We start from the raw sequence: 144,179 nt of genomic DNA, 5'->3' as shown, positions 1-144,179 counted from the left end.
GCTGGAGAATTCTGGGAGTTGAAGTCCACAAGTCTTAAAGTTGCCCAGTATAAAGACCTCTAGAATAGAACAAATGCATTTGTTCTTGTGGGAATTTCTTTTGACTCCACCACTGGGGAAGCTTGCTTTAAAGGCCCGGTTATACTAAACCACAACCTTTCATTCCACCTTTTCAACACTTTCAGAGTGGCTCTGAAGGTTTCTTGCCTTGTAGGAAATCTGAGACAGATTTGCTACTCAAAGAAAAATGTAAGAGGTTGAAGGAGAAAAGAATCCGCATGTATTTAGTTAATGATATCGCTGATATTTGGTGTGATAATCTCAGAACAGAATTAGCATCCTAAAAACCAAGGCAAGAAGAATACGACCAGTTAAAAGTGACAGCAAGCAAATCTACATTCGTTGGACACTGCAATATACACAGCTCAAAAAAATAAAGGGAACACTCAAAGAACACATCCTACCCAACAGTGGAAAATAGACAAACTACCGGAAGAAAATATAATAATTAAAAAGATACTAGACTGTGCGGAGATGGACAGGCTATCCAAAACATTAGAGGTAAAAGAAGAATCAGATTACTATAAAACATGGGCAAAATTTTATGATTGGCTAAAGAAAAGAGCAATAAATAAATAAATAAAAATCTATGCAAAGCAACACGTCGAATAAAAGAATTGAAAAATTAATATTATGTAAAAGAAGTAAAATTCTCTGATCAAACATCCAAAAAGTGGGGAAACGTTCATTTCCCCCCAAAAAAACAAACAAACAAAGAATACATCCTATATCTGAATGAATGAAAAATTCTCATTGAATACTTTGTTCTGCACAAAGTTGAATGTGCACAACAGCATGTGAAATTGACTGTCAATCAGTGTTGCTTTCTAGGTGGACAGTTTGATTTCACAGAAGTTTGATTTACTTGGAGTTATATTGTGTTGTTTAAGTTGTTTATTTTTTTGAGCACTGTACATTGCTGTACACTTTATGGGGGGCGGGCTGGGTGCATTCTGAGGTTGTTTCCCGGCAGACCTTTCCCAATTAGGTAAAATCATCAATGTTCAAAGGATTAAAAAAACAACCCAGCAATCCCACTCCCCTCTAGCAGTGATGATGTTACCTAGTTGGGTAATGAAACATCTGAAAGAAAACAACATTCACAGTGGACCTTCACTGGGTACCGTCAACTAAACAATGTTGTTTGGCGGGACCCAGGGGAAGAGCCTTCTCTGTGGTGGCCCCGGCCCTCTGGAACCAACTCCCCCCAGAGATTAGAATAGCCCCCATGCCTTTCGTAAGCTCCTTAAAACCCACCTCTGTCGTCAGGCATGGGGGAAGTGAGATATTCTGTCCCCCTAGGCTTCTACAATTTATGTATGGTATGTTTGTATGTATGATTGGTTTTTAAAATAAGGGTTTTTAGCTGTTTTAGTATTGGATTGTCGCATGTTGTTTTTACCACTGTTGTTAGCTGCCCTGAGTCTAAGGAGAGGGGTGGCATACAAATCCAATAAATAAACAAACAAACAAACCTCAGAGAGCATGGAGAATAAATAGTTCAGACCTTAGCTACAAATATTCCCTTCTGCAACTATAAACTATCAAAAGGAGTCACATGTACCTTTTATTGTTCTGCTTAAAACACCCCCTCTCACCTATCGTCCTCCCCCCTCTAAATCAAACACTTTTCAACGCTGCTAGCAATTGTTTGGGATTTATTTATTTTTATTCTGAAGTAAAATTCCTGGCCCCCTTGTAGCCATGCCAGAATGACTTAAAATTTCCACCCACAGGAGGAAGAAAAAAAGATGAAAAAAGTGACATTATCTGGAGCTGGAAATGTTTTTTCCCCCAGGACAGCTGAAAAAAAAAATCAAAGTTTTATTAGGAGGGGAAAACAACGGATGAATAACAGAAAGCCTCTCATTTTAGAGCAATACGTTCTTATATGAGAGAGTTCATATTCTTATATGAGAGAATCATATTCAGAATTCAGAAAGATCAAAAGCAACATGAGAAAATATTATTTTACTGAAAGAGTAGTAGATCCTTGGAACAAACTTCCAGCAGACGTGGTTGGTAAATCCACAGGAACTGAATTTAAACCTGCCTGGGATAAACATAGATCCATCCTAAGATAAAATACAGGAAATAGTATAAGGGCAGACTAGATGGACCAGGAGGTCTTTTTCTGCCGTCAGTCTTCTACGTTTCTACTACTACTACTTATAGACCCTCGAATTGGTGCTGGGGTATGTATGTTGTTAGGTGGTGGGTGCACCTTCACAGGGCACTGTTTTATGTTGTATGATGTGCAGTCTGTGTGTGTAACATTTTAAAAAACCAATTAAAAAAAATTAACAAAATCTATGTTTCTATATTCTATATTTATTCTATATAAAAAAAATCTATATTTCTATATTCACAGGCATGCTTTTCTCTCACTTTAGCTGAGGAAAAATAATATTTTAAAAATCCCCTTCTGTCCTTAACTTTAAAATAATGATGCAATTCAAAAAGTCCACGCCAAGTGGTACAATTAGAGCTCTGGGTGCCTTCACAGTGCATTCAAGAGGACTTTGGCCCGGCCTCCGTAGGCTTGGTTGATGAAAATAGTGCAAGTGTTCTCTTCCCATTGTTTCGTCTCGTTCTTTTATTACCCGGAGAAGCGAACCAATTCATGAGACCCCACTTGAATTCAGTCCTCTCTGGCTTGAAAAGGGAAAAGCTCAAGAAACTTCCATTCTCCTAAAACGTCCTGTGCTTGTGGGTGTTTTTCTTAACTGTGCTGATAGGTTTCTCCCCGTGGTGAGCCTTTTTTTCTGGGCCTGCCACACGAAATGCCATTTGTTCCATTAATTTAGGCTTCCACGGCTTCGAATGCACAGCTAAGTCACTCGAGCCCACACATGCCTCGCAGGAAGTTAAACTATTCTTTCAAAACAGACATTCCGCTTTTAAAAACTGACGCACGGGCTTTGCAAACCCCAGAAATCACAGTCCGCCCATAGGTTAATTCCGGTCACAATTCAAAGTGTTGGTTATGACCAATAAAGCCCTTCATGGCACCGGGTCAGATTATCTCAGGGACCGCCTTCTGCCGCACGAATCCCAGCGACCAGTTAGGTCCCACAGAGTTGGCCTTCTCCGGGTCCCGTCAACTAAACAATGTCGTTTGGCAGGGCCCAGGGGAAGAGCCTTCTCTGTGGCGGCCCCAACCCTCTGGAACCAACTCCCCCCAGAGATTAGAATAGCCCCCACCCTCCTTGCCTTTCGTAAGCTCCTCAAAACCCACCTCTGCCGTCAGGCATGGGGGAATTAAGATAGTCTTTCCCCCTAGGCTTCTACAATTTATGCATGGTATGTTTGTATGTATGATTGGTTTTATAACAAGGGTTTTTAGCTGTTGTAGTATTGGATTTTTACATTCTGTTTTTTGTCACTGTTGTTAGCCGCCCCGAGTCCATGGAGAGGGACGGCATACAAATCAAATAGATAGATAGATAGATAGATAGATAGATAGATAGATAGATAGATAGATAGATAGATAGATAGATAGATATAATTAAAAAAAAAAAAGGTCTAAGCCGGGATGACACATCGTGGTTTCGGAACTTGAGTGAACATTGCAGGAAGATTTCAGAACTCCGCCCGGCATCCAGCCCTCCGTAACGGCCATCTGCAGGTTGCCAGAAAATTCATAAAATTGTGCGTCACTGTTCTGTGTTTGGAAAGCTTAGCATGTCTGGCCTGCACATTAGCAGCCTTTAAGAGAGGTGTGTGTATTTGAAGTAGGAGTTCAGCCAAGTATGAATGTTGAAGACTTTGAATCCTTTATCTAACTTGGCAGAAATCAGTCATAAATATATAGCAGTTAAAGGATTAGATGTATCTTGCTTAAACTCAAGTGCTAATAAACCGCTAATTTTCTCTGCTGAATAGCTTCCTTGTTATCTCCATCACATGAATAATTTCTTATGACGATTTTTTTCCCCTCCTCTCTTTCACAGTGCTGTAGGTAAAACATGCCTACTCATCAGTTACACGACCAATGCATTTCCTGGGGAATATATACCAACAGTGTGAGTACTTCGTTTTTCTTCTGATCATTTTACAGTGTTAAAAAGAGGAGTTGTGCTGGCACAAATATTTGTTTGGATTACAGAATAAGTGTCTTTGCAGTTGCTCTCCATCTCTGGAAAATTAGTATTTATGTTATTCATTCAGTTTGCTCCCCGCCTAACACTCCATGACTGAGGAGTTTGCTCGCTCTATCTATCTATCTATCTATCTATCTATCTATCTATCTATCTATCTATCTATCTATCTATCTATCTATCTATCTATCTTTCTATCTTTCTATCTTTCTATCTTTCTATCTTTCTATCTAAATCTATATATCTCCGGGACCGCCTTCTGCCGCACGAATCCCAGCGACCAGTTAGGTCCCAGAGTTGGCCTTCTCCGGGTCCCGTCGACTAAACAATGTCATTTAGCGGGACCCAGGGGAAGAGCCTTCTCTGTGGCGGCCCCGACCCTCTGGAACCAACTCCCCCCAGATATCAGAGTTGCCCCCACCCTCCTTGCCTTTCGTAAGCTCCTTAAAACCCACCTCTGTCGTCAGGCATGGGGGAATTGAGATTTTCCCTTCCTCGTAGGCTTATAAAATTTATGCATGTTATGTCTGTATGTATGATTGGTTGCTTAAATTGGGTTTTTTTACATTACTTTTAATATTAGATTTGTTCATATTGTCTTTTTGCTGTTGTTAGCCGCCCAAAGTCTACGGAGAGGGGCGGCATACAAATCTAATAAATAAATCTATCTATCTATCTATCTATCTATATCTATCTATCTATCTATCTATCTATCTAGTAAAATAATAATTTTAAAAATAGCATGTCACAAGTTTGCAATGCCTGAGGATTCTTGAGCAGCATCTGTTGACTGAAATCCAACATTGTTCTCATTTGTTTTAACATAACTCACTTGGGAGAGGTTTCCTGTGCCATGGGCCCCATGTGCTGAAATACTTGCACTATTAACATTGAAATAATCCTGCATTAATTTTTCAGGTTACTATAATAAAGTAACTTTTTAAAAAACACAGAAATATCACTGGCACATTGCCAGTTTTTGGAGAGATTTAAAAAAACCTTTTGGTTAAGATTTAGAAAAGTGTTTTTAATAAATGAATTGAAAAGAAGAAAAGGAAGGGCAGGGAAAAAGCTATAGAAGAGATAATAACTTCCAACTTTGTTCACCACAGATTAAAAACATAAAGCACAATCAATTGCTTTTTGAAGTAGACTAAAGCAGGAGTCTTCAACCATGGCAACTTTAAGCCTGGAGGATTCAACTCCCAGAATTCCGCAACCAGCTTTGCTGGCTGGGGAATTCTGGGAGTTGAAGTCTGCCAGGCTTAAAGTTGCCAAGGTTGGAGACCCCTGGACTAAACCATAACAAACTACTTCTGTCATCTTAAACGAACCTTATCGTTGCAAACCAAAGTTGGCATTGAGGGCTCCTTGATGCTCTCTGAGCTTGCCTGATTTCTTGCGGATGTTTTATAACCCAACCAAGTATTATTATTATTATTATTAATTATTATTTATTGGATTTGTATGCCGCCCCTCCTCGCAGACTCGGGGCGGCTAGCAACAGCAGTAAAACAGTACAACAAAATCCAATACTAAAAAAACAGTTGAAAACCCATTATATAAAAACCAATCATACATACAGACATACCATACATAAAATTGTGAAGGTCTAGGGGGAAAGTGTATCTTAGTTCCCCCATGCCTGGCGGCAGAGGGGGTTTTAAGCAGCTTACGAAAGACAAGGAGGGTGGGGGCAATTCTAATCTCTGGGGGGAGTTGGTTCCAGAGGGTCTGGGCCGCCACAGAGAAGGCTCTTCCTCTGGGTCCCGCCAAACGACATTGTTTGGTTGATGGGACCCAGAGAAGACCCACTCTGTCGGACCTAACTGGTCGCTGGGATTCGTGCGGCAGAAGGCGGTCCCGGAGATATTCTGGCCCGGTGCCATGAAGGGCTTTATAGGTCATAACCAACACTTTGAATTGTGACCGGAAACTGATCGGCAACCAATGCAGACTGCGGAGTGTTGGAGTAACATGGGCATATTTGGGAAAGCCCATGATTGCTCTCGCAGCTGCATTCTGCACGATCTGAAGTTTCCGAACACTTTTCAAAGGTAGCCCCATGTAGAGAGCGTTACAGTAGTCGAGCCTCGAGGTGATGAGGGCATGAGTGACTGTGAGTAGTGACTCCCGGTCCAAATAGGGTCGCAACTGGTGCACCAGGCGAACCTGGGCGAACGCCCCCCTCACCACAGCTGAAAGGTGTTTCTCTAATGTGACCTGTGGATCGAGGAGGACGCCCAAGTTGCGAACCCTCTCTGAGGGGGTCCATGATTCTCCCCCCAGGGTAATGGACGGACAGATGGGATTGTCCTTGGGAGGCAGGACCCCCAGCCACTCTGTCTTGTCTGGGTTGAGTTTGAGTTTGTTGACACCCATCCAGGCCCCAACAGCCTCCAGGCACCGGCAAATAACTTCCACTGCTTCGTTGACATCAGTGCTAGGTAGATATTTCATTTCTGTTTCAAGCAGAACGTCCGAGTGTGGTAAGGAAGTGCTAATTGTTTCGTCTTCCCTGCCAGATTTGATAACTACTCTGCCAATGTGATGGTGGATGGGAAGCCGGTCAACCTGGGCTTGTGGGATACTGCTGGACAAGAAGACTACGACAGACTACGCCCGTTGTCTTACCCACAAACAGTAAGCTTTCCACGACGGCAGAGCCATCTGTCTCTTCTTTATTTTAGTATTATTTATTAATTAGATTTCTATGCCGCCCTTCTCGAGGCGACTTCTTCCTAAAGACTTGCTGACAGAGAAGCTTCTAGCTCTAAGGTAAAATGAACTAACCCATCAGTCCCCAATCTTTCTGCCACCAGGGACTGGTTTTCTGGAAGACAATTTTTCCATGGACTTGAGGATGGGGGGGGGGGGTGTTTTACCTGCAACCTAGACCCCCCACATGCTGCTAATAAAGCTTTGTTCACTCGCCCGCTACAGAATAATTTATGGAAATATATTAATTGATGCATTATTTTTCTATTGGTATTTTACTTTTTCATAGTTTTCTTTATTATAGTCCGGCCCTCCAACAGTCTGAGAGACAGTGAACTGGCCCCCTGTGTAAAAGGTTTGGGGACCCCTGCTCTACGGCATAGTTCTTGCCATCTGCTTTTGTCTTTTAAAGTGAGAAACTAGATTGTTTTGGGTTTCCCCACTTCACTATGGCAAGTTAAGGGAGCGCTTGTGCAAAGAGTGTGTTTTTCCAAGACTTTTGTTGGTAATTAGATAAATGCGTAGATGATAGAGAAGAGAGATGATGGATGGATGGATGGATGGATGGATGGATGGATGGATGGATGGATAGATAGATAGATAGATAGATAGATAGATAGATAGATAGATAGATAGATAGATTAGATAAGATAGATAGATTAGATAGATACATAGATAGATACATTGATAGAGATAGATAGATAGATAGATAGATAGATAGATAGATAGATGATAGGTAGATAGATAGATACTGTAGTTACATACATACATAGATACGTACATAGATACATAGATAGATAGATAGATTAGATAGATACATAGATAGATACATAGAGAGAGAGAGAGAGAGAGAGAGATAGATGCATACATACATAGATACATAGATAGATTAGATAGATACATAGATAGATACAGAGAGAGAGAGAGAGAGATACATACATACATAGATACATAGATACATACATATAGATACATAGATTAGATAGATACATAGATAGATTAGATAGATACATAGATAGATACATAGAGAGAGAGAGAGAGAGAGAGATAGATGCATACATACATAGATACATAGATACATAGATAGATTAGATAGATACATAGATAGATACAGAGAGAGAGAGAGAGAGATACATACATACATAGATACATAGATACATACATATAGATACATAGATTAGATAGATACATAGATAGATTAGATAGATACATAGATAGATACAGAGAGAGAGAGAGATACATACATACATAGATACATAGATACATACATATAGATACATAGATTAGATAGATACATAGATAGATACATAGATTAGATACGTAGATTAGATACATAGATAGAGAGATAGAGATAGATAGATAGATAGATAGATAGATAGAGATAGATAGATAGATAGATAGATAGATAGATAGATAGATAGATAGATAGATAGATAGATAGACGGACTCTTTTCATTTTATCCTTCAAGTTTAGGAACTGCCCACCTCGCAGAGTGACCTGTAAAATCTTAACTAAAGCAAAATCACACACAATTTATAAGCTAACCCTGTGCCTCAAAGCATATTCTAACACACATAAGGACACACAGATAGTTCAATGGCCGATTTGCTTTCATGAACCACAATATTTTGTTTATCAGAATGAGCCAAGGCTCACAGAATATGCACCTGCGATCCAGGTGTTTCTTCCTGCTTCTTCTTATGGCTTTGCCCTGAGCTTCCTGTTCTCAAAAACTAACCAAAATAATCGACACACTTCCCACAAAGAGATTGAGGTCCTTTCATGGCTCTTCAATTGATTCTGGGGTGTTTCTCCCCCCCCCCCTCCCCTTGCTATCCCTCCAGTGAAAATGCTCAGCTCTTTAGTCCTCTGAACATTTCTTTCCTCCTCCTTCACTTGCTCACTAACCGTTTTACACGTACAACTCCGGGAAGTCAGTTTCTTGTGACCGGCTTTGGCTTCGCAAAAGAGCGAGTTCGGCCAGAGCCCTTTGTTGAACGGCTTTACTGCCTCCAACGAAAACTGCCAGGAGGGGGGAAAAAGACTTCTTTGTTCCCAGAGGAGCGGGATTTATCTGGGACGGCAATCAAAGGACGAGGGGGAAAGCACACACCTCTGAAATGTACCGGAGTGGGGAAACAGCAGTGCAGGAGCTATTGTGGCGCCTCTCCCGTCCTCCTTCGCTAATAGGCTCAAAAAGAAAAGGAGAGTTGAGTAACCTGCCATGCACGGTGGCTGAAAAAGTGTTTGTCAGGCTTCAAAAAACCCAAGAAAAACACATTGTCATTCTGCTAAACCCGGGGTAGGCAAAGTTGGCTCTTCTATGGAATATGGACTTCAACTCCCAGAATCCCTGAACTAGCATGATTGGCTCAGGAATTCTGGGAGTTGAAGTCCACAAGTCAAAGAAGAGCCAACTTTGCCTACCCCTGTGCTAAGCTAACCTCTTTATTGTGCCTCACTTGCCAGACTAAAACCTCCAGCAAGAGTGACTAACCTTGGCAACTTTTAAGACCTGTGGACTTCAACTCCCAGAATTCCCCAGCCAGCAACAACCGAAACAAACAACTCGATCCACAGCTCACATTAGAGAAACATCTTTCAGCTGTGGCGAGGGGGGGTGTTTGCCCAGGTTCGCCTGGTGCACCAGTTGCGGCCCTATTTGGACCGGGAGTCACTGCTCACAGTCACTCATGCCCTCATCACCTCGAGGCTCGACTACTGTAACGCTCTCTACATGGGGCTACCTTTGAAAAGTGTTCGGAAACTTCAGATGTGCAGAATTCAGCTGCGAGAGCTATCATGGGCTTTCCTAAATGCGCCCATGTCACACCAACACTCCACAGTCTGCATTGGTTGCCGATCAGTTTCCGGTCACAATTCAAAGTGTTGGTTATGACCTATAAAGCCCTTCATGGCACCGGACCAGATTATCTCTGGGACCACCTTCTGCCGCACGAATCCCAGCAACCAGTTAGGTCCCCCAGAGTTGGCCTTCTCCAGGTCCCATCAACTAAACAATGTTGTTTGGCGGGACCCAGGGAAAGAGCCTTCTCTGTGGCGGCCCCGACCCTTTGGAACCAACTCCCCCCAGATATTAGAGTTGCCCCCACCCTCCTTGCCTTTCGTAAGCTCCTTAAAACCCACCTCTCGTCAGGCATGGGGGAATTGAGACTTTCCCTCCCCCTAGGCTTATAAAATTTATGCATGGTATGTTAGTATGTATGATTGGTTTTTAAATTGGGGTTTTAAATTAACTTAAACTTAAATATTGGATTTGTTTACATTGTATTATTATTGCTGTGAGCCGCCCCGAGTCTGCGGAGAGGGGCGGCATACAAATCTGAGATATATATATATAAATATATAAATATAAATATATAAATAAATATATAAATATATAAATAAATAAATAAACTACCAAAAGCAGCAGCCCTATACATTATTGCCATATATCTTAGAAGAGATTTGGCTGGCTGGGGAATTCTGGGAGTTGAAGTCCACAGAGTTTAAGGTTGCCGCGGTTACACCAAGCCTATATACCCTGGGAAGTTAGGGAGGAGCTGTCTTCACCTGCTTTCAGCATCTCCTAACATTTAACCCCAAATTGTCTCATGCTATTACTAGGTTGAAAGAACGAATGGTAAGGATTTAAGTCCCGGTGGGAAGCGGCAGCCACTCTCCGTATGTAACGCTTTCATCCATTATGTCCCAAGCGCCCTCCTGCGTCTTAATCTTTGCCGCTTCTGCAGCCCTAAAACTTGGCTTCCTCTCCTCCGGGCAGCTTCCTGCCACTCTTTAAGTCAGGGGCCTCCAACTTTGGCCACTTTAAAACCCGTGGACTTCAACCCTGCTGGCTGGGGAGTTGAAACCCATAGGTCCATATGTTAAAGGGTTAAATAAGGTCCAGGAGGGAAGTGTTTTTAATAGGAAAGTGAACACAAGAACAAGGGGACACAATCTGAAGTTAGTTGGGGGAAAGATCAAAGGCAACGTGAGAAAATATTTTACTGAAAGAGTAGTAGATCCTTGGAACAAACTTCCAGCAGACGTGGTTGGTAAATCCACAGTAACTGAATTTAAACATGCCTGGGATAAACATAGATCCATTGTAGGATAAAATACAGGAAATAGTATAAGGGCAGAATAGATGGACCATGAGGTCTTTTTCTGCCATCAGTCTTCTATGTTTCTATGTCTTAAAATTGCCGCCTGCTCTAGGTAATTGTTCCTGAACAAGCAGTTAAATCCAACTTCCTTCAAAGGGGCTGGCAATGGTGGGCAGGAGCCACCTAGCCAGCCAGCGAGAGGAGCTGGGGGGGAGGAGGCTATGAGTGCATGCATACTTTCCACCAATTTCCCACCCATTACCTCGTGCATGGTTAATTACGGTTGCCTAACTGGGAAGGCCTCAGGTGCTGACTTCTCCTGTGGCCTAGAGCTGCAGCTCAATCAACTAACACGCCAGAGGGGTCTCTTGATTTGTCGCAGGCCAACCGCCGGTGTGCAAGGGGAGATGTGGTGTAGGCCCAGGGGAGATTTGGATGTTTTGAGATATGGCGTTTAGTGAATGGTGGGCTAATCACAGATTTGGTCTGGAGCAAACGTCGGGAGTTACTCACCCTTTCAAGTTGTGGGCGGCGTTAAAAGAAAATTTGGAAGTTGCATATTGGCTGAGTGAGGATGACTAACTGTGATTTAATACAGTGTGCAGGCGAAATACAGTTTGGTTTAGTGGTGGAAGCACCAGGCAAGAAACCAGGTATGAAAGCCAGCTGAATAACCTGGGTCCAAACACTAGGAAACTCTGAGTTCTAGTCTTGGTTTAGGCATGAAAGCCAGGTGGATAACCTTGGTTCAGTCACTAGGAGACTGTGAGTTCTAGTCTTGGTTTAGGCATGAAAGCCAGGTGGATAACTTTGGGCCGATCGCTAGGACACTGTGAGTTCTAGTCTTGCTTTAGGCATGAAAGCAAGGTGGGTAACTTTGGGCCAATCACTAGGAAACTGAGTTCTAGTCTTGGTTTAGGCATGAAAGCAAGGTGGGTAACTTTGGGCCGATCGCTAGGAGACTGTGAATTCTAGTCTTGCTTTAGGCGTGAAAGCCAGGTGGATAACCTTGGTCCAAACACTAGGAGACTGTGAGTTCTAGTCTTGCTTTAGGCATGAAAGCAGGTGAATAACCTTGGTCCAAACAGTAGGAAACTGTGAGTTCTAGTCTTGCTTTAGGCATGAAAGCAGGTGAATAACCTTGGTCCAAACACTAGGAGACTGTGAGTTCTAGTCTTGCTTTAGGCATGAAAGCCAGGTGGATAACCTTGGTCCAATCACTAGGAGACTGAGTTCTAGTCTTGCTTTAGGCATGAAAGCCAGGTGAATAACCTTGGTCCAAACACTAGGAGACTGTGAGTTCTAGTCTTGCTTTAGGCATGAAAGCAGGTGAATAACCTTGGTCCAAACAGTAGGAAACTGTGAGTTCTAGTCTTGCTTTAGGCATGAAATCAAGGTGGATAACTTTGGGCCTGTCTTTCAGCCTAGCCCATTTTACAGAGATGTCATTGTGGGAAAATAAGAGGAGGAAGGAATATTAGCTATCCTAGCTGCCTTGAGTTATTAAAATAATAAAAGTGGGATATATATATATATATATAAATAAATCTGTGCAGCATAGAAGGAATAAATAACTTTTTAAGACAGAACCTTATATGGAATAGGGTAAAGGGCTCCGTTGCCCATTTGATGGGGGCCTTTCATTCTTGTAGCATTTCTTGTCTGCTAGTATTTTGAACGCCAAAGAAGCATAGTTTTGACATATTCTATCCTGCCAGCCCCAAATTACTAGCTCTTGGTAATTAGAACTCATCAGTGGAGCTAGGTTATGTGAAAACCTTGTCAAAACCCCTGGAGACTAAGGCTCTGTTGATGTTGTTTTTGCAGGATGTGTTCTTAATTTGCTTCTCCCTTGTGAGCCCAGCATCCTTCGAAAATGTCCGTGCAAAGGTGAGTAAAAAAAACCCCATCTTTATTGTTTCTCCTCTCCTTCTTTTAAGAGGGCTTTAGTCTATTAATAGCATAAAAATGAATCAGCCCAGAAGTTCAATGAATAGCAAAAATGTGGCTTTATAAATGTTTTTGGAAACGGAACTGGTAATCCGGCTTGCCATTAAAGGCGAAAAGCCAGTGGCAAAAGTTATAAGTCTCATAGTGCAGTGTTTTTCAACCAGTGTGCCGCAAGACATGGTCAGGTGTGCCGTGAAGAGGGAAGCTCAGGTTCTGGTCTTGCAACTTTTTGCTGTGAGAGTGAGAGTGAGAAAGCAAGAAAGAGAGAAAGAGAGTGAGAGAGAGAAAGCAAGAGAGAGAGAGAAAGAGAGAAAGCAAGAGAGAGAGAAAGAAAGCAAGAGAGAGAGAGAAAAGGAGAGGAAGGGAGAGAGAGAAATGAGCAAAAAGGGAAGAAAAAAGAGAAATGAGAAAATGATTGAGACAGAGAATGAGAGGAAAGAGAGAGAAACAAAAGAGAGAGAGAGAAGTGACTCTTGATTTAAAGCATATGATAAAAAGCACCCAAAGAATAAGAGAGAAAAAAACCCATCCCTCACCTGTTTTTGGAAATGGTTCAAGAGTGTGTATACACACACACACACAAGGGTGAGGAGGAGACAGGGGTGGAAAAAGAGAGGAGAGTGTCTTAGGGTGTCATTTTGGTTGGTGGTGTGCCCCAGGATTTTGTAAATGTAAAAAATGTGCCACGGCTCAAAAAAAGGTTGAAAATCACTGTCATAGTGGATACAGCTCTCCTTGTTCTGCTTTCTTTTGTTTACATTGGGGGGGAGGTTGTTGTTGAAGCAGTGGTGTGCCCCATTAGTTGATTTTCCAGGCAGAACAATTTGACAGGTGTCTCCCCTCCCTTTTTTTTCTGCAGTGGTATCCAGAGGTGCGACACCACTGCCCCAATACCCCCATCATCCTAGTGGGAACCAAGCTTGATCTCCGAGATGACAAAGACACTATCGAAAAACTCAAGGAGAAGAAACTGACGCCGATCACTTATCCACAAGGCCTTGCCATGGCGAAGGAGATCGGTAAGCCTTTGGGTCATCGGGTGGGGGGCTATTTTGAGAGCCTCTTTGGATTGAGGCTGTAGAGCAGCGATTTCCAAGGTTGGCAACTTTGAAGAGGTGTAGACTTCAACTCCCAGAATTCCAATTCCCCAGCCAGGAATTCTGGGAGTTGTGAGTCCATACACAATGCCATCTGGCAGGACGCAGGGGAAGAGCCTTCTCTGTGGCGGCCCCGGCCCTCTGGAATCAACTCCCCCCCCCGGGGATTAGGACCGCCCCCACCCTCCTTGCCTTTCGAAAGCTTCTGAAGACCCACCTTAGTCACCTGGCATGTGGAAACTGACATACCCCTAGCTATTATGGTTTATGTATGGTCTGTTAGGTTGTGTGATTGTTTTTATTATTATTTTTATTATTTATTGGATTTGTATGCCGCCCCTCTCCGCAGACTCGGGGCGACTAACAACAACATGTAACAATCCAATTTAATAAAAGAACTAAAAACCCTTATTATAAAAACCAAACATACACACAAAACATATCATGCATAACTTGTAATGGCCTAGGGGAAGGAATATCCTAACTCCCCCATGCCTGGCGACAAAGGTGGGTCTTGAGTAATTTGCGAAAGACAAGGAGGGTGGGGGCCGTTCTAATCTCTGGGGGGAGTTGATTCCAGAGGGCCGGGGCCACCACAGAGAAGGCTCTTACCCTGGGGCCCGCCAAAGGGGATTGTTTGGTCGACGGGACCCGGAGAAGGCCAACTCTGTGGGACCTTATCGGCCGCTGGGATTCGTGCGGCAGAAGGCGGTTCCGGATGTATTCTGGCCCAATGCCATGTAGGGCTTTTCTTTTTATAATAAGGGTTTTAAATAGTTTTTGACATTAGATTTGTACATGTTGTGTTGTTGTTGTGAGCCGCTCCGAGTCCTCGGAGAGGGGCGGCATACAAATCTAATAAATTATTATTATTAATTATTATTATTATTATTATTATAGGTTTTGGGAGGGCCTCTGATGGGTCAGGAGAAGCCTCTGGAACATGGGGAGGGTGAAAAACAAGCCTACCAGGCCCACCAGAAGTCGGGAAACAGACTGCTTCCGATCTCCAGAGGCCCTCTGTGGGGGAGACCATTTTCGGCTTCGTCAGGCATTGAATTATGGGTGTGGGCACTTGCACATTTTGGCACCTAAGGGGAAATCAAGGTTCGCCATCACTGGATTAGATGATAGATGAGATGGATTGACAGATGAGAGAGGGAGGATTATGGTAGGCAGACAAAATGAGATATCTAAATCCTTCCGTGAGGCTGTAAGTTGCGGTCTCCCTGCTCGCCTACTGCCAGGAATAATGCTACTGCTGCTTTTTAATTTTAGGATTTGGGGATCCGCGTATTTCTCACCCAACCCGTCTTCCCTTTTTTGTAGGCGCCGTCAAATACCTAGAATGCTCAGCGCTCACGCAGCGGGGCCTCAAGACAGTCTTCGACGAAGCCATTCGAGCCGTCCTGTGCCCCCCTCCGGTGAAGAAGAGGAAGAGAAAATGCTTGCTGCTCTAATGCCGCTTCTTCTCCCCCCTATCCCCCCACCCCTAAAAAACCTTTTGTGCTTTGCTTGGAATAACGGAGCGTTCCTGTGTTTGTTTTTTAAAATTGGTTGTCTCCCCCCTTCAGGTTATCTTAAGCAGCCATCTTACATATTTCCCTTTGTTTAATTAAAAATGTTAGCTCCTTCCTTCCTTTTTTTTTAAAAAAGACAAACTTATATAAAGGCCTTATTTCTCCCCCCCCCTCCTTTTTTTCGCTCCGCTTAATCAACCAAACTGTTGCCAAACTTTATGCTCCTAAACTCTTCTTGGATTGCTGTGCTTTATTATGTGAAGACACCTAGCCTGTGGTTTTTTTCTTACAAATTCAGGCAGGTGGTCTTTAAAAAATACTAATGTTTGATTAGCAACACTTCAATTGGTTTTACCCAGGAAGGGGAAAAAAAACCCCAAACCCATCACTGTCTATAAAAATGCACTCAAATCATCCGAGCTTCTTCACACACGCTTGAACAAATGCAATAATCGACAACTCCACATTAACCCCTTCCTCTTTTTCTAAAAAAAAAATATATATATATAGCTATTATATATATCTCAAATCTACTAAGGTCTGTGATTAAAGCTATTTTTTTTCCTCGCAATATGTATTTGTCTTCCTTCACGGCAGAATAATTACCGGTATTTTTTCGGAGGAAAGACTGACTGACTGACTTGGTCAACAGAAACACAGTATTTTGACACTGTAAAGATCAAATTTACACTACATCGTCAACACACTAAGTTTAAAACTGATGGGATATTTTCTCTCTCTCTCGTAGGATTAAAAACCCACAAAAGGAATCCCTCCCCTCCTGCAGGTAATGAACAAGCTGACCAGCAGGTTGGAGTCCGCCCCCCCCCCGAGTTATTCGTTCATATTATTCCTGTGGGATTTTAAACTTATTACAGTTTTGAACTCGTCCTTTCTCCCACATGTTCTTGCTAGATGCTTTTCTTACAGAATGTCCTTCCTCCTCAGCAATACTAATTTGTACTTTTAACAGATTTTTTTTTTTTTTTTAAATGCATTAGCGACTTATTTTTTAATAAAATAGATTAGACAAACGTAGCCTGTCTTTTATTTCCCCCCTGTCGTAATTTTGCACATGGTTTAAAAAGGCTTTCTTCAGTCTTGGTGTAAAAATTAAGGGCAGCTCATTGACCACTTTAAAAAATAAATAAAAAAAAATTCACCCCACTTTTCCCCTCTGGCTAATGTCTCTTTTTCTGCCATTTATCCTAAAGCTGTATTAATTTTACTAACACTGACATCGCTTGTTTCAACATTTCCAGGAACCCGGTGTAATTAACGGTAATCAGGCCTGCGGGGTTCTGTACGTCAGATGCTGGCAAGAACATGTTGGTTTACACGCCTCCCTCCTCCTTTCAATCACTAGAACAAATATATACATATATACATATATAAATATAAATATATATAAATGGGAGTTTGCAAAATTGTGAAGTTTTTACATTGGATCTTTTTTGGTAATAATGCAAGTTAGCAGTCTGTTTTGCATGTATGACTTAATAAATTCTTAAACCACACCCGGATTACAGTTTGTGAGTTTGCATTGGTGTGTCTCAAAATGTGCTGTCCTCTTTGCAGGGCTTTTATACCCAGGGATGGGGATTTATAAGCAACTCGTGGGTTAAAATCCTTTATGCCGGTTGTGCAGATACAGTGTTCCCTCGATTTTCGCGGGGGATGAGTTCCGAGACTGCCCGCGAAAGTCGAATTTCCGCGAAGTAGAGATGCGGAAGTAAATACACTATTTTTGGCTATGAACAGTATCACAAGCCTTCCCTTAACACTTTAAACCGCTAAACTGCAATTTCTCATTCCCTTAGCAACCATTTAGATCATTACTCACCATGTTTATTTATTAAAGTTTATTAAAAAAAATTATTAAAGTCGGATGAAAGTTTGGCGATGATATATGATGTCATCGGGCGGGAAAAACCGTGGTATAGGGAAAAAACCCGCAAAGTATTTTTTAATTAATATTTTTGAAAACCCGTGGTATAGACTTTTCGCGAAGTTCGAACCCACAAAAATCGAGGGAACATTGTACACACAACGGGACTGTGGTTTGTTTCCCTGCTTCTTAACCCAACTCTGGTTTTCTTTTTTTCCTTTTTGCTTCCTAATTAAAAAATAATAATCCTACAGGTAAAGCCTCCACTTTCACAAAAGTTCATTTGGTGGGTCGTTCAAATGGAAATTGCATTTGGCACTGAAAAAAGTGACGTGACCATTTTTCCTGCGAATGTTGCAAATCCCCATGATCAAACGATCAAAATTTGGACGTCTATTTATGATGGTTGCAGCATCCAGGGCTCGTGTGATCCCCTTTGGTGACCTCCTGACGAACTCAACAGGGAAGCTACATTCGCTTAAACCAGTGTTTTTCAACCAGTGTGCCGCGAGACATGGTCAGGTGTGCCGCGAAGAAGGAAGCTCAGGTTCCGGTCTCCCAACTTTTTGCTGAGAGTGAGAAAGAAAGAGAGAGAGAGAAAGCAAGGGAAAGAAAAGAAAGCAAGAGAGAGAAATGAGCAAAAAGGGGAGGAAAAAAATGAGAACATGATTGAGACAGAAAATGACAGGAAAGAGAAACAAAAGAGAGAGAGAAGTGACTCTTGATTTAAAGCATATGATAAAAAGCACCCAAAGAATAAGAGAGAAACCCCCCCAGCCCTCATCTGTTTTTGGAAATGGTTCAAGAGTGTGTATACACACACACACACAAGGGTGGGGAGGAGACAGGGATGGAAAAAGAGAGGAGAGTGTCTTAGGGTGTCATTTTGGTTGGTGGTGTGCCCCAGGATTTTGTAAATGCAAAAAATGTGCCACGGCTCAAAAAAGGTTGAAAATCACTGGCTTAAACAATTGTGTTACTAACTTGACTGCAGTGTTTCGCTTAACAACTGTAGCAAGAGAGGTCATAAGATGGGGGAAATTAACTCAGCAATTAATTGGGGAGCAACTCAATTGCCTTGCTTGGTAACAAGATATTCTGATTTCAATTGTGTTCGTAAATTGAAAACTTACCTGTACTTAAATCTAGATTTTTTTAAAAAAAAAAGCCTGTTGACTGACCTGCTTCTTACTTGCCACTGAAAGACCGAGATTAAAAAGGAATGTCAAATTAAAATTTACTTCGCTTCCAGATCAGAAATAACATTTGTTTTTAATAATATGTATATTCCTGGATTTGCTAATTTTTTTCCAGGAAGCGAATGCGTTAAAAATTAGCCTATTTCCCTCCTGCTAGACGATTTATCCAAAAAGATCCCCTTAAAAAGATACCAACCATCATTAGGACAGCAATTAGTTTTGAAGGATCCTGTAATCAACTTGATCTGGATTTGTTTCTTAGACCAGTGTTTCCCAACCAGTGTGCCGCGAGACACGGTCAGGTGTGCCGCGAAGAAGGAAGCTCAGCTTCTGGTCTCTCAACTTTTTGCTGAGAGTGCGAAGAGCAAAAAGTTGTGAGAGCGGAAGCTGAGCTTCCTTCTTTGCGCCTTCTAAGTTTTCCGGCAGCTGCAGCGCCCCGCCCAGTTGGAGCTTCCCTGGCGGTGGCAGGTGAGCTTTGGGGCCCGGCGGGAGGGCAGCAGCAGTGAGAGGGTGGCGGCAGCAGCGGCACCGGGCAGTAGCCACTGGGCGGCGGCAGGGTGGGCGGCTGCGAGCCAGAACTCCAGGACAGAGTCACCGACGATGGCGGCTGGACATGTTGCTGTACACCGTACATGCTGGCATTGTGTGGCTGGCACTTGCCTGCTGGCTGGGCCGGGACGGAGGCTCCAACTCCACGCCCATGTCCAGCACAACGCCAGCATGTACGGCGTCTAGCAACACGTCCAGCCGCTGCCGCCGTCGGTGCCTCCGTTCCGGAGCTCCGCCTCACAGCTGACCACCCTGCCGCTGCCCCACAGCTACTGCCCAATGCCGCTGCTGCGGCGTGGTGTATGAGAAAGAGAGGGAGAGGGGGGAGAAAGAGAGAAAGCAAAAACAAGAAAGATAGCAAGAAAGAGAGGGAGAAGGGGGGGAGAGAGAGAAAGCAAGAGGGGGGAAGGAGGGTGAGGGAAAGGCATAGAGGGAGGGAATGAGGGACAGAGAAAGAGCAAAAAAGAGGAAGGAAGGGAGAAACAAAGAGGGATGGAGAGAGAGGGAAAGAAAGAGGAAGGAAGGGAGAGAGAAAGAAAGAGGGAGAGAGAAATAGAGCGAAAGGGGAAAAGAGATATTTTTTGGTCCAAACTTTTTTTAGCCCTCACCCCCCACCCCCACCCCCCCGCTCAATGTTCCCCAGGATTTTGTAAATGTGAATAATGTGCCGCGGCTCAAAAAAGGTTGGGAAACACTGTCTTAGACAATCATGCCAAACTTTTATCAGCTCTATAGAGTAGGCAAGGATTGTTTTTCCAAAAATAATAAATAAATCTTGATTACAGAGCTAAAATTTAATTAATTAGACTTATAAGCCCCCCGACTCCTTGCGAAAAATTACCTTTCTGGTTTGTGTTGACACGAACCGAAGACCGTGGCTTTTAAACTTTCTATCATTAATTGCACATTCTTCAGTGTTAAAAAAAAAACACCTGTAAACAAAAACCGCATCATTGCACAGATACCCAAGAAGAATGAAAAGCATCTAAAATGCTTATTCCTTTCAAGAAAGAAAGAAAATCAAGACATTTCTGATCATCAGCAGAAACATCGTCATCATCATCCATGCGTATCCAAAATTGGCGGAAGTCTTGAAAGTTAATTTTCACCAACATTCCTGATTTACTTACACATTTATAAGTTATCTCGTAAACCCTTTGCCACAGGGAATTTGTTCCACCGTGACGTATAATGTGCTTAGAAAAACATGTAGCAGATCAGATGCATCTAAAGGGCCTTCAGGAGCACGTCAACCATCGCTTTTCCATCAGTTGGGTTCTTCTCAGTCACCTGGGCAGGTGTGACCTAGTAAAACTTCCACGAAATCTCCCAACACGAATCGTCTCCAGTATTGTTACAAGCAGTCCTGAAAGGACGTTAATCCGACCAAAGGTAGTCGGACATCCAGAAACATCTCAAGATCTTTCTCTGGTTTCTCTGCTTTTAGACACAGCTGAACTGCTTAAAGGCGGTTCTTGTGGACACCTCGGACACAGGTTGTGCTTGTCCATCTCTGCCATGAGAATGCAACATTCAGAAAGCTTCCCCTTGAGACCGACACGAAATGCAAGACGTATCGTTTTGGACCAAGCTGTGGAGAGCTCTGAGGACTATGTCGGGCCAATGATCGGTGATCATCTTGGGGCTGATTAAAATACTACCAAAGGCCGTTTCTTGCGACCAGCTGGCCGAATACTTGACTTCAGAAGAGAACCAGCTGCAAAAGAAGACAATGTCAACGCTGGATTGGAGGTCTACGATTCTATGCCTTATTTTATTTTTTAAATAATCTTTATTCAGTTTCTACATATAAAAATAGAAAGGAAAGAAAAAATGAAACAGAACATTCAAAGAAAAAAATAAAAAAAATAAGATAAACAAGACAAATGAACATATAAACTTAAACAACGTATAGAACGTATTCAATGTTCTTTATATGCACATAGTTATTTTCTACGCCTTATTTAAATACTTTTTGTTCTCACATGATTATCTCGGGGACCGCCTTCTGCTGCACGAATCCCAGCGACCAGTTAGGTCCCACAGAGTGGGCCTTCTCCAGGTCCCATCAACTAAACAATGTCGTCTGGCGGGACCCAGGGGAAGAGCCTTCTCTGTGGCGGCCCCGGCCCTCGAACCAACTCCCCCCAGAGATTAGAATTGCCCCCACCCTCCTCGCCTTTCGTAAGCTTCTTAAAACCCACCTCTGCCGTCAGGCATGGGGGAATTGAGATTCTTTCCCCCTTAGGCCTTTACAATTTATGCATGGTATGTTTTGTATGTATGTTTGGTTTTATAATAAGGGCTTTTAATTGTTTTACTATTGGATTGTCACATGTTGTTTTATCACTGTTGTTAGCCGCCCTGAGTCCACGGAGAGGGGCGGCATACAAATCCAATAAATAAATAAATAAAAATAAATAAATAGCATTTAGACTTACAGTATATCCCGCTTCATAGGGCATTTACGGCCCTCTCTAAGCGGTTTACAGAATCAGCCTTGGTCTCTTCAGCCTTGAAAGACAGAGTTTAAGGGGGGACTTGATCGAAGTGTATAAAATCATGCATGGGAAAGAAAAGGTGGATAGAGAAAAATTCTTTTCTCTATCCCACAATACTAGGACAAGGGGGCCCTCCTTAAAGCTCATAGGTAAGAAAACGAGGACAAATAAAGGAAAATGTTTCTTCACCCAGAGGGTCTTTGGTTTATGGAATTCCCTTCCAGAAGAGGTCGTGACATCTGTCAGCCTTGATAGCTTCAAGGCAGGATTAGACAGATTCATGGATGCCAAGTGTATCGGTGGTTATTGAAACGGATGTCCAAGTGCCGCCTCTATGTTGGTTGAGGCAGGCAGGATTCCCTTGAGTATCATTTGTTGGGGGTCAAGAGAAAGGGAGGGTCTTGCCTTCTCTCTCTGCCATAGTTCCCTCTAAGCTGAGCAGTGAGCAATCGCTCACTTAAAAATCATCATCAACTCAGAGTTTTTCAAACCTGCCCAGAAGCCGAGAGGGAAAGAGTGAGAGGGAAGGAGAGAGCGAGGAAGAGAGAGAAACAGATAGAAAAAAGAGAGGAAGGAAAAGAGAAAGAAAAAGAATGGGAGTAAGGAAGAGAGAAAGAAAATCAAAATCTAGTTTGAAACTATTCCAACTATTTAAGTGGCATTTTGATATTGATAGAGTTGCCCTATTATGAGCTCACTGTTATAGACACACAGTACAGGATTTTATTTTGAAATTCTCTGAGGCAAAACACGGTGGGTTTGTTTGATTGATTGTTTGTTTGTTTGTTTGTTTGTTTGTTTATTTATTTATACTTCTATGCCGCCCAGTCCCAAAGGGACTGTCACTCAGACACTATACTTTTCCGCCCACCCCCAAAAAAAATTAGAGGGAACACTGCTCTCTGCTCAAGATCCCCATGGACAATTGGTGGGCCACTGTGGGACACAGAATGCTGGACTTGATGGGCTTTGGCCTGATTCAGCAGGGCTCTTCTTATGTTCTTCTCGCTAAGATGGGACTAGAACTCACCATCTCCTGTCAATTGGCTCAAAGTCACCCAGCTAAGTTCCAAGGCTAAGGTGGGACTACAACTCACCATCACCTGGTTTCTGAGCCAGCACCTTAACCGATGATACCCAGTTATACATCTCCACCCCATGTCCAGTCAACGAAGCAGTGGAAGTGATGTGCCGGTGCCTGGAGGCTGTTGGGGTCTGGATGGGTGTCAACAAACTCAAACTCAACCCAGACAAGACGGAATGGCTGTGGGTCTTGCCTCCCAAGGACAATTCCATCTGTCCGTCCATTACCCTGGGGGGAGAATCATTGACCCCCTCAGAGAGGGTCCGCAACTTGGGCATCCTCCTCGATCCACAGATCACAATAGAGAAACATCTTTCAGCTGTGGCGAGGGGGGCGTTTGCCCAGGTTCGCCTGGTGCACCAGTTGCGACCCTATTTGGACCGGGAGTCACTGCTCACAGTCACTCATGCCCTCATCACCTCGAGGCTCGACTACTGTAATGCTCTCTACATGGGGCTACCTTTGAAGAGTGTTCGGAAACTTCAGGTCGTGCAGAATGCAGCTGCGAGAGCAATCATGGGCTTTCCCAAATATGTCCATGTTACACCAACTCTCCGCAGTCTGCATTGGTTGCCGATCAGTTTCCAGTCACAATTCAAAGTGTTGGTTATGACCTATAAAGCCCTTCATGGCACCGGACCAGAATATCTCCAGGACCGCCTTCTGCTACACGAATCCCAGTGACCAGTTAGGTCCCACAGAGTGGGTCTTCTCCGGGTCCCGTTAACTAAACAATGCCGCTTGGCGGGACCCAGGGGAAGAGCCTTCTCTGTGGCGGCCCCGGCCCTCTGGAACCTACTCCCCCCAGAAATTAGAATTGCCCCCACCCTCCTTGCCTTTCGTAAGCTACTTAAAACCCACCTCTGCCGCCAGGCATGGGGGAATTTAGATGCTCTTTCCCCCTAGGCCTTTACAATTTTATGCATGGTATGTCTGTATGTCTGTTTGGTTATTATTATAATGGGTTTTTAATCGTTTTTAGTATTGGATTATTATTATTATATGCTGTCTTATTATTGCTGTTAGCCGCCCCGAGTCTCCGGAGAGGGGCGGCATACAAATCCAATCAATAAATAAATAAATAAAACCACTCCACCAGACTGCAGCTTTCCCCCAGCATCCAGGAGGAGACTGAGCGACTACCAAGGGGCATCCTGGCTTACGAACCAGGACAAATGACCCACCTACCCTTTTGTGCTGTTTTCCTCCACGATGTGGATGATTTTCCCGGGGAGGAACAGGTGGGGGTACTGAGGGCTGGACCCCAGAGGGGAATTGTCGTCTAAGCTTGTGTATAAAGGCGATTGCTGGGCCATCAGGTTCTCTTCGGCGAGGAGGGGCTGGGTCAAAGAATCTTGGGTTCGGCCATCCAGTTCGGTGGGGAAGTTATCTGGTTTTCCTCCAAAAACTTCATACCAGCATCCGTGTAAGAGAATCTGGTACTGGATGGACGACAAGGAACAGAGAAGGAAATCGTGAAATGGGTTTTCTTTGGATCAGATTGAGCTGAACAGGTAGTCCTCAATTTATAACCATTTGCTTGATACTACAATAGGATTGAAGCAAACTGACTTACAACTGGTGCTGGGCTCCTACGGCGTACGGTATGCAGAACTGGTAGAAAAAAATTGAATTTATTTCTTTTTTCCCCCCCTTCTGGGCTCTGGGTATATTTTTCCTATCGCAGTAAATGAGGTTGAATGTGTATACTTTTGGAAGCGCTGTGCGTGTGTGTGTACGTACACATACAGTCTATATAGTATGGGGCTACCTTTGAAAAGTGTTTGGAAGCTCCAGATCGTGCAGAACGCGGCCGCAAGAGCTATTGTGGGGCTTCCTAGATTCGCCCACGTTTCTACAACACTCCGCAGCCTGCATTGGCTGCCGATCAGTTTCCGGTCACAATTCAAAGTGTTGGTTATGACCTTTAAAGCCCTACATGGCATTGGACCAGAGTACCTCCAGAACCGCCTGCTGCCGCACGAATCCCAGCGACCAATAAGGTCCCACAGAGTGGGTCTTCTCTGGGTCCCGTCGACTAAACAATGTCGTTTGGCGGGCCCCAGGGGAAGAGCCTTCTCTGTGGTGGCCCTGGCCCTCTGGAATCAACTCCTCCCAGAGATTAGAACTGCCCACACCCTCCTTGTCTTTTGTAAATTGCTCAAGACCCATCTATATCGCCAGGCATGGGGGAGTTGAGACCCCTTCCCCCAGGCTTTTTATATTTATGTTTGGTATGTATGTGTTGTTTGGTTTTTTAAATATGATAGGGTTTTTATATACTTCTTTTTAATATTAGATTTGTTCCACCATAATATTGTTTTTTACTATTGTTGTGAGCCGCCCCGAGTCTCCGGAGAGGGGCGGCATACAAATCTAATAAATAAAATAAATAAATAATGTATATTTTTGTGTGCCTGTGTGTAATATGTATGTACACAAATGGGATATATATATATATAGAATTAAAATGGTCTATTTTGGATGTTCAGTAATAGTAAATAAATTGGGAAATTGTCTCTCTTTGAGACGAGGAGAGTCGGTGTTAGTGGGGGGTCAGAGGTCGACTCCTAGGTTTCTCCCTTGTGGGGTGCCTCAGGGGTCGGTCCTCTCCCCCCTGCTATTCAACATCTACATGAAACCGCTGGGCGAGATCATCCAAGGACATGGGGTGAGGTATCATCAATATGCGGATGATACCCAGCTTTACATCTCCACCCCATGCCCAGTCAACGAAGCGGTGGAAGTGATGTGCCGGTGCCTGGAGGCTGTTGGGGCCTGGAAGAGTGTCAACAGACTCAAGCTCAACCCGGATAAGACGGAGTGGCTGTGGGTTTTGCCTCCCAAGGACAATCCCATCTGTCCGTCCATCACCCTGGGGGGGGAATTATTGACCCCCTCAGAGAGGGTCCGCAACTTGGGCGTCCTCCTCGATCCACAGCTCACATTAGAGAAACATCTTTCAGCTGTGGCGAGGGGGGCGTTTGCCCAGGTTCGCCTGGTGCACCAGTTGCGGCCCTATTTGGACCGGGACTCATTGCTCACAGTCACTCATGCCCTCATCACCTCGAGGTTCGACTACTGTAATGCTCTCTACATGGGGCTACCTTTGAAAAGTGTTCGGAAACTTCAGATCGTGCAGAATGCAGCTGCGAGAGCAGTCATGGGCTTACCTAGGTATGCCCATGTTACACCATCATTCCGCAGTCTGCATTGGCTGCCGATCAGTTTCCGGTCACAATTCAAAGTGTTGGTTATGACCTTTAAAGCCCTTCATGGCATTGGACAAGAATATCTCCGAGACCGCCTCCTGCCGCACGAATCCCAGCGACCGATTAGGTCCCACAGAGTGGGCCTTCTCTGGGTCCCGTCAACTAAACAATGTCGGTTGGCGGGCCTTCTCTGTGGCGGCACCGGCCCTCTGGAACCAAGTCCCCCCGGAGATTAGAACTGCCCCTACTCTTCCTGCCTTCCGTAAACTCCTTAAAACCCACCTTTGCCGTCAGGCATGGGGGAACTGAAACATCTTCCCCTGGGCATGTTTAATTTATATATGGTATGCTTGTGTGTATGTCTGTTAGTATATGGGGTCTTTTTAAAAAATCTTTAATATTTTAAATTGTCAGATTATTTATGATTTGTTTCCACGTGTTGTGAGCCGCCCCGAGTCTTCGGAGAGGGGCGGCATACAAATCTAAGTAATAAATAAATAATAAATAAATAAACCCAAACCCTCGATGTGAGTGATCTCAAATTGGCCACCTTTAAGCCCCAACTGGATTACATCGCCAAAATGACATCGCCAAAATTACATCACCAGTGGGTCACCAACAGTGACCTGGTGTGATCTGGTCTGAACAGGGAGGAACCTACCCCCTGCTCCATAGACATAAAGTAAGAAACGGCTAAAGTTAAAGCCAGCTTAATTTTTTATCCCTGTTAAAAAAGTCTTGGTTTTAAACAATTGACAGAGGTTTGGGGGTTTTTTTACCTTAGGTTTGTTACAGTTGGCAACGATCCTGATAATTCTCCTCTTCAGATCTTCCAAATTGAGCATGCTTAGCCTGTTTCGGGCACGGTGGAAAGACACAAAGGATCAATATTTGAGACCTGGGAAAATTCAAGGCGCCGATTTTAACCCGAATGTTGAAATGTGTTGTGTGCGTGTACCCTTACCTGGGAACAATGTCCTTTCCCACAATGACTGACACAATGAACTGCTTTGTGTAGTCGGCGAGGGATTTGCTTCAAAGAGAAGAAACAGGAAAGGGTTTTTAACTCTTTTAATATTGGACTTTTATATGCTGTTTTTGTTACTGTTGTTAGCCGCCCCGAGTCTATGGAGAGGGGCGGCATACAAATCCAATCAAACAATCAATCAATCAATAAATAAATACCATATTAAAAGATATTTTGATGGTTTTTCAAGGTGTTTCCATTTTTTTGTCCGCCCCTGTAAGCGACGTTCCTTCCTTCCACCCATCCATCCAGCTATCTATCTATCCTTTCCCTCCGCAAAAGTTAGAATGCTCTATTGCAGGCTAATTCTGCCCCCAGTCTGGAGTTCAATCCTGACCGAATCCAAGGTTGACTCAATCTTCCCGCCTTCCCAGGTGGGTAAAATGAGGACCCTGACCTCTGCCACAATGGATCTGATAATTCCCCCATGAAGGGGAAATGTTTTAATAAGTTCCTGGTTTTTATTAGCCGTGCTTTTGCTAAGTGTACATATTACCGAAGAAGTGTTACTGCCTGTCTTTATTTATTTATTTATTTAATTTATTTATTTATTAGATTTGTATGCCGCCCCTCCCCGTAGACTCGGGGCGGCTCACAACAGTGATAAAGAACAATATGTATTAACAAATCGAATAATTTAAAATCTAAAACAGCAATTGTACATTTAAAAAAATCTAAAAATAAGGAACCCCAATATAAAAAACATACATACAGTCATATCATGCACTAAAACTACGTACGCAGGGGGAGATGTCTCAGTTCCCCCACGCTTGATGACAGAGGTGGGTTTTGAGGAGTTTACGAAAGGCAAGGAGGGTAGGGGCAGTTCTAATCTCTGGAGGGAGCTGATTCCAGAGGGTCGGAGCCACCACAGAGAAGGCTCTTCCCCTGGGTCCCGCCAGACGACATTGTTTAGTCGACGAGACCCAGAGAAGACCAACTCTGTGTGACCTAACTGGTCGCTGGGATTCGTATATATGGCTTGTTGTTATGCCCTTTGCTAAAAGGGCATTATAAATTATTATTATTATTATTATTATTATTATTATTATTATTATTATTATTAAAAGAAGCAAGGGAATCAACGTACCTCAATAAGCCTCCCGGCGGAGAATAAGCATAGCATCTCATATTGGGGAAAGAGTTTTTGAGCATGATAGCCAAGATGGAGGCGATGCCCCCTCCTAAGCTGTGGCCGGCGACGACCAGTTTATATTCCTAGGGGACGAGAGAGAACAAGCCAAAGGAAAAAGGCAGAAACCCCGATGGGAAAGCAGAGTCAACTCAGAGAGAGGGAACAGAGTCCAAAGTCCACAACTTACGGGTGCGATGGTGAGCGCCTGGTTCAAAATCCCATCGTTTATCAGTCTTCTATAAATATAATTGGCAGCCTGGGTTATCCCCTGTAAGAGAAAACAGTAAGAGATCAGCAGCTGTTCTGACCCAGATCATCAAACAGGACAAACTCTTTGTAGTTGAAGCTGATATTGGCCTCCTGCAGTCTATGGAAAAGATTTCATTAAAAAAGTTTCTCTTTCACTTAAGGCTAATAAGTCCAACCGGCACGTACAATAGTAGAATAGAATAGAAGTCTTTATTGGCCAAGTGTGATTGGACACACAAGGAATTTGTCTTTGGTGCTTATGCTCTCATTGTACATAAAAGAAGAGACATTTGTCTAGAAAAATAGAATAGAATTAGAATAGAATTAGAATAGATTAGATTAGAATAGAATAGAATAGAATTGAATTCTTTTGTGGCCAAATGTGATTGGACACACAAGGAATTTGTCTTTGGTGCTTATTCTCATTGTACATAAAAGAAAATAGACATTTTTCTAGAAAAATAGAATAGAATTAGAATAGAATTAGAATAGATTAGATTAGATTAGAATAGAATTGAATTGAATTCTTTATTGGCAAGTGTGATTGGACACACAAGGAATTTGTCTTTTGTGCATATGCTCTCAGTGTACATAAAAGAGACATTTGTCTAGAAAAATAGAATTAGAATAGATTAGAATAGAATAGAATAGAATTCTTTATTGGCAAGTGTGATTGGACACACAAGGAATTTGTCTTTGGTGCATATGCTCTCATTGTACATAAAAGAAAAGAGATATTTGTCTAGAAGAATAGAATAGAATAGAATAGAATCAATAGAATAGAATTCTTTATTGGCCGTGTGATTGGACACACAAGGAATTTGTCTTTGGTGCAGATGCTCTCAGTGTACATAAAAGAAAATATACATTTGTCTAGAAAAATAGAATAGAATAGAATAGAATTCTTTATTGGCCAAGTGTGATTGGACACACAAGGAATTTGTCTTTGGTGCTGATGCTCTCAGTGTACATAAAAGAAAATGATACATTTGCCAAGAATCACGAGGTACAACTAATAGTGTATAACTGACAGTGCTTTATCAAACCCTGGGCTCAGCGTTTTTCCCATATACAAATACAATAAATTAAATTAATATCCCGTGTTACTGATTTGCATAAAGAGGACTGGTGGGCTTAAAGCAGAGGTCTTCAAACTTGGCAACTTTAAGACCGATGGCCTTCAACTCCCAAAATTCTCCAGCCAGAATTCTGGGAGTTGAAGAAGGCCACAAGTCTTCAAGTTGCCAAGTTTGAGGACCTCTGGCTTAAAGGTTTCTAATTGCGACCGGGATGGAAGTGCAGCAGCTGGCTAGCCGAACACGATCAAAGCAATTAACAGTTCTAAAAGTATTTACCGACCTTATGGACAAGCCCATTTTCTAGGACATCTTCAAGAGTTAAGCTTTCACAGTCTGCTGAAAGATCTGTTAGAACATCCTAAGTGCCAAAATAACAAAACAAGTCATGAATTTTCTTTTGCTATTTATTTATGTATTTATTTTTATTTATTTTATTTATTTGTCAAACAATTATAGGGTGAAAATTTGGACATATAAAACATTAGATAAGTAACGAATCCCAGGAGAAGGGCGGCATAGAAATCTAGTAAATAAAATAAAATAAAAATTCTGACTGACTTGGTTCACAAAGCAAATTTGATCTAATCACTTTTTGGGTTCTTGGTATAGACCAGCCAAACTTTGAATAGGTTGTCTAAGCCAGTGTTTCCCAACCTTGGCAACTTGAAGATATTTGGACTTCAACTCCCAGAATTCCCCAGCCAGCAAACGCTGGCTGGGGAATTCTGGGAGTTGAAGTCCAAATATCTTCAAGTTGCCAAGGTTGGGAAACACTGCTTTAAGCAAAAGCTTACTCAATTATAACACCACATGAGCCACACGCAGAGATATTACCTCACATGATAAAGTTCCTCTCACAGCTACCACGATCGCTTCTTTTTGGTGATCCAAGGCCACGAAGAAAGGAATCTCAAAAATCTGAAGGAACAAGAAACAGAGCAGATAAAACAGAAGGATCTTTTTCTGTTTTGAGAGGCCTTTCAGCACTGAAAAATATCATCTGACAATGGTTAAACCTGTCTAGGCTCTGGAGACCTCACCTCCCAAAAGATATGGATCAAATTGAAGGGGTCCAAAGACAGGCTACAAAAATGGTGGAAGGTCTTAAGCATAAAACCTATCAGGAAAGACTTCATGAGCGTTGTATTGGCAGTTCTGTGCTAGCAAATACTTCAGAAGAGAAGGATTTAGGGGTAGTGATTTCTGACAGTCTCAAAATGGGTGAACAGTGCGGTCAGGCGGTAGGGAAAACGAGTAGAATGCTTGGCTGCATAGCTAGAGGTATCACAAGCAGGAAGAGGGAGATTGTGATCCCGCTATATAGAGCAATGGTGAGACCACATTTGGAATACTCTATTCAGTTCTGGAGACCTCACCTCCAAAAGTACAGTATATTGATAAAATTGAACGGGTCCAAATACGGGCTACAAAAATGGTGGAAGGTCTTAAGCATCAAACTTAACAGGAAAGACGTCATGGACTCAATCTGTATAGTCTGGAGGACAGAAGGAAAAGGGGGGACATGATCGAAACATTTAAATATGTTAAAGGGTTAAATAAGGTTCAGGAGGGAAGTGTTTTTAATAGGAAAGTGAACACAAGAACAAGGGGACACAATCTGAAGTTAGTTGGGGGAAAGATCAAAAACAACATGAGAAAATATTATTTTGCTGAAAGAGTAGTAGATCCTTGGAACAAACTTCCAGCAGACGTGGTTGGTAAATCCACAGTAACTGAATTTAAACATGCCTGGGATAAACATAGATCCATTGTAAGATAAAATACAGAAAATAGTATAAGGGCAGACTAGATGGACCATGAGGTCTTTTTCTGCCGTCAGTCTTCTATGTTTCTATGTAAAAGGTAGATTTAGAGGCTTGCTAGAGAGGCCTTCAAACTGCTTACTTTATTGTGAAAGCTGATGTGGATGAAATCTCGGTTTTGCAGACCCGTCATCTGAAGGATGGACCCAAAGTGCATGTTAAGATAATCACGCCCAATGATTTCCGTCAGTGCCGAGCTGTTTCTGCAACTAAGCAAGAAAGACAAAAGGACTTGAGACTACAACCAGATTGTTGAAATGTACTTATCAGGATTCAATTAGACGGGAGGACAATCTATGGGTGTTGTGGTTAGCTCTGGCCCAGCTCCTGCCCCAAGGAATGTGCAGGTGGATGTGGGGGAAACATCCACATGCCGCAGGCCTGTTTTGCTCCCGATGGAATCTGTCGACAAAGCCTCCTCTGACCAAGGAAGCGTGAGTGACAGGGAAGAAGGGAGTTTGGCAGACAGCCCAGGAGGAGATCAATCATCTGTATAATCCCTGGATTCTGAACAAGAATTAATGACACATCCACGCATGCGTAGAGTGATGCATAGGAGACAACAACTGAAGGATTATTACAAGAGAAAATGAGGCCACCTGTGGTTGGGTGGGGCTGCTGGAATTAGTGCTACAGATAAAAGTGCAGCTTGGTGTTTTAGCCTCATGGCAGTTTATCTGATTCATTGTTTCGTCAAGATTGTGGTTTTTGTGCTGTTCAAGATTGTGTGTGGACTCTCTGGACTTTAGAATTGGACTCAATTTCCCAGTTATTGGGTGAGCAATTGGATTCACCTGTGCCTTGTGTGTACCAGAAAATCCCTTTGACATTTAAAAAGGGAGCTGTTTCTGTTTTTCTGTTTATAAAAACTTTTGGGTTTTCCTTTGATCGTGTGGTGTGTGTCTTCCTGGACTAATTACCCTGTAATTACAGGGGCTTGAAACACGCTGGCAGAACAATGGGTATGTTTGTTCTTTTGTTTTCATGCACATTTTAATTTTGTTTTGTGTAGTTCAATTTAGTTTTGTACTTGTTCCCTTCTTTTTTTATTTTTCTTATCCCGAAGTTTGTATTTTAACTTTGGAAATAAAAACAAAAAAAGGTATTTTTTTAAAAAAAGAGAACAGTTGCATTTCTCCATGTCATAGATTTTTAAAATACAGATTCTATTATGAATTCTAAAAGAAGAATTACATCCCCTCTTTCTTTCTTTCTTTCTTTCTTTCTTTCTTTCCCTTCCTTCCTTATTAATCATTTTTATTTTATTAATCAAATTTGTATGCCGCCCCTCTCCACAGACTCAGGGCGGCTAACAACAGTAACAAAACAATATAAACAAATCTAATATTTAAGTTAATTTAAAAAGAAACCAATCATACATACAGACATACCATGCATAAATTGTTTTTTATAAGCCTAGGGGGAAGGGAATATCTCAATTCCCCCATGCCTGACGACAGAGGTGGGTTTTAAGGAGCTTGCGAAAGGCAAGGAGGGTGGGTGCAACTCTGATATCTGGGGGGAGCTGTTTCCAGAGGGCCGGGGCCGCCACAGAGAAGGCTCTTCCCCTGGGTCCCGCCAAACTGCATTGTTTAGTCGATGGGACCCGGAGAAGGCCAACTCTTCGGGACCTTCCTTCCCTGCTTACTTATTTACTTACCTATTCTTGGAGTTTGTATTTTAACTTTGGAAATAAAAACAAAAGAGGTAGAAGAGAGAATAGAAGAGAATAAAGAGTAGAGTAGAGTAAAATAGAAAAGAATAGAACAGGGGAGTGGAGTGGAAATATTTATTGGCCAAGTGTGATAGGACACACAAGGAATTTATCTTTGGTGCAGATGCTCTCAGTGTACATAAAGAAAAAAAATCGAATGTATTAGTCAAGAATCATAAGATACAACACTTATAATCATATGATACTAACAAGCAATCAAATCAAACTGAGAAACAATAAAAACAATAAAAGGTAGAAAGATACAAGCAACATGGATATAGCAGAAAATGGGGAGAGACAGGATGAGAAGAATAGTAATACAGTGTTCCCTTGATTTTCGCGGGGGATGCGTTCCGAGACCGCCCGCGAAAGTCAAATTTCCGCGAAGTAGAGATGAGGAAGTAAATACACCATTTTTGGCTGTGGACAGTATCACAAGCCTTCCCGTAACACTTTAAACCCCTAAATTGCAATTTCCCCTTCCCTTAACAACCATTTACTCATCATTATTACTGGTACTCACCACTGAATAAGACACTTAGTGATCCTGATATTTATAAACATAATTATTTATTAACAATAATTATTATTTTTTGTTATTTGCAAAAATTATTAGTTTGGTAATGGCATATGATGTCATTGGGCAGGAAAAACCATGGTATAGAAAAAAACTCATGAAGTATTTTTCAATTAATATTTTCTAAAAACCGTGGTATAGGCTATTCGCAAAGTTTCAACCCGCGAAAATCGAGGGGACACTGTACAGTCTTAGTAGTTAATTTGACAGTGTTGTGGGAATTAGTTGCTTAGCAGAGTGATGGCATTCGGGGGGGAAAACATAAGTCAACCTACCAGAACCCCCTCAGCTTACAGAGACCGGTGAAAGGGTTCATCAGGACGTAGTAGGGCCAGCCATACGCAGCCGCTGCGAACTTCATATAATGAGCCGCGTTTTCTAATTCAACCTCCAAATCGTTTCCCTGTGAAAGAGACGGTTAACAAGCCATTTTTTATGGAGTCATTAAGCAAAAGTGACAGTTTTTAAAAGAACCCTTTGTTCGCCAGGGCAGGGTTTTGCCCAAAATGTGGAAGTTCAGAGCTGGTTTTTCAGAAAAACTGGCATAAAATGAAGTCTCGTGACTACAGGACACCGCAAATGACCGTAAATGGGCCTGTGTGGCTGACTACCCCAAAATTGGTCCAGTTACACACAGAGGGATGATGATGATGATTATTATTATTATTTATTAGATTTGTATGCCGCCCCTCTACGAAGATCCCGACTTGTGAGATAGGTGGCAAGCAAATGTAACAAATAATAACATCATGAAGTAAAGTAAAATAATAAAATAAATTTCAAAAATAAGATAAATAATGAAGTAAAATGTAAAATTATAAATCTAAAATTAATAAAATAATAATAAAAATAAAATAGTACAAAATTGTAAAGTAAAATAAATATATAAAATAATGAAATAAAATAATATAAAATTGTAAAGTAAAATAAAATAATATACAATAAATATAATAAAGTAAAACAAAATAAATAAAATATAAAATAAAAGAACATAAAATTGTAAAGTAATAAAGTAATATAAAATAATAAAATAGAATAAATATAAAATATAAAATGAAATAAAATAAAATATAAAATCAAATCAAATAAACTGATAGTTAAATAAAATCAAATAATATAAAATAAATAGAAAATAATAGAAAACCAAATGAATAAAATATAAAATAAATCAAATATAAAATCAAATCAAATAAATAAAATAAAAAATAAAATAAAATGATAAAGTTAAATAAAATCAAATAATATAAAATAATAGAATAAAACAAAATGAACAAAATATAAAATAAAATAAATAAAATGTAAAATCAAATCAAATCAAATAATATAAAATAATAAAATAGAATAAAACAAAATAAATAAAATATAAAATAAATAAAATAAGAAATGATAACATTAAAAATGATAAAATTAAAAAATTAAAAAGAACTGTTGGAACTTCAAACCTGCGTCGTAAGTAGCCCTAAAGGAAATCTGTTGTTATTTCAAAACGGTCGCTAAGTCATAGGTTATAAATCGAGGACTACCCAGGCTTCAGTTGCGCGCACCAAACAGGCAGCATGTTTAGCTCCAAAACAGGCACTGACGGCAACCTGCCTTGTAACAGGTGACTTACTGCTGGGGCCGACGGGGGCTGGATTAAAACTTCATCGGGGTCTTTTGAATTTTCGACCTTATCCTGTTGCTGGTGGAGCAAAGTTAGTCCTGCTGCTATGTCACTGGGCACCAAGTCGGTATCCTGCAGACAGAGAGAAAAAGCAAGGGATGGAGAGGACAAATCATGACCGAAATCACGGTTGTAAGTCTGAGGATTGGTTTTCATTAATATACCTCCAGCTACCACGGTTTTATATGTGGTTTGTTAGGTTGTGTGATTGTTTTCTTTTTATAATAATGGGTTTTAAATTGCTTTTTGTCATTAGGTTTGTACATGTTGTATTATTGTTGTGAGCTGCCCCAAGTCCTCGGAGAGGGGCGGCATACAAATCTAATAATAATAATAATAATAATAATAATAATAATAATAATAATAATAATAATATTTTATTCCCTAAACCAACATCTCTGCTTCCTTGGAGAAACCCAGCCTTTGGATAATTGCTTTATGAAAGACTGTAGCTATATCTCCGAGACCATCTCCTGCCGCACGAATCCCAGTGACCAGTTAGGTCCCACAGAGTTGGCCTTCTCCAGGTCCCGTCGACTAAACAATGTCGTTTGGCGGGACCCAGGGGAAGAGCCTTCTCTGTGGCGGCCCCGACCCTCTGGAACCAGCTCCCCCCGGAGATCAGAATTGCCCCCACCCTCCTCGCCTTTCGTAAGCTCCTTAAAACCCACTTCTGTCGTCAGTCATGGGGGAATTGAGATATTCCTTCCCCCTAGGCTTATAAAATTTATGCATGGTATGTTTGTGTGTATGTTTGGTTTTAATAAGGGTTTTTAGTTATTTTAAATATTAGATTTGTTATACGCTGTTTTATTATTGTTGTTAGCCCCCCCCGAATCTACGGAGAGGGGCGGCATACAAATCTAATAAATAAATAAAATAAATAAATAAATGCACGTACCCAGTGAGATCTTGCTTCTGTACATGCTCAGGAAGCAAAATCTTGCGAGAGGACCCACATGTGCATGAGATTTTGTGCTGAAATATCTCTCTTGCGCGTGTCCCCTTGCGAGATTTTTCTTCCTGAGCATGTGCAGAGCAAAATCTCACTGGAGCGCGCCCGTGTGCACCCCAGTGACAGGGATCTGGACGCATCTCGTACTGGTAGCGCCGATAATAAAAATAATAATAATAATAATAATAATAATAATAATAATAATAAATAATTTATTAGATTTGTATGCCGCCCCTCTCTGTAGACAACGGAGCAACCCCTGCCTGAGCACGACCGTTGGCCTCTTACCGAGAAGTAGGAACGGAAAAGTTCGGCGATGCTGGTAAAAGCCACGCGGTGGTCGTCGTTTTGGACAATGCAGCAACACAACAACCGGATTCTCTTCTCCCAGACCCGCGTGGCCCTCTTCTTGATGTTGCAGAACAGCTGCTCTGACTGGCTGCTCTCCAGATTGCGACTGGCATGGTCAGCCAGGTAGACCGTCTTCCTCCCCAGGGGGTCGAAGAAAATGAAGACGGCCACCAGCGTGAAAACCATGATCACCCAGCTGACGTGGAGAACAAAGAGAAAGGCCATAAATGTTGTGGTTAGCTCTGGCCCAGCTCCTGCCCCAAGGACTGTGGATGTGGGGGAGACATCCACATGTTGCAGGCCTGTTTTGCCCCCGGTGGAATTTGCTGATGAAGGCTCCTCTGACCAAGAAGACATGAGTGACAGGGAGGAGGAGAGTGTGGCAGACAGCTCAGAAGGAGATCAATTATCTAGCTCCTCCTTGGATTCGGAACAAGAGTTAATGATACAGCCACGCATGCGGAGAGTGATGCATAGGCAACAACAACAACTGAGAGATTATTATCAAAGAAAATGAGGCCACCTGTGGTTGGGTGGGGCTGTGGTCATTAGTGAGGCTGCTATAAAAAGCAGCCTGTGGGTTTGGCCATTGTGGAGGATTATCTGATTGTGTTTCGTGACTGCTTTACTGACTTTTTGGGTGCTGATTTTTCCCCGTTGTGAAACTAAACCAGGGCAAAGTGTGTTTCACTTTGTGAAAGAAGAAGGACTGTGAATTGCCTCACAGCTGCAAGATAAGTATCACAGAACTGATCAGGGACTTGTACAAATTACCAGTGTGTTTGGAGATGAGTGCTCTTTGCTGTACCAAAAGAGGGCTTGGTTTAAGTGTATTTTCATTATAAAGAACATTGTTTTGAATTTTCAAACGTGTGTGTGTCTGAAATTTGTACCTGTGAATTTTTGGGAGGAGTCTACCAGAGAGCCCGACAAAACAGGTGGGTGTCTGTGGGGCATGTCTAGTGAAATGAAAAGATGTATTGCCTGAAGCCTGTAATGGACAACTAATGGAAGCAAGGCAATTCCAAGATCATCAACCAGACCCCAAAGAGATGAGCTTAAGGCCTTCTCTATCTCAAATAAATCTTCACCAAGCAAAGCAAATATCCAGTTTCATTCCTATTTAGGACGCCATAGTCTTCGGAGAGGGGCGGCAAAAAATTCATTCAATCCATCAATCAATCAACCAACATCCAGGCCCCACCCACCTCCCGCTGTCCAACAACAGAAGGCCCAACAGCCTCACCTGACAATAACGGTCCCAAAAATGGCATCGATCATAGCTCTCTCGCAGTTTACTCTTTTGTCGGCTATCCCCACGGTTCCAACCACTGCCCAGATCAACTCTGGGATGTAGAGAGCCAGACGGACGTAGAGAAGTTTCGGGATGGATTTCCGTGGTCCGGGGTTGGAAATCGTTCCTGGAAAACAGAGTCGTTAGATTTTGGGACTAGAAAAATGATGTTATTTTAGACTGAAAACATTTGAGGACCCAAAGAGCTTCCCTTCCTATAGATCGGTGCTTCTCAATTATTTTCTGATAAGTCCCCTCTAGGAAAAAATTAAACATTTCATGTCCCTCCAGGTCTCCGATCTGGGCCCCAATGGAATTTTCGTGGTAATATTATTATTTTACTTATTATAAGCTTCAAGCAAACTATAGGCTGGGGGAAGGCTGATCTACCCACTTAGATTAGATTAGATTTATTGGATTTATATGCCGCCCCTCTCCGCAGACTCGGGGCGGCTCACAACAATGGCAAAAACAGTACATAGTGACAAATCTAATATTTACTAATCTAATTACAGTTTTAGGTTAAAAAATTCATAAAAGCAACCCCAATATATATAAAAAACAAGCACACAATCAATCAAACACCAAAACAACATGGGCAAGGGGGAGATGTTTCAATTCCCCCATGCCTGACGGCAGAGGTGGGTTTTAAGGAGTTTACGAAAGGCAAGGAGGGTGGGGGCAATCCTAATCTCAGGGGGGAGCTGGTTCCAGAGGGTCGGAGCCACCACAGAGAAGGTAGCACTCAGCAATAGCCATAGCACTTAGACTTATATACCGCTTCATTGTGATTTTAAAGCCCTCTCTAAGCGATTTACAGGGTCAGCCTCTTGCCCCCAACAATCTGGGTCCTCATTTGACCCACCTCGGAAGGATGGAAGGCTGAGTCAACCTTGAGCCGGTGGTGAGATTTGAACTGCCAAACTGCTGGCAGCGGTGATCCGTAGAAATAGCTTGCAGTACTGCACTCTAACCACTGCACCACCGAGGCTGTGGTCATAAATTGAGGACTATCTGCGGTTGGTGTCATATCACATTAGAGAAACATCTTTCAGCTGTGGCGAGGGAGGCGTTTGCCCAGGTTCGCCTGGTGCACCAGTTGCGGCCCTATTTGGATCGGGAGTCACTGCTCACAGTCACTCATGCCCTCCTCACCTCGAGGCTCGACTACTGTAACGCTCTCTACATGGGGCTACCTTCGAAAAGTGTTCGGAAACTTCAGACTGTGCAGAATGCAGCTGCGAGAGCAATCATGGGCTTCCCTAAATATGCCCATGTTACTCCAACACTCCGCAGTCTGCATTGGTTGCCGATCAGTTTCCGGTCACAATTCAAAGTGTTCGTTATGACCTATAAAGCCCTTCATGGCACCGGGTCAGGTTATCTCCGGGACCGCCTTCTGCTGCACGAATCCCAGCGACCAATTAGGTCCCACAGAGTGGGCCTTTTCCGGTTCCCGTCAACTAAACAATCAATGTCGTTTGGCGGGACCCAGGGGAAGAGCCTTCTCTGTGGCGGCCCCAGCCCTCTGGAACCAACTCCCCCCCAGAGATTAGAATAGCCCCCACCCTTCTTGACTTTCGTAAGCTTCTTAAAACCCACCTCTGTCGTCAGGCATGGGGGAACTGAAATATTCTTTCCCCCTAGGCTTCTACAATTTATGGTATGGTATGTTTGTATGTATGATTGGTTTTAAAACAAGGGTTTTCAGTTGTTTTAGTATTGGATTGTCGCATGTTGTTTTTACCACTGTTGTTAGCCGCCCCGAGTCTACGGAGAGGGACGGCACACAAATCCAATAAATATGAATATATATATATATATATATGAATATCTTAGCTACCACGTGGTAAAACCTTTTCGTAGAAGGAAAATCTTCTTCTAAGACTATAGGCAAAAACATCCCACGATTATACCTTTGTGCTACAAAATTATAACACACCTGTCTGTTTACATTTATAATTGGACCGCTCTCTGTGCCAAGCAGCTTCTGGTATGACATTTAGTATGATTGACGTTCAACACCGAAATCCCATGGGATTTTCTTAATCCATAAACGGAATGAAGAAGACAAATTACCTTGCATGCTCGTGTATGTAATAGACGACAAAGCAGCTATGATGAAGGCCAAGAGGATAAGGAGGATGAGAAGGTAGTTATTCAGCAGGCCTCCTCCGGTGCAGTTAAATTGCCCTTTGTGTATGGAGTACAACACCAAAATTCCGATCCACCTGTAGGAAGGAAAGAAGGGAGGGAGGGAGGGAAAGAAAGAGAAAGGGGAAAGGAAACAAAAAGAAAAAGGAGGGAGGGTGGGTGAAGAAAGGAAGGAAAGAAAGAGGAGAGAGGAAAGGAAAGGAAAAGAAAGGAAGGATGGAAAGAAAGAGGAAGGAAAGGAGAAAGGAAGGAAGGAAGAAAGAAAAGAAAGAAAGAGGAAGGAAAGGAGAAAGGAAGGAAGGAAGAAAAGAAAGAAAGAAAAGAAAGAAAGAGGAAGGAAGGTAGGAAGGAAGGAAAGAAAGAAAGGAAAGAAAGAGGAAGGAAAGGAGAAAGGAAGGAAGGAAGAAAAGAAAGAAAAGAAAGAAAGAGGAAGGAAAGGAGAAAGGAAGGAAGGAAGAAAAGAAAGAGGAAGGAAAGGAGAAAGGAAGGAAGGTAGGAAGGAAGGAAAGAAAGAAAGAAAGAAAGGAAAGAAAGAGGAAGGAAAGGAGAAAGGAAGAAAGAAAGAAAGAAAAGAAAGAAAGAGGAAGGAAAGGAAAAAGAAAGAAAGGGAAGGAAGAAGGGAGAAAGATTGGTTGAATATCTACTTGTAAGTAAGAGAAATATAGCTGGTGTAAAGTTCCTGTAAATAGAAGACTGAAGAAATTTTGCACTGAGGAATAAACAATTGTTTTCTACAAACGTGTCTTTGTCATTTACCTGGTTCATTAATTATATCAATATACAGTGGTACCTCTACTTACGAACTTAATTCGTTCTGTGACCAGCTTCTGTAGTAGAAAAGTTTGTAAGAAGAAGCAATTTTTCCCATAGGAATCAATGTAAAAGCAAATAATGCGTGCGATTGGGGAAACCACAGGGAGGGTGGAGGCCCTGTTTCTTCCCAGGAGATTCCTAGAGAGGCCCCACAGAGGCTTCTCCCTGCCTTTTCTGGCCCTGTTTCCTCCCAGGAGATTTATTTATTTATTTTATTTATTACTTAGACTTGTATGCCGCCCCTCTCCGAAGACTCGGGGCGGCTCACAACACGTGGAAACAAATCATAAATAATCTGACAGATTTAAAATATTTAAAGATTTTAAAAAGACCCCATATACTAACAGACATACACACAAGCATGCCATATATAAATTAAACATGCCCAGGGGGAGATGTTTCAGTTCCCCCATGCCTGATGGCAAAGGTGGGTTTTAAGGAGTTTACGGAAGGCAGGAAGAGTAGGGGCAGTTCTAATCTCCGGGGGGAGTTGGTTCCAGAGGGCCGGTGCCGCCACAGAGAAGGCTCTTCCCCTGGGGCCCGCCAACCAACATTGTTTAGTTGACGGGACCTGGAGAAGGCCCACTCTCGCTGGGATTCGTGCGGCAGGAGGCGGTCTCGGAGATATTCTGGTCCGATGCCATGAAGGGCTTTAAAGGTCATAACCAACACTTTGAATTGTGACCGGAAACTGATCGGCAGCCAATGCAGATTGCGGAGTGATGGTGAAACATGGGCATACCTAGATTCCTAGAGAGGCTCCACAGAGGCTTCTCCCTGCCTTTTCCGGCCCTGTTTCCTCCCAGGAGATTCCTAGAGAGGCCCCACGGAGGCTTCTCCCTGCCTTTTCTGGCCCTGTTTCCTCCCAGGAGATTCCTAGAGAGGCCCCACAGAGGCTTCTCCCTGCCTTTTCCGGTTACAGTTTCGAAGGCTCGGGTTTGTAAGTGGAAAATGGTTCTTGAGAAGAGGCAAAAAGATCTTTAACATCCGGGTCTTATCTAGAAAAATTCGTAAGTAGCGGCGTTTGTAGGTAGAGGTACCACTGTATTCTGATATCTTATCTAGTCCTCCTACGTTACTCTGCATATATACTGTATATCCTGACAATGTCTTTGTGTCTGTGATGTTTTACAGCTATGCCTAGTAGCAGCCCTGTCTCTGAGGGAAGACATCTTACCAGGTCACTCGGATGAACAATTCAAAGGCTCCAGGGAAGACAAAGTCATCACTGCCGATAGCCCAACGCCGACCAAACAACATCAATCCAGGCATAGTGGAACTTGGCCTTCAATTCTTCTACCCCTGTAAGGAGAACAAGAAGACCCAACAACCAGGTTATCCCTTTCTCGACTGTCTCTCCCATGGAAAAACAACTTGGAATTTGTGATCATGGTGTATAGAGCGCTGGTATAGAGTATTGGCAGTTCTGTGTTAGCAAAAACTAGAGAAGGATTTAGGGGTAGTGATTTCTGACAGGCTCAAAATGGGTGAGCAGTGCAGTCAGGCGGTAGGGAAAGCAAGTAGGATGCTTGGCTGCATAGCTAGAGGTATAACAAGCAGGAAGAGGGAGATTATGATCCCGCTGTATAGAGCGCTGGTGAGACCCCATTTGGAATACTGTGTCCAGTTCTGGAGACCTCACCTACAAAAAGATATTGACAAAATTGAACAGGTCCAAAGATGGGCTACAAGAATGGTGGAAGGTCTTAAGCATAAAACGTATCAGGAAATACTTAATGAACTCAATCTGTATAGTCTTGAGAACAGAAGGAAAAGGGGGGACATGATCGAAACATTTAAATATGTTAACGGGTTAAATACGTTTCAGGAGGGAAGTGTTTTTAATAGGAAAGTGAACACAAGAACAAGGGGGCACAATCTGAAGTTAGTTGGGGGAAAGATCAAAAGCAACATGAGAAAATATTATTTTACTGAAAGAGTAGTAGATCCTTGGAACAAACTTCCAGCAGACGTGGTAGATAAATCCACAGTAACTGAATTTAAACATGCCTGGGATAAACATATATCAATCCTAAGATAAAATACAGAAAATAGTATAAGGGCAGACTAGATGGATCATGAGGTCTTTTTCTGCCATCAGTCTTCTATGTTTCTATGGTGAGACCACATTTGGAATACTGTGTTCAGTTCTGGAGACCTCACCTACAAAACGATTGAAAGGGTCCAAAGACGGGCTACAAGAATGGTGGAAGGTCTTAAGCATAAAACGTATCAGGAAAGACTTAATGGACTCAATCTGTATAATCTGGAGGACAGAAGGAAAAGGGGTGGACATGATCGAAACATTTAAATATGTTAAAGGGTTAAATAAGGTTCAGGAGGGAAGTGTTTTTAATAGGAAAGCGAACACAAGAACAAGGGGGCACAATCTGAGGTTAGTTGGGGGAAAGATCAGAAGCAACGTGAGAAAATATGATTCGACGGAAATAGTATGATGTTCCCTCGATTTCCGCGGGGGATGCGTTCCGAGACCGCCCGCGAAAGTCAAATTTCCGTGAAGTAGAGATGCGGAAGTAAATACACAATTTTTGGCTATGGACAGTATCACAAGCCTTCCCTTAACACTTTAAACCCCTAAATTACCATTTCCCATTCCCTTAACAACCATTTACTCACCATTATTACTGGTACTCACCATTGAATAAGACACTTAGTGATCCTGATATTTATAAACATAATTATTTATTAACAATAATTATTTTTTTGTTATTTATTTGCAAAAATTATTAGTTTGGCGATGACATATGACGTCATTGGGTGGGAAAAACCGTGGTATAGGAAAAAAACTGCGAAGTATTCTTTAATTAATATTTTTTGAAAAATCGTGGTATAGGCTATTCGCGAAGTTCGAACCCGCGAAAATCGAGGGAACACTGTAGATGCTTGGAACAAACTTCCAGCAGACGTGGTTGGTAAATCCACAGGAACTGAATTTAAACATGCCTGGGAGAAACATATATCCATCCTAAGATAAAATACAGGAAATAGTATAAGGGCAGACTGGACGGACCATGAGGTCTTTTTCTGCCCCACGTCTTTATGACCAAATAAGTTGGCCAAGACCGACAGAGGAGCAAAACATGCAAACACTGAGTTAATTGGCCTGCTACTAATGATGGGGTATGCATCACATTTGTACTGTGCTTTGCTGTTGTGAGCCACTCCAAGTCTTCGGAGAGGGGCGGCATACATATCTTAATAATAATAATAACAATTAATGATAATAATAATAATAATAATAACAATAATAACAACAATAACAACAATAACAACAACAACAACAATAATAATAATCACTGTGAGGCATGCTTAGGGCTGCCACCATGATGCCCACGGAACCTCCCATCACCAATGGAGGTGGCCCAACACGCATCTGGGCCAAGGGTTTAAAGCTGTTTTAAATGAGCCTTTTGGGGGCCAACTTCCGCTTTTTGCTTGGTCCAGGGGCAAAATTCCTTTCTTGGAAGAACAAGCATGCCCAGACTCCCCTACTTTGACACGGGGACGCCCCCCAGAAGCCCCCTCCAAGCTGTTTGCAAGGTTTTCCTTCCCGCCCCGCAAAGAGCCACCATCCCCACCTCCTCCCACTCCCCTATACCTGCCCTCCCTCGCCTCTACGTCTTGCAAATCTCTCCCCCTGGCAACCCAGAGCTTTGCCCACCCAGGGAGGTCCTCTCCCCAGTCCGGGCCCTTGCAAAAACCAAGGACCCTCCCCCCCAATTCAGCCTATTTCCAGCCACTCCAGCGCTTGCAACCCACCTGCCGGCTTTGCAACCTTCGGCGCCTCCGCTTTGCAAAAGGCAAACTCGCCTCGCGCTCCGCGGAGTCAGAACGCCGTGACGTCACGCCAGGATCCCCGGGCCGACTGTTTTTTTTTCCCTTTGCTGTTTTGGTGAACTCTTTTCCCGAAGCGGCGCATGCGTAGAGCTCTCCTTTGACCTCGGGCCGCGGGGTTGGAAGGAAGACGCATGCGCAAACCAGAGGCGGACGAGTCAAAGAGGTAAGTATCACTCAAGGGAATTTTCAAGCACGCCGCAGTTTCGGTTTCGTTCGGCTGCCTCGAGACGGGTTGCAGCTACCCGCGTTAGGGGAATGCACGAGTTGGGGAGAGGGGTTTACAGGCTGGGCACGCAGCCCCCTTTTGCGAAAAGGGACTACAATCCCCATCAGTCCCGGGAAAGGGCTTGCCTAGTTGCTCGTCTGGAAAAGGTGAGGGGCGGATTTGATTCCCAGAAAATTGCATTGGGAACCTGTAGTGTAGGAAGAATGGCACTTAACGTCATCCCCTTCGGCAAGGGTAGGCCAAGTTGGCTCTTCTATGCCAGGTGGACTTCAACTCCCAGAATTCCTGAGTCAGCCTGATTGGCTCAGGAATTCTGGGAGTTGAAGTCCACAAGTCAGAAGAGCCCGTTTCTCCTATTCCTGCTCTTAGGGAACAAAATAGCAATGGCGTTTAGACTTATATGCCGCCTATATAGAATAGAATAGAATAGAATTCTTTATTGGCCAAGTGTGATTGGACACACAAGGAATTTGCCTTGGTGCATATGCTCTTTGTGTACATAAAAGAAAATATGATGCTCTTTAACACGCATCCCAAACTTATGCATCATTTTTTTCCACCGTTCCTCCGCTCCAAGTTTTGACAGACCATCCTCATTGGTAGAGAAGAGTTTTAAGGTGTTGGAATTAAAATTAAGGTGGTGTTTTGCAAGCTTGAAGAATTTTAAGGGGTGTGTGGACTTCAACTCCTAGAATTCCCAACCGGAGAAGAGTGCAAAAGTTTGAAGTCTATACCCTTTGCAAAGTTTTAGAGGAGGTGAGGAGATATTTGGGGCATAAAGATTTTCCTGGCCAAAATTCCCCATTGAGAGCAGTTTTCCTGTGATTTGGCCAATTTATTTATTGAATTAAATTTACTTAGCAAGAGCATTTAGATTTATATACCACTTCTCAGTGCTTTCTTTCTTTTCTTCCTTCCTTCCTTCCTTCCTTCCTTACTTATTGGATATACAGTGATCCCCCGATTATCGCGAGGGTTCCGTTCCAAGACCCCTCGCGATAATCGATTTCTCGCGATGTAGCGGTGCGGAAGTAAAAACACCATCTGCGCATGCGTGCCCCTTTTTCCATGGTCGCGCATGCGCAGATGGTGTTTTTACTTCCGCACCTGGGAAGACCCAGCAGCTGAGGAGCCGCCTGCCCGCCCGCTTGTCCGCCGCTTTTCCGCTTGTCCGACGCTCTGGGAGTTGAAGACCCAGGGAAGGTTCCTTCGGCCGTCCACCAGCTGATCTGCTCAGCAGTGCAGTAGCAGCGAGGAGCCGAAGATGGGGTTTCCCCGTTGCCCACGCAAAGGGGAAACCCCATCTTCGGCTCCTCACTGCTACTGTGCTGCTGAGCAGATCAGCTGGTGGGCGGCCGAAGGAACCTTCCCTGGGTGCCACCCGCCGCTCGAGAGCAAGAGGGGGAGAGATAGAGAAAGAGAGAGAAGGAAAGAAAGAGATGAGAGAGGGAGGAAGAGAGTGTGAGAGAGGAAGAAGCAAGATAGAGAAAGAGAGAGAGAAAGAAAGATGAGAAAGGAAGGGAGTGACGTCATCGGGTGGAAAAATCGCGATATAGCATTTCGCAAAGATCGAGATCGCGAAACTCGGGGGATCACTGTATATGCAATAGGACTCACCGTGGCTTATGACAATAAAATAATAAAAACAGTATCAAAAATCATTAATTTAAAACAACAATTTTTTTTTAAAAAAAAACCTTAAATATTTTCAGTATAGTCATACCAGATCAAGCATCCCAATCAATCATATCTAGGCCGGAATTTAGGGGTGTCAATTCTCACGGCCCCCAGGCCTGCCGGCAAAACCTGGTTTTCAAGGCCTTATGGGAAGCCAATAGAGTGGGGGAAGTACGGACCTCAGGGAGGCAGTTGGTTCCAAAAATCCGGGGCCACCACAGGGAAGGCCGTCCGCTGTTGGCCGGCCAACCAATACTGCTTAGTCAACAGGACCTGCAAATAATAATAAACCACAAATTGTTTTCATTTGTGTAGCTTATCCAAGGGAAGGAGGAACTCAAGTTTTTCTTAAGTTCTAGGGAAAAAATACGGCTGGAATATAACTCTTCAGATGGGGAGGTGATTAGAAGGGTTTCCTGCCTAAGCAGGGGGTTGGACTAGAGGACCTCCAAGGTCTCTTCCAACTCCGTTGCTATTAGTATTATAGGTTTTTTGTGGGGTGTGTTTCAGGGATGAGAGTAAGCATCTTTCGTACTTTGAAAGCCTTTGAAATCGTGTGGTATCTCCCATCAGGGTGGCTTCGCATTGTCCTAAGCTTCTAAGAACCGACGCTGCAGCAATATATACAACCACAAAACCAAGTTCTAATCAAGTCTGGATCAAAGCATCCTGATTCATCCATGTTGTTATTATGGCTGCCCATTTTATGCCGGGGCGGGTTTGCAAATCAAGTTCTGCTTTGCGTAAGCGGAGCGGATGAACCAGTTGTGTGTCTGTTAACATATGAAGAGCCTTCACTTCTTAAAAAAGAACTGGGATTCATGCGAGCACTGAACCAAATGAGAAATCTCTGAGAGAGATCTAGGAGTCCTGGTGGATCACCAACTAAATATGAGCCAGCAATGTGCAGCGGCGGCCAAAAAAGCCAACACAGTCTTAAGCTGCATCAACAGAGGGATGCACTCCAAGACCTAATAACACTCTATAATTTACTTATTCATTTATTTAGAGTTCTATGCCACCCTTCTCAACCGATTCAGGGTGGCATAGAAGTCTAATACCACACCTAAGACTACTGCATTCAATTTTGGTCACCCTACTATAAAAAGGACATTAATACTCTAGAGCAGTGTTTCCCAACCTTAGCAATTTATTTATTTATTTGTTTGTTTGTTTATTTTTATTTATTTATTTGTTTGTTTGTTTATTTATTGGATTTGTATGCCGCCCCTCTCCGTAGCCTCGGGGCGGCTAACAACAATGATAAAAACAGCATGTAACAATCCAATCCAATACTAAAATAACTAAAAAAAACCTTATTATAAAAACCAAACATACATACAGACATACCATGCGTAAATTGTAAAGGCCTAGGGGGAAAGAATATCTCAATTCCCCCATGTCTGATGGCAGAGGTGGGTTTTAAGAAGTTTACGAAAGGCAAGGAGGGTGGGGGGAGTTGGTTCCAAAAGGCCGGGGCCACCACAGAGAAGGCTCTTCCCCTGGGTCCCGCCAAACGACATTGTTTAGTCGACGGGACCCGGAGAAGGGCAACTATGTGGGACCTAACTGGTCGCTGGGATTCGTGCAGCAGAAGGCAGTCCCTGAGATAATCTGGTCCGGTGCCATGAAGGGCTTTAGAGGTCATATCCAACACTTTGAATTGTGACCGGAAACTGATCGGCACCCAGCATTCGCTGGCTGGGGAATTCTGGAAGCTGAAGTCCAGATACCTTCAAGTTGCCAAGGTTGGGAAACACTGCTCTAGAAAAAGTTCAGAAAAAAGCAACCAGGATGATTAGGGGACTGGAAACCAAGACATACGAAGAGAGGTTGCTGGAACTGGGCATGAATAGTCTAGCAAAAAGAAGGGCCAGGGGAGATATGATAGCAGTATACAGGTACTTGAGGGGTTGCCACAGAGAGGAGGGGGTCACACTATTTTCCAGGAGAAACCAGACTAGGAGCAACGGAGGGAAACTGACCAAGGAGAGATTCAACCTGGAAATAAAGAACTTTCTGACGGCAAAAACGATCAATCGGTGGAACAGCTTGCTAGCGGAGGTTGTGAATGCCTTCTCCGGGTCCCGTCGACTAAACAATGTTGTTTGGCAGGCCCCAGGGGAAGAGCCTTCTCTGTGGTGGCCCCGGCCCTCTGGAACCAAGTCCCCCCCGGAGATTAGAATTGCCCCCACCCTCCCTGTCTTTCGTAAACTACTCAAGACTCATTTATACCGCCAGGCATGGGGGAGTTGAGGTAGCCCTTCCCCCTAGGCCATTACAAGTTATGCATGGTATGTTTGTGTGTGTGTATGTTTGGTTTTATAATAGGGGTTTGTAGTTGTTTTTATTATTGGATTGTACATGTTGTTTTTATTGTTGTTGTTAGCCACCCCGAGTCTACGGAGAGGGGCAGCATACAAATCCAATAAAATAAAATAAAATAAATAAATGCCCCAACACGTTCAAAAAGAGATTGGACTGCCATCCGACTGGAGTGCTGTAGGGTCTCCTGCTTGAGCAAGGGGTTGGACTAGATGACCTGCAAGGTCCCTTTCAACTATAATACTAATACTAATAAAACTAATAATATTAATACTACTAATAATGCTGCTGCTACTACTACTACTACTACTACTAATAATAATAATAATAATAATAATAATAATGAAGTCTGCCTGGGCCTAGCAGAATTTATGGAAATATTTTGTTCTACCGTCATTGGTTCATAAAGGCAGACATTTCCGAAAAGCTATAGCGATATTGGGACACTATCATTAAGATTTATTGAGGCAGAATTAAACGCCACAAGGATTTAAAAAGCGTCGGCTTTTCTACAAATTGCCTCTTTTCCTTACAAAAATGAGGTATAGTCTATCCTAGGAACGCCTCTCCCCAAACAATGCATTTCACGAATAAGACACAGCGATAAAAGAATGAGGAAAAATATATGTATTTGAAAGAGAAAATTATACACGCACAAAATAAAAAGCAAGGTTTGAGTGGAGGGGCTGCTTTTCTCCAGTAAATATAGGTAATCCTCAACTTGTAACCATAACTGGGACTAGATTTCTTGTTGCTGACAAGGCAGTTTTGTGAGTAGTCCACATTTTATGACCTTTTTGCCACAATTAATTAAATGATGTGGTTTACTTAACCCAACTTCCTCCATTGACTTTGCTTCTCGGAAACCAGCTGGGGAGGTCACAAATGTGGATCATATGAACTTAGGACATGGCAGCCATCATAAATGCTGGTTGCCTAGCGCCCAGATTTTGATCACATGACCACTAAGGTGCAGCAATAGTTTTAACTGCAAGAACCAATCCGATGCCACTTCCTTCAGTGCCGTGGCAACCGTGAACGGTTACTAAATGAATGGCTGTAAGTCAAGGCCTTCTTGGGGATGATTGACCCTTTTGTAATGTCCAATATTCAAAGATTTTTCTTCATTTTTTCCCTACTTTTTCTACTGCCAACATCTTCATTTGAAACCCATTATGCAAATGATCTGAAGGCTTCAAGATCGAGAAGAATTATTTGTAATTTGTTGTTGTTAACAATTATCTACATTTCATTAAAAAAAACACTTTCTGCTCTGGCCGTTTTATGACTGAACTATTTTAAAAACCGCTCCGGTACATTCTAACGTTTTCTTTGCAGCTCTCGTAATTAAAAAAAGAAAAATTAAAATACAGTGTTCCCACGATTTTCGCGGGTTCAAACTTCACGAAACGGCTATACCACGATTTTTCAAAAATATTAATAAAAAAATACTTCATGGGTTTTTTCCCTATACCACGGTTTTCCCGCCCGATGATGTCATATGTCATTGCCAAACTTTTGTTTGCCTTTAATAAATATTTTTTTAAATAAACTTTAATAAATAGACACGGTGAGTAATAATCTAAATGGTTGCTAAGGGAATGGGAAATTGCAATTTAGGGGTTTAAAGGGTTAAGGGAAGGCTTGTGATAGCCAAAAATAGTGTATTTACTTCCGCATCTCTACTTCGCATCTCCCGCGAAAATCGAGGGAACACTGTACTGCCAACATTTTTACAATTTCAAAGCTACGTCTATTCTGCAGGTAATCAAAACAAAGAAGTTGCTTTTATCGTACAATGAAGATGTAACCGAGTCCTGGCTTGAACATCTGACAGCAAATTCACGGAGAGCAACGGCATTCCCGTTGGGGCGGGGGGCATCGTTTGAGACCACCACAATGGAGAACCACTTCATAAAATGTTTATTGAGGATGGTAACACAGGATAAATCATGCAACAGAGTTCAGGTTTTTTTAGAAAAAAAGAAAAAAGAGGAAAGCTAGAGAACAGGATTTGGTGCGGCCAATTCAGGAACAAGTCTATAAAAGGAACCACTGATCGTCCAAAAAACCTGGCACTTTTCTAAAATTGGTGGAAAAGCTAAACAAAGGTGTTTTACTTGTAAAAGGGTCCTGTATTAAAAAAGATGGAAACGCTGTTAAAAATGGATGATTTCAACCGGACGATGATCGCAGGGGTGGCTTGACCGCTGCCGTCAATAGAAAATGGTTTAGAAATACATACACTCCCCTCTAAAAATGGTGGAATAATTTCAGTCTGACTGGGGCTGAAAAACTACGTTTAGAAATGGGGGGGAACCCAAATCTGGTGAACTAGCACCCAGCAGTCTTAATTCAGGTCTTCGGGAGGAGCAGAGAAGTAGAGGGGGAATTATTTATTAACAGACGCTACCTACGGAAGCATCTTTTTATGGAAAGGAGGAAAAAAAGTAAAATGAAGAATTGAAGGTATTTCTGGAAAACCGTTGACGCCTTTCCCGCGAGCGTTTTCCGACAACGCTGTTTGGATTTCGGTCCACGCAAAACGCGGCGGGTTTGGAGGGCGAGGAACCGAAAGGCAAATAAATACAGTGGAATGAAAATTCTGAAATCGAACGGGAAAAGAGGGAGGGAGTTACCATCCGTCAATCAGCCCAGGCGCGCACACGCAAAAAATCGTCGACTGGAAATATTTTTTTGGGGGGGGGGAAGTGTTTTACGCTGATTCCCGACCCCCCTCCAAAGGATTCCCAAAAAAAAACCCCACCCACCCAAACAAAAAGAAACAAAGAAAATAATCTCCCTGTGTTTTTGGAACTACTCCGATTTGAAACTACACGCTGAATTAAATCCACACGGTATTGAGTTTTCTCTCGTGTAAAAAATCTTTATACATAGTAATAAAAAAAGAGAAGGGGAAAGGGGGGGGGGCAGGAAAAAAGGCAAGATGCATCCAACAGAAGTCATTTGGTTCTCTGGACCTACAGAGCCCCTCCCCCGTGGGGGTCTCTTTGAAAGAAGAGGGCGGAGGGGCCATCTGTGCAAGCATCTTCAACCTCTTGACGGTCGGTCGTTCTCTCTACGCATCCAAGATGGACCACCCTTGGCACTTTAGGCTGGCAAACTCAGCTTCTTCCCTTTGAGCACTGGGGAGGGGGGGGGGGAAAGGAAAAAAATAAGGTCAGGTCAACACTTGTTTCTGTTCGGAAATAAGGCTATATTTTGTCAAGCAAACACCTCTCAAGGTGTTGAATTGCCTTCTCTTTTGAAATACGCCCGTGCCTGGGGATTAGTGGCATATTCGGTGGAATTAAATATGTACGGGAATGACAAATGAAGCCACCCGACCTGCAGAACTGGTTCTACTATCACATTTTGTATACAGGAAGGCATTCGCTGCATCCTCGCCATTTGCAACGAGAGTAGAAACATAGCAACATAGAAGACTGACGGCAGAAAAAGACCTCATGGTCCATCTAGTCTGCCCTTATACTATTTCCTGTATTTTATCTTAGGATGGATATATGTTTATCCCAGGCATGTTTAAATTCAGTTACTGTGGATGTACCGACCACGTCTGCTGGAGGTTTGTTCCAAGCATCTACTACTCTTTCAGTCAAATAATATTTTCTCATGTTGCTTTTGAAGTTTTAGTATGAGCTATATAAGGTATCATGGAAACATACTGGATGGATTTAAATTCCCCCTTTCTGTCGTGATGCCCTGTAGGTGAGCTGGACTGTAATTCCCAGCACCTGCAACCACAGGGAAAGATGGGGGCTGGAGTCCAACCCGATTCCAAAGTATCAAATTAAAGTAAGAGGCTTCATTATGCGTCAAAACGCAGTGTTTCTGAATCTTAGCAACTGTAAGTCCCAGAATTCTGGGAGTTGACGTCCACCCATCTTAAGAGTTGCTAAGGTTCAGACACACCGTCACAAATAGGTGTCACTGTCTGTCTCTTACCTTTTGTAACATACAAATAGAAGAAGTCGCAGTACAGGATGGTCTGGACCACCCCGGCCACCACGGCTATGAGGTCAAAGAACCCCTCAAAGTAGTAACGCCAAATCCAGTTGATAAGGTACAAGGCACGGTAGAGGCCCAGGAAGAAGAGATAGTGAGTCGTGATGGTCTCCGCTTCCCCAGTTTTACTGATCATAAAAAGCTGGGGGAGGATCGCCACGGATTCCAAGTAGATGGAGAAAGTCCACAAGATCTGAAAACCGCAAAACACAAGACGTTTAAATCAAACGTTCCCTCCCAGATTCCTTGCTAGAGTTGGGTAAGTCTAGTTTAATGAAAAGAAGGACTAGGGGGTGACATGGGTTCCGTATGCGAGGGGTTACCCCAAAGAAGAGGGAGGGTCAACCTATTCTCCAAAGCAGGGGATCTCCAACCATGGCCGCTTTAAGCCCGGTGGACTTCAATTCCCAGAATTCCCCAGAAAGTGTTGCTGGCTGGGGAATTCTGGGAGTTGAAGTTCATCGTGCTTAAAGCGGCCAAGGTTGGAGACGCCCTGCTCCAAAGCACCTAAAGGCTGGACAAGAAGCAATGGATGGAAACTGATCCAACCTGGATCAGTTGCAACCTGGAGTTAAGGGAGAAACGTCCAGTCAGAACAATTAATCAGTGGAACAGGTAAAGTTAAAGTTGCCAAGCTTGGAGACTCCTGAGTTAGAATGCAACATGCATTTACACCGTGGTGCCTTTTAAAAGTGTTTAAATTGTAGGTCTTGTTTAGTCCTCCAGATGGCACCAAATGCTTTTCAAGTACCAGAAAGAGGGGGGGGAAGGGGGACACAGGGAGAGGAGAGGGAGGGGAGTACAGAGAGAGAGAGAGAGGGAGAAAGAAAGAAAGAAAGAAAGAAAGAAAGAAAAACTCACTTTCCCAATATTTGTTTAAAGGAAATAAGCATTTGAGTGACTAAAGCGGCAATCTTTTTTAAAAAAAGAAATATTTTTAATTAAATATATACATTTAAAAAATTACAAAGTAGACAATATAACATAATACATAATATAAAAGGGAAAGGAATGAAAAAAGGTAAAGTCAAAAAGTAGAAAGGAAATTAAAAGATTACAAAGAAAGAGAGAAAGAAAGAAAGAAAGAAACGGATAGTTATGTCAACTATCTAGTTGACATTTTCTTAACAAACAACCTATAATTTCAGTTTCTATAATGGATATATACTGCCTCTCACTTTTGCTTAAAGTAAAGTTTTTATTAAAGTTCTACAGAGGAATCATTGAGTCTGTCATCTGCACCTCTATAACTGTCTGGTTTGGTGCTGCAACCCAACAGGACCGACACAGACTTCAGAGGAGAATCAGAACTGCAGAAAAAACAATTGCTGCCAACCTGCCTTCCATTGAGGACTTGTATACTGCACGAGTCAAAAAGAGGGCAGGTAAAATATTTACTGACCCCTCACATCCTGGACACAAACTGTTTCAACTCCTACCCTCAAAACGTCGCTACAGAGTACTGCACACGAAGACAATTAGACACAAGAACAGTTTTTCCCCGAACACCATCACTCTACTAAACAAATAATTCCCTCAACACTGTCAGACTTTCTACTAAATCTGCACTTCTATTCTACTAGTTTTTCTCATCATTCCTTTCACCCATTTCCTCCCATGTTGACTGTATGACTGTAACTTGTTGCATATATCCTAAGATTTTTATTAATATTGCTTCTTCATTGCTTATTTGACCCCTATGACAATCATTAAGTGTTGTACCACATGATTCTTGACAAATTTATATTTTATTTTATGTACATTGAGAGCATATGCACCAAGACAAATTCCTTGTGTGTCCAATCACACTTGGCCAATAAAATTCTATTCTATTCTATTAGGTTTCATTGTATGTATGTGTTTATATTGAGGAACAGTCATTTAAAATTTGGTTTGTAGGGTGTGAATAGTCTTCAACACATGTCTCAATCAATGACTTGTGTGGTTTAAAATATACTGCACCAAAAAATAAAGGGAACACTCAAATAACCCATCCTAGATCTGAATGAATGAAATATTCCCATTGAATACTTTGTTCTGTACAAAGTTGAATGTGCACAACAGCAGGTGAAATTGATTGTCAATCAGTGTTGCTTCCTAAGTGGACAATTGGATTTCACAGAAGTTTGATTTACTTAGAAACATAGAAGACTGACGGCAGAAAAAGACCCCATGGTCCATCTAGTCTGCCCTTTTACTATTTCCTGTATTTTATCTTACAATGGATCTATGTTTATCCCAGGCATGTTTAAATTCGGTTACTGTGGATTTACCAACCACGTCTGCTGGAAGTTTGTTCCAAGGATCTACTACTCTTTCAGTAAAATAATACTTTCTCATGTTGCCTTTGATCTTTCCCCCAACTTGGAGTTATATTGTGTTGTTTAAGGGTTCCCTTTATTTTTTTTGAGCAGTATATAAATTGTTTTCATTTCATCTGTTGTGTTGATAAAGAGGAAAAATTAATGTTAGTTTTTTTTCTTTTTTAATGTTTAGTTTGTTTGTTTTTTTAGTTGAGCCATTAGTACCATTTTTCCCAGGCTTTGTAAAAATCCGATTTGTCTCTGTTTTGAATGTCCATTGTCAATTTTGACATTTCTGCACATTCCATAATTTTTGTTATAAGGTTTAACACTAGTTGGGTGTTTTTTTCTTGTTTCCAAAATTGGACGTACAAAATTCTCGCCGTAAAGCGGCAATCTTGTATAGCACTCAAATGAGAAAGCACACCACCCAATTGAAACTCAGCTGAATTAGGGGAGAAAGGCTGGCAAAAATATTCTTTCCCAAGGGGGTGGGCAGATGCGCGCATGTTTAAAAATTAACCAACGTATTCTTGCATTGCTGATCAACGCAAACACTGCAACGTTCCAAACTTACCTCCAGGGAAGAGAAATCATGATTGACCAGGAAAGACAGTCCACCCACAGGGACCACGAGAAACTCAACTCTGAAGGTATCGTGGTTCCCGTCGTAAGTGGCCTTGAATTTCATGTAGATCAGGTAGATGGTGGCGTAGGCGCAAGCAACGTAGATCAGCTGGAAGAAAGAGACCCAGAGGGGTTACCCAGGTTGATCCCTGGGAGGAAGGGCTGACCTTTGCAGATTTATTTATTTTTTATTTTATTTATTAATTGGATTTGTATGCCGCCCCTCTCCGAGGACTCGGGGCGGCTCACAACCTGTCAAAAACAATACACAGTACACATATCTAAAAATCCAGTTAATATAACTAAAAAACTTTTTAAAACTCTAATAAGATTTAAAACCATTCATTCCGTTTGCCCAGGTTCGCCTGGTGCACCAGTTGCGGCCCTATTTGGACAGGGAGTCATTGCTCACAGTCACTCATGCCCTCATCACCTCGAGGTTCGATTACTGCAACGCTCTCTACATGGGGCTACCTTTGAAAAGTGTTCGGACACTTCAGATCGTGCAGAACACAGCCACAAGAGCCATCGTGGGGCTTCTAAGATTCGCCCACGTTTCTTCAACACTCCGTGGCTTGCATTGGCTGCCGATCAGTTTCCGGTCACAATTCAAAGTGCTGGTCATGACCTTTAAAGCCCTACATGGCAATGGACCAGAGTACCTCTGGAACCGCCTGCTACCGCACGAATCCCAGCCACTGATAAGGTCCCACAGAATTGGCCTTCTCCAGGTCCCGTCGACTAAACAATGTCGTTTGGCGGGCCCCGGGGGAAGAGCCTTCTCTGTGGTGGCCCCGGCCCTCTGGAACCAACTCCCCCCCCGGAGATTAGAACTGCCCCCACCCTGTCTTTCGTAAACTATTCAAGACTCACTTATACCGCCAGGCATGGGGGAGTTGAGACACCTTTCCCCCAGGCTTTTATATAGTTTGTTTTATGTTTGGTATGAATGTGCTGGTTGGTTTTGAAAATAATGATAGGGTTTTGTATGTTTTTTAATATTAAATTTGTTCCACTGCTATATTGTTTTTATTACTGTTGTGAGCCGCCCCGAGTCTTCGGAGAGGGGCGGCATACAAATCTAATAAATAAAAATAAATAAATAAATTCCCATTCACACAGCAAAACATACTACACCCGTCAGCCAGGGGGCTAGGGTCCAGTGGCCTAAAGCCTGGCGGCATAAATAGGTCTTTCAGCTTTTACGGAAGGGGAGGGGGGTCCCGGAGGTAATCTGGTTCAATGCCTTCTGCCGCACGAATCCCAGCGACCAGTTAGGTCCCACAGAGTTGGCCTTCTCCGGGTCCCGTCAACTAAACAATGTCGTTTGGCGGGACCCAGGGGAAGAGCCCTCTCTGTGGCGGCCCCGACCCTTTGGAACCAACTCCCCCCAGATATCAGAGTTGCCCCCACCCTCCTTGCCTTTCGTAAGCTCCTTAAAACCCACCTCTGTCATCAGGTATGGGGGAATTGAGACTTTCCCTCCCCCTAGGCTTATAAAATTTATGCATGGTATGTCAGTATGTATGATTGGTTTTTAAATTGGGGTTTTAAATTAACTTAAACTTAAATATTAGATTTGTTTACATTGTATTATTATTGCTGTGAGCCGCCCCAAGTCTGCGGAGAGGGGCGGCATACAAATCTGATTAATAAATAAATAAATAAATAAATAAATAAACGCCATGTTTTTGAGCGAGGCGCCTCCCTCTTATTTGCTCAGCAACAGATAACAGTTTTTAAGCGTCTCTGAACTCTGACCGGGAGTTCCCTAACTAGACAGGGAGCTCAAACTCTTGTGAGATAAATGAATCAACAGCTGCAGACAACACTCGTTTCCGCAGTCAGGGGTTATCGATTTGATCTGCTGGCTGAGGAATTCTGGGAGTTGAAGTCCACAAGATGAAGAGTCGCCATGATTGGAGACTCCTAAAACGCTTTCAAGTAGCTCGGTACTGAGCCCCCTTCCCTCCTCCCATCCCGGTGGGAGTGGAGAGGGACATTTCGAGGTTCGCGACATCCTGAAGGCACAAGGGGAAACTGCAGCATTTGGCTGCTAGCTGTAGTCCAGCAGTTCAAATCTCGCCACCAGCTCAAGGTTGACTCAGCCTTCCATCCTTCCGAGGTGGGTCAAATGAGGACCCAGATTGTTGGGGGCAAGAGGCTCATTCTGTAAACCGCTTAGAGGGGGCTGTAAAAGCACTATGAAGCGGCATATAAGTCTAAATGCATTGGTATTTATTCCCCAAACCCCTCTTTCCGTTTGCAGCTTGGCCAAGAAACATGAAAAAGGGGAGAGGTATGTTTGTTGTCCCCCACTCAGAGCTTTTCCAAAAAGGAAACTGGCCTGGACAACAAGAACGGTCAAGGAAATGGAGCCCCTCCCTTATGAAACCAGGTTGCAACGCCTTGGTCTCTTTAGCCTTGAAAGACGGCGTTTAAGGGGTGACTTGATCGAAGTATATAAAATCATGCATGGGATAGAAAAGGTGGATGGAGACTCGGGGTGGCTAACAGCAATAACAAGACAGTGTACAATAATAATCCAATACTAAAAACGATTTAAAACCCATTAATATAAAAACCAAACATACATACAGACATACCATGCATAAAATTTTAAGGCCTAGGGGGAAAGTGTATCTCAGTTCCACCATGTCTGGCGGCAAGGTGGGTTTTAAGCAGCTTACGAAAGGCAAGGAGGGTGGGGGCAATTCTAATCTCTGGGGGGAGTTGATTCCAGAGGCCCGGGGCCGCCACAGAGAAGGCTCTTCCTCTTCCACCAAGCGACATTGTTTGGTTGACGGGACCCAGAGAAGACCCACTCTGTGGGACCTAACTAATCTAGTGAGCAAGGAGACTGCTCTATCTCATTTGTCTTTTCTTCGTTGCTTAGATGTGGCTGTTTGTCAGCTATGACAATGCAACCAAGCAACTGGACATAGTGTATGATATCACGCCCGATCTCGCGCAAGCCTTCCTGGAAAGAATCAATGCATCTGGCTTTGATATGAGGAACATATCCACTTTGTACAGGCAAGCTCCGTTTCCTTCGGGGTTGCATTGGGAAGAGCTGAGCCATGCTGGGATAGTCTTAACCGCAAAGGTTGCGGGTCCTTCATCTGGAGATTTTGAAGAAGAGGTTGGAGAAAAACCTCTTTTTTGTGTGGATGAGTTGGCCTTCTTGCACATTGTGGAAGATGGATCCAGAACAGTGATGGTGAATCTTTGTTCCCTCAAGGAAATGGAGCCCCTCCCTTATGATACCAGGTTGCAACGCCTTGGTTTCTTCAGCCTTGAAAGACGGCGTTTAAAGAGTGACTTGATCGAAGTGTATAAAATCATGCATGGGATAGAAAAGGTGGATAGAGAAAAATTCTTTTCTCTATCACACAATACTAAGACGAGGGAGCCTCCCTAAAGCTCACAGGTAAGAAAGTGAGGACAAATAAAGGGAAATATTTCTTCACCCAGAGGGTCCTTGGTTTATGGGATTCACTTCCAGAAGAGGTTGTGACAGCTGTCACGCTGGATAGCTTCAAGGCAGGATTAGACAGATTCATGGATGCCAAGTGTATCGGTGGTTATTGAAACGGATGCCCATGTGCCGCCTCTATGTGGGTGGAGGCAGGCAGGATTCCCTTGAGTACCACTTGTTGAGGGTCGAGAGAAAGGGAGTTTTGCCTTCTCTTTCTACTAAAGATCTCCAGGGGAAGAGCATTCTCTGTGGCGGCCCCGGCCCTCTGGAACCAACTCCCCGCAGGGATTAGAATTGCCCCCACCCTCCTTGCCTTTCGTAAGCTACTTAAAACCCACCTCTGCCGCCAGGCATGGGGGAACTGAGATACTCTTTCCCCCTAGGCCGTTACAATTTTATGCATGGTATGTCTGTATGTCTGTTTGGTTTTTATTATAATGGGTTTTTAATTGTTTTTAGTATTGGATTATTATTATATGCTGTCTTATTATTGTTGTTAGCCGCCCCGAGTCTTCGGAGAGGGGCGGCATACAAATCCAATAAATGAATGAATGAATGAATGAATGAATGAATGAATGAATGAAGGGACAATTCATGGGCCATTGAGTGACACAGAATGCTGGACTCGATGGGCTTTGGCCTGATTCAGCATGGCTCTTCTTATGTTCTTATGACTTTCTTGGGGTGGTTTTTTTCTCCCCTTTGAAAATGTTTTGCTCCTCATCTAAGAAGCTTCCTCAGTTCTTTAGCGGTCACTAAACGAGCTGCTGTTAAGTCGAAAACTACCCGTCAGGGCTTGTAGGCTGCAGTATACTGTACCTTCATAGAAGTGTTATAAAGTGAAATGAATGAAGTGAAGAGGTCCAGGTATCGAGTCGTGAAGACCAGTGCAAACAGGAGCTGACTTTTCCCAGATATACCTAGAGCAAATTAAAAACAGAAAAAGAATCTTTAAAAACCAAAACTATGCTACTGATCTTTGTCCTAAAAAGACTCATGAGTTCGATCCTAGGTAGAGGCGGATATTTCTCTCTCTGGGCACAATGAGCATGTTGGCTGCTGGAAAAAAACTCTGTATTGGTGACAGGAAGGGCATCGGGCCAGTAAACACTCGGCTCCATTCAGTCACCCAGATTCCACCCCGCAAGGGACTATGGGGTCATTAAAAGATGATGATCTTTGTCCTAAAAACGTGAATGGAGCCTCGGTGGTGCAGTGGTTAAAGTGCAGTACTGCAAGCTACTTCTGCTGATCACCGGCTGCCAGCAGTTTGGCAGATCGAATCTCAGTAGGCTCCAGGTTGACTCAGCCTTCCAAGGTGGATAAAATGAGGACCCAGATTGTTGGGGGCAAGAGGCTGATTCTGTAAACCGCTTAGAGAGGTCTGTAAAGGACTGTGAAGCGGTATAGGGTCTGTTCTGGGTCCTATTCCTATTTAATATGTTTGTGAGTGACATAGGGGAAGGTTTGGAAGGGAAGGTTTGCCTATTTGATGACTCTAAAGTGTGCAATAGGGTTGATATTCCTGGAGGGGTCTGTAATATGGTAAATGATTTAGCTTTACTAGATAAATGGTCAAAGCAATGGAAACTGCAGTTTAATGTTTCCAAATGTAAAATAATGCACTTGGGTAAAAGGAATCCTCAATCTGAGTATTGTATTGGCAGTTCTGTGTTAGCAAAAACTTCAGAAGGGAAGGATTTAGGGGTAGTGATTTCTGACAGTCTCAAAATGGGTGAGCAGTGTGGTCGGGCGGTAGGAAAAGCAAGTAGGATGCTTGGCTGCATAGCTAGAGGTATAACAAGCAGGAAGAGGGAGAATGTGATCCCCTTATATAGAGCGCTGGTGAAACCCCATTTGGAATAATACTGTGTCCAGTTCTGGAGACCTCACCTATAAAAAGATATTGACAAAATTGAACGGGTCCAAAGACGGGCTACAAGAATGGTGGAAGGTCTTAAGCATACAACGTATCAGGAAAGACTCCATGAACTCAATCTGTATAGTCTGGAGGACAGAAGGAAAAGGGGGGACATGATCGAAACATTTAAATATGTTAAAGGGTTAAATAAGGTTCAGGAGGGAAGTGTTTTTAATAGGAAAGTGAACACAAGAACAAGGGAACACAATCTGAAGTTAGTTGGGGGAAAGATCAAAAGCAACATGAGAAAATATTATTTTACTGAAAGAGTAGTAGATCCTTGGAACAAACTTCCAGCAGACGTGGTTGGTCAATCCACAGTAACTGAATGTAAACATGCCTGGGATAAACATATATCCATTGTAAGATAAAATACAGGAAATAGTATAAGGGCAGACTAGATGGACCATGAGGTCTTTTTCTGCCGTCAGTCTTCTATGTTTCTATATAAGTCTAAATACTATTACTATTGCTAATTAGGCAAGGGCATTTTATGTCCCCAACTAAAGTTTATCGAAAGAGCCCATCCATCCAAATCTTTAGAAGAATCAAGGTGGGAAACTCTGTGTTCTTCTTGTTTGGTTAAAAGTGTATGGAGATTTTCAGTTATTCATGTCACAGAAACGTAGAAGACTGACGGCAGAAAAAGACCTCATGATCCATCTAGTCTGCCCTTATACTATTTTTTTGTATTTTATTTTAGGATGGGTATATGTTTATCCCAGGCATGTTTAAATTCAGTTACTGTGGTTTTACCAACCACGTTTGTCCCAAGGATCTACTACTCTTTCAGTCAAATAATATTTTCTCATGTTGCTTTTGATCTTTCCCCCAACTAGTCATCTCAAAATGTGCTTTTCAAAAAGGCAACTTGGCTGTGTTCTTCCCCCCCTGGATGGGGAAACTCAGCCTTCCATCCTTCCAAGGTGGATAAAATGAGGACCCAGATTGTTGAGGGCAAGAGACTGACTCTGTAAACCGCTTAGAGAGGGCTATGAAAGCACTAAGAAGTGGGATATTTATTTTATTCAATTTTTATTTTTTTATTTTTTAATGCCGCCCTTCTCCTTAGACTCAGGGCGGCTTACAACATGTTAGCAATAGCACTTTATTTTTAACAGAGCCAGCCTATTGCCCCCACAATCCAGGTCCTTATTTTACCCAGGGGGTAAAGGGAGATATAAGTCGGCATATTCACACTAGTGCTCTAAATCCCCTTGAATCCAGATGGCTTCACAGCTCCCAACCTGGTAAGCAAGGTGTTTAAACGGCCCCCTTCCGTTTTCTCCCACCACATGGGACAACAGTCACAATTTTGCAAAGTCAACACCTCCCTGCCAGGGAAGCAGGTGTTGACTGCATACATGCCCCATTAACTGAACATAATGTGGGCTCGCATGCTCCATTGATCGGGGCCGCCGTGCGTACAGCCCTTCCTGTCAACAGAACTTCCAAAACCATAAATAGTGCGCATTTCAGCAAACGACGGACTTTCTGTATTGTCAAACCTCCTTTTTTTTAATGTGCTGGAAAGGTTAAGGCCTAGTCATTGATTCGACATCTACCTGTATACAGGTAGCCCTAAACTTATGATCACAATTGAGCCCAATACAGTGGTACCTCTACCTACAAACGCCTCTATTTACGAACTTTTCTAGATAAGAACCATGTGTTCAAGATTTTTTTTGGCCTCTTCTCCAGAACCATTTTCCACTTACAAACCCGAGCCTCCGAAACTGTAACCGGAAAAAGCGGGGAGAAGCCTCCGTGGGGCCTCTCTAGGAATCTCCTGGGAGGAAACATGGCCGGAAAAGGTAGGGAGGAGCCTCCGTGGGGCCTCTCTAGGAATCTCCTAGGAGGAAACATGGCCGGAAAAGGTAGGGAGAAGCCTCCGTGGGGCCTCTCTAGGCATCTCCTGGGAGGAAACATGGCCGGAAAAGGCAGGGAAAAGCCTCCGTGGGGCCTCTCTAGGAATCTCCTGGGAGGAAACAGGGCCTCCACCCTCCCTGTGGTTTCCCAATTCTCCCAACAGAGCTTGAAGCTGATTGGCGAGAAGGTCAGAGGGACACCCTCACTGTCAATGCCTGAATGGTCGGATTGTAAAAATATGTTCCAAGGTGCCAGAATAGAAGCTTTAGTTCCTAACATTGTGGGAAGTTTGTCCCGATCCCCAGGTTGAGAACCACTGCAGTAGATTAAAGAATATGTCATAGGAATGAAGCCCATTATCTTTTTTCTGCCCCCACCCACCCAAAAGCCCCCAGTGTTTCCCAACCTTGGCAACTTGAAGGTATTTGGACTTCAACTCCCAGAATTCCCCAGCCAGCAAATGCTGGCTGGGGAATTCTGGGAGTTGAAGTCCAAAGATCTTCAAGTTGCCACGGTTGGGAAACACTGGTGTAATCTATTGCCTTTGTCTCATCCTTCTTGAAAAGTTAATGTTTCAGGTTCAAAATCCTGCATAAATAAGATCAAAAGCCTTCATGCAATTTGTTTTTTCCCCACTTTTAGCTACTCTGGAAGGTCTGTGTGGCTTGTTGCCAATTCGCTTTAAGGGAAACTATAAATGACTATGCTAAAAGGAACGCAAGCAGCTTCAATGTAACTCATTCACATTTCACCCTCCTGCCTCCAAATGCTAATGTTGAATTTCAAAAGTATTTCGAGAAGAGCAGCAGACAACACGTCACAATTTTTCTACTTCCTCAATGCTCCCACAAATCGCATTTCCAAAGATACTTGCGTCATTCATAAAAGCAAGTCTACAGAAATCACTCAACAAGCGCTCGAGAAATTTTTCTCCTTCCAATTCAACTACCACAATTCCCATTCAGCGCGGCCCATTGTTCGTCCTAGCTGAGCATCATGGGCTCTGAAGTCTTTTCCCCCTCCCCCCATCTTCAACACTCCGTGGCTTGCATTGGCTGCCCATCGGTTTCCGGTCACAATTCAAAGTGTTGGTCATGACCTTAAAGCCCTACATGGCATTGGACCAGATTACCTCCGGAACCGCCTGCTACCGCACGAATCCCGCGACCGATAAGGTCCCACAGAGTTGGCCTTCTCCGGGTCCCGTCGACTAAACAATGTCGTTTGGCGGGCCCCAGGGGAAGAGCCTTCTCTGTGGTGGCCCCGGCCCTCTGGAACCAACTCCCCCCCAGTGATTAGAATTGCCCCCACCCTCCCTGTCTTTCGTAAACTACTCAAGACTCATTTATACAGCCAGGTATGGGGGAGTCGAGATATTCCTTCCCCTAGGACATTACAATTTATGCATGGTATGTTTGTGTGTATGATTGGTTTTATAAATAAGGGTTTTTAGTTGTTTTATTATTGGATTGTCACATGTTGTTTTTATCATTGTTGTTAGCCGCCCCGAGTCTACGGAGAGAGGCGGTATACAAATCCAATATATTATTATTATTATTATTATCATCATCATCATCATCCCCCTGGTCTGTTGCTCGTGGTAGCTTCTTTTGCAGAAATAATTTTCTGCACCGGTGGTGGGCGTGTTTCCTTTTTTTTTTTTTTTTGCAAATATTTTATTGATTTTCTTAAAATAGACAAAACTGACAAACATACATTTAACATAGAAATGGGGTTGTATCTTCCCCGCTTATTCTAGAAGTAAAATTTCGATACAGAAAAGAAATACATTTCAAAAAATACTTAAATTCAACTTATTGCTTTAAATGAAAAGAAGAATTTTGTTTTACCTTATATAGAAAATTTTCATACATAAACTAGTTCTAACATAACTCTTAAATCATATCAATGCTAATTCTAACATAAATCTCAATTCATATCACTGCTAATGTAAATTCTCTTATTTACTTATTCGTTATTTTAATATTTCTTATTATTTATCCATATATACACTGTATTCCATATTTCATAATATTCTGTTTCTTCTTGAACTTTTAACCGTCTTGTCATCATATCCATTTCAGCGCAATCTAATATTTTCTCAATAACTTCATCTTCTTTGGGGATATTTTCCCCTTTCCAATTTTGCGCATATATTATCCTGGCCGCGGTCAAAATATGAATAACTAGGTGTAAAATTTCTTTCTTGTATTTCTGATTAGTTATACCCAGTAAGTAGAATTCCAGGGTTATTTCTATCTCTTGTTTGGTGGGCGTGTTTCCTATAATTCAACTCCCGACTTTTAAAAACCATCTTCCAATAAAACGCCAAGGAAGGCTTGATTTATTTCACCGCCACAGTGGCATTTCGTTCTCCGTAATCTCAACTTTTCAAAAAGTGCTGAGCTGGCTCACCGGGGGTCAAAGCACGTTTTGCACACAAGACAAGGTGCATAAAAGCACAGTTCAGTGTCAAGGCCTGCCTTTGGCGCCTGATGCAAGTTAAACAAACAAGCCAACGGTGGTTAATGTCTAAATAAGGTGGGACTTGAAAAATAAGCCCAAAGAGTGAAAAATTTATTTATTTATTTATTTATTTATTTATTTATTTATTTATTGGACTTGTATGCCGCCCCTCTCCGTGGACTCAGGGCAGCTCACAAACATATCAGTGACCAAACAGTATACAATAACACAGCTAGATCCAACTAATATAAACATTTAATTAAAACATTATAAAAAGGCTAAACATTAAAATCATTCATACAATTGCAACCCCAAGCACACTAAACATTCAACAGCCAGAGGATGGGGTCTAAAGCAGTGTTTCCCAACCTTGGCAACTTGAAGATATCTGGACTTCAACTCCCAGAATTCCCCAGCCAGCATCCGCTGGCTGGGGAATTCTGGGAGTTGAAGTCCAAATATCTTCAAGTTGCCAAGATTGGGAAACACTGGTCTAAAGCCCCCATGCCTGATGGCATGAATTTTCAGGTTCTTACGAAAGGCGAGGAGGGTGGAGGCAGTATGACTCTCATGGGGGGGGGGGGAGTATTAATTGTTTTATTAATCGATAGTGGGTTTTTAGCTATAGTTGTAATTATTGGATTTGTACCGCATTGGTTGTTGTTGTTGTGAGCCGCCCCGAGTCTTCGGAGAGGGGCGGCATACAAATCTAATACATTATTATTATTATTATTATCATTATTATTAATTATATTATTATTATTCCAGGGGGCCGGGGCCCCCACAGAGAAGGCTCTTCTGGGCCCCGCCAAGCGACATTGTCTAGTTGACGGGACCTGGAGAAGGCCGACTCTGTGGGACTTGACCGGTCGCTGGGATTCATGCTTTAATGCTGGTGGCAGGGAGCGGAGGGTTTAATAAAATGGAAACAAAGACGTCCCTAGGGGTACTTCTGATTATCAGGCAATAAAGTGACTCTCCGAAATAGGATAACCAGGGAGAAAGGTGGGGATTCAGATACTTTGGGGGATCAAGTGACAAACACCCATCAAAAATTATTATTTTTTATTTTCTGCAAGAGAGAGGTTAAAGTCTAGAAGGTCCCTTTCCCAGGGCCTTCCATTCAACCACACCTTCTCCCGAGCTGCCACGTCAGACTGAGTCAGGCCTCCCAATTGAAAGCCTATTCTTTTTTCAAGCTTTGGATTTTGTTTGCTTCCAATTCCCAACAGCAGTTGGCAGGGCAAGAAAAAAAAAAAAAACCTCGGTGGAAGCCGGATTACCGCTTTAACCCCTTCGCGGACAAAAGAAGCCAAGCCTTTTATACCGACAAATTCAGGCCCAGGAGATTCGATTCAGCGGGATAAAAGTCAGCGAAAGTCAGAGAAATGGTCCACCGCTAAAAGAGGATGGGTGGAGTCCGACATTTATTTATTTATTTATTTATTTATTTATTTATTTGGTTTGTGTGCCGCCCCTCTCCAGAGACTCGGGGCGGCTAACAGCGACAATAAAACAGTGTACAATAGTAATTTGGTATTGATGATTAAAAATCTATTAATATAAAAACCAAACATACATACATACATACATACCATGCATAGAATTGTAAAGGCCTAGGGGGAAAGAGGATCTCAATTCCCCCATGCCTGGCGGCAGAGGTGGGTTTTAAGTAGCTTACGAAAGGCAAGGAGGGTGGGGGCAGTTCTAATCTCTGAGGGGAGTTGGTTCCAGAGGGCCGGGGCCGCCACAGAGAAGGCTCTTCCCCTGGGTCCCGCCAGGCGACATTGCTTAGTTGACGGGACCCGGAGAAGATCCACTCTGTGGGACCTAACTGGTCGCTGGGATTCGTGCAGCAGAAGACATTGCACTAACTCCAGAACTTCTGCTTGAGTTTTTCTCCTCCCGAAGCCCATTCATTCATTATTTATTTTATTTATTTATTTATTGGATTTGTATGCCGCCCCTCTCCGGAGACGTATATTTTTGCATATTGGTTCCATAGGGAATAAAAGGCACGTGCAGCTGATTCTATTTATCTGATTTCACAGTTTGTTTGTTTTTTAAAAGAAAAATCAAAGCAACACTGGGATATAATTCTGTTGGAGATGAACTCATCAGCACTCCTCTCTCTGCACTAATACAAGGTAGAACAGTGTTTCCCAACCTTGGCAACTTGAAGATATTTGGACTTCAACTCCCAGAATTCTGGGTGGGGAATTCTGGGAGTTGAAGTCCAGATATCTTCAAGTTGCCAAGGTTGGGAAACAGTGAGGTAGAAACACATCCCTGCCCCATTAAAATAACCTTTTAATCCACAAAGGATATTCCCTGCCCTTATTTCCAATTGCTTTTCAAGTGAACCTTTTAGGATATTTTTAACAGCCTGCCTTAGATTTTGACCCCTTTCTGAGTCCCTGGATTCAATCATCTTCCATTTCAATTAAGGAGTATTTGCGATACAGGGCAATGTCGTACAAGAAATTAATAAAGCAGTAATATTTTCTCTTCCTAGTTAATTCCCGCGAGATCTCCCCACATCGTTTTTTCCTTTGTAGTACCCGAGGGAAAAGGTCTCAGTGGATTTTCCAACTGGTAATAAGTTGACAGCTCTCTGCGGTTTAAAATGTGATATAGACAAACTGCAGAAATATCTTTAAAGATATTTCTAGATTGCCCTATATTTTTTTCCCCTCTGTGTCTGTCTTTAGGTTCAGAGTCCTAACAATTCCCAATACAGCACAAAGGAACCCCTCTTCAGCCTTCCAAATAAAGAGAGGGGATACTGTATACTCACCCCATTTTCTATAAGTTACTATAAGTTATCTTTAGAACTGACAATTCACATTGACTCCAATTCTCACACGAACCCTGGGAAAGATGCTAAGCTGAGAGAAGTCTAAGATTATTCAAAAATCAAACTGGGAATTTGAATCTCCCTTCCTAATATTAACTGGGGGCTTGGATGTTTTTTTTCCCTAACCTACATTAAATCACTTCAATGGGCCCCATCCCTTAGCACCCCCAAAACATCCCCTTTTTTGCAACTTCTCATCTAATGCAATAATCCCCATTGTTTGCACCCACAAGAGACACACACCCCATTAGCTACATAAGATGCATCTCAGAGGCCAAATAATAATTGTCCCACAAATTGTCATAAACAGGGAAATTAAACAAAGGTATCATTTGCCCTGCTTTCAACTAACCCACCTACCCATGCAAGATAAACTGATCCACCACGGATAATTTAAAAGGCATCTCCCCTACCCCCGATTCTACATTCCTTAATTTGGGGTTTCTCGACCTTGGCCGCTTGACAGCCAGCAATCTTCATGCGGTCAAGGTTCAAAACCACTGCCCTAACTGTATGCAGAATGCAAAGTCCATCTGCGGACAGGAGGGATTACTGAACCATGGGGGAGGGGATCTCCAAGCAATCCTTCGCAGGAGACCCCCAACGCTCTAGATGCAGAACCTCAAACCACCACCACTCCGCTCCACGTGTCCATGGAAAGCTCTCAACCCCCACAGAAATTTCTCCTCCTTCTAACCCCACATGAGCAGAGAGGAGCCCTCAGCCTCCCCACCTGAAATCAGAATCTTTCCCTACATAGAAGATACAAGCAAGGGGATTCTCTCCCCTCCCGCTCCCCAAATCCTGCTGGGTATCACTCAATCAGAATACTGAAAGGGAGAAAGGGACCTTGGAGGTCTTCTAGTCCAATCCCCTGCTCAAGCAGCAGACCCGATAGATAGATAGATAGATAGATAGATAGATAGATAGATAGATAGATAGATAGATAGATAGATAGATAGATGAGAGAGAAAGAGAGAGAGAGGGAAATATATTTTGCTGATAATGAAATGGGAGACTAGTATAGATCTACTTCAAGCTATTTTGCTCTCATCAGCTAGCCATACTCTTCTCGGGATTTGAACTTGGGAAGTCTGCCCGTAAGGCAGTAGCTTTAACCGTCAACAGGAAAAAAGCATATATGTTATATATTTATATAATATATTAGCATATATGTGTATGTATGTATCTATATATCTATATCTAAGCATGCATATACAGTATATATATATATATATATATATATACTGTATATTTATATTTATACACGCACGTATATACATATACACGCATGCACGCACACATACAACATATATATCTGATCCCAGAAGTGTCAGGGATCACCCCATCCCAAAACAAGCACCAGATCCCTTCTGAGTAAGGCCCACACACATGTGGGGGATGGCGGGGGAATGTTCTCCCAACACAACCCCCCCCCCCCAAGATTGAGGAGGAACCTAACCCTAAGACGAGCTCCCAACCTGCAGCTGGACACAAGAATGGAAGGAGGGGGAACACCTCCCAATCCTTCCCAAACCCCACAAAGGGAGAGCATTACCCCATTCATTCTCCTCTAAAGGGCCCCCCTCCTCACAATTCTTCCCGAACCTCCCCTCCAACTCCCTTTCCCCCTAAACGACCCTCTCCCAACTTTTCCCAGCCCCCCTCCCCTCAGGTGGGGAGCACATGCCCCCCACTAGCACCCCCTTAAAGGCCTCCCTCCCAGCTCTTCTCAACCCCCCGTTCTGTAAACGACCCTCTCCCACCTTTTCCCAACTCCCCCAGGTGGGGAGCACACACCCCAAACTCCCCCACTCTTAAACGTCCCCCTCCCACGTTTTTCCCAAACCCCACCAGATGGGAAGTAGCTCCCCCACCCCCTCCCCTCTTAAACGTCTCCCTCCCACCTCCCCCAGGGAGGACCCCCCTCCCACTTCTCCCCCTCTAAATGACCCTCTCCCACCTTTTCCCAACCTCTCCAGATGGAGAGCACCCCCCCTCTTTAACATCCCCCTCACACCTTTTCCCAAGCCCCCCACACGCTCCCTCCCCTCTTAAACGACCCCCTCCCCCAAGAAGGAACCCCCCTCCCACTTCTCCCCCTCTAAACGACCCCCTCCCACCTTTTCCCAACCTCTCCATATGGGGAGCACCCCCCCAAACTCCCCCCTCTTAAACATCCCCCTCCCACCTTTTCCCAACCCCCCGCACACTCCCTCTCCTCTTAAATGACCCCCATCCCCAAGAAGGAAACCCCCTCCCACTTCTCCCCCTCTAAACGACCTCCTCCCACCTTTTCCTAACCTCTCCAGATGGAGAGCACCCCCCCAAACTCCCCCTCTCTTAAACAACCCCCACCCCCAAGAAGAAACACCCCTCCCACTTCTCCCTCTCTAAACTACCCTCTCCCACCTTTTCCCAACTCCCCCCAGGTGGGGAGACCCACACACACACTCCCCCCCTTAAAGGACCCCCTCCCAACCCCCTCCAGGGTGGAACCCCCCTCACACTTCTCTCCCTCTAAACGACCCCCCTCAAAAGAAGGGGGCGGGGTTACACCTCCCGAGAGGCTCCCTGGGCTCAAGGGGGACACGCAGCCCCCCCCATGTATATACCCCCCAGGAAGGTCGTGACCCCCCACCACCAGCCCGACGCCCCCGCCCCCGACGCCCCCGCCACGCACCGGCGCACGAGCGGGTCTTCCAGATCTTCAGCAGCAGGATGATGATGGCCGCCAAGTGGGAGAGGTCCCCGGTGAGGCGGAAGATGTTCATGGCGGCGGCTGAGGAACCGGGAACCGAGGCGGCGGCGGCGAAGATGGCGAGCGCGCAGCGGGCACCGAGCGACGTGGCCCGGGGACGTGGCCAGAGACAGCCAGCGCGGGCGCGGGGCACGCCGGGAAAAAGCGCGCTCCGCCCAGCCGCCCCCACCTCCCGGGGAGGGAAAGGAGACGGTCACGCCCACTCGCCTGGCGCCTCACTCCTCCTCCCACCACCGCCGCTGACCCGTCGCGGCTTGGGTGCACGCGCGGAGACCCCGATGGCGGCCCTTTGACCTCAGCCAACCGCTTTTCTCTTCTTGCCTCCTCGGCTTCCTCCGCCCCCGACAGACGCCTTATGCCTCTGACTCGGCTTTGGCCGGGCTGGCACTGCGCAGGCGCGGCAGCCACCCATTTCTCGACTTTTTAAAACCTCTATTGTCTGCTGCGCATGCGCCTCTGTTGCCGCCGCCAGCCGTCTGAAGTTATACGTGGCGCCCACTCTGTCTACCTATTATTTCCTCCCTATAACATCTAGTCATCATCTATCTGTCTATCTATCTATCTTCTATCTGTATCTATCTTTCTATTATATCTACGGTGTCATCTATCAATCTTTATTTCTGTCCGTCTGTCTGCCTATCTCTATCATCTGCTTATATCTATCTGTATTTCCATCTTATCATTTATTTTCTTCCTATCTCTCTCATCTATCTACCATGTGATATTTATCATCTCTCTATATCTATCTGTCATCTCTATATCTATATCTATCATCTATTTCTATCATCTACCTATATCGATGTTTGTCTATATCATCCATCAGCTATCTAATCTATGATCTATCTATATCACCTTTCTACGTATGTATCTATCATCTGTCTGCTATCTTTATATCTATCTGCTTTCTATCAATCATCTATCTACCTATCTGTCATCTATCAATATCATCTAAATTATCTATTTCTATATATCTGCCTATATCGTCTATATCTATCTTTCTGCTATCTATCTATCTATATCTGTCTCTGGCTATATCATCTATCATCTATATCTGTCTATCTGCTATATACACTGCTCAAAAAAATAAAGGGAACACTTAAACAACACAATATAACTCCAAGTAAATCAAACTTCTGTGAAATCAAACTATCCAGTTAAGAAGCAAGACTGATTGACAATCAATTTCACATGCTGTTGTGCACATTCAACTTTGTACAGAACGAAGTACTGTACAGTGATCCCCCGGGTATCGCGATCCCGATCATTGCGAACGGGCTAAATCGCGATTTTTCAACCCGGAAGTCAAAACACCATCTACGCATGCGCACCCTTTTTTTATGGCCACGCATGCTTAGATGGCGCCGGGCAGATCAGCTGCTGGGCGGCTTCCCTGGGTCTTCCCCCTCTTGCTGGCGGGAGGGCGAGCGGCGGGCATCAGCGAGGAGTTTTCCCACCGCCCACGCAAACTCCTCGCTGCCGCTCGTCCGCCCTTCGCCCGCCCACGCCGTTCGCTCGCGCCGCTTCCCAGCTGAGTCCTGAAGCGAATTGGCTTCAGGACTCAGCTGGGAAGCGGCGCGAGCGAACGGCTTGTCCGCCGCCTGCCTGCCCGCGCGCGCGCGCCGCTCGCCCGCCCTTCGCCCGCCCACGCCGTTCGCTCGCGCCGCTTCCCAGCTGAGTCCTGAAGCGAATTGGCTTCAGGACTCAGCTGGGAAGCGGCGCGAGCGAACGGCGTGGGCTGGCGAAGGGCGGGCGAGCGGTAGCGAGGAGTTTGCGTGGGCAGTGGGGAAACCCCAATCTTTGGGTCCTCGCTGCTGCAGCGGAAGTAAAAACACCATCTGCGCATGCGCAGATGGTGTTTTTACTTCCGCAGCGCTACTTCGCGAAAACCCGATCATTGCTAGGGGTCCTGGAACGGAACCCTCGCAATGATCGGGGGATCACTGTATTCAATGAGAATATTTCATTCAGATCTAGGATGTGTTATTTGAGTGTTCCCTTTATTTTTTTAAAGAGTATATATCATCTCTATCTGTGCTATCTAATCTATCATCTATATCATTTCTAAGTGCATGTATCTATCATCTATTTGCTATCCTATCTATCTATCTATCTATCTATCTATCATCTATCTATCTCTTATCTGCCTGTATCATCTAGCATCCAGCTATCATCTACCTACCTACCTATCATCTGTTCTTCATCACTGTGCAAAATCAAAAACTTGCCCTATTTGGGGGGGGGGGTAGAACAGTGTTTCCCAACCTTGGCCACTTGAAGATATTTGGACTTCAACTCCCAGAATTCCCCAGCCAGCATTCGCTGGCTGGGGAATTCTGGGAGTTGAAATCCAAATATCTTCAAGTGGCCAAGGTTGGGAAACACTGGTGTAGAGGATGGATGGTATAATTATTGTAGTGTTTCTCAAAATTAGCCATTTTTAAACCAGGGCAACTCCAACTTCCAGAATACCCCACCCAGTCAATTTAGCGGTTGACCATAAATTAATTCGAATCTTGTGTATCGGCACCAGCAATAAATCAGCTTAATTGGAATTTATTGTGTGGTCAAGAACTATTAGAATTTGTCTTCATTAATATAGACCAGTGTTTGTTCAACTTCTTTCTCTAAGAACCCCCCACTTTGTAGCAACATTGCAGGACAACAACAGAGTTTTCCTTTGCATTGGTTACATTTATTGACAGTCATCATATTAATAAAAAGTAAGATGGGCACATTTGCAGAATATTGGCTGTCCTCAATTTAGGAAGGCAACTGGGACCAGAATTTCTATTGGTAAGTGAATCACTGGAGCTAAGTGAACCTGGTGCACCAGTTGCCGCCCTATTTGGACCGGGAGTCACTGCTCACAGTCACTCATGCTGTAACGCTCTCCACATGGGGCTACCTTTGAAAAGTATTCGGAAACTTCAGATCGTGCAGAATGCAGCTGCGAGAGCAGTCATGGGCTTTCCCAAATTTGCCCATGTTACAACAACACTCCGCAGTCTGCATTGGTTGCCGATCAGTTTCCGGTCACAATTCAAAGTGTTGGTTATGACCTATAAAGCCCTTCATGGCACCGGACCAGATTATCTCAGGGACCGCCTTCTGCTGCACGAATCCCAGCAACCAGTTAGGTCCCACAGAGTGGGCCTTCTCCAGGTCCCATCAACTAAACAATGTCGTTTTGCGGGACCTAGGGGAAGAGCCTTCTCTGTGGCGGCCCCGGCCCTTTGGAACCAACTCCCCCCAGATATTAGAATAGCCCCCACCCTCTGTGCCTTTCGTAAGCTGCTTAAAACCCACCTCTTCCATCAGGCATGGGGGAACTGAGATATTCTTTCCCCCTAGGCCTTACAATTTACGCATGGTATGTTTGTATGTATGTTTGGTTTTATAATAAGTGGTTTTTTAGTTGTTAATATTGGATTGTTACATGCTGTTTTTTATCACTGTTGTTAGCCGCCCCGAGTCTGCGGAGAGGGGCGGCATACAAATCCAATTAATAATAATAATAACAATAATAATAATAATAATAATAGTAATAATAATAATAATAATAATAATAATAATAATAATAATAATAATTGTTATACGAATCTAGGTTGCCCGGTTGACTTTGGTTGTTGGAAACAGGTTGCAAAGGTTGCAAATGATTTTGGGATGCTTGCAACCATCATACATACACTACATGCCAGTTTGCCAAGCACCCAAATTTTGTCCACATCGTAAGCAGGGGTTAAATTCAGCAGGTTCTGACATGTTCCAGAGAACCAGTAACAGAAATGTTGAGTAGTTCGGAGAACTAGCAAATAGGAATGGAGATTTTGCAATAGGAACAGAGATTTTGCAGTATCCTCCCCCTGCCACGCCCACCGAGCCACGCCCACAGAATCAATAGGGAAAATTTTTGAATTTCATCCAGATTGTAAGTCACTTTTATCAGTGCAATTGTAGCTTCGAACAGTCACTAAGTGAATGGTGGAAACTCGAGCACTATTTGCCTTGAAGCAAGTTAACATTGCAATATTAAATCCATTAGAGAGATACTTACCTAAATATCATGTTTTTCAAGAAAGAAAACCCTTTTACAAATAAAATAATAATGAGAAGAATGGCATTGCTTTAAATTCTTCCCTTCCTGGGACTTAGTTCTGCTAAGGTCATCCCTTTTGATTCTCTGTAATCCTAAATTCTGTCAATAGTCTGAACAGGAAGTATCCCAATTCCAAAACTTGGTATTTATACATTTGAATCAAAAGTTACATTCCTGCACTGAGCAGTTTTAAACAAGTAATGCTTGCCTAGTCGCCTTCTAAGTTCATCTAAAAGCTATCGATATTCTTTTAGGAAAGTTTTTGAATGCTTCAATAGACTCCGTTGCCTCCGTGAATGTAAGATGCTTGCAAATATTGAATGCATTCCTGGAACTGACTTGATTGCCCCAGATTTTTTTTTTTAAAAGCCATTATTTTAATTCTTTAAACGTCAGCGGGTTTTTCGAAAGACCATTCCTCCAACTTTGCAATGTCAGCTGGAAGCCTCTGGGGAAAATAAAAATAAAGATAAGAATAATGTGGAAGACATAAATATAGGTAACCTTGCAACTACAATTGGACTTCTAAAATTTCTGTGGCTAAGTAAGGAGGTTGTTAAGCAACTTGTACCCGATCTTATGTACCGTTTTTGCCAGTTGTTAAAATGTTCTTCACCCATTCTTAAATCTGAAGAAAACCATATTTTGTTGAAATCTGCTGTCCTCATCTTATACATCATTACATCATAAAAACAACAATCAACACAATAGTCTCCGGAGAGGGGCAGCATACAAGTCTAATACATTTTTTTTATTATTATAAGTTGAAAGAACATTGTTTTGAGAGGTTCCCAATATCATACACAATAATTACAATGCGTGGTCGATGATGATGATAATAATAATAATTATTTTAAATTATTTATTATTATTACTATGTCAGTACAACACAGCCAACGAGATCACTATGCTGGATTTCATATTTCATCACCAGTCGGGCGCTTCCCAAGCACCTAGGACTGCGTGATGTAGCGGCGAATTATGTTTGCCGATCCCAGTAAAGTGGCCTTTTGTAATTGACAGATGTAGATTTTGTCAATTCCAATGGTTTTCAAATGTCCGCTGATATGATGATGATGATGATGATGATGATGATGATATTATTATTATTATTATTATTATTATTATTATTATTATTATTATTATTATTATTAAAATCACACGCTTGGGAAGTATTCAACTTGTGATATTGTGATACGAAATCCAGCATATTAATATATCAATCTTGTTTGCTGTGTATTACTGTTTTTGTTAATCATAATCATAATAAAAATCACATAGTCTAGATGCTTGGGAAGTGTTCGACTTGTGATATTGTGATACGAAATCCAGCATAGCAATCTCATTTGCTGTGTATTACTGTTTTTGTTAACAACAGCAGCAACAATAATAATAATAATAATAATAATAATAATAATAATAATAATAATAATAATACAGACTTACTGTTAACTTCAAAAGTGATCAGTTCAGGAGACCAGATGCAGGACTAAAACAGCAGACATCCAAAGGTTTAACCTGTAGGGTAAGGAAGCACCTGGAAAAGAAATTGAGGTAGAGGAGGTGAAGAGCAAAGAATTAGTACTTTGGTCAAGTTGTTAAAATACCAGTCCACCAGCCTTAAAGTTGCCAAGGTAATGGAGACCTCTTGGTCCAGAGAACATTCACCCATTAATTCTTCACTTTTATTTGCTCACTTATTCCAGGATGAGACCATGGTGAAAAATATCCTTTTTCGGAAAAACAGGAAAACAGCAGAGGGCGGAAGGGCCAGCTCCAGCTGGCCTTCAAGATATTTGCTCTTCCTTACCGAATATTCTAATACAGATTAAGTTTCTGGGCCTCTGCCACTGAAGAGAAGCCACCAGAATAACAGAGTTGGAAGGGACCTTGGAGGTCTTCTAGTCCAGTGTTTCCCAACCTTAGCGACTTGAATCTATTTGGACTTCAACTCCCAGAATTCCTCAGCCAGCATCCGCTGGCTGGGGAATTCTGGGAGTTGAAGTCCAAATATCTTCAAGTTGCCAAAGTTGGGAAATACTGTTTTAGTCCAATCCCTTGCTCAGGCAGGAAACCAGATACCACTTGGACAAATGGTTCTCCAGTCTCTTCTGCAAAACCTCCAGTGATGGGAGCATTCACAACTTCTGGAGGCAAGCTGTTCCCAGGATTAATTGTTCTAATTGTCAGGAAATTTCTCCTTAATTCCATTGCTTCTTGTTCTACCCTCAGGTGCTTTGGAGAACAGCTTGACTCCCTCTTCTTTGTGGCAACCCCTGAAATCTTGGAACACAATCTTAGCCAATTGTAATGTCCACTTTCATCATTTCTGTTGCACTTCTCGGTTGCTGGCACGACTATCAACAACTGCCCAGGCTTTCAAGCCAATGGGTTTTCAACCTGAGCCTCTGATAAACGAATCTGTTCTCCCCATTGAAAACAGGTGGGGAGGCTCCCCGTGATGGTTTAAAACTGTACAAGAGGTCAACCCAGATAACATCTGGGTTTGGATTAATTTGAACTAATTATTTGGACTAATTTAGTCCAAAATGCAGCCACGCCAGCATTGCTTCTCTCCTTGTTTAGTTTCCACCCATTGCTTCTTGTTTTGCCCTCAAGAGCTTTGGAGAATAGGTTGACTCCTTCTTCTTTGTGGCAACCCCTGAGATATTGGAAGACTGCTATCATGTCTCTCCTAGTCCTTCTCCTCATTAAACTAGCCATGCCCCAGTTCCTGCAACCGTTCTTTATATGTTTTAGCCTCCAGTCCCCTAATCGTCTCTTCTTTTTACATCGTGGCGACCAAAACTGAAAGCAATATCCCAAGTGTGGCCTTATAAAGTGTGGTATTAACATTTCTTGTGATCTTGATTCTATCCCTCTGTTAATGCAGCCTAGAACTGTGTTGGCTTTTTGGGCAGCTGCTGCACACAGCTGGCTCCTATTTAAATGGTTGTCCACTGGGACTCCAAGATCCCTCTCACACTTACTACTGTCGAGCAATGTACCACATATACTGTACCTGTGCCGTTCTGTTTTTCTTGCCTAAATGTAGGACCTTACATTTTTCACCATTGAATTTCATTTTGTTAGATAGCGCCCATTGTCTACGGAGAGGGGTGGCATACACATCTAAATAATAATAATAATAATAATAATAATAATAATAATAATAATAATAATAATAATCGATCACATACTCAGCTGCTGCAAAAAGATTGCACAGACTGACTACAAGCATAGACATGATGCTGTGGCACAGATGATCCACTGGAACTTGTGCCGGAACTACCATTTACCAGTGGCAAAGAACTGGTGGGATCATGTGCCTGAAAAATTAGTGAAATACAAAGATCTAAAAATCGAGCTGCAACGACTCTGTCATAAGTCAGTGAAAGTGGTCCCAGGGGTACTTGGCACGCTGGGCGCAGTACCAAAGGATCTCAGCGGACATTTGAAAACCATCGGAATTGACAAAATCTCCATCTGTCAATTGCAAAAGGCCGCTTTACTGGGATGGGCAAACATAATTCGCCGCTACATCACGCAGTCCTAAGTGCTTGGGAAGCGCCCGACTGGTGATGAAATACAAAATCCAGCATAGTGATCTCGTTTGTTGTGTTGTACTGACATAATAATAATAATAATAATAATAATAATAATAATAATAATAATAATTGTTCAAGTTTGTAGTCTTCAGAGAGGGGCAGCATACAAATCTAATAAATTATTATTATTATTATTATTATTGTTGTTGTTGTTGTTGTTGTATTATATCATTTCTTTTATATGTTGTAAGCCACCCTGAGTCTTCGTAAAAGGGCGGCCTAGAAGTTCAATTAATAAATAAACCTCGACTCAGCGGATAAAATGAAAAAGGTCAGCCGCTCGCCCCTGCAGGAAGCAGCTGTTCTTCTCACTGGGAATCGGTGACGGGAGCAAAGCCAGAGAAATTAATGAAGGGGTGTGTGTGTGTATGTCACTTCGCAGCTGTTTTTGCTGTGTGAAAACCCAGAGGGAGAACTTAAGAGGCAGCACCTGTGAGCTCCCGAAACAACAAGGTTGCAGGAGGGAGCAACTGCCGACCTGAGGGAAATTGATCGGTTCCCTTTACAGCAAGGCTGTCAAACTCAATTTCATTGCGGGATGCAACATGGCTGTGGTTGACATGGGAGCGGGGAAACATGGCAGACTGGGTGGGTGTGGCTGACTGGGTGGGCGTGGACAGCTTGACGCCACTCACTGGGTGTGGCCAACTGGGCGGGCGTGGCTAACTTGACGCCACTCTAAAATTACCTCACAACTGTCCCGCTTAGCAATGGAAATATTGTTGTGAGCCGCCCCGAGTTTAATAAATAATAATAATAATAATAATAATAATAATAATAATAATAATAATAATAAATTCTGATCCCAATTTTGTTTGTTTGTTTGAATTTGTATGCTGCTCAACTCCCTAGGGAAGTAAATACAAAACAAAACAAAAGAAACCCCTATGAAATTATAATGAGAATTACTACATTTTTGAAGTATAAGACGCAGCTTATTCCCCCGTAAAAGAGGCTGAAAATTTGGGTGCGTCTTATACTCCAAATGTATTTTTCCCCCCTTCCAAAACTTTTTTCCCGCAGCCCTAACAAGGTACAAATGATCTCCCCAGCTCTGCCCTACTTGGAGGCTTGTTTTCATTGCTACTCCCTCCGAAAAAGGTTTTTTCAGCTTTAATGAAGTGCTAGCAATAATAATAATTAATAATAATTTATTAGATTTGTATGCCGCCCCTCTCCGAAGACTCAGGGCGGCATACAACGATCTTCCCGGATTGCAGGATTATTTTCATTGCTACTCCCAAGAAGTTTTTTTTCCAGCCCTAAATCTTGGCAGGCTTGTTTTCACTGCTACTCCCTATAAAAAAGGTTTTTTCAGCCCGGCTTGCAGAATTTTCTCATTGCTACTCCAAAGAAATTTTTTGCCAGCCCTAATTCTTTGCAGGCTTGCTTTCCTTGCTACTCCCTCCAAAGAAGTTGTTTTTCAAACCTAACCAGGGGATAAAACAGACTAAAGACCCTAGCAGGATGAATACCTGGTAGCTAGATTTCCCTCCACCACCACCACCCCCTATTTCTCTCCCTCTAAACTAAAGTGCACCTTATACTCTGGTGCATTTTATACTCCGAAAAATACAGAAGGGTACTTTTGAAAAAAGAAAACTCACCGTTCAAAAGAGGTCCAGATGTTGAGTGGATTGTACTTTCACTCAAGGATACTTCTTGGATTCTCGTCCTTCCCCCATCCAAAGCCATTCGGAGACTCTCAAGTTGCTCTTCACTCAGATGTTGGCGCTGAGAGTCCGTCGTCCTGGCTGCGTTTTCGGGACCAAGGTTTGCAAGCTGCTCTGGAGACAGCTCCTGCGATAATAAATGCAGGTGGTGTTAAATCACTGCACCGGAGACTTCTGTTTGCTCAAAGCATATTTATTTCCAAAATACAATAACCAACTGTTCCTCTCAATAGCAACTCCCAACAAGGGCAACGGCTAATCCGTTGAATTTACACTTGGCCAGGACGGAGCGTAGGCGAGTGGCAAAGTCGTTCGTCGATTCGCCTTCAGATTGGCGCATCAGTACAAATTGGTGGCGGTAAACTCGAACTGGAGTTGTTGGTTGAAAGTGTGCGGCAAGCTTGGTTTGTAGGGTGGACCAAGCAACAGTTTCCAAAGTCTCTGGGTCAACCAGAGTGGAGGCTAAACTATAAATTGCCGGTCCACAATAACTTAAAAATATAGCTCACTTTCTGCCGTCTTTAGCGTCCTGCAGGTTACTTGCTTGTAAGAAAATTCGAAATTTGGACATGTAAGATGTCCAGGATTCTACGTCCGGATTGAAGAAAGGCGGTGGTGGAGCCATGACCGAGGTCATGGTTGATTAGCTGGAGTTCGACCTCCTCGTCGCCACCGTTAAATCACTGCACCGGAGACTTCTGTTTGCTCAAAGCATATTTATTTCCAAAATACAACAACCAACTGTTCCTCTCAATAGCAACTCCCAACAAGGGCAACGGCTAATCCGTTGCCCTATTTATAGCTTTTCTAATGCGCGGGCTTTTTACTGTCAACCGTTTGTTTTTGGTGGCAACCTAAACTTAGCCGCGTCTTAACCAATCAGCGATTTTCTATTATTTCTTTAAACGAACACAACAGGTGGTCCTTGACTTACGGCCACAAGTGAACCCTCAAATTTCTGAGCCACTGTTCTTTAGTGAGGTTTGCTCCAATTTTACGACTTTTCTTGCCGTAGTTATTAAATGAATCACTGCAGTTGTTAAGTTAGTAACCTGGTTGTGAAGTGAACCTGGCTACCCCATTGATGTCGCCCTCCCAGGCATTGAATTATGGATGTGGACACGTGCATATTGCGACAGCGTGCAAGCACGCTCTTTCGGGAATAAAGGTTCACCATCACTAGTATAGGGCAATGATGGCGAACCTGTTTTTCCTCAGGTGCTGAACGAGCGTGCACACATGCTATCACACATGCGTGAATGCCCACACCTGTAATTCAATGCCTGTGGAGGGTGAAAATAGCTTCCCCCGCCCCCCGGAGGCCCTCTGGAGGCCAGAAATGGCCTGTTTCCCAACTTCTAGTGGGCCCAGTGGGCTCTTGTTTTGATCTCTCTAGGCTCCAAAGGCTTCCCTGGAGCCAAAGGAAGGTACAAACGCCCTACCTCATCCCCCCAGAGGCTCTCTGGAAGCCAAAAACGCCCTCCCAGAGCCTCTGTGCGAGCCAAAACTGAGCTGGCCGGCACACACAAGCATGTTGGAGCTGAGCTAGGTCACAATTCAAAGTGTTGGTTATGACCTATAAAGCCCTTCATGACATCGGACCAGAATACATCCGGGTCCACCTTCTGCTGCACGAATCCCAGAGACCGGTTAGGTCCCACAGAGTCGGGCTTCTTCAGGTCCCGTCAACTAAACAATGTCGTCTGGCGGGACCCAGGGGAAAAGGCTTCTCTGTGGCGGCCCCGACCCTCTGGAACCAGCTCAGAATTGCCTCCACCCTCCTAGCCTTTCGTAAGCTCCTTAAAACCCACCTCTGTCGTCAGGCTTGGGGGAACTGAACTACCCTTTTCCCCCTAGGCCTATACAATTTATGCATGGTATGTTTGTGAGTATGGTTGGTTTTAATGAGGGTTTTTAAATTATTTTAAACATTAGATTTGTTACATGCTGTTTATTACTGTTGTTAGCCACCCAGAGTCTACGGAGAGGGGCGGCATACAAATCTAATAAATAAATAAATAAACAAACAGTGAGTGCTGTACTGCAGGCCACTGAAGCTGACTGTAGATCTGTAGGTCAGCGGTTCAAATCTCATCACCGGCTCAAGGTTGACTCAGCCGTCCATCCTTCCGAGGTGGGTAAAATGAGGACCCGGATTGTGGGGGCAAATAGGCTGGCTCTGTTCAAAAGTGTTATTGCTAACATGTTGTAAGCCGCCCTGAGTCTAAGGAGAAGGGCGGCATAAAAATCAAATAAATAAAATAAATAAACAGCTCATGTACCAGCAGATATGGCTCCAGATGCCACCGATGGCATCCCTGGTACAAGGTTTTCTGCTTGAGTCGAAGACCTCGAAACAGAATATGCTACAAAAATAGACTAACAATCCTGGGTCTTGAAAGCCTAGAACTACGGCGCCCAAAACACGATTTAAGTATTGCCCATAAGATCATATGCTGCAATGTCCTACCGGTCAATGACTACTTCAGCTTCAACCGCAACAACACAAGAGCACGCAACAGATTCAAACTTAATACGAACCGCTCCATACTTGACTGTAAAAAATATGACTTTAACAATCGAGTTGTCGGAGCGTGGAACTTATTACCGGACTCAATTGTGTCAACCCCTAACCCCCAACATTTCTCCCTTAGACTCTCCACAATTGTCCTCTCCAGGTTCCTAAGAGGCCAGTAAGGGCGTACATAAGTGCACCGGTGTGCCTTTCGTCCCCTGTCCAATTGTCTTTCCTTTATCTCATATATCATATATATTTTCTTCCTTTCATATATCTTCTCTTCTATTTTCACTTTTATCCTTATATATATTATTTCATGTTTATTTTCTTTATTTTTATTTATTCATTCATTTGTCCAATGCACAAATACATAGGAAGAAAAATAGACATGTGATAATATAAATGAGGGAGAAAGTAAACTTAGAGGAGAGATTATATAAAAGGAAGAGACTATATAAGATGGGTGAAAGAAAGGAAAGACAATTGGACAGGGGACGAAAGGCACACCAGTGCACTTATGCACGCCCCTTACTGGCCTCTTAGGTACCTGGAGAGGTCAATCGTGGAGAGTCTAAGGGAGAAGTGTTAAGTGTTAGGTGTTGACACAATTGAGTCCGGTAGTGAGTTCCATGCTTCGATAACTCGATTGTTGAAATCAAATTTTTTACAGTCAAGTTTGGAGCGGTTCGTATTAAGTTTGAATCTGTTGCGTGCTCTTGTGTTGTTGCGGTTGAAGCTGAAGTAGCCATTGACCGGTAGGACGTTGCAGCATATGATCTTGTGGGCAATGCTCAAGATTCTTCCTATGTATTTGTGTATTGGACAAATGAATGAATAAAAATAAATAAATAAATAAAACCTTTAAGGCCTCTTCCATTCATCTGTTAATTTATAAGCTTCAAAATGCACCTGCTTTCATTCCTGCAAGCAAATGGTGACTTTAGAGTTTTCCATGGTGACACCAGTCAGACAATGAAGAGAACAAAGATACCTGAAAGTTGACCCCGCTCCCAATTGCAATGCAGAATATTCTACCAAACATAGTCATATGATTATACCTACGTTGGAAGCCAAACCCTATGATTAGAACTGCACAGTCATTATCTTTCCTTGTATTGTAGAACAATGACAGCAAATGTGAACAACTGACATTTGGGTTTTGTGTTAGAGTTGTCTTTTTTTTTGTTTCAGAAGGCATTTGTCTCCCAAGGCAGCAAGTAATTATGAGATATAAATGCATCCCTCTCTTCCCCCCCCCCTTTTGGTTCAGGTTTGAACAGCTGCAAAAATGTCACTCTTAGATGATGAAGTGGTGGGGGGAACCTGAGGGTGTGGGGAGGGAAAAAGAGAAGGAAAAACAGAGAAAGAGAAAGAGGAAGGAAGGAAGACTGATTTTGAAAAGGAAAGAAGGAAGGAAGGAAAATTTTGAATAAGTAGGAAAGATTTTGAGAACGGAGGAATACTAATTTTGAAAATGAAGGAAGGATTTGAGAAGGAAGGAAGACTGATTTTGAAAAGGAAAGAAGGAAGGAAGGAAGATTTTTAATAAGAAGGAAAGATTTTGAGAACGGAAGAATACTAATTTTGAAAATGAAGGAAGGATTTGAGAAGGAAGGAAGACTGATTTTGAAAAGGGAGGGAGGGAAAGAAGGAAGGAAGGAAGGGGGAAGGAAGGAAGGAAGGATAGTAAATGTTAGGCATCTTCAAGTTGACTGCCTGGATGAGTTTTTTTAACAAAACCTTTGGAAGCATTTGGCCATTGATTTTTTCCCAGGGCTGAGAGAGAGTGACTGGCCCAGCTGTCTTTCATGCCCAAGGCAGGACTAAAACTCACAATCCCCTGGTGTCTTAGCCCAGTCCCTTCACCCCCTATACCAAATTGGGTCTCTTAAATATGTAACCAGCTGCAAAGCCATACGTTCCTCCCCTCACACTTCACCCCCCCTCCAAAATAAAGTTAAAATATGAAGAAGTCAGCAAACCAAACGGAAAACTTTCTGACTTACTTTAAATATTTCACTGGGGATGGATGCGATGGCCGCAGGCTGGAAATAAGCCATCAATTCGGGATGGAGGGCTCTTAATTCCTTCTCGTTTAAGCCAGCTAGCAATGGAGAGAAAAGTGAAGCGATCAAGACGCAATTTCACGCTGTTCCGATTAGACCGAATTTTCGGAGCTTTTGAGGAGCGCCAGCCCTTAGCGGATCGATATTTGATTCTAAAATCAGGATTTCAAGCCCCTCTGGGAAATCAGACCCGAGCTTGCAATTAAATGAACGTTTGATGGGAAACAACTTTTTAGTGCACATTTAATTAGTGCAATTCTAATTTTTGATGTTTTTTTATTTTAATAAGAATGGCTCCAAAGAGGGGGGGGGAGGCTCTCTCTATTTTCTTTTACTTCTGTGTTGCTGCATAGAAGGTGAATCAGATCAGAACAGAGTAACGGAGCTGGAAGGGACCTTGGAGGTCATCTAATCCAACCCCCTGCCCAAGCAGGAGACTTTACATTAGGGGTATCAAACTCAATTTCATTGAAGGTCGCATTTGCTTCTAGACACAAGAACAGTTTTTTCCCGAACGCCATCACTCTACTAAACAAATAATCCCCTCAACACTGTCAGACTTTCTACTAAATCTGCACTTCTATTCTACTAGTTTTTCTCATCATTCCTTTCACCCATTTCCTCCCATGTTGACTGTATGACTGTAACTTGTTGCGTATATCCTAAGATTTTTATTAATATTGCTTCTTCATTGCTTATTTGACCCCTATGACAATCATTAAGTGTTGTACCACATGATTCTTGACAAATGTATATTTTATTTTATGTACGCTGAGAGCATATGCACCAAGACAAATTCCTTGTGTGTCCAATCACACTTGGCCAATAAAAATTCTATTCTATTCTATTCTATCTTCAGATACCAAACAGATTCAAGCCAGGATTATGTCCAGTCAACGATTCATGTCCAGTCAACAAAGCAGTGGAAGTGATGTGCCGGGGCTTGGAGGCTGTTGGGGCCTGGATGGGTGTCAACAGACACAAGCTCAACCCGGATAAGACAGAGTGGCTGTGGGTTTTGCCTCCCAAGGACAATTCCATCTGCCCGTCCATCACCCGGGGGGGGGGGAATTATTGACCCCCTCAGAGAGGGTCCGCAACTTGGGCGTCCTCCTCGATCCACAGCTCTCATTAGAGAAACATATTTCAGCTGTGGCGAGGGGGGCATTTGCCCAGGTTTGCCTGGTGCACCAGTTTTGGCCCTATCTGGACCGGGACTCACTGCTCACAGTCACTCATGCCCTCATCACCTCGAGGCTCAACTATTGTAACACTCTCTACATGGGGCTACCTTTGAAGAGTGTTCGGAAACTTCAGATCGTGCAGAATGCAGCTGCGAGAGCAATCATGGGCTTTTCCAAATATGCCCATGTTAATCCAACACTCCGCAGTCTGCATTGGTTGCCGATCAGTTTCCGGTCACAATTCAAAGTGTTGGTCATCACCTATAAAGCCCTTCATGGCACCGGACCAGGATATCTCCAGGACCGCCTTCTGCTGCACGAATCCCAGTGACCGGTCAGGTCCCACAGAGTTGGTCTTCTCCGGGTCCCGTCGTCTAAACAATGTCGTCTGACGGGACCCAGGGGAAGAGCCTTCTCTGTGGCGGCCCCGACCCTCTGGAATCAGCTCCCTCCAGAGATTAGAACTGCCCCTACCCTCCTTGCCTTTCGTAAACTTCTTAAAACCCACCTCTGTCGTCAAGCGTGGGGAAACTGAGACATCTCCCCCTGCCTATGTAGTTTTAGTGCATTATATTGTATGTATGTGTTTTTTTTAATTGGGGTTCTTTGCTTTTAGATTTTTAAATGTACAAGTGTTATTTTAGATTTTGAATTATTCGATATGTCAATGTATATTGTTTTTGTCACTGCTGTGAGCCGCCCCTAGTCTGCGGAGAGGGGCAGCATACAAATCTAATAAATAATAATAATAATAATAATAATAATAATAATAATAATAATAGCAAACAGATTCAAGCCAGGATTATCTTAAGTTTTTTCTCACGCTTTCTCCTTTCCCAGAGGTTTTGGTGCTAACGTTTTGCTTTCTCTCAACAGTTCTTGCATTCCTTCATCAAATTTATCTCTGTGCACCTCTTTATATTTTTTTTATTATTATTTTTAAATAGACTTTATTAAACTGTTTGTGCTCTTAGATAACTGTAGCCCTTATCCCAAATCACGCATATAGATATATCTCTCAAAACCGTGGTTCTCAACCTTTCTAATGCCGCGACCCCTTTAATACAGTTCCTCATGTTGTGGTGACCCCCAACCATAAGTCTAGCACCAATTCTCCCAACAGAGCTTTAAGCTGATTGGCAGGAAGGTCAGAGGGGACACCCCCAATGTAAACGCCCGATTGGTTGGATTGTAAAAATAGGTTCCAAGGGGCCAGAATAGACACTTTAGTTCCTAACACTGTGGGAAATTTGTTTTTTCCCATGGCCTTAGGCGACCCTTGTGAAACAGTCGTTCGACCCTCAAAGGGGTCCCGATCCCCAGATTGAGAATCACTGTCTCAAAAGGTCATGTTCAGGAAAATCCGGTTTTAAAATATTCACAGGAAAAAAAGCTGTTTAATCATATCACACAGAATCACAACCTATGTGTTGTGGTTAGCTCTGGCCCTGCTCCTGCCCCAAGGACTGTGGATGTGGGGGAGACATCCACATGCTGCAGGCCTGTTTTTCCCCCGGTGGAATCTGCTGATGAAGGCTCCTCTGACCAAGAAGACCTGAGTGACAGGGAGGAGGAGAGTGGGGCAGACAGCTCAGAAGGAGATCAATTATCTAGCTCCTCCTTGGATTCAGAACAAGAGTTAATGATACAGCCACGCATGCGGAGAGTGATGCATAGGCAGCAACAACTGAGAGATTATTATCAAAGAAAATGAGGCCACCTGTGGTTGGGTGGGGCTGTGGTCATTAGTGAGGCTGCTATAAAGAGCAGCCTGTGGGTTTGGCCATTGTGGAGGATTATCTGATCGTTGTGTTTCTTGACTGCTTTACTGACTTGGACTTTTTGTGTGCTGATTTTTCCCCGCTTTGAAACTAAACCAGAGCAAAGTGTGTTTCACTTTGTGAAAGAAGAAGGACTGTGAATTGCCTCCCAGCTGCAAGCTAAGTATCACAGAACTGATAAGGGACTTGTACAAATTATCAGTTTGTTTGGAGACCAGTGCTCTTTGCTATACCAAAAGAGGGCTTAGGTTAAGTGAATTTTCATTATAAAGAACATTATTTTGAATTTTCAAACGTGTGTGTGTGTGTGTGTGTGTGAAATTTGTACCTGTGAATTTTTGGGAGGATTCTACCAGAGAGCCCGACAGAACACCTATGTAGTTTAAATGGAAAATATTCAAAGTGAAAAAGCACAGAAATGATTCCCTCACATTCTTCAAAGTAATGGATTATGGAAACAAAAATATTTCTTCAACCTCATCTGAAGGGACCTTTGTAGGAGAGATAAATGTCCTCGGTCGACCTTCCAATCTCTTCTTAAAACCTCCAGTGATGCCGCACCCACAACTGAAGGATTGTGGGGCAAATTATGGCTTGCAGTGATTAACTAACTTCCTTACCGGCGATAGTCCCAATTTCTTGCAGAATTGCAGGGTTCCATTTCGTGGGACTCCCAAATACTGATTCAACTTTCTTTTTAAATTCTCGCAGAGTGCTGGAACTACACGGCAAGGAGCCCAGTCTCGCTAAAACCACACTGTAGAGGAATCACAAGAACACCTTATCGCAATCGGCCTTTTGACACCTGGTTGTCAATGTTTCATAGGAAGAAGAAAGGGAAAGAGGAAAGATAGAAAGGAGGGAGGGAATGAAAGAGGGAGAGAAGGAGGGAAGAAAGAGAAGAAAGAAAGAAAGAAAAAAGAAAGAAGAAAAGAAAGAAAGAAAGAAAGAGGAGGGAGGGAAGGAAGTGAGGGAGGGAGGGAAAAAGGAAGCAAAGGAAAAATAAAAGAAAAAAGAAAGGGGAAAAAAGAATGAGAAAGAAAGAAAAAGGAAGGAAGAGAAAAAAGGAAGGAAGGGAAAGAAAGAAAGAAATATATATATAGAGAGAGGAAGGAAGGAAGAAAAAGGAAAAGAAAGGAAGAGAAAGGGAAAGAGAAAGAGAAAGAGAAGGAAGGAAGGAAGGAAGGAAGGAAGGAAGGAAGGAAGGAAGGAAGGAAACTTCAGATAGTGCAGAATGCAGCTGCAAGAGCAGTCATGGGCTTCCCCAGGTATGCCCATGTTACACCAACACTCCGCAGTCTGCATTGGTTGCCGATCAATTTCCGGTCACAATTCAAAGTGTTGGTTATGACCTATAAAGCCCTTCATGGCATCGGACCAGAATATCTCCGAGACCGACTTCTGCTGCACGAATCCCAGCGACCGATTAGGTCCCACAGAGTTGGCCTTTTCCGGGTCCCGTCAACTAAACAATGTCGGTTGGCGGGCCCCAGGGGAAGAGCCTTCTCTGTGGCGGCCCCGACTCTCTGGAACAGCTCCCCCCAGAGATTAGAATTGCCCCTACCCTCCTTGCCTTTCGTAAACTCCTCAAAACCCACCTTTGTCATCAGGCATGGGGGAATTGAGATATCTCCCCTGGGCCTATATAATTTATGTATGGTATGTCTGCTTAAAAATGGGGTTTTTTAACTATTTTAAATTGTAAATTGTAAATTATTAGATTTGTCATGAACTGTTTTATTGTGTTGTGAGCCGCCCCGAGTCTACGGAAAGGGGCGGCATACAAATCTAATAAGTAAGTAAGTAAGTAAGTAAGTAAGTAAGTAAGTAAGTAAGTAAGTAAGTAATGAGGAAGGAAGGAAGGAAGGAAGGAAGGGAAGGAAGAGAATGAAAAAAAAGAAAAGAAAAAAAAAAAGAAAAAAAAAGACAATGATACAAGAGCTGGGAAGTTTTTGCCCCTTCGGCTGTAAGAGACGATGTAAGATTTAAATAACCAGAGCCTGTAGGATTTCGCAGCTGCTCTCTTTTCTCATCTTTATGGGTAGAATTTGAACAAGGCATCCTGCTGCAACAGATCTAGACAGGGAGTGGAAAACCACCCTGCAAAAAATACTTCACAATTTGCTTAGATCCATTATTTTTAATGAATGCAGCTAGTTGCCATTTTAATGCTTAAACACAACATTAGAGCCCTGATTGACAAAGGCCACTATTCTTCATATTCCGCAGCTTGTTCGCAATAATATTTTTGGTTGCTTTGCAAACCTGAGGAATGAGTCAAAATAAAAACCATCTCAGGGGAAAGCGGACTATTCTCTTGAAGAAAGCAATATCCCACCCAATTGGACTATCATATTTTATTTATTTGTTTGTTTATTTGTTTATTTAGTGGATTTCCAGACCGCCCCTCTTCTTCGAAGACTCATACATTTTTAGAAGCGTTTCGTGGATGAGAGAAGAACAGATGGGTACCTGAATTCAGTGGTGTTGATGGCTGCAACCTCTGTCGAGTTTAGGGTGCAAAGACTGACATCGAGAGCTACCAGATCAAAACTTTTGAGACTGGCTATCTCTTGTCCCGAATCATCCAGAAAGCCTTGTAAAATGGATTTTGCCTGGAGGTGGTGGAAATAAACAACAATAATCACAATACATATCCCCATGTTTCTCTCTCCCCACCCAGTTAGTTATTTAGTTATTTAGTTATTTAGTTATTTAGTTATTTAGTTATTTAGTTATTTAGTTATTTAGTTATTTAGTTATTTAGTTATTTAGTTATTTAGTTATTTAGTTATTTAGTTATTTAGTTATTTAGTTATTTAGTTAGTTAGTTAGTTAGTTAGTTAGTTAGTTAGTTAGTTAGTTAGTTAGTTAGTTAGTTATTATTTAATTTGTCAAATATGTGTGAGATACAGGTAAAAGTATAAACATGGACAAGAACACAGGAAATTGCTACAATAAATGGAGACATTAGGACAGGGATGGTAGGCATGCTGGTGCGCTTATGCACGCCCACTTAATGGACCTCTTAGGAATGGGGTGAGGTCCAAAATAGACAGTTTAAGGTTAAAGTTATGGGGGTTTGATGAAGTAACAATGGAATCAATCAATCCTGGGCCTAGAAAGTTTAGAACTAAGACGCCTTCAACAAGATCTAAGTATTGCCCACAAGATCATATGCTGCAACGTCCTGCCTGTCGGCGACTACTTCAGCTTCAACCACAACAACACAAGAGCACACAACAGATTTTAAACTTAATATTAACCGCTCCAAACTTGACTGTAAAAAACATGACTTCAGTAACCGAGTTGTTGAAGCGTGGAACTCATTCCCGGACTCCATAGTGTCATCCCCAAACCCCCAACACTTTACCCTTAGATTATCTACGGTTGACCTATCCAGATTCCTAAGAGGTCAGTAAGGGGCGAGTACAAGTGCACTAGAGTGCCTTCCGTCCCCTGTCCTATTGCTCTCCTATATCTCCTATACCTTTCCTCTATTCCTATATCTCTTCTTCTATTCTTCCATTGATACGTTCTATTACTATACTTTCTTTTCTATTATTTCTTAGATATATTTTACTATGAGTATCTCCTCTATGACCTTCATCATGTATTTTACTATGTGTATATTGATATATACCCACTAAAACCCTCATTGTGTATTGGACAAAATAAATAAATAAAATAAATAAATAAATCAGGTAGAGCATTCCAGGCGTTGACCACTCTTGTTGCTGAAGTTGTATTTTCTGCCTCGAGTTTTGCACGGTTTACCTTGAGTTTGTATCTATCGTTTGCTCATATATTATATTGCAATTGAAGCTGAAATACATTCACCGGCCCTCTCCCCTTTGAGATCCAAGGATTGAAGGAAAACCTTGGAGTGCTGGGTCCCAAAGATTCCCAAAATGTTTCTTTCCAAATTGTATTTTCTTACACAACCAAAGAAGAGGAGCCAGTTCATAAGAGTGAGGGTTTACTAAGGGTACACCTGTAAAATAAGCTGAGGTGGCGCAATGGGTAGAGTGCAGTACTGCAGGCCACTAAAGCTGACTGCTAGGTCTGCAGGTCAGCAGTTCAAATCTCATCACCGGCTCAAGGTTGACTCAGCCTTCCATCCTTCCAAGGTGATAAAATGAGGACACGGATTGTGGGGGCAATATGCTGGCACTGTTAAAAAAAAATGCCATTGCTAACATGTTGTAAGCCGCCCTGAGTCTAAGAAGAAGGGTGGCATAAAAATAAATAAATAAACAAACAAACAAACCAATCAAGCAACCAACCAACCAACCAACCAACCAACCAACCAACCAACCAACCAACCAACCAACCAACCAATCAACCAATCAACCAACCAACCGATCAACCAACCAATCAATCAATCAATCAATCAGAGACTGTTTTGGCCCAACTGCTATCTTTTCAAGAGGGATATTTATTTGGGTGGATGCCAGCAACTTCCAGCACCCTAATTCGTGCCTTCTGCCGCACAAATCCCAGCGAATCCCAGCAACCAGTTAGGTCCCACAGAGTTGGTCTCCTCTGGGACCCAGAGGAAGAGCCTTCTCTGTGGCGGCTCTGACCCTCTGGAATCAGCTCCCTCCAGAGATTAGAACTTCCCCCACCCTCCTTGCCTTTTGTAAACTCCTTAAAACCCACCTCTGTCGTCAGGCATGGGGGAACTAAAACATCTCCCCCTGCCTATGTAGTTCTTTGCGTATGATGATTGTGTGTATGTTTTTTTAATATATATATTGGGGTTTCTTGTTTTTTAGACTTTTTAAATGTATTATTGTTATTTTAGATGCTAATTATTAGATTTGTCATTTATCATTGCTGTAAGCCGCCCTGAGTCTATGGAGAGGGGAGGCATACAAATCTAATTAATAATAATAATAATAATAATAATAATAATAATAATAATAATAATAATAATTTTCAACTCTGCTTCCAACCTCACCCACATACAAAGTGCACAAATTTAAGGAACATACACCAAAAAAACCAATAATAATGAGAGTCTTGCAAACCCCCTCTTAGCAATGGACTCTCGGTGTGAACTTTGATTAACCTGAGATGGATTCCAGGTTGTTTGTTGCATCAAGACGGAAACGGTGTCAACCAAGCCAAGATCCAGCATTGCAATTTCCTTCTCGTTCAACGCTGTGACAATGCAACCCAGGGAGACAACGTGGTACCTCTTCCAGCTTCCAGGCAGACCCCAAACCTTTAAAAACACACACACACAATCGTGAATTTTAATCCTGTGAGTACAGAGAGGTTGCAACGGTCTTGTAAAAAACAGACATGAGTCACTTTTTTCAGTGCCGTTCTAACTTTGAACTGTCATTAAATGAGTACGTAGAGAGTTGTCTGTATCACATCTGCTTGGGATGGGACCCAATTGAGCAGAACCTCAAAGCTCCACTGCCCTTGTGGTTTCAGTAGAAAACCTTTAAAATGTGACTGTGCTCCTCAACAAATAATTTTTTATTTATTTTTTATTTATTTATTTTGTCCAATGCACAATGAGAGATTTAGTAGGTATATGTATATGTATATGTGTGTGTATATATACAGTATATATATATATATACACACACACACACACACACACACACACATAGTAAAATACATGATGAAGGTTATAGAGGAGATACTCATAGTAAAATATATCTATGAAAGAATAGAAAAGAAGACAAAGTAATAGAACATATCAATGAAAGAATAGAAGAAGAGATATAGGAATAGAAGAAAGGTATAGGAGATATAGGAGAGCAATAGGACGGGACGGAAGGCACTCTAGTGCACTTGTACTCGCCCCTTACTGACCTCTTCGGAATCTGGATAGGTCAACCGTAGATAATCTAAGGGTAAAGTGTTGGGGGTTTGGGGATGACACTATGGAGTCTGGTAATGAGTTCCACGCTTCGACAACTCAGTTACTGAAGTCATATTTTTTACAGTCAAGTTTGGAGTGGTTAATATTAAGTTTAAATCTGTTGTGTGCTCTTGTGTTGTTGTAGTTAAAGCTGAAGTAGTCACTGATAGGCAGGACGTTGCAGCATATGATCTTGTGGGCAATACTTAGATCTTGTTGAAGGCGTCTTATTTCTAGGCTTTCTAGGCCCAGGATTGAAAGTCTAGTCTCGTAGGGTATTCTATTTTGAGTGGAGGAATGAGTCTATCATTTGTGCTTTTTGTGGCTATTCAAATAATGGGACTAAAAGAGTCCAAACACCTATTTGAAAACTTATCGGTAAGCCACTCCCACTCAGGCACATGACCTTTAAGCCACCCCCTGGTCACATGATTGTCAAGCCACTCCCACCTGGTCACATGGCCAGTAAACCACCCCTACCCAGTCACATGACCATCAAGCCACACCCACAAAATAAACCACGCCCATAGCATGGCAGTAAAAATTTTGGCAGCATATCACTGTTCGGATGGCCCTGGCTCTATCTCTGTGTTTGATGCTGAGTATCCATCAGAGCCTTCCTCTGCTCAGCGTGGAACTCATTACCGGACTCCACAGTGTCATCCCCAAACCCCCAACACTTTACCCTTAGATTATCTACGGTTGACCTATCCAGATTCCTAAGAGGTCAGTAAGGGGCGACTACAAGTGCACTAGAGTGCCTTCCGTCCCCTGTCCTATTGCTCTCCTATATCTCCTATACCTTTCTTCTATTCCTATATCTCTTCTTCTATTCTTTCATTGATATGTTCTATTACTATATCTTCTTTTCTATTCTTTCTTAGATATATTTTACTATGAGTATCTCCTCTATAACCTTCATCATGTATTTTACTATGTGTATATTGATATATACCCACTAAAACCCTCATTGTGTATTGGACAAAATAAATAAATATAAATAAATAAATAAATAGATAGATAGATAGATAGATAGATAGATAGATAGATAAATAAATAAATAAATAAATAAATAAATAAATAAATAAATAAATAACCTCTTCATTGTTCGGGCCATAACACTAACTCTTAGTAAACCTCTTGTATCATCCAGTGCTTTTTTTTTTAGCTTGGAAACAAGCATATAATTGGAAAGATTTTATATATCTACTTCTCATCTTAGGATATGTCATGGAAACAAATGAACATTTTCACTTGCCCATCTTACTATATATTTTGTGAGTACTCCTAGGAAGTTTTTATCTGGAATTATAGATTTTTATTTATTTACTTGTACCCCCCGGGCATTGCAATAGGAGGACATTAACTTGTGCATTTTCCAATCATTATTTACTTCTACTTTTTCTACTCTCCACCTCTGTTAGCTCTGTCACCCCCAGTGTAACTAACAATTCGGGATATAATATTGCTATAATATTTTAATAGTGCAGCTGCAGCCTAAATCAATAGCAATAAAACAGGAGGACAAGATAGAAAAGAAAACTGGATTTAAGATCTCATAACAAGTTAACAAAATTTTTAAAAAGAAAAAAAAAAAGAAAAACCAGGAGGCTGTTTTAATACATTATAAGAGACAGAACTTTTTTTTTTAAGGGAAAAAACCATGAATTTAGCTTTTGTGATCCTTTTGTGAGCTCTCTCTCTCTCTCTCTCTCTCTCTCTCTCTCTCTCTCTCTCTCTCTCTCTCTCTCTCTCTCTCTCTCTCTCTCTCTCTTTCTCTCATAAAGTGCTGCAATCATCACAGTGATTATGGAACAGATCCTGAAATTGCTCTAAACTACAGTTTAACCACAGTTTAGCAAATGACCCGCCATGGGTGGCCTCATAGAACAAGATGCACGAAAGCTAAATCAGTTTATGGCTTTATATACTGGGCTAAAATAAGCAACCACGGTTTGAAAGACAGAGCAGAAAAATAGGCAGATGGCCGATCAGCATAGGAGAAGGTGAGTTGGATTCAGAATAGAGCTGTAAGGGACAGTGTTCCCTCTAATTTTTTTGGGGGGTTGGGCGGAAAAGTATAGTGTCTGAGCGGCAGTCCCTTCAGGACTGGGCAGCACAGAAATAATAAATAAATAAACAAACAAACAAACAAACAAACAAATAAAAAACCCACCCTGTTTTGCCTCAGAGAATTTCAAAATAAAATACTGTACTGTGTGTCTATAACAGTGAGCTCATAATAGGGCAACTCTATCAATATCAAAATGCCACTTAAATAGTTGAGCTAGTTTCAAACTAGATTTTGATTTTCTTTCTCTCTTCCTTACTCCCATTCTTTTTCTTTCTCTTTTCCTTCCTCTCTTTTTTCTATCTGTTTCTCTCTCTTCCTGTCTCTCTTCTTCCCTCTCACTCTTTCCCTCTCGGCTTCTGGGCAGGTTTGGAAAACTCTGAGTTGATGATGATTTTTAAGTGAGCGATTGCTCACTGCTCAGCTTAGAGGGAACTATGGTAAGGGACCTTGGAGGTCTTCTAGTCCAGTGTTTCCCAACCTTGGCCACTTGGACTTCAACTCCCAGAATTCCCCAGCCAGCGAATGCTGGCTGGGGAATTCTGGGAGTTGAAGTCCAGATATCTTCAAGTGGCTAAGGTTGGGAAACACTGTTCTAGTCCAACCCCCTGCTCAAGCAGAAGACCCTATACCGGTGCTGGCGAACCTTTTTTGGTTCACGTGCCAAAAGTGGGTATATGCGTGTGCTAGCATGCGCGCACGTGCCCACACCCATTCCCTCCCCCATGCATGCACACTGCCCCGTGCCGCATATGCACACAATCCTCACTGAAACCTGGGACGGTGAAGACATCAGCCCTTCGCTGAGGCAGATCCTGGGATTTGGACGAGAATAAGAAATTCCCATTCCGTTCCGTTCTTATCATTTACCTCTTTAGCTTTCTCCTTCAGGATAGCAAGCTGCGAGGTGTTAAAATTGCGCACTTGGCCAAGGATTTCCACCGATAGGGCAAACGTCCTGCTTTCCATACAGTTCAGTTCCTCAACAGACCAGAACATGTTTGCTTCCGATAATTTTATAATCTCATCTGAAGAGGGTGCTGGGATATCTTCACAGTCTGAAAATGGAATAACATGGAGGCACTTCAGTATTGTTCACTCGAACAGCGATTGGCAGGCAGGATAAAACTAATAAAAAAAGAAAGTAGTGTTCTGTCGGGCTCCCTGGTAGACTCCTCCCAAAAATTCACAGGTACAAATTTCAGACACACACACACGTTTGAAAATTCAAAACAATGTTCTTTATAATGAAAAGTCACTTAAACCAAGCCCTCTGTTGGTATAGCAAAGAGCCCTCGTCTCCAAACAAACTGGTAATTTGTACAAGTCCCTTATCAGTTCTGTGATACTTCGCTTGCAGCTGTGAGGCAATTCACAGTCCTTCTTCTTTCACAAAGTGAAACACACTTTGCTCTGGTTTAGTTTCAAAGCGGGGAAAAATCAGCACACAAAAGGTCAAAGTCAGTTAATCAGTCACGAAACACAACGATCAGATAATCCTCCACAATGGCCAAACCCACAGGCTGCTATTTATAGCAGCCTCACTAATTACCACAGCCCCCACCCAACCACAGGTGGCCTCATTTTCTTTGATAATAATCTCTCAGTTGTTGTTGCCTATGCATCGCTCTCCGCATGCGTGGCTGTATCATTAACTCTTGTTCTGAATCCAAGGAGGAGCTAGATAATTGATCTCCTTCTGAGCTGTCTGCCACACTCTCCTCCTCCCTGTCACTCAGGTCTTCTTGGTCAGAGGAGCCTTCATCAGCAGATTCCACCGGGGGCAAAACAGGCCTGCAGCATGTGGATGTTTCCCCGACATCCACAGTCCTTGGGGCAGGAGCTGGGCCAGAGCTAACCACAACAAATAGTAACACAAAGAGGAAAGGACCACACTGTGAGTAAAGAATGGCATCAACCATAAAAAGTTTGGTGAGAAAATATCATCTTATGCAATCATCTGAAATAGAGAAATGGCTAATCTTACTACAGCCTCCTATTTATTTATTTACCAAATTTCTATGCTGCTCATTTTATTATGGGTCGCACAGCCCTAGAATGTCTAGACAAAAGTTATATCTTGCATCTAAAAATTTGAGGCTTCTTGGAAGTTCCTGCTCAGATGGTGCCTTCAAATATCAACCATTAGAATTGGTTTGCATTCATGGGAGTCCTAAAAATGCTTTGCGGAATATAAATCCTTCCAATTCTTCATCATTCAGTCAGAATTGAAGAAGCTTCTTGAATGAGAATTGAAATGTTTTCAAGAGGGAGAAAAAACCCCAAGAAAGCCAGTTGCCTTTTGGAAAAAGCACTTATGGGACAGCCATGTCTTGGATGAAGGAGAATCTCCCCCAGATAATTCATGAGAGTTTTGGATTTGATTGAATCTCATGAGTACGCTCAAGGCGCTTATTATTATTATTATTATTATTATTATTATTAATTAGATTTGTATGCCGCCCCTCTCCGAAGACTCCGGGCGGCTCACAACAATAAAAACAGTACAAATCCAATATTTAAAAGAATTTAAACCCCTTCGTATAAAAAGCAATCATACATCTCACACAATCCATGTATAATACCAGACCGATCCATACATTCAAATTGGATCGACATTGCCAATCTCTAAATGCCGACCCTTCAAATCAGTGTGATAATTTTGATAATTTTGGAGTTTATATTTATATTTATATTCTGCTCAAAAAAAATAAAGGGAACACTCAAAGAGCACATCCTAGATCTGAATGAATGAAATACAGTGTTCCCTCGATTTTCGCAGGTTCGAACTTCGCGGAAAGTCTATACCATGGTTTTTCAAAAATATTAATTAAAAAAAATTATTTGCGGGTTTCCCCCCCTATACCACGGTTTTTCCCACCCGATGACGTCATATGTCATCGCCAAACTTTCGTCTGCCTTTAATAAATATTTTTAAAAATAAACTTTAATAAATAAACATGGTAATTATCTGAATGGTTGCTAAGGGAATGGGAAATTGCAATTTAGGGGTTTAAAGTGTTAAGGGAAGGCTTGTGATACTGTCCATAGCCAAAAATGGTGTATTTACTTCCGCATCTCTACTTCGCGGAAATTCGACTTTCACGGGCGGTCTCAGAACGCATCCCCCGCAAAAAGCGAGGGAACACTGTATTCTCATTGAATATTTCATTTGCACAACTATTCCATTTGCACAACAGCATGTGAAATTGACTGTCAATCAGTGTTACTTCCTAAGTGGACAGTTTTATTTCACAGAAGTTTCATTTACTTGAAGTTATATCCTGTTTTTTAAGTGTTCCCTTTATTTTTTTTAGCAATGTACTTATATATTCATATATTCATATATTCATATATTCATATATTCATATATTCATTTGTATTTGTATTTGCATTTGCATTTGCATTTGCATTTGCATTTGCATTTACATTTACATTTACATTTACATTTATATTTATATTTATATTTATATTTTTTTATTTTGTCAAGCATGTATAAGATAACAGGTAATACTATACTTATTATTTCGATTTCTAGCCCACCTTTCTCCAGAGACTAACATAAATATGAACATAGTAAATGGGTACCAAAAAAATGGAGACAATAGGACAGGAACAATGGTGCCCAGATGTGTCTGCCCAACATGTGGCAGAACATTTTGTGCCCGTATAGGCCTTACCAGCCACCTGTGGACACATTGCGTACAACCCACAACCCGTTAGATGTCAAGGTCCTCTTCGAATATGATGGACAAACATCATCATCACTTATTTTTATACGTCTCAATTAAAAACAACAACAACCTCCAAGGAACTCACAAAAGTTTTGAGGGATTGATGCAATGCCTATCTTAACAGCGTTACAAAGAAATCGGCGGTTGGCGTCTTACAAGAGAGAAGTCATAAAGAATAAAATTGCTTACCTGGAGTTGAATTTGATGGTTGGGTTGGAATTCTGGAGCCATAAAGGGATTCAAACTGAGCTAAGAGAAGCTGCTTGGGTGCAGAGACCTGTTGGGATGTTGTCAATGCTATTTCTGAGACAAAGTCGGGAAACTTCAGGAGGGAATGAAAAAATAAAACTCTGTTACGCTGCTATTTCAGTGATGACTGGAGGTGTCATGAGTCACTTAGTAGGGAAATGGCCTTAGGAACATAACTAAGGATAACAGAATAAGGAGGACTTTAACGGTACGCTTAAATAGGGGTTTGTACCCATGTCTTGTATGCTTGATCGCCCAGTCACATTTTATTTATTTATTTATTCATTCATTTGTCCAATACACAAATACATAGGAAGAAATATAGAGATGTAGTAATATATATAAGGGTAAAAGTGAACTTAGAGGAGAGGATATATGAAAGAAATAAAATATATATGATAAGTGAGAGAAAGGAAAGACAATTGGACAGGGGACGAAAGGCACACCAGTGCACTTATGTACGCCCCTTACTGACCTCTAAGGAACCTGGAGAGGTCAATCGTGGAGAGTCTAAGGGAGAAGTGATGGGGGTTAGGGGTTGACACAATTGAGTTCGGTAATGAGTTCCACGCTTTGATAACTCGATTGTTGAAATCATATTTTTTACAGTCAAGTTTGGAGTGGTTCGTATTAAGTTTGAATCTGTTGCGTGCTCTTGTGTTGTTGCTGTTGAAGCTGAAGTAGTCATTGACCGGTAGGACGTTGCAGCATATGATCTTGTGGGCAATGCTCAGATCGTGTTTTAGGCGCCGTAGTTCTAGGCTTTCTAGGCCCAGGATTGTTAGTCTATTTTCGTAGGATATTCTGTTTCGAGTGGAGGAGTGAAGGGCTCTTTTGGTGAAATATCTTTGGACATTTTCAAGGATGTTGATGTCTGAGATGTGATATGGGTTCCAGACAGATGAGCAGTAGTCCAGGATGGGTCTGGCAAAAGTTTTGTAGGCTCTTGTGATTGTGCATTCATTCATTCCTTTTATTCCTCTCTCGACTTTATTTCCAGGAGATTAAGAAGATAAATGGAATTCTGCCTATGCTACAAACTCCATGGGCTGGAATAACCTAAGAAATAGCATCCAAGTTCACGCACCATGCTAATTATAGATGGTTCTCAGTTCTTTTTAGCATCCTTCTTACCTTTTCAAGCAGGGCCATCAAGTCATCCTTTGGCAATAATACTATAAAAGCTCCATGGTCCTTAATTGTTTCAACAGTCCAATTTGTCGGGGGTCTGGGAAAACCAGATTGGAAAATAAGTTGCAAAAAAAAACCCTTTCAATTTGCCATCAAGTTTTAATTTTTTTTAAATGTACTGGTAAGTTTCCAACATTGGAAGAGAAGTGCAAGAAGAAGTGTTTACAGTAAAAAATTTGGGCTTGAAAAGGGGAAGAGCCTTCTCTGTGGCGGCCCCGGCCCTCTGGAACCAACTTCCCCCAGAGATTAGAATTGCCCGCACCCTCCTTGCCTTTCGTAAGCTGCTTAAAACCCACCTCTGCCGCCAGGCATGGGGGAATTGAGATACTCTTTCCCCCTAGGCCTTTACAATTTTATGCATGGTATGTCTGTATGTATGTTTGGTTTTTATAATAATGGGTTTTTAACTGTTTTTAGTATTGGATTATTATTATATGCTGTTTTATTACTGTTGTTAGCCACCCCGAGTCTGCGGAGAGGGGCGGCACACAAATCCAATAAACGAAATAAATAATAAAATAAATAAATAGCTATTTGCCCTAACATAGTTATCTTTCCCAACGAAGTGGTAGCTATTTATCTGCTCGCATTTGCATGCTTTTGAACTGCTAAGTGGGAGGAGTCGGAGCAAGAAATGGGAACTCATCCTGTGGCATGGTGCTCGGATCTGGAACCCCAGGCTGTCAGCCTTCCAGCTGACATTCTACGGTTCTTTAACTGACAATATAGGCATTCTTTAACCACGGTTAAGCCATCACACTCTTTTTTGGCTGTTGTTTTGACCCTGCAAAGACCTTACCCGAGCAATTCCATCAGTGTCTGCTGAATTTCCATCTTCTGCTGGTAGCTCAGGTGCGGACACTGACCGTATCGGTGGAGGATGGTTGTCATCGCTTCTGGGGAGACCCCCTGACAGGTGAACGTGGGGGACAAATGGCAAAGGAGATTGCCCAACAAGTCCACGGTATATTCATCAGCCACCGAGCCTTCCTGAAATGAACCACATCAATTTGGCAGCCCAGGTAAGAGGCAGAGAAACAGGGGAGGGTCCCTCTGAGCCCCTTTCTTCATCCACCATGCCTCAGTGGGTTCTGCTCCCTTTTATTTGGCCATTCACCTATGAAAGTGATGGCAAACCTATGGCACGCATGCCACAATAGGCACACATGGCCAGGGACCGCCTTCTGCCGCACGAATCCCAGCAGCCAGTTAGGTCCCACAGAGTGGGCCTTCTCCCAGTCCCGTCAACTAAACAATGTCGTTTGGCGGGACCCAGGGGAAGAGCCTTCTCTGTGGCGGCCCCGGCCCTCTGGAACCAGCTCCCCCCAGAGATCAGAATTGTCCCCACCCTCCTCGCCTTTGGTAAGCTCCTTAAAACCCACCTCTGCCGTCAGGCATGGGGGAACTGAGATATTCCTTCCCCCTAGGCCTTACAATTTATGCATGGTATGTTTGCGTGTGTGTTTGGTTTTATAATAAGGGTTATTATTATTATTATTATTATTATTATTATTATTATTATTATTTATTGGATTTGTATGCCGCCCCACTCTGCAGACTCGGGGCGGCTAACAACAATGATAAAAACAGCATGTAGAAATCCAATTAATAAAACAACTAAAAACCCTTATTATAAACCAGACATACACACAAACACGTGCTGCTGGAGACGTACATGCTGGCGCTGCGGGGCTGGCACTGGCTCGCTGGCTGGGGCGGAGGTGCCAGCCTCACGCCCATGCCCAACGCAGCGCCAGCATATATGGCGTCCAGCAGCATATCCAGCTGCCACCATCAGGGCTCCCGCTCGCAGTCAGCCGCTCTGCCGCCACCCTTGGCTACTGCCTGATGCCCTGTTGTCGGCGTGGCAGAAAGAGAGAGAGAAAGAAAGAAAGAAAGAAAGAAAGAGAGACATAGCAAGAGAGAGAGAGAGAGAAAGAAAGATAGCAAGAGAGACAGAGAGAGAGAGAAAGAAAGAGAGACATAGCAAGAGAGGCAGAGAGAGAGAGTGAGAGAGAAAGAAAGAGAGATAGCAAGAGAGACAGAGAGAGAAAGAAAGAAAGAGAGAGAGAGAGAAAGAGAGACATAGCAAGAGAGGCAGAGAGAGAGAGAAAAAGAGAGAGAGAAAAAAGCAAGAGAGAGAGAGCAAGAGAGGGGGAAGGAGGGAGAGAAAGACATAGAGGGACGGAAGGAGGGAGAGAGAAAGAGATCAAAAAAGAGAGGAAGAAAGAAAGAGGGATGGAGAGAGAGAAAGAAGGGAAGGAAGAGAGAGAAAGAGGGAGGGAGAAATAGAGCGAAAGGGAGGAAGAGAGATTTTTTTTTGTCGAAACTTCCCCCCCCCCCCTCAATGTTCCCCAGGATTTTGAAAATATGAATAATGTGCCGCGGCTCAAAAAAGGTTGGGAAACACTGGTTTAGTCGACGGGACCCGGAGAAGGCCAACTCTGTGGGACCTTATCGGTCGCTGGGATTCATGCGGTAGCAGGCGGTTCTGGAGGTAATCTGGTCCAATGCCATGTAGTTGTTTTAGTATTGGATTGTTAGATGCTGTTTTTATCATTGTTGTAAGCCATCCCGAGTCTACGGAGAGGGGTGGCATACAAATCCAATAGCTAATAATAAAATAATAATAATAGCCATATCTGAGAGCACACAAGACTTTGCCCTATGTCAGCTCCAGGGAGCATGTGAGTGCTGGCCAGGTGATTTTCGGCCTTCCAGAGGGCGGAGGGAAGCGGTTGTCACCATCTCCAGGCTTCAGGAAAGCCTCCGTAGCCTGTGGATGGCGGAAAACAGACCCAATGGGCCTACTGGAAGTCCGAACAGTTCAGTGATGCCTGCGCGCATGTGCGTGGTGGGCAGTGCAGGGGGGTTGTGTGTGCATGTGCAAGGGGAGGGCATTGCATTATGGATATGGGCATCCACATACACGCTATCGCGGCGTATGCACAGAAGCCAAATCTTGTACCGACGGGTGTGCGTGCATCTGCGACGAGTGCAGAGGGTGCGCCGGTAGCGCCGAAGACGGCAGGTCTTCACTGACGGTCACTAAACAAACTGTCATAAATCAAGGACTAGCTGCACATAGAAACATAGAAGACTGACGGCAGAAAAAGACCTCATGGTCCATCTAGTCTGCCCTTATACTATTTTCTGTATTTTATCTTAGGATGGATATATGTTTATCCCAGGCATGTTTAAATTCAGTTACTGTGGATTTACCAACCACGTCTGCTGGAAGTTTGTTCCAAGGATCTACTATTCTTTCAGTGAAATAATATTTTCTCACGTTGCTTTTGATCTTTCCCCCAACTAACTTCAGATTGTGTCTCCTTGTTCTTGGGTTCACTTTCCTATTAAAAATACTTCCCTCCTGAACCTTATTTAACCCTTTGACATATTTAAATGTTTCAATCATGTCCCCCCTCTCCCTTCTGCCCTCCATCTGTCCCACATCCGCCTGAACGAGAAACAGACTTGGAAACGTCTTACCAAGCAATGCTGGATTTTCTGCAGGACCGATCTCTTCTTCTGCTCGCTCCAGAGGAGACGATCGAGGTCCATCTTTCCCAAACTGATCAGAAAAGGGACACAGCGGGATCCCGCGACAGATTCCAGGAACTCAGCTCTACCAAGAGAAAGTTTTCCCAAAATCACTTTGTGGGACATGCAGAAGCTACAGAGGAAGAGATGAAATTTATTTCTCTCTTCTCTCTAACCTATATCTGAACCGCAACAACACAAGAGCACGCAACAGATTCAAACTTAATATTAACCACTCCAAACTTGTCTGTAAAAAATATGACTTTAACAATCGAGTTGTCGAAGCGTGGAACTCATTACCGGACTCAATAATGTCAACCCCTAACCCCCAACATTTCTCCCTTAGACTATCCACGATTGACCTCTCCAGCTTCCTAAGAGGTCAGTAAGGGGCGTACATAAGTGCACTAGTGTGGCCTTCATCCCCTGTCCAATTGTCTTTCCTTTATCTCATATATCATATATATTTTCTTCCTTTCATATATCTTCTCCTCTATTTTTACATATTATCTTTATATATATTACTTCATGTCTATTCTCTTCCATATGTATTGTGTATTGGACAAATGAATAAATAAAATAATAAAATAAATAGAATCGGAAATGCCCCCTTTGTTGACTTCAGGAAGGTTTATGTCCATCTGCCCGTATAGATTTTTAAGTAAAATTTGATGGAAAGAAAGAAAAAAAGAGAAAGACAGACAAAACGTAAAGGGAAACAAAAGACAAGTTGCTTGCAAGTGGTTATCTCATTAAATTTTCAATTGAACAGACTCGGTTAGTAAAACACATATCTCCTATATTATCCCATCAATAAACATAGGATTAAACATCCACCAAGCACAGAATTAAACGTCACCAAAAGTCAGTTTTGATTTGACCAAAAGTCAGAAAAAGTATGTAACTCAGGTTTGAATGTCAATCTTTCTAGCTAGCCAAGAAGCCTTGATAAATTTATTTATATAATTTATATGCCGCCCAATGTCACTCATCTTGGTTCCTTGTCATTAAAAGCTTTTTTGCCTGCAGCTCTGTACTGGGAGGACTCCAACAGGGGAGTATTTCCTCTGAACAGCAGTGTAAAAATCTTAAAAACAACCCTTCCCCTTTAAGAAAGTCAAGCAAAGGGGAAAAAAATACCAGCAAAGGGAAAAAAACTTCCAGAGACAATAAGTTTAGGTGTACTGCCAAGAATGTAATAAGGGTTGAGAGGCAGTTTCTCTAAGCAAGGCAATAAAGATTAGGCTAAAGAAACAACATTAGAAGGTTGTAATTTCTTACAGAATTAACTCTGTAAAGTGGTAAAAAAGCAAAAGGAGATTTCTTCTAAAAACTGGTTCTCCGAACTGATTAGAAAGCTAACATGTAAATATGCATATAGAAAAGTATACGTATTTTAGCTATTGCAATAATGTAATATCAGTGCAATATGTCCAAATATATAAAATGTGAAACACCAAAAGATGCAGAAGTATTTAAAAAAATTATGGAATGTGCAGCATTAGACATGATGACAAAACGTTTGAATAATCAAGCTGAAACAGAATTTTATAAAATATGGTACAAAGTATATAAATGGTGGAATTTTAAAATTAGTTGTAAAACTATATAAGTAAGAATTTATGATCATTTGAATTTATTAATCTGAATATTAAACTGAATGCATACATGAAAGAAGATTTAGAAATTAATATGACAAGGTTTTTTTTAGTTATATTAAATAAGTGAATTTCAACTATTCTATAACATGATAACAATAGATAGAATGTAATAGTTTAAAAACAATATAAACACAGAGTATTTTTGCATATTATGAATTTTAAAGTTATTCTTTATATCCTATTACTAGTTTAAGTACTGATATTTTAAAGATAAGAAAATTAATTAAAGTTATATAAATTATAACATAAAGATAACAGAGTTAAATTTACCAAGAACATAGAGCGTGTGTGTTATATTTCTGTATTGATCTGATTATAGTTAGATTTTTTTTTTTTTGTACTAGCTAGACTTCTGTGAAAAGTGGAGCAATGGTAGCTCCTTGAATGGTGAATGTTGTTTGTTTTTGTTTGTATAATGAAAAATAATAAATATATATACAGTGTTCCCTCGATTTCCGCGGGGGATGTGTTCCGAGACCGCCTGTGAAAGTCGAATTTCCGCGAAGTAGGGATGCGGAAGTAAATACACCATTTTTCACTATGGACAGTATCACAAGCCTTCTCTTAACACTTTAAACCCCTAAATTACCATTTCCCATTCCCTTAACAACCATTTACTCATCCTTATTATTGGTACTCACCATTAAATAAGACACTTAGTGATCCTGATATTTATAAACATAATTATTTATTAACAATAATTATTTTTTTGTTACTTATTTGCAAAAGTTATTAGTTTGGCGATGAAGTATGACATCATCGGATGGGAAAAACCGTGGTATAGGAAAAAAACCGCAAAGTATTTTTTAATTAATATTTTTTGAAAAACCATGGTATAGGCTATTCGCAAAGTTCGAACCCGCGAAAATCGAGGGAACACTGTATATATATATATAAAAAGAAAGCTAACATGTAAATGTATGTATATAGAAAAGTATACGTATTTTAGCTATTGCGATAATGTAATATCAGTACGATATGTCCAAATATATAAAATGTGAGGTAACTAAAAAAAAGAAGCTGCAATGATGTAATAATGCAGAATCACTTATTGTATTTATTGTATTATTGTTTTTGCAAAAGAGACTGGAAATTAATAAATTCTATTTTAAAAAGACAAAGAAAGCTAACAACCGGTTCTAACGAACCTGTTTGAACTGGTATAATCTCACCTCTGCGTATTTCCATAATTTTATTAGCTATTTCCCCAAAATAGAGATCAAAGACCTTTTTCAATTAAAAAAACATACAGTGTAGATACCTTGCAGCCTCTAGTATAAGTTATATGGATAAATTTGAATGTGAAATTCATCCAGCTATTTGTATTCCACTGAGTCTTATGTCAGGAAATTTGAATCATGCCTTTGCCAAAGAATTAGTAAAACGGCCACTTAGCTTCAAATCCAATTAGTAATAATAGTGCAAACAAGTAATTTTTTGCAATCGCTAAATTCCTTGGGTTTAAATCTCCATTCATCTCAGAATTCGAAGCCTAACATTTTTTTGTATGTTTATTGAAATAATTTTCTGTCTTTCATTTAGTTGTTCCAAATCTTAATGCCAAATGCCATAATTAAAACCCAATTAAAAGGTTTTATTATTCAGAGACACATCAGCTAACATAAATACTTAAAAAAAAAAAAACACCATGAAAGAAACAAATGAATATTGGCCCGAATGCTATATGCATATTGGCACAATAAAGATCTATCCTTTTCATTATGTTTTTCACTCCAGTAAGAGAAAAAAAGAAAAGAAAGGTACCGTAATTAAAAACAATGGCTTACGGAAGTACAGCTAAGAGGTAGGGAGGGACAGAAGCTTCGGAAATTGTCCAGAATTTCCAAGCCAGACAATTGACCTGCAAAAAGGATTTTTCAAATGTGATTGCATAGAAACACGACACGTAAAAGCTATAATCGTGAGTATTTTTTTCTATATCTGCCAATATAATATCAGTAATTTTAATCCATTTTCAAGTCAATTTCATATTTAGCCAACATAATCTCAAACTAATTTCTTTTCTTTTTTTTTGCACATTTGTGATTAAAAAAAAAACTTGGCACATTCCATATAAAGTCCCTAAACACAATTTACAAGCAATTTGACACCCACAAAAGGATGCATTTTGGGTGTACTATTTTTATTAATGTGTGCACGCACATACACACATGTATTGCCGCCAGGCATGGGGGAATTGAGATACTCTTTCCCCCTAGGCCTTTACGATTTTATGCATGGTATGTCTGTATGTATGTTTGGTTTTTATAATAATGGGTTTTTAAATTGTTTTTATTATTGGATTATTATTGTATGCTGTCTTATTATTGCTGTTAGCCGCCCCGAGTCTCCGGAGAGGGGCGGCATACAAATCCAATAAATAAATAAATAAAGTATGAGAGCTAATATATGTGCTTTTATGGATTAGATAAAAGTGTGTCTTCAAATTCAGAGAAGTGTAGAATTCAGGAAGCCACTGCTGTTTTTCTTATTACATTATTTCCAAAATGCAGTTCTCCTTCAAAAGGCATCCTCAGCAGGAAAGGAGCTAGAAATTAACAATATCCACAGCAGATAAGGAAAATCAATATAAAATGTTTTATGGATGGCACATGTCACAGGAAAAACTCACAAAATTATTTAAAGATAAATCTGCAAAATGTTGGAAATGTCACCAGCTGCCTGGATCGTATCATCATATATGGTGGACGTGCCCAGAAGCAATAAATTATTGGGTGAAAATTAAAACATAGTTAGAAGAAAGGACACAGCAACATATAGATTTAAAACCAGAACTGTTCCTATTAGGTATCTCATATACAAGAAAATATATATACAGTATATATGTGAATGATGAGGCAGCAGCCATCTCGATCACCGGAACATAAAACTTTAATAAAACAACTTAGCTTTCGTTAGCGTGCTGCTAACTTCGTCAGAGTATTAAAATGCCATGGGAGACAATCACATTTATAAAGCATTACTCAGTCTGCTCATAGCCCGCGTCACTGGGCCACACCCTTCCCTCCCCTCTGCAGCAAGCCTAATTGTAGGCTTAATCATGCTGGTTAAAGGGGGAACTACCGCTTTTACTCGTGTCTGTTGCCTATTTCAAAAACATAAAGGGAACACTCAAAGAACACATCCTAGATCTGAATGAATGAAATATTCTCATTGAATATTTTGTTCTGTACAAAGTTGAATGTGCACAACAGCATGTGAAATTGATTGTCAATCAGTGTTGCTTCCTAAGTGGATAGTTTGATTCACAGAAGTTTGATTTACTTGGAGTCATATTGTGTTGTTTAAGTGTTCCCTTTATTTTTTTGAGCAGCGTACATAAATACATACACACACACACACACACACACGTCTGTGTGTATGTGTGCGTCTGTGTGAGTGTGATAACAGCAGTGAGGATAGTATTTGCGCAAAGATGGAAAGCAGAGAAAATCCCTATGAAGAAAGAAATATTTAAGAAAATACTAGATAGTGCAAAAATTAATAAATTGACCCTGATACTTAAAGAGAGGAATCAGAATATTTTCAGATATCAGGGCAATTTTATGATTGGTTGGAGAAGAGACATGTATAGAGTAATACTGTATTGCAAAGAAAGAAGGGTGAAATGTTATAATAAATGAAATGATAAATATCAGGATATGAAAAATAATTGGTGAGCAGGGAGTAAACACAAAAAATACACACAGATGATGCACTGATGGATTAATTATGTCTTGTATGTTCATTTGTCTATTAAAAACCTTTTTTTTAAAAAAAGGCATTCTCTTTAAAATTCAAATCATAAGTACAGTGGTACCTCTACTTACGAACTTAATTCGTTCCATGACCAGGTTCTTAAGTAGAAAAGTTCGTAAGAAGAAGCAATTTTTCCCATAGGAATCAAATAATGTGTGTGATTGGGGAAACCACAGGGAGGGTGGAGGCCCTGTTTCCTCCCAGGAGATTCGTAGAGAGGCCCCATGGAGGCTTCTCCCCACCTTTTCCGGCCGTGTTTCCTCCCAGGAGATTCCTAAAGAGGCCCCACGGAGGCTTCTCCCTGCCTTTTCCAGCTGTGTTTCCTCCCAGGGGATTCCTAGAGAGGCCCCTTCTCCCCGCCTTTTCTGGACATGTTTCCTCCCAGGAGATTCCTAGAGAGGCCCCACAGAGGCTTCTCCCCACCTTTTCCAGCCCTGCTTCTTCCCAGGAGATTCCTAGAGAGGCCCCATGGAGGCTTCTCCCTGCCTTTTCCGGTTATAGTTTTGGAGGCTCGGGTTTGTAAGTGGAAAATGGTTAAGAAGAGGCAAAAAAATCTTGAACACCTGGTTCTTATCGTGAAAAGTTCGTAAGTACAGGCGTTCTTAGGTAGAGGTACCCCTGAATTTAATTTGCCCTGGGCCTAGGTGAACGTCTGAAATCACGATCCAGATACTAAACAGACTTTCTGTTGGAAATGAAATAAACATATTAGGATACGTTCACACTTGACCTGGAAGGAAGACAGCAAATGAAGGTGATTTTCAAATATGTGGAAAAGGTTCAAAAACGAGATTGGGCTCAGGTTCTCAATGTGCCTGCAGGTCATTCCTTTCAACAGCTGTCCATTACTGGAGGAAAAGGGGGGGAAAACCCACAAAGTTAGAATTGTGCTGGATCCAATTTAATTCTAAGAATGTTCCCACTCATTCAGTTAGACCACTGTTTCCCAACTTTGGCCACTTGAAGATATCTGGACTTCAACTCCCATTTGCTGGCTGGGGAATTCTGGGAGTTGAAGTCCAAATATCTTCAAGTGGCCAATGTTGGGAAACACTGAGTTAGACCACAGGTCTGAAAAAGAACACTTTCTAAAGTAGGACCAAAATCCTCTCCTTCAAGTTGTGCGTCTTTCCAAAGAGTTCTATTAACAAGTATCCTCATTCCCAACCAGGATGACCGGTGGATCAAAGAGCATGGGTGCTGTAGTACCACCACATCCCTAGAGAATGTCAGGTCTAGAATTTTGTCTTCAACAAGGACAAAAGCCTACAAAGATAGGTAGCTAAGACATCCGTCCCTGGGAGTCTGACAGCCAATGGGATGTATTTCTTACATAGGTAAAGAAAACTCTTATGGTGGGGCCCAACAGAGAGTATAAAACTCAGGCACCTACAACATTGCATTGGTTGCTGATCGGTTTCCGGTCACAATTCAAAGGGTTGGTTATGACCTATAAAGCCCTTCATGGCATCGGACCAGATTATCTCCGGGACCGTCTTCTGCCGCACGAATCCCAGTGACCAGTTAGGTCCAACAGAGTTGGCCTTCTCCGGGTCCCGTCGACTAAACAATGTCATTTGGCGGGTCCCAGGGGAAGAGCCTTCTCTGTGGCGGCCCCGATCCTCTGGAACCAGCTCCCCCCAGATATCAGAGTTGCCCCCACCCTCCTTGCCTTTCGTAAGCTCCTTAAAACCCACCTCTGTCGTCAGGCATGGGGGAATTGAGATATTCCCTTCCCCCTAGGCTTATAAAATTTATGCATGGTATGTCTGTATGTATGATTGGTTCCTTAAATTGGGGTTTTTTAAATTACTTTTAATATTAGATTTGTTTATATTGTCTTTTTACTGTTGTTAGCCGCCCCGAGTCTGCGGAGAGGGGCGACATACAAATCAAATCAAATCAAATCAGCAAGTAAATAAATAAACAAACAAACAAACAAACAAATAAACAAACAAACATCTTAGCCCTTCTCTTCTTTTTCAACATCTTTGAAGCATGTGATTCACGGGTGGGATCCTCCCAGTTCAGACCAGTTTGCCTGAACCAGTAATGACCCACTGGTGATGCCACAATGATGTCACCAATCCCGTTCGGTCAGTGCTGCTCCATGGGCGCCACCATCTCTTTTTTGGAATATTTTTCAATGGATTTTTTTTTTTGCATTTTTAATTTTTTAAATTCTTCTGAGCATATGCAGAAGCTGAGTTGCATGCGGTAGTCATCTTCTTTTGGGTTTTAAAAAAAAATATTATTTCTGGATTTTTTGGCACTGTGCATGGGAGGAAGCAAACTGGCAGCGAGATCAATTGGAACCTACCCCTGATTTGATTCCCCTTTTCCCCAGGACCTCAAACCATGTGGTACTGCTGTCCACTATTAAAATTATCTTTCCAAACAGCCTCCAGACTACCAGTGTCTTTTCCCCCACTTGGAATTGAATCCAGAAGGGACATTTCTTCCAACAGTCAGGATTAAAGATGCTTCCTTACCTTAAGAGATCAGACAGGGAAGTTTTCCTTGACAATAATTCATACAGAAACAAAGCCTGGAATTAAAGAGATAAGGGATCTGTATGTTACAGCATTTTTTTTTTACTTTGGCAACTTTAAGATAGATGGAATTCAACTCCCAGAATTCCCCAGCCAGCATATTATCATGCCAAGCAGGGGGCTGGACTAGAAGACCTCCAAGGCCCCTTCCAGCTCTGCTCTATTCTATTCTATTCTATTCTAGTCTAGTCTAGTCTAGTCTTCATTCTAATTTATTCTATTCTATTCTATTCTAGTCTTCATTCTAATTTATTCTATTCTATTCTATTCTAGTCTAGTCTTTACTCTAATTCTCTATTCTATTCTATTCTAGTCTAGTCTAGTCTTCATTCTAATTTATTCTATTCTATTCTAGTCTAGTCTTCACTCTAATTTATTCTATTCTATTCTAGTATAGTCTTCATTCTAATTTATTCTATTCTATTCTATTCTAGTCTTCATTCTAATTTATTCTATTCTATTCTAGTCTTCATTCTAATTTATTCTATTCTATTCTAGTCTTCATTCTAATTTATTCTATTCTGTTCTATTCTATTCTAGTCTAGTCTAGTCTTCATTCTAATTTATTTTATTCTATTCTATTCTATTCTATTCTAGTCAAGTCTAGTCTAGTCTAGTCTTCATTCTAATTCTCTATTCTAGTCTAGTCTAGTCTATTGTAGTCTAGTCTAGTCTTCATTCTAATTCTCTATTCTATTCTAGTCTAGTCTTCATTCTAATTCTCTATTCTAGTCTAGTCTAGTCTATTGTAGTCTAGTCTAGTCTAGTCTTCATTCTAATTCTCTATTCTATTCTATTCTATTCTAGTCTTCATTCTGATTCTCTATTCTAGTCTAGTCTAGTCTATTGTAGTCTAGTCTAGTCTAGTCTTCATTCTAATTCTCTATTCTATTCTAGTCTTCATTCTAATTCTCTATTCTATTCTAGTCTAGTCTAGTCTTCATTCTAATTTATTCTATTCTATTCTAGTCTAGTCTTCATTCTAATTCTCTATTGTATTCTATTCTATTCTATTCTAGTCTTCATTCTAATTCTCTATTCTATTCTATTCTAGTCTAGTCTAGTCTTCATTCTAATTCTTTATTCTATTCAATTCTATTCTTTATTTTCTATTATTATTTTCTATTTTCTATTGTGTTCTATTTTGCAGTTCTGTTCTGTTCTGTTTTGTTGTTCTATTTTATTCTATTCTGTTTTCTATTTCTAATTCTTTTTCTACTTTCTACTTCCTTTCTACTTTCTATTTTCTATTCTATTCTCTATTCTCTATTCTTCTTATTTTCTATTTTCTATTGTGTTCTATTTTGCAGTTCTGTTCTGTTCCGTTCTATTTCGTTCCATTCCATTCCATTCTTTCTATTTCTAATTGTTTTTCTTTCTACTTTCTATTCTATTCTACTCTTCCATTCCATTCTTCCTCCACTTCCTGGCTGTCAAACCCAAGATGTCCACAGAGCACCATCCTGCACCCATCCACCTGTCACTCTGTCAGGTTACCTGGCTTGTCCTCAGCTCCCTTTTTTTCACCAAGGATGCATTGAAGCTGCCCGCCTTCCATAAATCGAACAAGGAGACCTCAGTAAAAAAGGCACCAGGCAGATCGGAGACCACCGAGGTGAGCACCGAGGAGGCCAGGATCTGTCGAGAAAAGGGAAGCTTTTGAAAAAAAATTGGTAACCATTTGTGGAAACAACCTTGGAAGATGGGAGGAAGAACCATAGACCAGACAAGGGTCAGATAAGAGGCAGCTGAGCCCACAGAAGAAATGGTAAGCATTAAACATCCATCCTACATAGCTTCTGCTCCGGCAATCTCACACTACTCACAAGAGCCTACAAAACTTTTGCCAGACCCATCCTTGAATACAGCTCATCTGTCTGGAACCCATACCACATCTCAGACATCAACACCCTACAAAACATCCAAAGATACTTCACCAGAAGAGCCCTTCACTCCTCCACTCGAAACAGAATATCCTACGAAAATAGACTAACAATCCTGGGTCTAGAAAGCTTAGAACTACGGTGCCTAAAACACGATTTGAGTATTGCCCACAAGATCATATGCTGCTGCAACATCCTACCGGTCAATGACTACTTCAGCTTCAACCGCAACAACACAAGAGCACGCAACAGATTAAAACTTAATATTAACCGCTCCAAACTTGACTGTAAAAAATATGACTTTAACAATCGAGTTGTCGAAGCGTGGAACTCATTACCGGACTCAATAGTGTCAACCCCTAACCCCCAACATTTCTCCCTTAGACTCTCCACGATTGACCTCTCCAGGTTTCTAAGAGGTCAGTAAGGGGCGTACATAAGTGCACTAGTGTGCCTTTCGTCCCCTGTCCAATTGTCTTTCCTTTCTCTCACTTATGATATATATTTTCTTACTGTCATATATCTTCTCCTCTATTTTTACATATTATCTTTATATATATTACTTCATGTCTATTCTCTTCCATATGTATTGTATATTGGACAAATGAATAAATAAATAAAAATAAATAAATCTCATGCACCCACTGCTCAGAAATATAAGAGCTCACCTTGCGGAAGATTCCTTGTCTTTGAACTGGGGACAGATCCATTGCCCGTTGTGCCAAGACACTTTGGATGGTCTGGGAGAGTTCATTGGGGTCCATGTTGTAGAAGGACAGGCTATCAATGCCAGGGGCTAAAGCCCCCATCTGACTAACATTGTGAAATGACAACACCTAACAAGAGAACCAAAGATATAAATCAGGATTGATGGCTGAAAGGATCGTTGGAACTGAACCATAGAAACATAGAAACATAGAATTCTGATGGCAGAAAAAGACCTCATGATCCATCTAGTCTGCCCTTATACTATTTTCTGTATTTTATCTTAGGATGGATTTATCCCAGGCATGTTTAAATTCAGTTACTGTGGATTTATCAACCACGTCTGCTGGAAGTTTGTTCCAAGGATCTACTACTCTTTCAGTAAAATAATATTTTCTCACGTTGCTTCTGATCTTTCCCCCAACTAACTTCAGATTGTGTCCCCTTGTTCTTGTGTTCACTTTCCTATTAAAAACACTTCCCTCCTGGACCTTATTTAACCCTTTAACATATTTAAATGTTTCGATTGTGTCCCCCCTTTTCCTTCTGTCCTCCAGACTATACAGATTGAGTTCATGAAGTCTTTCCTGATACGTTTTATGCTTAAGACCTTCCACCATTCTTGTAGCCCGTCTTTGGACCCGTTCAATTTTGTCAATATCTTTTTGTAGGTGAGGTCTCCAGAACTGAACACAGTATTCCAAATGTGGTCTCACCAGCGCTCTATATAGCGGGATCATAATCTCCCTCTTCCTGCTTGTTATACCTCTAGCTATGCAGCCAAGCATCCTACTTGCTTTCCCTACCGCCTGACTGCACTGTTCACCCATTTTGAGACTGTCAGAAATCACTACCCCTAAATCCTTTTCTTAGTTGTGCTTATTCAACAAATGGTTTGGTAAACCACCATTGGTCCACCGCACGAACTCAATCAGCAAGCATTGCGACAGGCTAGGAATGAGTCTTTCATTCCTTTTCCTTTTCGTGGAGGTATTAATTTTTTCTTTATTTTTCTCCAACATACAATAAAAAGTAGCATATGCAATTAAAAAACACAGTCAATGCCTCAAGTAATAATATATAATATTTCTTTATTGCATTAAACAATCAAAAAGAACATCTAAATATCTTAAATTACACTTTTTACTAAAGTGATTTGTTCTTCTCTGCTAAATTAATCAATGTAAACTACTCATCAAACATATATCCTCTACAAATAATGATATTATAAAATCTATTCCCTTATATCCCTTTTTCTAACTATATTAAAACATTATCTTTACTCAATATCCAATTTCATCCTTTCGCCTCTGTGTTAAATCCTTATCCATTGCTGCCACCAATCCTTATTTCATCATTCTGGGTCCTTAATAGATTAAATCATCGTATATTTCTTTAAAAATGATTTAAAAATAATTATTTCTCAGCTATTTTTAGTTTCCAACCATTCATAGAACTTCCCCCAGATTTTATAATAATCATACTCTTCTTTATCTTTAAGCTTAAAGGTAAGTCTATTCATTTCAGCACAGTCTAAAATCTTACGTAGTATTTCTCTTTCATTTGGAGTTTTATTCAACTTCCAATTCTGCGCATATGCTATTCTAGCTGCTGTAACAATATGTACAATCGGGTATATTACTCTGGTTTCTTTTCAGATCGTATAAATCTTTCGCTTTTTAACGTTCCTTATTCAAGGAATATCACAACAAAGGGGTTTTGTAATTATCAGGGGATAAAGGCGCAAGCAACCAATATATATAAATTGCTAGTGTAGTCAGAAGGGGACACGATTGATGGATTGACTAAATGGTGGCAAAATGAGATACAAGTAGAGGTACAAGAGATGGAAAATATAGTAGAAAATATAAGGAAAATTAAAAATACAAGAATCAGGGAAATGAGAAGGAAAATATTACATAAGTGGTATTTTACTCCCGTTCAACTCGCACACTTTCAGCAGAATGTCAGGGGGAATTGTTGGCATGGGTGTCAAGATAAAGGAGTGTTTATGCATATGTTATGCATATGCCCGATAGTGCAGGAATTTTTGCAAAAAGTGAAAGAGGATATCAATAGAATGCTAAATATACAATGGACAATCACTAAGGAAATGGCACTACTAGTTAAAAGCAATGCGATGGGAGAATTTAGAGAAATAAAAAAAGCAGCAATAGAAAGCGCTCAGGCAGTAATAGTTTTGGGTTGGAAGGATGCAACAAAATAGACAATGCAAAATTAATATAGGTACATGGTGGATCATATTCAATTTGAAATTATGGATAAAAGGATAAATTCAGATAATGAAAGTGAGTTGGGACAGCTGATGGGACGGTGGGACAAGGTAAGACGATATATGATGAGCAGAATCCGAGACCAAGCTACAAGAAATAAATTGGAATCATTCTATAATAATTAAACAGATATATTGCTCTTGGGTCAAGTGGACACCCCCAATTTGGTGGTGGGGAATGTGTGTGTGTCGGGGTGGTGGGCACAATTCACTATGCACTGTTTTATGTTGTGTGATATAAAATTTGTTAAAAATTAATAAAAATATTTATTTAAAAAAAAGGGGGGGTGTAATTATAAGCAAACCGATGCCTTTGACAACCAAAAACGTACCTTATCATGAAGCAGGTATTTGCTGGATAGAATGATAGTTTGGCTCTTGGCCCATCTGGAGACTTGGTTTAAGGTGGAGATGGCAGCATGCACAGCTGTGGGGGAGAGCGATTCCAGCTGGCTGGTTGCCAGGCCCACAACAGCATCGGAGAGGGTGCCGAGAATGTCATTCAAAGTCTGGTTTTGGACCGCCACATCGAGAAGTTGGGACTTCAGCTGGAACCACGCCAAGAACACCAAGGGTAACAACAGCATCAAAACTCCACCATATTTTGTATAGCGGGTGTCAAGAAGATTAGAGACTTGGTTTTAAAGTCAAGACATCCCTAGAAAGCCCTCAGCAGTGATAACAGACGAACAGAGTTGGAAGGGACCTTGGAGGTCTTATAGTCCAACCCCGTGATTAAGCAAGAAGCCCTATAGCATTTCAGAAAAAATGGCCATCCAATATCCTCTTAAAAACTTCCAGTGTTGGAGCATTCATAAGTTCTGGAGGCAATCTGTTCCAGGGATCAATTGTTCAGAAAATTTCTACTTAGTTCTAAGTTGCTTCTCTCCTTGTTTAGTTTCCACCCATTGCTTCTTGTTCAACCCTCAGGTGCTTTGGAGAATAGGTTGACGCCTTCTTCTTTATGGCAGAGCCTCAGATATTCAGACACTGCTGCAATCTCACTCTAGTCTTTCTTTTCTTTAAACTAGACATGCCCACTTCTTTTTAAAAAAAAAATATTCTCCACATTCCCTTCTTCTTCCTTCTTCTTTCTCCTACTCTTCCTCTACTACGCCCACTTCTTGCAACTGTTCTTCATGTTTTAACCTCCAGTCCTCTAATGCAGTGTTTCCCAACCTTGGCAACTTGAAGATATCTGGACTTCAACTCCCAGAATTCCCCAGCCAGCGAATGCTGGCTGGGGATTTCTGGGAGTTGAAGTCCAGTTATCTTCAAGTTGCCAAGGTTGGGAAACACTGCTCTAATGATATTGTCCCAGTCTCTACTTACCTTCTGCACATTGGCCTGGAAGCTTCTCAACTGGTGACATTTAATCATCTGGTGAAGCAACGCCCGAGCCATAGTGGAATCCATCTCTGTCAAATCATGGTAGAAACAAACCAGCAAACCAAGCCTACGTGAGGAACAAAAGAGGTTAGTTGCCCGTCGTGTCTCTAGATTTTATTTTCTTCTGAAGAAAGGTCGCTATCTCATTTTGTTTTGTTTTTTCTGTCTTCGTTAAGCCCATTTCAGACTTGGAAGTGTTTCCCACTTCCAAATAGCAAGCAAGTGTTGGTCATGACCTTTAAAGCCCTACATGGCATTGGACCAGATTACCTCCGGAACCGCCTGCTACCGCACGAATCCCAGCGGCCGATAAGGTCCCACAGAGTTGGCCTTCTCCGGGTCCCGTCGACTAAACAATGTCGTTTGGCGGGCCCCAGGGGAAGAGCCTTCTCTGTGGTGGCCCCAGCCCTCTGGAACCAACTCCCCCCCGGAGATTAGAACTGCCCCTACCCTCCCTGTCTTTCGTAAACTACTCAAAACTCATTTATGCCACCAGGCATGGGGGAGTTGAGATATTCCTTCCCCCTAAGCCATTACAAGTTATGCATGGTATGTCTGTGTGTATGTTTGGTTTTATAATAAGGGTTTTTAGTTGTTTTTTATTATTGGATTGTACATGTTGTGTTTATTATTGTTGTTAGCCGCCCTGAGTCTACGTAGAGGGGTGGCATACAAATCCCATAAATAAACAAACAAACAAACAATAAATAAATAAATAAACTGAACTGCAGTCCGAGAAGAACTTCTTGGTTGTCCTTAAAGAAGCCAGATGTAACTGTCTCCTGTCTAGCTGGGAGGAGCAAAGTTGACCCAACTTGTTGACAGCTGTCACGACCACTTCTGGAGGTGAATTCCATTAACCAAGGACCCTCTGGGTGAAGAAATATTTCCCTTTATTTGTCCTCGTTTTCTTACCTCTGAGCTTTAGAGAGTGCCCCCTCGTCCTAGTATTGTGGGATAGAGAAAATAATTTTTCTCTATCCACATTTTCTAACCCGTGCATGATTTTACACACTTCGATCAAGTCACCCCTTAAACCCCGTCTTTCAAGGCTGAAGAAACCAAGGGAGGGGCTCCATTTCCTTGATGGAACAAAGGTTCGCCACCACTGTTCTAGATCCATCTTCCACAATGTGCAAGAAGACCAACTCATCCACAAAAAAAGAGAGGCTTTTCTCCAACCTCTTCTTCAAAATCTCCAGATGAAGGACCCGCAACCTTCGTGGTTAAGACTGTCCCAGCATGGCTCAGCTCTTCCCAATGCAACCCCGAAGGAACCGAAGCTTGCCTGTACAAAGTGGATATGTTCCTCATATCAAAGCCGGATGCATTGATTCTTTCCAGGAAGGCTTGCGCGAGGTCGGGAGTGATGTCGTACACTATGTCCAGTTGCTTGGTTGCATTGTCATAGCTGACAAACAGCCACATCTAAGCAGCGAAGAAAAGACAAATGAGATAGAGCGGTCTCCTTGCCCAGGAGACTAAAAAAGAAAAGGAAAAATGTCATAAACAGTGGTGCCTCTACTTACGAACTTAATTCGTTCTGTGACCAGGTTCTTAAGTAGAAAAGTTTGTAAGTAGAAGCAAATAGGAATCAATGTAAAAGCAAATAATGTGTGAGATTGGGGAAACCACAGGGAGGGTGGAGGCCCTGTTTTCTCCCAGGAGATTCCTAGAGAGGCCCCAAGGAGGCTTCTCCCTGCCTTTTCCAGCCCTGTTTCCTCCCAGGAGATTCCTAGAGAGGCCCCATTGAGGTTTCTCCTTGCCTTTTCCAGCCCTATTTCCTACCAGGAGATTCCTAGAGAGGCCCCAAGGAGGCTTCTTCCTGCCTTTTCTGGTTATAGTTTCGGAGGCTCAGGTTTGTAAATAGAAAATGGTTCTTGAGAAGAGGCAAAAAAATCTTGAACACCTAGTTCTTATCTAGAAAAGTTCATAAGTAGAGGCATTTGTAGGTAGAGGTACCACTGTACTAATTTTACTATAGTGACAGGTTAGTCATTTTACAACCGTAGTTCCTCAGCATTTAAAAAGTGACTTACAATTGACTTCCTTCCTTCCTCCCACCCTCCTTCTCTCCCACTCTTCCCAAGCTATAACGTACTTATATACCACTTCACAAGCAGTTTACAGAGTCAGCCTCTTGTCCCCAACAATCTGGGTCATCATTTTATCAAACTTGGAAGGATGGAAGGCTGAGTCAAGGACTGAACTGCTGGCAGTCGGCAGAGTTATCCTGCAATGCTTCATTCTACCGACTGTGCCACCACGGCTCTTAATATTAAAATTTGCAACTGTCAGAGCATCCTGGCTCATACGATTGCCATTTGCAACTTTCCCAAACAGCTTGTGACAAGGAAAGTCAATAGGCAAAGCCAGGTTTGCTTCAGGTTAGACCTTCCATAACTGGCCTTCATAGTCAGAGGTTCTTTTTACTTACTTCATACGGGTTAATTTTCCTGATTTCTTCAAGGGGGAGGTGAACCATATACCTCCCGAGAATCCACAGGTTCTCAGCGCTGACCCAAGGTGTGGAATTGTCTGAAACGTGGAAGGCCACAATATTATTCTTCAAGAGTTGTTAACCTAATCCTACGTAGCTTCTGCTCCGGTAATCTCACACTACTAACCAGAGCATGCAAAACTTTCGCCAGACCAATCCTTGAATACAGCTCATCTGTCTGGAACCCACACCGCTTTTTGGACATACTCTAGAAGAGCCCTCCACTCCTCCACTCGCAACAGAACACCTTACGCAACTAGACTTACAATCCTAGGTTTAGAAAGCTTAGAACTACGTCGCCTTAAACATGACCTGAGCATAGCCTATAAAATCATCTGCTACAATGTCCTTCCTGTCAACGACTACTTCAGCTTCAACCACAACGATGCACGAGCACACAACAGATACAAACTTAAAGAAAATATTTACTGACCCCTCACATCCTGGACACAAACTGTTTCAACTCCTACCCTCAAAACGTCGCTACAGAGCACTGCACACCAAGACAACTAGACACAGGAACAGTTTTTTTCCGAACGCCATCACTCTACTAAACAAATAATTCCCTCAACACTGTCAGACTTTGTACTAAATCTGCACTTCTATTCTACTAGTTTTTCTCATCATTCCTATCACCCATTTCCTCCCATGTTGACTGTATGACTGTAACTTGTTGCGTATATATCTTAAGATTTTTATTAATATTGCTTCTTCATTGCTTATTTGACCCCTATGACAATCATTAAGTGTTGTACCACATGATTCTTGACAAATTTATATTTTATTTTATGTACGCTGAGAGCATATGCACCGAAGACAAATTCCTTGTGTGTCCAATCACACTTGGCCAATAAAATTCTATTCTATTCTATTCTATTCTATACTAAACCGCTCTAAACTTAACTTCAGGAAATACAACTTTAGTCACTGAGTATTTGATGCATGGAACTCACTACCTGACTCTGTAGTATCATCACCTAACCCCCAAAACTTTACCCTTAGACTTTTCCAGATTCCCAAGAGTCAGTAAGGGGTGTGCCTAAGTGCACCAGCATGCCTTCCATCCCCTGTCTTAATGTTTCTCTCTTACTAATATCATGTATATAAATATTGTTATACCTTTGTATACCACCACTGCGTACTTGACAAAACAAATTATAACAACATGCTTAGCTAACTCTAGGAACATCAGCCAGGTAAAAAGCTGATTACAATATTGTTTTTGTTCTAGTGCCCTCTACTGAACGTCATCAAAGCGCTTAAATTCTTAAGATCAAACTCAATTCCTGGGAACGTACAGATATATTCATACACTTTTCTTGGCAATGGAATGGAACTGGTTGATATCGCTTGGTTCTCAGATATTATTTAAGCTTTTCCATTCTGTGATTTCCTTGTGGTCTCCCATCCTCACAGTAACTAGAGCAGTGATTTTCAACCTTTTTTGAGCCGCAGCACATTTTTTACATTTACAAAACCCTGGGGCACATTGAGCGGGGGGAAGGTGGGGGCTAAAAAAAGTTTGGACAAAAAAATTCTCTCTCTCTTTTCCTCCCTTTCGCTCTATTTCTCTCTCCCTCCCTCTTTCTCTCCCTTCCTTCTTTCTCTCTCCATCCCTCTTTCTTTCTCTTCCTTCCTTCCTTCCTCTCTTTTTGCTCTCTTTCTCTCTCCCTCCCTACCTCCCTCTATGTCTTTCTCTCTCCTTCCCTCTCTTTCTTTCTCTCTCTCTCTCTTGCTTGCTTTCTTTCTCTCTCTCTCTCTCTTGCTTTCTTTCACTTGTTCTCTTTCTCTCTCTTGCTTTCTCTCTCTCTCTTGTTCTCTTTCTCTCTCTCTCTCTTGCTTTCTCTCTCTCTCTTGTTCTCTTTTTCTTTCTCTCTCTTTCTTTCACTTGTTCTCTTTCTCTCTCTTGCTTTCTCTCTCTCTCTTGTTCTCTTTCTCTCTCTCTTGTTCTCTTTCTCTCTCTCTCTCTTGTTATCTTTCTCTCTCTCTCTCTCTCTCTCTCTTTGTCTCTCTTGCTTTCTTTCTCTCTCTCTCTTGCTTTCTTTCTCTCTCTGAGCTTCGCGGCACACCTGACCATGTCTCACGGCACACTAGTTTGCCGCAGCACACTGGTTGAAAAACACTGAACTAGAGTACCGTATTCCTAAGCTTTTTTAGTGTCTGTCGGTTGGGTGGGTGCTGCTTACTGTAAACTTGTGCAAACGACTCACAAACACACCCATAGACCAAATGCATGTGTACACAGAGAGAGATAAATAACACATTTTGCTTACTGCTGGTGTTGTCGGTGGTTTGTAAGTTCTGCATCATCCACTCATACACAGCCCTTTGCGTGCTTGTAGTTAGTCTGTCGTACTGGTCTTTAAATACTGTTGATCTGAAGGACCAAAAATCACACAAGAATCAGACAGGGTGGCCCATTAATCTGTTTGTAAACAAAAGAGATCCAGCCAAATTATCTGAGCACTAAATAAAATGAAATAAAAATGAAATAAATCAACTAAAACTAAATAAAACCTGGTTAACAGAGACGGTAACCAATATTTTCCTAGAGCAAGGGAAACCCTGAATAATGGCCTGTGGGAATGGCCTTGGAAACAGGAGAGAGAGAGGCTTAGACTGGATAACCAGCAATTAAAATATGTTTCAGCCTGTTATGGAGTGCAAAACACAAATAAATGTAAGGTTAGAAATGGGAGCTTAATTTTACATGAAGCCAGCTTACATTTAACCAAACCTTACCGTATTTTTCGGAGTATAAGATGCACTTTAGTTTTGAGAGAGGAAAATAGGGGGAAAATCTACCTACCCGGTGTTCTGTCGAGCTCTCTGGTAGAATCCTTCCAAAAATGCACAGATACAATTTCAGACACACACATGTTTGAAAATTCAAAACAATGTTCTTTATAATGAAAAGTCACTTAAACCAAGCCCTCTTTTGGGATAGCAAAGAGCACTGGTCTCCAAACAAACTGGTAATTTGTACAAGTCCCTTATCAGTTCTGTGATACTTAGCTTGCAGCTGTAAGGCAATTCACAGTCCTTCTTCTTTCACAAAGTGAAACACACTTTGCCCTGGTTTAGTTTCAAAGCGGGGGAAAATCAGCACACAAAAGGTCAAAGTCAGTAAAGCAGGCACGAAACACAAAGATCAGATAATCCTCCACAATGGCCAAACCCACAGGCTGCTCTTTATAGCAGCCTCACTAATGACCACAGCCCCACCCAACCACAAGTGGCCCCATTTTCTTTGATAATAATTTCTCAGTTGTTGCTGCCTATGCATCGCTCTCCGCATGCGTGGCTGTATCATTAACTCTTGTTCTGAATCCAAGGGGGAGCTAGATAATAGATCTCCTTCTGAGCTGTCTGCCCCACTCTCCTCCTCCCTGTCACTCATGTCTTCTTGGTCAGAGGAGCCTTCATCAGCAGATTCCACCGAGGGCAAAACAGGCCTGCAGCATGTGGATGTCTCTCCCACATCCACAGTCCTTGGGGCAGGAGCTGGGCCAGAGCTAACCACAACACCCAGTATTCATCTGGCTAACATCCTTAGTCTGGTCAGCTTCAGCACATTATTTTATCCCCTGGTTAGGGGTGAAAAAAAAACCTTTTTCGGAGGAGGTAGCAATGAAAACAAGCCTGCAAAGACTTAGGGCTGGAAAAAAACTTATTTGGAGTAGCACTGAAAAAATCCTGCAAGCTGGGAAGAGTGTTAGCACCTCGTTAGGGCTGGGAAATAAAACTCTGAAAAAGCTACATTCCAAGTATAAGACGCATCCAAATTTTCAGCCTAAAAGAAGGGAAACGGTGCATCATATACTCTGAAAAATACAGTAAGCCACTTGCTGGAAAAAAACCCCTAAGGTAGAGCAGAATATCAGGTGGGCTCAGAAGATGTTGGGCATTAAAAGGTAATGTCCTTAGGTGTTCATGGACATCAGGTTCTTGAGCCTTCTCTTTCACAGGGCAAATAATATTAATAACTGTTTTCCTTTGGCATAATACATAGAAACATAGAAGACTGAGTGCAGAAAAAGACCTCATGGTCCGTCTAGTCTGCCCTTATGCTATTTCCTGTATTTTATCTTAGGATGGATATATGTTTATCCCAGGCATGTTTAAATTCAGTTACTGTGGATTTACCAACCACATCTGCTAGACGTTTGTTCCAAGGATCTACGACTCTTTCAGTAGTCATATTTTCTCACGTTGCTTCTGATCTTTCCCCCAACTAACCTCAGATTGAGCCTCTTGTTGTTGTGTTCACTTTCCTATTAAAAATACTTCCCTTCTGAACCTTATTTAACCCTTTAATATATTTAAATGTTTTGATCATGTCCCCCCTTTTCCTTCTGCCCTCCAGTCTAGACGGATTGAGTTCATGAAGTCTTTCCTGATAAATATTATGCTTAAGACCTCCCACCCTTTTTGTAGCCCGTCTTTGGACCCATTCAATTTTATACACCATTGGGAAAGTGACTTACAGATTCCGGAAAGCCTCTTTCTGAAGGCCTTGAGGGAAGCTTTCCACGTTGTGGGCTTGGAGATACGTGGCCGCTGAGGCTTGAAGGACCTGGCGTAAGATGTCCACACATTCAGCAGAATTGAGGAGCGCAAAGCATTTTTCTAATGTCATAAGAACCAAGGTACGGTTCCCTCCAGGAGTTTGGAAAAGTTTCCTTTTTATTCCGTGTAGATCGATTAAGATATCTCCCAGATCCTGGAGGTACGAGAGGAAGATCTAAGCAGTTGGCAAGGCAAATGAAATCGTCAACAGAGGTTAGATTGTAGCTCTGCAGGAAAACATAGAAACATAGAAGATTGATGGCAGAAAAAGACCTGATGGTCCATCTAGTCTGCCCTCATACTATTTCTTGTATTTTATCTTAGGATGGAGATATGTTTATCCCAGGCATGTTTAAATTCAGTTACTGTGGATTTACCAATCACGTCTGCTGGAAGTTTGTTCCAAGCATCTACTACTCTTTCGGTCAAATAATATTTTCTCACGTTGCTTCTGATCTTTCCCCCAACTAACCTCAGAAAGACGACAACAATGACAACAATGACTGTGCAGTGACCTTGCTGGGTTTCTTGCATATTTCATCACCCAGGTAGATAATACCATCAGAGCTAGAAGGGAGCAGGGATGTGGAGAGGAAGAGGAGAAGGAAGAGGAGGAGGACAACGACAACGACAACTACGGATTGTCCTATTTGTATTTGTCCTACAAAATATCTTATTCCACCAGTCTTGAAATTCTGGAATTAGACAATTTACAACTATGTCGCCTCCGATCTGATCTAACTGTAGTTCATAAAATCATGTACCAAAATGTCCTTCCTGATAATAACTACTTCACTTTCAACCGCAGCAATACACGAGCACGTAATAGATTCAAACTCAATGTAAACCGCTCTGCAGAAAATACGACTTCAGCAACAGGGTGATCAATGCCTGGAACGCACTACCTGACCCTGTGGTTTCTTCCCCCAAAACTTTAACCTTAGATTGTTAACAGTTGACCTCTCCCCGTTTCTAAGAGGTCTGTAAGGGGCATGAATAAGCGCACCATCGTGCCTACCATCCATGTCCTACTATCCTAATGTCCTCTTTTATCATTACTTTTTATTTATGTTATGTTTATACAAACTACTACTATCCTATACATGCTTGACAAATAAATAAACTAAACCCAACCCAACCCAACCCAACAATTAGAGAACCATCTTTCAGCTGTGGCGAGGGGGGCGTTTGCCCAGGTTCGCCTGGTGCACCAGTTGCGGCCCTATTTGGACCGGGACTCACTGCTCACAGTCACTCATGCCCTCATCACCTCGAGGTTCGACTACTGTAACGCTCTCTACATGGGGCTACCTTTGAAAAGTGTTCGGAAACTTCAGATCGTGCAGAATGCAGCTGCGAGAGCAATCATGGGCTTTCACAAATATGCCCATGTTACACCAACACTCCGCAGTCTGCATTGGTTGCCGATCAGTTTCCGGTCACAATTCAAAGTGTTGGTTATGACCTTTAAAGCCCTTCATGGCATCGGACCAGAATATCTCCGGGACCGCCTTCTGCCGCACGAATCCCAGCGACCAGTTAGGTCCCACAGAGTGGGCCTTCTCCGGGTCCCGTCAACTAAACAATGTTGGTTGGCGAGCCCCAGGGGAAGAGCCTTCTCTGTGGCGGCCCCGACTCTCTGGAACCAGCTCCCCCCAGAGATTAGAACTGCCCCTACCCTCCTTGCCTTTCGTAAACTTCTTAAAACCTACCTTTGTCGTCAGGCATGGGGGAACTGAGATATCTCCCCCGGGCCTATACAATGTATGTATAGTATGCTTGTATGTATGTCTGTTTAATAATGGGTTTTTTTAAATATTTTAAATTGTAAATTATTAGATTTGTCATGAACTGTTTTTATTGTGTTGTGAGCCGCCCCGAGTCTACGGAAAGGGGCGGCATACAAATCTAATAAATAATAATAATAATAACAATAAAATATTTAAGAAAGGTTAAACAAACTGGAATAGTTTAGAGGAGCGTTTGTCAATCTTTGCAGCATGGATTGTTCAGCATGGTGGGCTGGGGTATTCTGGGAGCGGACATCTATATATCTTAAAATTGCCCAGGTTAAGAAACCTTTGTTTAGAGTTAGGCTGTGAGAATGCTCAGAAGATTACAGTTCCACGCCACTTGGTACCTTCTCCTTCTTAGAAGAAAAAATTGTTGGAGGGCACAGAGTGAGAAACCCACACAATAAATTTTTTTTGATAGAACAGGGGATGCAAGGCACACTTTTTTCTTTTTTCTTTTTTAATCTCACACACATTGTGACCCAAACTGGCCTTACCAAATACTTCTGGGTCCTTCCAAAGAGGTACTTCATAGCTGTTTGAAAATCTCCAGGACTCATATCCCGAAAGATTGAAAGGAACATTCTGGGATTGCGGAAAAGATCTTCAAGATAATTGGTGATTGATTCCTGAAAAAAAAACAGGACAAAAAGTTTTGCTAGTTCAAATATGGCCAGGGGAGACTCCATCTGTCAGAGTATATTGATGAATTGGAATAGGACGTAGCAACAAGGTCAGCCAATAGGGGCTCTTTGCTGATTCAGACATCAAATTATTTTTACTACAGGTTCTGTGGGCATGGCTCTAATTGTTCTATATATAAATTTGAGGGCACTAGCTTCGGAGGTGGGTTTCAGTAAGTTCTGAGCCGTCCTGGAGAACCGGTAGTGGAAAGTTGTAGTAGTTCGGAAAATAATCAAATTATCACAGATAATACCCACTCGGTTAAAGACCTCGGTATACTAATAACAAAAGATTTAAGTGCCAAAGCCCACTGCAACAACATAGCCAAGAAGGCTTCAAGAGTTGTAAACCTAATCCTACATAGCTTCTGCTCTGGCGATCTCACACTACTTACCAGAGCTTACAAAACTTTTGCCAGACCCATCCTCGAATACAGCTCATCTGTTTGGAACCCATATCGCATCTCAGACATTAACACCCTTGAAAATGTCCAAAGATACTTCACCAGAAGAGCCCTTCACTCCTCCACTCGAAATAGAATACCTTACGAGACTAGACTTTCAATCCTGGGCCTAGAAAGTTTAGAACTAAGACGCCTTAAACAAGATCTAAGTATTACCCACAAGATCATATGCTGCAACGTCCTGCCTGTCGGCGACTACTTCAGCTTCAACCACAACAACACAAGAGCACACAACAGATTTAAACTTAATATTAACCACTCCAAACTTGACTGTAAAAAATATGACTTCAGTAACCGAGGTGTCGAAGCGTGGAACTCATTACCGGACTCCATAGTGACATCCCCAAACCCCCAACACTTTACCCTTAGATTATCTATGGTTGACCTCTCCAGATTCCTAAGAGGTCAGTAAGGGGCGAGTACAAGTGCACTAGTGCCTTCCGTCCCCTGTTCTATTGCTCTCCTATATCTCCTATACCTTTCTTCTATTCCTATATCTCTTCTTCTATTCTTTCATTGATATGTTCTATTACTTTATCTTCTTTTCTATTATTTCTTAGATATATTTTACTATGAGTATCTCCTCTATAACCTTCATCATGTATTTTACTATGTGTATATTGATATATACCCACTAAAACCCTCATTGTGTATTGGACAAAATAAATAAATAAAAATAATAATAAATAAATAAATAAACCGGTAAATACCACTTCTTACTGCCCTCCCTCCATCTATTCTCTACCTCCCGAGTCCCAGATGAATGGGAAGAAATGGAGATTTCACAGTATCCTTCCCCTGTCATGCCTACGAAGCCACGCCCACAGAACCTGTAGTAAAAAATGTTTTGAATCCCACCACTAAATCTTCTCTCCCTCCCATTTTGTGCTTGGTTTGTACTTGCTGTTTCTCTTCTCTACAACGCAGGGGTGGGTTCCATTCCCTTCACCCCAAGGCTAAGCAAGGCCCCCAAACCAATCACTAAAATATAACTGCATCCTAAATTACTGGGTCATAAATAATCCTTTTGCTAAATTATACACTGTTCTGTCGGGCTCTCTGGTAGACTCCTCCCTAAAATTCACAGGTAAAATTTCAGACACACACACGTTTGAAAATTCAAAACAATGTTCTTTATAATGAAAATTCACTTAAACTAAGCCCTCTTTTGGTATAGCAAAGAGCACTCGTCTCCAAACAAACTGGTAATTTATACAAGTCCCTTATCAGTTCTGTGATACTTAGCTTGCAGCTGTGAGGCAATTCACAGTCCTTCCTCTTTCACAAAGTGAAACACACTTTGCTCTGGTTTAGTTTCAAAGCGGGGAAAAATCAGCACACAAAAGGTCAAAGTCAGCAAAGCAGTCATGAAACACAAGGATCAGATAATCCTCCACAATGGACAAACCGACAGGCTGCTCTTTATAGCAGCCTCACTAATGACCACAGCCCCACCCAACCACAGGTGGCCTCATTTTCTTTGATAATAATCTCTCAGTTCTTGCTGCCTATGCATCGCTCTCCGCATGCGTGGCTGTATCATTAATTCTTGTTCCGAATCCAAGGAGGAGCTGCTAGCTCAGGAATTCTGGGAGTTGAAGTCCACAAGTCACAGAAGAGCCAACGTTCCCTACCCCTGAGCTAGATAATTGATCTCCTTCTGAGCTGTCTGCCACACTCTCCTCCTCCCTGTCACTCATGTCTTCTTGGTCAGAGGAGCCTTCATCAGCAGATTCCACCGGGGGGGGCACAAAACAGACCTGCAGCATGTGGATGTCTCCCCCACATCCACAGTCCTTGGGGCAGGAGCTGGGCCAGAGCTAACCACAACATACACTGAACATCTGAAGCTGATAATGGACAAAGAGCAGAGTAAATTCTGACCTAACTAGTCAAGGAGGGTGGGATATGTTAAAAAAAAAAAAACCAGCCCTCCCAATTTTTCAGTGTTTTGTTCCTGAAAAATCACATTTCTAGTTTTTGCTCTTACAGGATATTTAAACCATTTGCAATGAAAGTATGAGATCTATACCACCTGTAAGCTGCCATAGGTAATTGCAAAGTTCTGAGCATGGCAATGTGCCATAATTTGGTTGAAGAGATCTGTGGTCCAAATATTGGAGCTAAAAAGGAAGGGGGGAAAATCAGCAATTTACCCTAAATAATTGTAATGCTTGTAACAATGCAGCCAAATCAATCAGGAATTAGGTACAATTCAGTTTTTTTTAATATACTGGCAGGGTTTATATTGGATGAATCTGAGCCTTATGAGAAACTTACACTCTTATACAAATTGAGATCATTGGGCTGATGGAATAAACTATGGTTTATTTATCTACTAATTTTTCTCATCATTCCTATCATCCTTTTCCTCCTTCTTAGGACTGTATGACTGTAACTTGTTGCTTGTATCCTAAGATTTTTATTAATATTGATTATTTCTTCATTGCTTATTTGACCCCTATGGCAATCATTAAGTGTTGTACCACATGATTCTTGACAAATGTACCTTTTGCCCACAAGATCATAGGCTGCAACGTCCTTCCGGTCAATGACTACTTCAGCTTCAACCGCAACAACACAAGAGCACGCAACAGATTCAAACTTAATATGAACCGCTCCAAACATGACTGTAAAAAATATGACTTTAACAATCGAGTTGTCGAAGCGTGGAACTCATTACCAGACTCAATAGTGTCAACCCCTAACCTCCAACATTTATCCCTTAGACTATCCACGATTGACCTCTCCAGGTTCCTAAGAGGTCAGTAGCCCCTTACTGACCTCTTAGGAACCTGGAGAGGTCAATCGTGGATAGTACATAAGTGCACTAGTGTGCCTTTCGTCCCCTGTCCAATTGTCTTTCCTTTATCTCATATCTCATATATATTTTCTTCCTTTCATATATCTTCTCTATTTTTACATATTATCTTTATATATATTACTTCATGTCTATTCTCTTCCATATGTATTGTGTATTGGACAAATGAATAAATAAATAAATAAATAAATAAAATGTACGTTGAGAGCATATGCACCAAGACAAATTCCTTGTGTGTCCAATCACACTTGGCCACTAAAATCCTATTCTATTCTATTCTATTTAGATAGCATAGTTTGTTCCATCAGCCCAATATTTTAGTTTGTGTAATGAAACATAGAAACATAGAAGACTGACGGCAGAAAAAGACCTCATGGTCCATCTAGTCTGCCCTTATACTATTTCCTGCATTTTATCTTACAATGGATATATGTTTATCCTAGGCATGTTTAAATTCAGTTACTGTGGATTTACCAACCACGTCTGCTGGAAGTTTGTTCCAAGGATCTACTACTCTTTCAGTAAAATAATATTTTCTCATGTTGCCTTTGATCATTCCCCCAACTAACTTCAGATTGTGTCCCCTTGTTCTTGTGTTCACTTTCCTATTAAAAACACTTCCCTCCTGAATCTTATTTAACCCTTTAACATATTTAAATGTTTTGATCATGTCCCCCCTTTTCCTTCTGTCCTCCAGACTATACAGATTGAGTTCATTAAGTCTTTCCTGATACGTTTTATGCTTAAGACCTTCCACCCTTCTTGTAGCCCGTCTTTGGACCCGTTCAATTTTGTCAATCTCTTTTTGTAGGTGAGGTCTCCAGAACTGGACACAGTATTCCAAATGTGGTCTCACCAGCGCTCTATATAAGGGGATCACAATAATTTCTCATCGGTTTAGATTCATGCAGTGTTAGGTTAAAATATCCTTGGGTTCATTTGTAGATGAGCACGTTTTGTGATTTGCGCCAAAAAAGTCAAATGCTGGCTGTGGTTGTTATTTGGCACAAAGGTTTCTTTAAAACGGATGCCAGTTTTTGCATTTAAAAAGTAATTACAGGATCTTATTTCAAATGAAACTGGGATCCAATCCAGCAATATTTCTGCACCACCAGCTAAATCATTGAAAAACATAAATCAAATGCTTACCTTTGGAAATTAAGAATATTGAGGAGAGCTGAAAAAAGGGGAACATTTAAAAAGTTAATAAAAGTAAATCAAATGAGGTTAAAAAAGGAGAAAATTAATAACAATTACCATTTAAATACTGCCCTGTTATGATATCTTCCTAAAGAAAAAGAGAAAGAATTTTATACAGTTAAACTAGGGAAATGTAAAAATGGTTAGAAACTGTTATTTAATTTAATGCTTTTATTGTTTTAATGTCATGCATTTTAGTGTGTTAAGTGTATTTGAATTATTATTATTATTCGTTTCTGCAATTAAGGGTTGTCATAAGCCTCTCTAGGAAGCCCTTGTTTCGATAGTGTACACATATTGAAAATAAATGTTACAAAAATGATCAAACATCTATGTATATAGATAGAGATATATATACTGACCACGGTTCTTTGTAGCTGTGGGGGTAGATCTAGAGAGGAGAGGAAGAAAAGCTATTTTTTAAAAAAAGTAAGAAATGGCTTCCAAAAAATTAGATAATAAGGCATCTAAAAAACCTAAGAAGACAGTGATTCACACTAGTGTATATCTTCAAATTGTTACTGGAGTTAAAAGTTATTGGAGACGGAGATCGAGATGGAGGAGGAGGAGGAGGAGAAAGAGAAGGAGACATCTAAGTTAGATAAAAACGATATACTGTAGTACAACCTTAAAACGAGGCCAAAATTAAGCCACAGTGATTTTGGACTTTCTCGTTTCTCCTTTCCCCTCTCTCTCTCATCTCTCTCACTATCTCTCTCTCTCTACCTACCTACCTACCTATCTAATGTATCTACCTATCTATCTATCTTATCTATCTATCTATCTTATCTATCTATCTATCTTATCTATCTATCATCTCTCTCTCTCTCTCGCACTCACTCTATCTATCTATCTATCTATCTATCTATCTATCTTATCTATCTATCTATCTATCTATCTATCAATCTAATCTATCTATCTATCTATCTATCTATCCTATCTATCTATCTATCTATCTATCTTATCTATCTATCTATCTATCTATCTATCTATCTATCTAATCTATCTATCTATCTATCTATGCAATCTATCTATCTATCATCTCTCGCTCTCGCACTCTATCTATCTATCTATCTATCTATCTATCTATCTATCTATCTTATCTATCTATCTATCTAATCTATCTATCTATCTATCTATCTATCTATCTATCTATCTATCTATCTATCATCTCTCTCTCGCACTCACTCTATCTATCTATCTATCTATCTATCTATCTATCTATCTATCTATCCATCCATCTATCTATCAAATTTGTATGCCACCCACTCCTGAAGGACTCGCAGTGGCTTAGAACAATAAAATAGTAAAAACAGCATAAACAATTATATCACAATAATAACAATAATATAAAACCCTATTAAAATCTCACTAATGCAATCATACCGTGTCATACATCCCAATCAAGTCCCATGACCCAAACATTCTCTGCCAAAGGCCATTATTGTTCTATAGTATCTACATGCAAACTTCAATTCTTTTCTTCCAAAATTTTTGAGATCTATTTTTTGTAGTATAGAAGGTTTTTAAATCTCACCTTGGCTATCATTTGATGAATTCCCGGATTCCACGGTGGAATTCACTAAGACCAACAGGAGAAATGTTCTCCAGCCCAGGAGAAACATTTCCGGAGTGTTTTTCAACAGCTGAAAGCCAGTTTTGTAAAGAGGGGGGGGGGGGGGAAGGAAAATTGGAAAGTCACAGAATTGAGAATCAGGGTTTGTAATTAATTAATTAATTAATTAATGGACCTCAAAGGAAGCTCCTTGTGCCCGAGATAATTCATCTCCGAGACCGCCTTCTGCCGCACGAATCCCAGCGACCGATTAGGTCCCACGGAGTGGGCCTTCTCCGGGTCCCGTCAACTGAACAATGTCGGTTGGCGGGCCCCAGGGGAAGAGCCTTCTCTGTGGCGGCCCCGACTCTCTGGAACCAACTCCCCCCAGAGATTAGAACTGCCCCTACTCTCCTTGCCTTTCGTAAACTCCTTAAAACCCACCTTTGCATGGGGGAACTGAAACACCTCCCCCGGGCATGTACAATTTATGCATGGTATGTTTGTGTGTGTTTTTCTTAATAAATGGGGTTCTTTTTAAATCTTTTTAAATATTTTAAATTTATTTGGATTTGTCTTGATTTGCTGTATCTTGCTGTGAGCCGCCCCGAGTCTGCAGAGAGGGGCGGCATACAAATCTAAATAATTAATAAATAAATAAATAAATGTCTTCTGAAGGACTTCAAGATATCCTCTTTTCGCCACCCAAATGGACTTATTCCACCATGGAAGACCACAACCATATAAAACCAGAAGAGGAAGTCCTTAACTTATGACCATAATTGAGCCCAAAATCTGTCACTAAGCCAGACAGTTGTTAAGTGAATTCCCCCCTCCAGGGAAGGGCTGCAAATTTACTACCACACTGTGGGCGTGGCTTATTTTGTGGGTGTGGCTTGCCAGCCATGTGACCAGGTGAGAATGGCTAGTCTCCACATCTTTTTTTATAGTGTGGTGACCAAAACTGCATGCAGTACACTAGGTCTCATTAAGGGTTTATATAGAGTGGTATTAGTACCTCCCTTGATCTTATTTATTTATTTTATTTTATTTATTTATTTGTCAAGCATGTATAGGATAGTAGTAGTTTGTATAAACATAAGTAAAAAGTAATGATAAAAGAGGACAATAGAACAGTAGGGCAGGGACAGTAGGCACGATGGTGCGCTTATGCACGCCCCTTACAGACCTCTTAGAAACAGGGAGAGGTTGACTATAGACCAGTGTTTCCCAACCTTGGCAACTTGGAGATATTTGGACTTCAACTCCCAGAATTCCCCAGCCAGCATTTGTTGGCTGGGGAATTCTGGGAGTTGAAGTCCAAATATCTTCAAGTTGCCAAGGTTGGGAAACACTGCTATAGACAATCTAAGATTAAAGTTTTTGGAGTTTGGGGAAGAAACCACAAAGTCGGGTAGTGCATTCCAGGCATTGATCACTGAGCAGTTTACATTTAGTTTGAATCTATTACGTACTCGTGTATTGCTGCGGTTGAAGGTGAAATAGTCATTAACAGGAAGGACATTTTGGTATATGTCCTCGGAGTCGGGTGGCATATAAACCCAATAAATAAACAAACAAATAAATAAGATTTTATGAACTACATTTAGACCAGATCGGAAGCGATGCAGTTGTAAATTGTCTAATCCCAGTACAGTGGTGCCTCTACTTATGAACTTAATTCGTTCCGTGACCAGGTTCTTAAGTAGAAACGTTTGTAAGAAAAAGCAATTTTTCCCATAAGAATCAATGTAAAAGCAAATAATGCGTGGATGGAGGTCCTGTTTCCTCCCAGGAGATTCCTAGAAAGGCCCCACGGAGGCTTCTCCCCGCCTTTTCCAGCCCTGTTTCCTCCCAGGAGATTCCTAGAGAGACCCCACGGAGGCTTCTCCCTGCCTTTTCCGGTTACAGTTTCAGAGTCTCGTGTTTAAGTGGAAAATGATTCTTGAGAACAGGCAAAAAAATCTTGAACACCCGGTTCGTATCTAGAAAAGTTCATAAGTAGAGGCATTCTTAGGTAGAGGTACCACTGTATTTCAATCTTGATTGTATCCCTCTGTTAACACAGTTTAGGATTGCATTGGCTTTTTGGGGGCGCCTGCTGCACACCGTTGACTCATATTTAGCTGGTTAAAGCACACGTAAATGAGGCCTTTTGAGTGGCTGGTGATAAGGATTGGATCCTGGGAGCCAGCCTGGTTTTAAATCTTCTCCTGCCCCCTGTTAAAAAGGCCCTGGGTTGCTTTTCCAAACCGCTCCGTGGGGAATTCTCCAGCCTGTCTCGGCTATGACTCTGTCTCCCGTTTCCCTAACAATGAGCTGAGTTGTGTTTGTAGCGGACTTTCCTCGATTCATTCACGGGAAGGTTTGAAATTACCTGGCGGCTCGGCTTAACAAACCCTACCTTTCACAGATACTTGTGGGGCAGGATGGGGAGGGGGGGACTTTTCTTAGAGGCAAAGTTTTCAATTTCAACCGCTGTATTTTTTTTAAAAAATCAACTAGATTTAGAACTGTCTGTTTAGCGACCGAAGTTACAGCAGCACTCAAAAAAATAATAATTACCCACCTACAAATAGAATTCATACCGGAACTTCTCCTCTTAGGAATATTCAAGAATAACTATACTAAGAGCATTAAATTTTACATAATTTGAGTTGGGTCAAAAGCCCATTGAAATAAACAGTCTTCATGGTTCTTCAGAAGAAAAGATGACATGGGACAAAATTTATTTTTAGAGGGAATATATTCCAAAACAAGGGGCCACTACAATTAAGGCCTAATACCTAGTCAGTACCACCTGCATGTAGCTTCAGGTCTCTCAAAAAGTCATCTCTAAATGATTGGAGCAGATGAGCGAAATTGTACTTTGCAAGAAATTACTGTATATCTCCTAGCGGGATGTGAATACTATACATGTCCGTGTGCTGTCATTTTCTTCTACCATGTGATTCCAACTCTATGATTGTGACTTGTTTAGCTTTTTTTTTTCTTATTCACAACATTTTATATCACTCTATTATAACAAGTCTATCCAGCAGACAAAAACAATTACACAATAAAGATTTAAACAGTAAAAATAAAAAATATCGCATAATTCATATCACCAGAGCGGCTAGAATCACTTTTGCCCAATTTTGGAAAGATTCAGGAACCCCAAAAAATTAGCAAAATTAATGAATGCGCTGAGATGGACAGGCTAACAATTGACTTGCACAGCCCAAAAGACTCAAGAGTATTTTGAAATATGAAATATGCTTGGATCGAGCATAGAAAAACAAAAGTAAAAAGAGTTAAAATAGAAGCATAACATGTAAATATGTATATAGAAAAGTATAAGTATTTTAGCTATTGCAATAATGTAATACCAGTACAATACAGTGTTCCCTCGATTTTCGCGGGTTCGAACTTCGCGAATAGCCTATACCACGGTTTTTCAAAAAATATTAATTAAAAAATACTTTGCGGTTGTTTTTCTATACCACGTTTTTCCCCGCCCGATGACATCATACATCATCACCAAACTAATAATTTTTGCAAATAAATAACAAAAATAATAATTATTGTTAATAAATAATTATGTTTATAAATATCTGGATCACTAAGTGTCTTATTCAATGGTGAATACCAGTAATAATGGTGAGTAAATGGTTGCTAAGGGAATGGGAAATTGTAATTTAGGGGTTTAAAGTGTTAAGAGAAGGCTTGTGATACTGTCCATAGCCAAAAATGGTGTATTTACTTCCATATCTCTACTTCGCGGAAATTCGACTTTCGCGGGCGGTCTCAGAACGCATCCCCTGCGAAAATCGAGTGAACACTGTATGTCCAAATATATAAAATGTGAGGTAACTCAATGAGAGGTAACAATGGAGAATCACTTATTGTATTTATTATATTATTGTTTTTGCAAAAGAGACTGGGAATTAATAAATTCTACTTAAAAAGAAAAAAAGGACAATTTTTCAATATTTCCACGGTCTCGTGATCCAAATTGGGATGCTGGCATGTTTATGATGGTTTGTGTAATGTCGGGGTCACGCGATCCCCATTTGCGACCTTCCAAATTTCAGTTTCCAACAAGGAAAATCAATGAGGTGAGATTCGCTTAAACGACCACACACAATTCAGTTAACAGTGGCAAAAAAGGGTCATAAAATGAGATGTGACCCAATTAACAACCGCCTTGCTTAGCAACGGGAAATGTTGGCCTTGGCTGTGGTTATATAAATAGAGGACTCCCTGTATTCCACATGCAAATGGTGTTTTACCTTTCGTGCAAATTATTGTTTCCTTTGGATTTGGAAGGATCAGCAAGGAAATACTACCCATTTGTTATTTTTTGGAACTATTTACAAATTGTTTTTCTGCCCAGCCTCAGTTGCAAATCCTACCCTTAAAAAAAAATAACAGCTAGTTACAATTTATTTAGCTTTGGTATTTCACTTTTTACCACACTTATAATGTACTAGTAACAATTAATAATAGATTAGTATAGCAGAATGAACTTGAAAGTATTTAAGCCGAAAGTATTTAAGCCGACAAAAGAGTAGTAGATCCTTGGAACAAACTTCCAGCAGACGTGGTTGGCAAATCCACAGTAACTGAATTTAAACATGCCTGGGATAAACATATATCCATTGTAAGATAAAATACAGGAAATAGTATAAGGGCAGACTAGATGGACCATGAGGTCTTTTTCTGCTGTCAGTCTTCTATGTTTCTAATATGAAGTTCTGCAAAGAGGCAGAAAGACATAAGTAAAAATAATTTAGTAAAGAGAGAACAAGGTTCTCTCTTTTGTTTTTAATGTAATTTCTTTGTCCCTTTTCTTTCTTTCTTTGGTTCTATTTATGTGCAATTTTTCTTTTTATTGAATGTAGTATAATGTATAAGCTGTACGTCAATTTATTTTCTAATAAAATAAAATAAAATTTTAAAAAACCAACCAATGAAATTAAATTTTAAAAAGGAATTATTAAAGTAAAAACAACAATAACAAAGAAAAGATACAAGAAAAGCTACAAATATTTTTAAAAATGCCAACAAGGGAAGAAAAATTAAAAAGATTCCCTTCAGAATTCACCGGTACATTTTCCCTCAGAGAAATAAGCAGTTGTTTTTTTTTTAATGAGACCAGAATGGCAAGTTCAAATCATTAGAAAATAATTAAAAATAGCAGTTATTTGGAATAGGAATTTGAATTACTGTAGTTCCTTCCCGGGGCACGGCCTATTCAACTCTTGTCTCTCTACTCAAATATGATTTTTTTTTGCCTCAGGAAGTTTGCAGAAACCAGAATATAAGCCACTCAACTACCATATGATGTTGGATGAGGAATTCTGGGAGTTGAAGTCCATACGTCTTATAAGCATCCGGACTGGGGAATTCTGGGAGTTGAAGTCCACACACCTTGAAGCTGCTGAGATAACCCAATGTAAAGGATTTCAGGCCTGTCAAACACAGCTATCACATTAGGGATTGATTTCATGAGTGCTGCTGTACTTTTCATGTGAACACTGATGCCAGCTCTTCTTGACATCTTAAGACCTTTACTGATGAGCCGCATTTCCAAGTTGCTAGTCCTCAATCAATATCCCTCTGTGATTGACCTGTGTTAGTCATTTAGAGCTGATGAACCTAAGAAAAATCTTTGTTTTTAGGTGATGCTTCTGACAGGCAGCCAAGGGAGTTGAATTTTTTAAGCTGGTTTGGAGGTCCTTTGTTAAACAACAATACCATGTTTGATCATGGTTTAGTCTGATACCCAAACCTTTGAAAGAAGCATCAGTAAAATGATGACGACGTTCACATAACGTATCAAAGAGCAGTTCTTGTTAAACGCGGGGTAGTAAACAAACCTCGAATCTCAGCTGGAGTTACAAAATTTGCTAACTTCCCAACCATCGTTAATGGGACAGTGTGTATGAATTCACACAAATTCAGAAATATGACAGTAGTATATGAATCCACAGCATCCTTTAATCTCTTTTAAAAATCCATGTGAAAAGATGGTTTGTTTGTTTGCTTATATATATATTTTTTGGATGCCTTCAGAAAACAGTATTTCCCTAAAATTGTTCCTTAATTTCTCCTTTTCTTCATGAGATGGGAAGGAGGCAAAAAATAAATAAAATTGCGGCCATCTAATGCCGGTCATCGGAAGAAACTTAATTCTTTGTAGGTCTGGAAACTCTTATTTAATATCCAAAATAAAACGGTTTAATCTGAAATCAGAGGGTTTTGTTACTCTATTTTTGAACAATTCACCATCTGGAACAAGGAAGAAATAAAAACCACATACTTTTTATCCTTTGTCTGGGCAACCCCTTCAAAAGCACCAAGCTGTAATCAGACAGAACACAATCCCTGAAATGAAACTGCCCCAACATCAAAGAAAGATTTCTCGACACGGAAAAACATCCTTCAAATCGTTCGCCCCACCGCCCTAAACCTAGAACGGGAGGGTTTCCTCTCCTTCCATCAAAAAACGAGGTGCCGAATCTCACAACGTTTAACTCACCTGAAGAAGCCGAGAGCTCTTCTTCGCAGATCAAAAGAGTTTGCGGGAAGAATGGTTGGCTGGAGAGAGAGAAAGCTACAGCTTGTGAAATGGAAAGGGGGAGACAGAAAGAGGGTGATGGGGAGGGGCTGAGAAAGAAAGGCTGGGGTGGGAGAAGGAAGGAGGAGGAGGGAAGGAGAAAGGAAGAGGAGAGAGGAGAAAGGAGGACAAAAAGGAGACAGGAGAAGAGAAAGAGCAAAAGGAAAGGAGGAGGAGGAGGATGAAAAGAGCAGAAGAAAGGAGGAAGAGAAAAGAAACAAGGAAGAAAAGAACAAAAGAGGAGGAAGAGAAGAAAGGAGGATGAAAAGAGCAGAAGGAGGAAGAGAAGGATAAAAAGAGCAGAAGAAAGGAGGAAGAGGAGAAGAAAGGATGAAAAGAGCAGGAAGAAGAAGAGAGGAGGACGAAATGAGAAGGGAGGAGAAGAAAGGATAAAAAGAGCAGAAGAAAGGAGGAGGAAGAGGAGGATGAAAAGAGCAGGAAGAAGAGAGAAGGAGGACGAAAAGAGAAGGGAGGAGAAGGATAAAAATAGCAGGAGGAGGAAGAGAAGGAGGATGAAAAGAGCAAGAAGAGGAAGAGAAGAAAGAACAAAGAGCAGGAGAAAGAGGGAAAGAAAAGAAACAAGGACGAAAAGAACAAAAGGAGGAAGAGAAGAAAGGAGGATGAAAAGAGCAGAAAGAGGAGGAAGAGAAGGATAAAAAGAGCAGAAGAAAGGAGGAAGGGAAGAAAGAATGAAAAGAGCAGGAGGAAAAAGAGAGGACGAAAATAGCAGAAGGGAGGAGAAGAAAGGATAAAAAGAGCAGGAGGAAGAGAAGAAAGGAGGATGAAAAGCGCAGGAGGAAGAGAAGAAAGGATGAAAAGAGCAGAAGAAAGGAGGAAAAGAAAGGAGGACGAAAAGAGCAGAAGGATGAAAAGAGCAGAAGAAAGGAAGAGAAGAAAGGAGGACGAAAGGGGCAGAAGAGAAGAAAGGAGGACAAAAAGAGCAGAAGAGGGGAGGAAGAGAAGAGAAGGAGGACAAAAAGAGCAGAAAAGGGGAGGAAGGGAAGAGAAAAAAGGAGGACAAAAAGAGCAGAATAAAGGAGGCAGCGAAGGTGAAGACAGGAGAAAGCAGAAGAAGGAAAGAAAAAGAGAGGAGGAAGGAAAGGAGCTTTGATAACCAGCTTTTTGGCATAAAATGGCATCAAAATTATGTACTCAATCCATCGTATTGATTCACAATACTATTGATTTCCTAACTTGCAATGGTGGCTTCCCACAGAGGTTGAACAGCTCATTTGGGATATTCATGGCTTATTCTTGGTCCGCTTCTGGGCCTCCCCCAAGCTGCCGACCAACCCATAGCAACAAAGAAACCTTTGAAGCCAAGGAGGCAGAACTGCTTTGCCTGTCTGATGCTGGCTTGCTTTTGGCTTGCCCAGCAGAGGGTGACCAAAGCTAGCTTGTATTTCAAGGTTAAGAGTTTAGCAACTCAGCAACTGAGAAGTCTCTAGCCAGGATAGATTGATTGTAGAGCTTAAACTCTAGCGCCCCCTAGGGGGAAGATGGAGAATCGGGATTTAAAGTTTTTATTCCTTTTTTGCATCCTGGAAAAGTGGAATTACCTACCGCAGGAGTCTCAAACTCACGGCCCGTGGGCCAACTGAGGCCCTCGGGGCAATAGTTTGCGGCCCCCACCTCAATATCAAAGTTTAATGTTAGTGCGGCCTGAGTTTGACACGAATGGCACTATTCAGTGTTGTGTGCAGAGCTGAACGAACCTACCAATCACGGTGGGGTATATTGCTCTCGGAGGCGGGACATCAGCCGGACATATTGCGAACATGCACCATTATCCGGGGCTCAGAAGCGGAGACGGAAATTGCTACTCAGCAGGACAGAAAAATAGCAGAAAAGAACATTGGCTAAAGTTTAGCCGCTAAACACTGAAACAGTGGCACCAAATGGAATTATATATTACACAGCCCCAAACATGTCTTTTTCAAAGCCTGCAGCGAAGAGAAAGGTTGGTGATGAGCACAGACAATTTCAGGAAAAGTGGGAAGTGCAATATTTCTTTGTTGAGCACACGGGCATCCCGACGTGTCTTATTTGTACAAAGTTGCGGTCCACAAAGAATACAATTTGAAACGTCATTACACAACTAGACAGGCTGAGGAATATGCAAAATACCAGGCTCATAATTAGGGTGCGTCTTATACTCTGAATGTAGCTTTTTCCCCCCCAGCCCTAACTAGCTGCTAACGATCTTCCCAGCTCTTACCCCCTTGCAAGCTTTTTCATTGTTTCTCTCTGAAAATAATGTTTTCCAAGGCCTAAGTCTTTGCAGGGTTTTTTTCATTGCTCTAACTTGCTCTGAGTAAGTTTCTTTCCAGCCCTAACCAGGTGCTAACGATGTTCCCAGCTTTTACCCGCTTGCAAGCTCTTTCATTGTTACACTCTGCCAAGAATGTTTTCCAAGCCCTAAGTCTTTGTAGGGTTTTTTCCATTGCTCTACTTGATCTGTTTCTTTCCAGGTGCTAATGATGTTCCCAGCTCTTACTGGCTTTAAAGCTCTTTCATTGTTACTATCTCAGAATAAAGGTTTTTTTAAAGCCTTTTAACCAGGGGATAAAATAATGTGCTGAAGCTGACCAGACTAAGGATGCTATAGCCATATTCTTTTCCCTATTTTCCTCCCTAAAAACAAAGGTGTGTTTTATATTTTGGTGCGTCTTATACTCCGGAAAATACAGTATACAGTGGTCCCTCGAGTTTCGCGGGTTCGAACTTCGCGAAACGGCTATACCACGGTTTTTCAAAAATATTAATTAAAAAATACTTTGTGGGTTTTTTTCCTATACCACGGTTCCCCCCCCCCCGATGACATCATATATCATCACCAAACTTTCATCCACCTTTAATAAATATTTTTTAAAATAAACTTTAATAAATAAACAGGGTGAGTAATAATCTAAATGGTTGCTAAGGGAATGAGAAATT

The 144,179-nt window shown here is 41.9% G+C and overlaps 4 protein-coding genes across 6 annotated transcripts in view; 1 reads left to right on the top strand and 3 right to left on the bottom strand.

The window, feature by feature from the left end:
- Positions 1-17,078, top strand: part of RAC1 (Rac family small GTPase 1) — a 24,873-nt gene extending 7,795 nt beyond the window's left edge. Inside the window, exons 2-7 of one of the 2 annotated variants that reach the window (XM_070761253.1) lie at positions 4,014-4,085; positions 6,686-6,803; positions 10,507-10,563; positions 12,816-12,878; positions 13,798-13,957; positions 15,365-17,078. In XM_070761253.1, the coding sequence (XP_070617354.1) occupies positions 4,014-4,085; positions 6,686-6,803; positions 10,507-10,563; positions 12,816-12,878; positions 13,798-13,957; positions 15,365-15,495 (601 nt within the window). In that variant the 3' untranslated portion in view covers positions 15,496-17,078. The remainder of the gene's footprint in view (positions 1-4,013; positions 4,086-6,685; positions 6,804-10,506; positions 10,564-12,815; positions 12,879-13,797; positions 13,958-15,364) is intronic. The other variant, XM_070761252.1, reaches the window with a different exon arrangement.
- Positions 17,079-19,890: 2,812 nt separating this feature from the next.
- Positions 19,891-44,792, bottom strand: DAGLB (diacylglycerol lipase beta). Its single transcript, XM_070761251.1, has 16 exons — positions 44,603-44,792; positions 42,000-42,124; positions 39,935-40,086; positions 37,808-37,982; positions 36,499-36,757; positions 35,205-35,327; positions 33,868-33,995; positions 31,384-31,510; positions 30,313-30,396; positions 29,759-29,836; positions 28,338-28,418; positions 28,106-28,233; positions 26,953-27,021; positions 26,768-26,840; positions 23,965-24,218; positions 19,891-20,908 (listed from the first exon to the last, which is right to left on the bottom strand). The coding sequence occupies exons 2-16, from the start codon at positions 42,092-42,094 to the stop codon at positions 20,725-20,727; spliced, it is 2,010 nt and encodes a 669-aa protein (XP_070617352.1). The 5' UTR covers positions 42,095-42,124; positions 44,603-44,792; the 3' UTR covers positions 19,891-20,724.
- A 6,022-nt stretch (positions 44,793-50,814) lies between these two features.
- Positions 50,815-71,615, bottom strand: KDELR2 (KDEL endoplasmic reticulum protein retention receptor 2). The gene is made up of 5 exons (XM_070761250.1): positions 71,139-71,615; positions 60,162-60,262; positions 55,815-55,973; positions 52,875-53,127; positions 50,815-52,054 (listed from the first exon to the last, which is right to left on the bottom strand). The coding sequence occupies exons 1-5, from the start codon at positions 71,227-71,229 to the stop codon at positions 52,020-52,022; spliced, it is 639 nt and encodes a 212-aa protein (XP_070617351.1). The 5' UTR covers positions 71,230-71,615; the 3' UTR covers positions 50,815-52,019.
- A 3,508-nt stretch (positions 71,616-75,123) lies between these two features.
- On the bottom strand, positions 75,124-133,471 carry OTOA (otoancorin). Of its 2 annotated transcripts, XM_070761902.1 has the most exons (26): positions 133,036-133,058; positions 131,101-131,188; positions 128,416-128,547; positions 126,044-126,279; positions 123,830-123,933; positions 121,494-121,594; positions 120,345-120,484; positions 119,000-119,123; positions 118,000-118,215; positions 115,338-115,505; positions 114,284-114,424; positions 112,727-112,782; positions 110,965-111,082; positions 108,263-108,336; positions 104,764-104,899; positions 102,071-102,261; positions 101,215-101,308; positions 100,021-100,153; positions 96,968-97,155; positions 93,217-93,372; positions 90,615-90,757; positions 88,763-88,899; positions 85,118-85,215; positions 80,528-80,720; positions 76,759-76,849; positions 75,124-75,760 (listed from the first exon to the last, which is right to left on the bottom strand). In XM_070761902.1, exons 2-25 carry the CDS (start codon positions 131,149-131,151, stop codon positions 76,782-76,784), a joined length of 3,198 nt encoding a protein of 1,065 aa, XP_070618003.1. In that variant the 5' UTR covers positions 131,152-131,188; positions 133,036-133,058; the 3' UTR covers positions 75,124-75,760; positions 76,759-76,781. The 2 variants fall into 2 exon arrangements, with proteins under 2 accessions (XP_070618003.1, XP_070618004.1); XM_070761903.1 differs by lacking the exons at positions 75,124-75,760; positions 76,759-76,849; positions 80,528-80,720; positions 85,118-85,215; positions 88,763-88,899 and adding exons at positions 133,144-133,174; positions 133,449-133,471 and having other exon boundaries at positions 90,491-90,757; positions 133,036-133,063.
- Positions 133,472-144,179: the final 10,708 nt, after the last annotated feature.

The sequence above is a fragment of the Erythrolamprus reginae genome, chromosome 9 (assembly GCF_031021105.1).
Source record: "Erythrolamprus reginae isolate rEryReg1 chromosome 9, rEryReg1.hap1, whole genome shotgun sequence".
NCBI lineage: Eukaryota > Metazoa > Chordata > Lepidosauria > Squamata > Dipsadidae > Erythrolamprus > Erythrolamprus reginae.
The sequence above is the reverse complement of the archived record's forward strand: the minus strand, read 5'-3'. Positions and strand labels throughout refer to the sequence as shown.

What these genes read in the sequence shown, in the direction of transcription:
- DAGLB (XM_070761251.1), bottom strand. Translation starts at nt 42,094, where the DNA reads ATGCCTGGATTGATGTTGTTTGGTCGGCGTTGGGCTATCGGCAGTGAT. An exon ending in GGAAAGGACATTGTTCCCAG is followed by an intron (nt 26,841 to 26,952) that starts GTAAGGGTACAC and finishes TGCCCGAAACAG; the next exon opens with GCTAAGCATGCTCAATTTGG. An exon ending in CCAACTGTAACAAACCTAAG is followed by an intron (nt 24,219 to 26,767) that starts GTAAAAAAACCC and finishes TCGTCCATCCAG; the next exon opens with TACCAGATTCTCTTACACGG.
- KDELR2 (XM_070761250.1), bottom strand. Translation starts at nt 71,229, where the DNA reads ATGAACATCTTCCGCCTCACCGGGGACCTCTCCCACTTGGCGGCCATC. An exon ending in ATGATTTCTCTTCCCTGGAG is followed by an intron (nt 53,128 to 55,814) that starts GTAAGTTTGGAA and finishes TGCGGTTTTCAG; the next exon opens with ATCTTGTGGACTTTCTCCAT. An exon ending in CTATTTGTATGTTACAAAAG is followed by an intron (nt 52,055 to 52,874) that starts GTAAGAGACAGA and finishes CCCCCTCCCCAG; the next exon opens with TGCTCAAAGGGAAGAAGCTG.
- OTOA (XM_070761902.1), bottom strand. Translation starts at nt 131,151, where the DNA reads ATGGCACATTGCCATGCTCAGAACTTTGCAATTACCTATGGCAGCTTA. An exon ending in TACCTCTTAGCTGTACTTCC is followed by an intron (nt 104,900 to 108,262) that starts GTAAGCCATTGT and finishes TTCTCTTGGTAG; the next exon opens with AGCTGAGTTCCTGGAATCTG. An exon ending in ACACTGATGGAATTGCTCGG is followed by an intron (nt 101,309 to 102,070) that starts GTAAGGTCTTTG and finishes TGGTTTTCCCAG; the next exon opens with ACCCCCGACAAATTGGACTG.